The sequence below is a fragment of the Trachemys scripta genome, chromosome 11 (genome assembly GCF_013100865.1).
Source record: "Trachemys scripta elegans isolate TJP31775 chromosome 11, CAS_Tse_1.0, whole genome shotgun sequence".
Classification (NCBI taxonomy): domain Eukaryota; kingdom Metazoa; phylum Chordata; order Testudines; family Emydidae; genus Trachemys; species Trachemys scripta.
The window spans coordinates 11,231,033-11,339,442 of NC_048308.1; the positions used below are offsets into that span (position 1 = coordinate 11,231,033).

The 108,410-nt window shown below is 43.0% G+C and overlaps 2 protein-coding genes across 9 annotated transcripts in view; both read right to left on the bottom strand.

Moving 5' to 3' along the window:
* Window positions 1–9,512: 9,512 nt before the first annotated feature.
* HEG1 (heart development protein with EGF like domains 1) lies at window positions 9,513–92,225 on the bottom strand. 6 transcript variants are annotated; one of them, XM_034785104.1, is made up of 24 exons: window positions 91,680–92,225; window positions 61,926–62,270; window positions 59,978–60,304; window positions 57,836–58,168; window positions 56,782–57,123; window positions 54,618–54,959; window positions 53,373–53,714; window positions 52,461–52,802; window positions 50,010–50,351; window positions 47,413–47,754; window positions 45,419–45,763; window positions 44,523–44,855; window positions 41,703–43,121; window positions 37,641–37,757; window positions 36,854–36,973; window positions 33,662–33,756; window positions 30,775–30,833; window positions 29,810–29,970; window positions 26,813–26,947; window positions 16,048–16,090; window positions 15,886–15,923; window positions 14,559–14,646; window positions 11,854–12,028; window positions 9,513–10,236 (listed from the first exon to the last, which is right to left on the bottom strand). In XM_034785104.1, the coding sequence occupies exons 1-24, from the start codon at window positions 92,032–92,034 to the stop codon at window positions 10,087–10,089; spliced, it is 6,690 nt and encodes a 2,229-aa protein (XP_034640995.1). In that variant the 5' UTR covers window positions 92,035–92,225; the 3' UTR covers window positions 9,513–10,086. The 6 variants fall into 6 exon arrangements, with proteins under 6 accessions (XP_034640995.1, XP_034640998.1, XP_034640996.1 ...); XM_034785107.1 differs by lacking the exon at window positions 56,782–57,123; XM_034785105.1 differs by lacking the exon at window positions 54,618–54,959.
* A 14,308-nt stretch (window positions 92,226–106,533) lies between these two features.
* Window positions 106,534–108,410, bottom strand: part of SLC12A8 (solute carrier family 12 member 8) — an 88,288-nt gene continuing 86,411 nt past the window's right edge. For all 3 annotated transcript variants that reach the window (XM_034786255.1, XM_034786257.1, XM_034786256.1), the window contains one exon: window positions 106,534–107,907. In XM_034786255.1, coding sequence (XP_034642146.1) covers window positions 107,742–107,907 — 166 coding nt within the window. In that variant the 3' untranslated portion in view covers window positions 106,534–107,741. The remainder of the gene's footprint in view (window positions 107,908–108,410) is intronic.

The following is a 108,410-nucleotide window of genomic DNA, read 5'->3' on the forward strand; positions in this document are numbered from 1 at the left end:
AGCTAACATTCAGAGATATGAGAAGGGAAATCCAGAACAATGTAAAAGACAGAAAGCGGGTCTACTGACTGTACATGCATTTTAATAATAGAAACATAAACCAATGTCACATCTTTGCCTTTTGCAACAGACTTTGCTGAAGGTGAATTTTACTGATGCAATTCTGAAGACTGCTCCAGCAGTAGTAATGATTTGTGTATCGTGTTTGCTTTGTCTTAAGAAAAAGTCCTAGAGAATTTAACAGAGATTAAACCAATAGGGCTTTATAGAATTTCCTCTAAAAACCTAAACCATTTAAGAAGGGAGGATATCCTTCCTGTAAGTTAAGAAGGGAGGATATCCTTCCTGTAAGTTCTTCTTTAACCATTCTACATGATTGTATAGCAGGGATACAATTCACTATCAAATTCTGTAGGATTGTTCAAGAAAAGTTATCCTTTTCTGTTACGTTCCCTAGGACTTTTCCACAGCTCACTGTCGTAGTTTGCAGATCTGTGGGCCACTCCCTTCACTTATTACTTTGACAAAGCTCCCATTGATTTCAATTAGTTTTTTCCCAGAACAGGCACTCCGGGACCTCACCATTTAATTACTGCTTCAAGAGAACATAAGGCCAATACTTCTCAGGTCTCCCTCATCAATCCTTCAGGTTGAACCCAAATTACACGCATCACATATGAAATAATTATTGCCCTACACGGAGCAAAGTTTTTTACAACAAAAAAGCCAAATAATTAAACTGTCTGATCCATTTATTTCTTCTTTCTGGCTTATTGTTCAACTCTTTTTCTTGCATCATTATGTGTCTTTGTCCTGCATTGGAGCTTTTGTGGCTTCCGGACAATGAAAAAATAAATATGATTTATTTAGCTCTGTGAAACTTACAAGACACACACAGTATATTAGACGCACCCCATGTAAAGTGGCATGCTCTGTTCTTATTTCCAACAGGGCATCTGAGAGTAAATTGGCCAGTGGTTTCTCAGCTATGAGCACAGGAAACACCATCTTTAGCTCTAGAAGGCCTTCGTATAGGAGAAATGTTGCTCAATTATTAAAGGTTTCCCCACCTAAAACAATGTACGAAATTCACATTCATTCTCTCTTTAAGAAGGTGCTCCAGATCTTGAAAAATAACATATGTACAAGCTCACATGCTACAGGGTTTGCTACAATATTAAGTTCACGTTTTAAAATTAAACACAATATTCAAGGTGGCAAATAGTCATACAAATGGCCAGAGTTGAAGTAATGCATGCAGTGAAGCACAATTCATCCTGAACTTGGCGTGAATTGAGGCCTGAATCAAACACCCATGAAAATCAGCGGGAATGTTTTCCCATTGACTTTAATGGAAATTGGATTAGGTCCTGGGTCTTCTAAGAAGCACAAAAAATAGCACTGAAAGAAGAACATTTAAGTAAAATCTATCTGTTTCTTTTGATTTTAAGGAAGAAATCTGAAGATTAAAAATTGACTAGAGGGAATGAGGAATCCAGATGAATTGGGAAAAGAGACTGGAACTGACAAGCGCTGGGAAGGAATCCCTATGAAGTACTACAGCATTCTACAGTAATGGCCAAACCCACTACGTCTAATCACAGGACTCCTGCAGTGCTTGGGGAAAGTCCGGTGGAATACTGCAGGGGAAATATAGATTAGAAGGGAACAAGTTCCTACCTAGATGCAGCTGTACAGGATTTTTAAATGTATTTTGCTCCTGATACCTCAGGCAAATGCACCTGCAGTGCTGACCCTTGTTAGTGTTGGGGGGCTGGCGTGCCATGGCATTAGACAGGGAAGTCAGAGCTTTATAGGAAATGTGGCAACAGAACAAGGATGAATTGTCTCAGTGTTGCTTAATGTATTAGGGGGCATAGGGCAAATTGCATTGACGATTCTGCTCTTTGTTCTGGTTACGGCCCCATTTAAAGTTTTGAAGTTCTGTTGGCACATTGCCATATTCTACTGCAAACCAGCGGGGAACAGCAGATCACACCAACAAAGCAAAGAAGTCCCCCCCCTCAAATTTAGCAGTGGGTTTTGAATGCCCCCAATAGCCAGGCCAAATTTTGCAGTTCTAGTCGTCTTAAGTTGGCTGCCCCTCTGAGCCTGGCTATTGGGGGCATTCAGCCCATAAAAGCCCCTCAGGCACGGCAGTGTCAAAACAACTGATAAGTCACCATAAAAAAACCCCCGAGCACATAGACAGCTTTTCCTACCAAGTAACAAAGTTTCCTACCCCACCTACAAGGCTGCCTGTTAGCCTGGTTCTGCTATGATCTGCCAAGCAAGCTGACCTAGCTTTGATGCCTGCTCCTGGTCTCTTGCTCTGCATGCCAGCAGGGGCTAGGAGACCTGCAGATGCAACATGCTAAATGTATGGTGGATGCGTAAGTGGAGATGGGATACACCTCATCTTGCTGAACCCCTTGTCACTTATTAATCAGCAATACTGAAACACGCTGAACAGAGTTCTGTCCATCCCTCCTTGCTCAGGAGAATGACGGCCATGACACATGGGAGCAGTATTAAGAGTGGCCTAAATGTTCAGTTTCGGGTACCTAACAATAGGAAACATAACTATTGGAAAAACCAGGGTACTTTGATTTAGGTGTGTGTCTATGGATTTAGCTTAACATAAGGTGCCAAAGTTTGAAAATATTGCCCTAGGGGCAGAGAGAAAGAGGAGGAATGGTTTATCATCTGGAATGCTTCCAGACCTACAGATAGGAATAACAAACCATGTACCATTAGTGTATGGGGCTTAGCTACCAAGGTGATAGCTAGATAGAAATAGATGTGGTGGATAAAAATAGACAGACAGGATTAGTGTTTTGTTTTTAATTGACGCAAACAATGAAAAAAATCATATATCCACGTCACATGTAGTGATGATCAGGACTGACTCTAGCTGTTGCGTTTATAGCACTCAACACTAAGGTGCATTGCACCCAACTAGCATTCTCTGCATTAGCAGAGTTAGGATTGTGTTGGCATTTGGCAAAAATTGGAAAATTATATTCTCTGCATTCTGTGTTTGCAGGAGATCAGCAATCAGAAAGACTGGTTTCGAAGTGGACTGACTCACAGGATACATTTTTGGTAGCACTGGTATTCCGAAGAATTTCACACAAAAAGTGAAATTCACCCTTGTGCAGAGAGCCACAACCAGCCCTATGCGCTAAGGCTCACTTAAATCCTCTAAGTAGAGTTTAAGTCAGAATTGTATGAGGCATAGGTTGTGTGCTGAGTGTTTACACGGGGTAGATTTCATCCTTGCTGCAGATAATCACTACAAACTTTCCTAAATGTTGTTGCAATGTACGCTGCGAGAAAGAGCTATGTTTCAATTTGCAACCAAAATTTTATAGACAGAATGTGCAGGAGCTCTATGAGCCCAAGAGTTCATTTAGGTACCAGCCTAAAAGCATGTGGAGTCTTTAAAGGATAAACGCTAGTATAAAAAAATATTTTCTTATCTCTACCTGCTGCGCTATGTACAAAGGTTCAATAAAATAAAGATAAGAGATCTTTCTGGAAAAATCCTGCAGCCATTACTCATGGACTAGAATCAATGTTTCTCAACCTTTTTGATACCAGGAACCAGCTTGCTATAATGTATCAGAGAGATCTTGGGGACCAGTGCTGGTCCATGGACTGGTCATTGAGAAACACTCTTGAGGCCTCTCGCAGTCCTACATTTCTATGATTCGGGTAATCCCGCTGATTTTAATGGGACTGCACACGTGATTACAGGCTGCAGGTATGCACCCAAAGGAGCGCTTAGTAACAAACGAAGACATTAAAATGAACAGTTAACAATTAGACTGTTTAATGAGCCAAAGTTGGAGTGATCCTTTCAGTTCTAGGTACTGGTTCTGCAGCCCTTACTCACACAGGTAGTCCCACTAACTTCAATGGGATGGCTCATATAGAGCTCAACTCCTGTGAGCGACTGGGCCTCCTTAACTCTTAGTGAATCATTAGGAACTGAGCACTTTGCAGGATTAGACGCCTCAGAGCTACTTTGTGTGAGGGCTGCAGGATCAAGCCCCTCATTTGTATCATCAGATGGGCCTCTGATGGGATGTAGCACTAAGCCAGCAGCCCCCAGTGAGGGGGGCAAAAGCACCATTCACTGAATGGAAATACTGATTAAAGTGCCAAGGGTTTCCAACGGCTACTTTGAAAGTTTAGATCCTTTATCATAGAATCATAGACATGTAGGGCTGGAAGGGACCTTGAGAGGTCCTCTAGTCCATCCCCTCCAATGAGCAGAACCAACTAAACCTAGACCATTCCCGACAGGTGTTTGTCCATCCTGTTCTTAAACACCTCCAGTGGCAGGGATTCCACAGCCTCCCATGGTAATCTATTTCAGTGCTTAACTATCCATCCACTGTTACACTGATCAACACCCCCCACAATACACCTTTCAAAATCCACGGATCCTACACATGCCTATCACAACATGAGTTTGTACCTTATCCAGTGCACTAACTGCCCCAACAACAACTATGTGGGTGAAACCAGGCAATCCCTAAGCTCTCAAATGAACTCCACAGGAAAATGATAAAAGACAAAAACACCCTTTCACCTGTGGGTGAACACTTTTCACAAAGCGATGTGACCTTTCAGTCCTCATCCTCAAAGGAAACTGCACAACACTTTCAAAAGATGAGCCGGGGAGCTTAAATTCATTACTCCGCTAGACCCTAAAAAACATGGACTGAAGAGACACACTGGATTTATTGTTTATTACCATAATCTGTAACCCACTAACCCCTCTTTTTGTTAACAGGCCACTCTACATTGAATGGTTCCTTACAATACTGTATGTGCTAACTACTTATGCTAAGTAATCTGTTCCACTTGCATTTTGCTGTGATGCTGGGAGTACCTTTTCCCACACCCAAAGAATAACTCAGTGTGGTTCGAAAGCTTGTCTCTCTCACCAGCAGAAGTTGGTCCAACAAAAGAGATCACCTCACCCACCTTGTCTCTCTAATTCCTTGTAGTTAGACAGTTTTTCCTAACATGTAACCTAAATCTCCCTTGATGCAGATTAAGCCCATTACTTCTTGTCCTCCCTTCAGGGGACAAGGAGAACAATTGATCACTGTCTTCTTTATAACAGCCTTATCTGACTGCAGTTATCAGGCGCCTCCTCAGTCTTCTTTTCTCAACACTAAACATACTCAGTTTTTTAAGCTTTCCTTATAGGTCTGGTTTTCTAAACCTTTTATCATTTTTGTTGCTCTCCTTCAGACTCTCCTCCATTTGTCCACATGTTTCCTAAAGTGCGGCACCCAGAGCTGGACACAGTACTCCAGCTGAGGCCTCATCAGTGCACAGCAGAGTGGTTAATATATACCAGAATGTTATTTGTCTTTTTTACAACTGCATCACATTGTTGGCTCATGTTTAATTTGTGATCCACTATAACCATCAGCTCCTTTTCTGCAGTAATACTGTCTAGCCAGTTATGTTTATCTATTAAGCTGTTTTGTGTATTAGAACTAATCAGTAGAGTTTTCCTTTAAGTAGAGCTCCTTAGGAAGGGGTAGATTATGCAAGAATCACACTGCCTGCTTGTTCAGAGTTGAGCTATGTTAAATATTACCATATGTGGGCTTGAGCCTGAACAAGGCAGGTATGAAGTTCAGGGCAAGATCAAAAGCCATAAACAGGGTGGGAAGAACAGGGGAATGTTGGTGCACTATCACATTGTTACTGAGAATGTTGGTGCACTATCACATTGTTACTTCTGCCTATTGCCTGCAGCAGTAACATAAAAAGCGGAGTGTGCAGTTAAGTGTTGCATTTGCACACTATGGATCACACTTAAGCAAATGTCTCCTCAGATACATTCCTCTGTTGCACCTCTCTTATCTTGCAATCTCAAGAGGAAGGGACACGGCATGAACAGGGGGTCTGAAACCTACTACCATGAAGTGCAGAGAAGGAGAGGTTACTCACCTTGTGCAGCAACTGGAGTTCTTTGAGATGTATGTTCCTGTGGGTGCTCCACTTCCGTTGCACCTGCGCCTTTGATCAGCAGTTTTTGGTAGCAGCACCCGTTCGGCCCATGTACGCGCCCCACACATCCTTGTACCCCGCACCAAGCCTATATGGGGCCACTGGATGACCCGTCCTCAGTTCCTTCTCCACCGTAAGTCCCACAAAGGAGACTCCAAAGCAGAGGGGAAGGAGGGCGGGTAGTGGAGCACCCATAGGAACACACACGTCGAAGAACTACAGTTACTGCACAAGGTTCGTAATCTCTCCTTCTTCCTCAAGTAGTGTCCCTGTGGGTGCACCAGTTCAGAGCAGTACAGCCCTAAGAAGGTGAGAGGTTTGGACCAGGGTCCAATACAGAAGAGAGAACTGCATCGCCTACAGCTGCATCTGATCTTGCAGCAGACACCAAGGCACAGCGATTAGAAAAGATAAGTGGCTGAGGACCATGTTGCGCTCTACAGATGTCTCCAACTGACACATCCTTAAGCTAGGCAGTAGAAGAAGAAAATACTCTAGTGGAATGTACTATCACTCTTGAAGGGAGTTGAATCTGAGTTTCGTCATAACAGACTGTAATACATCAGAGATTCACTTTGATAACTTCTATTTTGAAATAACCGAACCCTTCTTTCTGTCTGCAATGAATACAAATTATCTAGGAGACCTTCTAAAAGGTTTGGTCCTATCTAAATAAAAAGCTAATGCATCTAGAGTATGTAACATGGCTTCTTAACTAGTCCCATGTGGTTTTGGAGGAAAACAAACAAACCAGGCAATGAATGGTTTGATTAAATAAGAAATTCTGAGGACACTTTAGGTAAAAATCTGGGATGGGCCCACAGAGATACTTGCTCTGTAATGAATACCATAAATGGGGGTCCACCATTAAAGTCCCCAATTCTCTGACCCTTTGGGCAGAAGTTAGAGCTACCAAGAAGACTGTCTTCATTGATCGATCTAACAAAGAACAAATACCTAGTGGTTCAAAGGGGTACTTCATAAGGCAATGCAGCTAGAAGTAGAGTCTCTGATTTGTGGGCAGAGATTCAACAAACCTCTTAGGAATCTTACCATGGCCGGATGAGCAAAGAGCAACAAACCCCTTATGGGTATGCAAAAGGCCGTTATTGCTGCTAAGCAGTAGTCTAATGGAGTTCATAGAAAGACCCAATGTTTTCACTTCCAACAGATAATCCAGCTGATGACTAGAATAGCCTCATGACAAGAGAAGCACTTTTTAAATCCCAGGAAGCCTAGCAATCCCAAGCAAATTACAACAAATTGACCCTATTGAAGGGGGGGGGGGGAACTCAACCCTAACTATATCTATGAACAAAAATATTTTAAAATAACATTTTAAACTTTTTTGTAGAAAGAAAGAAAGAAAGAAAGAAAGAAAGAAAGAAAGAAAGAAAGAAAGAAAGAAAGAAAGAAAGAAAGAAAGAAAGCTGTTCCAACAACTACAAACAGAACATATTAACCAACAAACTAAATTCCGAATACTAGTAGAGAACAGGCACAGTTGGAGACTCTGTCTCAGGCCGCAGGTGGTTGAGAAGGAACTGAGGGTGGTTCGTCCGCACAGCCTCATATAGTCTCGGTGTGGGGCAGAAGGGGTGTGGGGGACATATGCGGGCCAAGCAGATGCTGCTACCAAAAATCTCCAACCAAAGGCTCAGGCACATCTAAAGTGGAGCACCCACAGGGACACTACACTCAAAGAAGAACTACCGGTAATGCCTAGTACTGAATCTTACTTGTGCGTCTGTTCACACTTGAGATGGGGCACAACAACTTGCTGAGTGCTGGGCAAGACTCTTTAGGATCACAGGCTCTATGGCAAACAAACACTATTAAGTGTCTGTTAATTGAGGGTCTGTCTTCACTATAGAGTTAACTCATGTGACCTTCCCTGCAAAGTTACTGCTCTAGAGTTATCTTAGCCAGTGACAGCAGCCACTCTGGGACATAGCACTCAAGTTCCTGCGTCCACACTGATGCTGTACTCACTCAAATGTGGCGCTAAGAACTCTAAGGGCACGTTCCACTGTTAAGCGCTGCAGTAAGCGAAGCCACTCTATAAATTCTTTCCCATGTATTGTGGGAGAACTTGTAAGCCTTTTCTGAGCACACAAGGAGAATTGTGGGAAGGCATTGTAAGATTAGTGGCACTAGAGTGGAGCTAGCCTGCAGCCACACTGCAAAGAGATTATGTTAACAGCTGATTCGAGTTTAATTTATACCCCAACTCAGACCAGCTAACTTGAGTTAAGGATTTTTGTGTGTGGAAGGGAGTTGAGCTAGGGGCAACTTGAATTATAATTCGAGTTCACTTTGCAGTGTAGACAAACTAAGTGTTTTTGATTAACGTGATCTTCACCAAGCACCCAACCCTGCACAGAATGAAGTCAGAGAGCTTTGGATCAGACCCTTACTTAGGAATGTAATAAATTATCTATTTGGAGCTTCTTCCTCAGTGATCAACAGACATTTTTACAACAGCCAAATGTGATATCTTCAAAAATAATGTGTTCAGGGAAGCTACATAGACTCACCAAATAGGATTGGTGAAATAAGTTAAAGAGTTCTTCAAGAATGAAACAACTGTGAAGTTAGACCCTATTGAAAAATGCAGAAAGACCTTCACAACAAATATGTTATAGTTTTTCATGCAAATTTGTTGTTGATCGTTCAAATTTTCTAAAATCACAGACTACACAATAAGCTTGTAAAAAATGCTTTTTTGCAAAAAATGTTGAATTTTTGGGGGTCAAAATGTCACAAATTCCTGACCAGCTCCATTTGCAGTGACTAACTGTTAATTCAGTGCAAACTGCCAGCTAATAGGACTGACACAGGGAAGACAGCTGGAAGTCCTTAAGCCTTGTGCTTCTCCCACAGTCAAATGCATCTGGCCACAATAGGCCTGATTTTCTGATGTGCTGAGTAGCTCTGCAGTGCCCATTGAAATCATGGGAGCTGTGGCTGGCTGGATCCAATGCAAAGTCTAAAATTCATGGTACATCAGTCCAACCAGGGCTATAATACTTCTGTTCTTGCCCACTTTCTCCCTGAAGTTCATTATGGCTACACACATTTTCTGCAAAGCAATGCGATCTACCTCAACAATTTTATCTTGTAATTTATTGCTCCATTAACGAATACTTTATCTGATCTTGCTGCTTTTAAAAAGCATTTAAATTCCTGCTGGAGGTTGCTATGGTGACTTACCACAATATAAAACCACAAGTTTTGAACAACATTGCAGCTCAGTGGGCAATACACTGTCACATTCAGACATTTCCAAACACAAAGGAGATTTTCAAAGCAGTGCAAGGGATCAGTTATACCTTTTCCCATTAAAATTAAGGAGGCGTGGCTAAATCCCCCATATTCCTTTGAAAATGTCAACCTATGAATTCAGCCATCATTGCCAGATGCAGTGCTTAGTTAAGCACTGAGACACTTGACAGAATGACACATACCAATAAAGAAAACTAATATTTAGTGGGCAATCCAGCTCCCTTGTTGCATAGGAAGCAGATCACAACATGGAAAGGCAGAGAAGGGTCTGAAATGAACATACACTTCCTACCCAAAAAGAGCACACAGTGCATCTTTGCATAAAAGTTGGCCAAGAGGAAACACACAGCAGTCAGACCAATACCTGTAATTTTACAATATCTGTAAACAAAACACTCCCTAGTGGTATTCATTTTAGAGTGCAGGCAACAGTTAGTCTGTCCGTACTGATCTATTAACAAATTCATGTTATGTGACGTCAATGGCGAAGATAAAAGTGGAGTGCATAAGTTAACTTCCATAAACTTCCACCTGGGTCTTTTACAGATCTGCATATTGGCTCATTCTTCCCCTCCATCTTCGCTACTCAACAACTACAAATGGGTTTTCAAGGCAGCAGTGCTCTGTGTTCTTTTGAGTTCAAAGTCCTTCCTGTATGTTAAGATTAAGACTGGTATCAGCTGAACTGTCATGTGACAGCGTGTACCTGGTAAACAAGGACACGTATCTATGTTGATCTTCCACTCCCACACAATTATGTTAAAAATAGTCTCTTCTTCTGGTTTCATCACTAATAAAGGATAGGTTATATTGTCCAGGGTAGATGCATGAATGTCTGGATCCAGGTAAACCAGTGTAGGGAGGATAAAGTCCATTTCTTTCCAGTTCCGCGTTTCTTAGACCAGTCGGCTATAGTATAAAAAAGAAAAGAAAAGAAAAGATATGAAAAGGCTCTTATTCTGAGGCCTGAGTCCTACTTCAAATGTAGCCTTAACATTTTTTCTTTCTCCAGACTCACATGATGAAATAGAAACACACTTGAATTGGTTTGTTTTTATTGTTCTTGTCTGAGTTCCCTTTTATTTCAGGCATTTATTTAGCTGATGTAAATTAGCGTAGCTTCAGTGAAGTCAATGGAGCTATGTTATATAAGAACGGCCATACTGGGTGAGACTAAAGGTCCATCTAGCCCAGTATCCTGTCTTCCAACAGTGGCCAATGTCAGGTGCTTCAGAGGGAATGAAATGTTGATTTACACCAGTTGAGGATTGGGACCATAACTTTAAGCAATGATTTAATACAGTTATTTCAGTGGCTACAAGGAAATGTCGTGGTTTGAGATGAGCTCTCAGATCCATCCCACCTGCTATTACAGGATTGTTCCTAGCTATTTTCTAGGGCTTGTATTTTTTTGTTCAGTCTAATTTTAAATATCTCAAGCAACAGGGACATGCCTAGACTTCATCTCTGATTCCATGATGTGCACTCTCAGAGCAGTGGAATAGGAGGACTCTGCGAGGCTCATTAATATATTGTGAACATTTATTTTTACCACCACGTGTGTGCAAGTGCAACTGTTTGGCTAACTCTCAATCAACAAAGTGATACAGGCCCGAACAGCTGTTAGCCTTTGCACCTGGTAATTAAAAGGGGAGAGGATCTGGAAACTACCAGGGTTTAGCAAACACTTCCTCAATCACTGAACACAAAGGGAGGTGCTACGCACATGAAGAACGCTAATACATCAGCACAGTGTGCTGCAGGAATACCCTTCTTAGGGAGCCCAGAAAGATGTTAGCAGCTCCACTTTCAAAGAGAAGCTAATGCCACATGGAAGCCTCTGAAAAAATTCCATTTAGAGACAACTCTGCTGAGTAACCATAGTAAATTAGCAGAGACATCTGGATGCCAACAGGATCTTTGCTTCATAACGCCTAGACTGTGGAATCCTTACTCACAGTGAGTAGTGCCCTTGAGTAGCACTAAACCGCTGTTGGCTCTTGTTGGGATACTCGTCATTGCTGTACAATGATGGTTCTGTACCAACAATCTGCAAAAACTCACATTCCTGTTTATTGGTTATAATAAAGGTCTTCAGAAAAGTTTAGGAAACCCCTCAGTTTCCAAGGCTCTTTTGCTATCTGAGAGCAGGGACAAGGGTCAATTCCATTGCTATGGTATATCCCAATAAACGTGCTCTGGAAAAACTTAAATTTACCTTGCAAATAAAATGCAAATCAAAACAAAGTAATGCTCACGGTCCTCTTATATTGCTGGACAACATCATTGCAAAATATGGGCCTGGTCCTTCAGCATTTATTCACATGAGTAACTACATTGACTGCATTAGATTTACTCACACGAGTAATGGTTTGCAGGCTCAGAAACTGCGCCCGCAAGACTCTCAAACCTGAGGTATTTGCTTTTGTATTACATGCCATGTGTCCACATCTCACGTAGCAAAGGATACACTCTCTGGACCATCAGACAAAAGAGAAAGTACAGATGGAACCCAGGAATAGATACCGAATAATAGACATCCGTCATCTGCAGCAGGTTTTTAGTGCTTCCATTTTCTTGCATTTCTATGGTCTCTCTGCCCCACTCCTGTGCTCGAGGATTCTTGGGGTACTCGGCATATGGCGACATTTGGAAATCCCCACTCTTGAAGATGAGTTTACTAATGTCATTTTTGTTCTTCCTGTTAAAAAAAAAAAAAGGTTAAAAGGCAAAATTGACCTTGCTGTCTTGTTACGGTGACATGATTTAAGGAGATTTGCCCTGACTGCGGGCAGTAGTGTGAACCCGGACTGTAGGTGAAGAAAACTCCAGTTTTTGCCAATGCAGCTTATCCCTGGGGTAAGCTGCACTAGTGTAAAAACTGATCTTTTCTTGTTCATAGTCAGGGTTTGCACTGGTGCCTGCTTGGCTGGAATCTCCAGTGCAGACAAGCCTAAACCTTGCGACTAAGGTTGGAATGACTTAACAGTGAGGGTAATTAACCCCTGGAACAACTTACCTAGTGACGTGGTGGATTCTCCATCACTTCAAGTCTTTACATAAGGACTGCCTGTCTTTTTAAAAGAGAGGCGCTTTAGCTCAAACAGAAGTTATGGGCTTGATGCAGGAATCACTGGGTGAGAGTCTATAACCTGTTTTACACAGGAGGTCAGATTAGATCAGACATGGGCAAACTATGGCCCGTGGGCCACAGCCGGCCCATGGGACCGTCCTGCCTGGCCCGCCTAGTCCCTGGCCCCTCCCCTGCTATCTCCCCTCCCCTGCAGCCACGCCGCCACGCAGGCCGCACTCTGGCTTGCCGCTCCCGCCGGGCAGCATGAGGAGCGCAGCTGGCTCTGGCCGGGTGTCGCGGCTGCGAGCTCCTGCTGCAGGTAAGGGGGCGGGGAGCAGGGGGGTTGGGTAAGGGAGCGGGAGGTTCTGGGGGGGGCAGTCAGGTAGGAGGGGGCAGTTGGATGGGGCAGAGGTTCTGGGGGGGCAGTCTGGGTATGGGCAACAGGGAGGGTTGGGAGTGGGAGTCCTGGGGGGCCTGTCAGGGGGCCTGGATGTGGATAGGGGTTGGGAGGGCAGTCAGGGGACAGGGAGCAGGCGGGTTGGATGGGGGCGGGGGTCCTGGGAGGAGGTGGTCAGGGGACCAGGAGCAGGGGGGGTTGGATGGGTTGGGGATTCTGAGGGGGGCAGTCAGGGGATGGGAAGTGGGAGGGGGTGGATAGGGGGCAGGGGCCAGGCTGTTTGGGGAGGCACAGACTTCCCTACCCGGCCCTCCATACAGTTGCACAACCCCAATGTGGCCCTCGGGCCAAAAAGTTTGCCCCCCCGGATTAGATGATCATAATAGTTCTGTTTGGCCTTAAAATCAGTGAATGTATCTATTTTAGTTCATAGAAGAGTCATGGAAGTGTCAAAAGTCAGGGAAAGGTCAAGCTTCTCAAGTTTCTGTACATTTGAATAGACATATTTTGCATGTATATTGAAACTGCTTGGATCAATGCTCTAGGCAACTGTCTGAACACCCAGAATCTCAAACCCACCCGCCCCCCAAACAACCCTCCTATCTACTGTATCTTATGAGAATCTCCTTTGGAGGAGATTTAGATCCAAAACTGTGTCCCCAAAGAGGGTGATATCCCAATGATGCGCATATATGCTATTGAGTGGATAGTCTACTTAAGGAAGGGAGGTGATCTTGTACCTAGATATGAAGACTAGGAGTCAGGACTCCTTGGTTCTGTTCCTTGCTATACCACTGACTTGCTAGGCAACCCTGACACAGTCATGTTACCCATCTACAGAACTGGTATCATAATACTGGTCTACTTCACAAAAGTGTGGCACAGGTTAATTAATACTGTACTATATTAAATATACTGAGTGCAATTCTGATTAACTATGGGGAAATCCTGCCTCTCATTTGATGCTTAATTTGCAATGAAAGAGGTGCTGGGTGTCAAGCCTTTAGGTGCCAGGCTTCAAGCAATTTTTTTACTTTCATAACTGACATGGCAAGCCCAGAGATGCCAGGGCTATGAACTGCCAAGCCCAGAGGTGCTGGGGCTATGAACTGCCAAGCCCAGAGGTGGGGGGTTATGGACTGCCAAGCCTAGAGATGGCGGGGCACAAATTAAGTGTTGCTCCCAGTCCATAGGTACAGAAGGCCTCCTGGCCAGAGTAATTTTGTGGTACCAAAGAGAGGCAGCACTTGTAAGAACGTGTAGAGGCCTGCACTTCATGGGTGATATGGAATCTATCTCTGCAGAGCCTTCCTACATGGCCATGAACAGAGTGTCTGAGCAGCGGGGCTGGGCTGGGGCTTGCGGGGGGGAGGGGGACAAGAGCATTACCCACTACCCTATATCCTCTGGTCTTTCCTATTGCATAAATTGTTTCTTTCATCTCAGCTGGAGTTGCCTTTGCAAGGCAGCTCCTTTTCTGCTCCATGGCTCGGAGCAGGCAGGTTTCCTTTATCTCCCCATCCCAATGAACATGATTCCCAGCACTCAGTTGAGTTACTTGGGCTGGCTCCTGGGGAAAAAAAGATTTTCCCTGAAGTGTAAGTACAATATATCCCTTGGTATCTCCACTAACTCTATTGTTTACACTAGGTTTTGTTCTCTGCATGTTTGGTCTTTCAAGTCTAGATGTGAGGCACTAAGTCCTGTATAATCCATTAACATCACTAACACAGGATTTGGCATCTGGTTTATGATACCTACCGGCAGCAAGTGATGATCAGTGCTATCCCCAGGATAAGCAGAAGTCCCCCTCCTGCAGCTGCAATCACCACGGTGATTAGCTGATACGCTAAACACAAGAGACACAGGCGACCTCACTGACTTAGAAACGATAACAGGCTTATAAATATTTGAGTATACAGGTATATAGCTACATATCTATTCATCAGGCAAAAGGATTAGGAATTATCTCCTCTTGTTCAATAATTATTGAATAGGACATTAAATTATGTCAAGTAGATTTACCTGGAGTTGGGGAGTTTTGGAGGACCGGGTAGAAAAATGGGAACTGTGAGATATGCAAAAACAGGTCCCCTCTTTGGGACAGTTTGTACTTATGAACATACGAGAGGTGTGCAACGAAAAGTCTGCTAATTCACTTCAGATCATCTTTAAGCAGCAGTGATCAACTCATGACAGACTGTACTTTTTCACCTTCCTCTGCAGCATGGGGCACGGGTCCCCTGCAGGTTTAAACTAGTGTAAATGGTGAATTCTCTATAACTTGAAGTCTGTAAGCCATGATTTGATGACTTCAGTAACTCAGCCAGAGGTTATGGGTCTGTTACAGGAGTGGGTGGGTAAGGTTCTGTGGCCTGCAATGTGCAGAAGGTCAGACCAGATGATCACAATGGTCCCTTCTGACCTTAAAGTCTGTGAGTCTATACGTGTGCAGAGGAGGCCTCCAGGAAGTCATTTGTGTAATAATGTTGAGGAGAGCTGGTCGAAAAAATGGATGGAACACTCTTCCATCGGAAAATTCAGTTTGATCAAAATCGAAACTTTTTGCAGGAACAAGAAGACCTCAACAAAATGTCCTATGGTAAAATTTTGAAATGATTTGTTACGACTTTCTTGTTTGTTTCATTTTGTTTAGACATTTAGATTAGATTAGATTATTACCGTTTTGATATTATTAAATGAAACTATATGATGAATTTCTGTTCTGAGAAAAAATTTGAAATTTCAACTTTTTGGCCCAATTTGGGACTTTTTTCCACCCAAAATGTTGGAATTTTCTGACCAGCTTTAATGTTGAGCAAACGACCACAGCTGGTTCAGCAATAAAACTTACTGCTCCAACTTTCTAGCATTGGGTAAGAGCTCCATTTTATAAAAAAAGGATAAGAATTTCTCATTAGTGCTGACTGGTAATGGTGATCCAAGGAAAATTCTGCCCCGCTAATTAGAAGAACAAAGCACTCTGATTGCAGTTCAGGCTGAAAACATATCAGAAATAGAAGAGCCATTTGTGTCCTCATGACCCTAACAAAGAATAATGTGAAAGGACAAGACGTTCCATACTTACGGTTTCTACAGTTCAATCCCCCCAAGCCGAATGGGCACCTGTAACAGGAAAGAACTATGAGTTTTAAACATCTGAGCCCTAGTTGTGACAACATGTTACCATAGCAATTTTGGGAGTGGGTGCGGAAAAGGGGGTTAGGTTAAGAAACAGAGATTACTATACCTCACACAGGTCTCATTTTCAAGCCTATATCCATCTTCGCAAGCTAGAAAATTAAAGAGAAAGGTGATGAGCATCCCTCAGTGATGAACTGTAAGTAGGTGCGTATTTATTATTTGTATTGCTGTAGATAGACGCTCTAGGCATAGAATCATAGAAGTGTAGAACTGGAAGGAACCTCAATAGCTCATCCAAGCCAGCCCTTCCACTCAATGCAGGACCTGGGGCATGTCTACACTTAAAATGCTTCATTGGCACAGCTGTACCGAAGCAGCTGTAGCGCTTTAAGGAAAATACACCTCTACCCCAATGTAACACTGTCCTTGGAAGCCAAAAAATCTTACCGCGTTATAGGTGAAACCGCGTTATATCGAACTTGCTTTGATCTGTCAGAGCGCGTAGGCCCCGCCCCCCCGGAGCACTGCTTTACCGCATTATATCCGAATTTGGGTTATATCGGGTCACATTATATCGGGGGAGAGGTGTACTCTAAGTCTGTTGGCTTAGTCAATCCACCTCCCTGAGAAGCAGTAGCAATGTCGGTGGGAGAAAACTCTTCTGCCGACATAGCGCTGTCTACACGGGGGGCTAGGTTGGTATAACTATATCACTCAGGGCTGTGGATTTTTTCACACCCCCGAGCGACATAGTTATACCAATATAGGTTTGTGGTGGAGACCAAACCCAAGTAATAACTAGACCGTTCATGACCGGTGTTTGTCTAATCTGATCTTAAAATCCTCCAATAACAGAGATTCCACAACCTCTGTAGGCAATTTGTTCCAGTGCTTAACCACCCTGATAGGAAGTTTTTCCTAATGTCCAATCTAAACCTCCCTTGCTGCAATTTAAACCCATTGCTTCTTGTCCTATCCTCAGAGGTTAAGGAGAACCATTTTTCACCCTCCTCCTTGTAACAACCTTTTATGTACTTGAAAACCATTATCATATCCCCTCTCGGTCTTCTCTTCCCCAGATAAAATAAACCCAATTTTTAAAATCTTTCCTCATAGGTCATGTTTTCTAGACCTTTAATCATTTTTGTTGCTCTTCTCTGGACTTTCTCCAATTTGTCCACATCTTTCCTGAAATGTGGTGTGCAGGACTAGGCAACAAAATCCCAGATGAAATTCAATGTTGATAAATGCAAAGTAATGCACATTGGAAAACATAATCCCAACTAGACATATAAAATTATCTAAATTAGCTGTTATCACTCAGGAAAGAGATCTTGGAATCATTGTGGCTAGTTCTCCAGAAACATCCACTTCATGTGCAGCAGCAGTCAAAAGAATGTTGGGAATCATTAGGAAAGGGATAGATAAGAAGACAGAAAATGTCATATTGTCTCTATATCAATCCATGGCACACCCACAACTTGAATACTGTGTGCAGAGGTGGTCACCCCATCTCAAAAAAGATACATTGGAATTGGAAAGGGTACAGAAAAGGGCAACAAAAATGATTATGGGTATAGAATAGCTTCCATATGAGGAGAGATTAATAAAACTGGGACTTTTCAGCTTGGAAAAGAGAGGACTAAGGGTGGATATGATAGAGGTCTATAAAATCATGACTGGTGTGGAGAAAGTAAATAAGGAAGTGTTGTTTACTCCTCTTAACACAAGAACTAGGGGTCACCTAATGAAATTAATAGGCAGCAGGTTTAAAACAAACAAAAGGAAGTATTTCTTCACACAACGCACCGACAACCTCTGGAACTCTTTGCCTAAGGATGCTGTGAAGGCCAAGACTTTAATAGGGTTCAAAAAAGAACCAGATAATTCCTGGAAGATAGGTCCATTGATGGCTATTAGCCAAGATGGACAGGGATGGTGTCCCTAGCCTCTGTTTGCCGGAAGCTGGGAACGGGCAACAGGGGCTGGATCACTTGATGATTGCCTGTTCTGTTCATTCCCTCTGGGCACCTGGCATTGGCCACTGTTGGAAGACAGGATACTCGGCTAGATGGATCTTTGGTCTGATCCAGTATGGCCATTCTTATGTTCTTACATTCGGTTGACTCCCTGGACCCTCTCTGGGGGGCTGAGTCTACACTGCAAAGCAATAAGGCTCAGATCCTGGGTCCTGGCTTAACTTGAGCTTGGATCCTCCAGTCCTGCAAGGTCCTGGGACCCTGCTTCTGAGCCCTGCAATTGCAGTGTAGACGCAAGGGGGATTAGCTTGGAGCCCAGGATCAAGGATGGGCTTATGTTGCAGTGTAGATATACCCTTGAAATCTTCAGAGCTTGAAAAGAAAAGAGTGGCAGCATCTCAGCTCTTATTCAAACACACGCACACGAGCTGCAACCACAACAAAGCCTTAATGTCAAGCATTTGGACCTGTTAATACATAATCTGAGACAGTGTTGGAGGTAAAGGAATGCAGGAGCCACTGCTCTTAGTGTGAGGTGGGGAATGCAACATACAACAAAGAAGAGGTCAATATTCACTGCCATGTAGAGCAGAATAGAAGCACAAACTCTTATTAACAAGAAGCTGGGCATTATTTCTGGCATTCCTGGTCCTTTAAAGGCCTCCCATCAAGAGAGCCGAGTACAATGGGGTCCTGGTCCATGAATGAGGCTCATAGGTGCTACAAAAATAAATAATAATAGGACCTCATCTATCAGATCACACTGTGCAATTGCTATCAATTTTGGCCCATGCTTAACTTTATGCACAAGACTAGCCCCCCTGTCATAGGGTAGTGCCTGTCTGGAGCACCCTCTGGTGGCAGGCGGAGGCATGACAAACACACCTGCCTCCGTTTCCCTTCTTCAGACTCCCCAAGCAGTCTTTCTGAGTACGAATGGCCCTTGTGGGGTTCATTTATTTAAAAAGTCCCATGCATCTAAACCATAACGAAACAAGTCCCAACCAAGTCCCACAACCCGAGTCCAGAGAGAACATCCAATAGAGCCCCAGTGTTCTTTTGCCATGCCCCAGATCTCCAGTACAGCACCACCATTCCTCAACCTTCCTCAGCCCTCCTGTACGGCTCCAGCGTCCCTCATGACACCTCACTCCCAGCCTTCTGGCCCTCTGGCTTCAGCTCTCCAACTCTGAGAGCCAGCAGACATCTCCCTCTGGTGCCCTGAGCCTTCAGCCCTCTCCAGCCATGACTTTCTGGCTCAGGAAGGATGGTTGGCTAGCCCCTCCATTGGCTTCCTAGACCTCTGCTCTTTTCAGCCTGCTGGCACTGGCCTTGGCTCTTCCGCCGGCTTCCTGATAATTCCTCCTCCTTTCCACGGAAGGCCTGCAGACAGCTCTTTGTTGATTTCCCCAGAGACCTCCTCTTGTCTCTCCCTGATCCTTTAGCCCCCAGGTGCTGTCCTGCCCTCTTAACTGGCCAAAAGGGAGCATCTGTCCTGGTACAAGGGAGCTGAACTTAGTTCATTTATGGGGGTGAGCCACACTGTGAAACCCGCCAACTGCCTTCAATGGGACCACTCAAGTGCTTAAGTGCCTTGCTGGACTGGAGCCTCAGATAACAATTAGAGCTGGTTCCATTTTTTTATGGAACATGTTTCCATCGGAAAATGGAATTTCATCAGAATCAAAACTTTCTGTGGGAATATGTCCATTTCAATGACGTTTTGTTTTAAAAATATTGGAAACGAAGCATTTTGATTTTTCATTTTGAAATGACTGTTTTGAAATGTATAAACCTCTACCTCGATATAATGCAACCTGATATAACACGAATTTGGATATAACACAGTAAAGCAGCGCTCCGGGGGGCGGGGCTGCGCATTCCGGTGGATGAAAGCAAGTTCAATATAACGCGGTTTCACCTATAACGCGGTAACATTTTTTGGCTCCCGAGGACAGTGTTAAATTGAGGTAAAAGTGTATATATTTTTAGATGTTGGAATCGGAACAACGTTTTGATTTAATCAAAACAGAGCATTTCAAGTCATCCAAAACAGATTGTTTTTGAAAAAAATTATTTCTACTTTTTGTTTTTTTCTGTTTTCATTCCAATTCAGTAGCATGGAATTCTTTCTTCAGTTAGGAGGTCAAACTGCATGTCTCTCTCTCAGGCCAAAACTAGTGACGATGATTTGACAAGATGCACAGTTAGCCACCATCCTCTAGCCCGATTACTTTCCAGAGTCCAAATGCATCATTTTCTTATGTTCTTAAACTGCACCAGCCCACTGTGATGTGATCAACCTAACCACACAACCTTGGCCTCTTGTGCAGATGTTAAGCCTCTGGGCCAACACTTTGTAATTCGTACTTCCACCTTAAAGCAGAATATAAAGCATATGGGATTGTAATAAGACCCCAAAGCTATACTTCAAGAAGAGCCTACGTGTGATAAACACAGCTGACCAGTGAAGGTGTTAACCCACAGCAATACAACTGACAAGATCTTTGTCTCCTAGCTCTATGACTGTAGTGTGCAGTTTGCAACACATGAAATGCCTTTAAAGTTCTTGTACAACTGGATGAATATATATCTAGCCATAAAACTGTATCTCTGTGTTCAGGTATTTGGCAAGGAAAAGAAAAGAAATTGTGTGACAATAATCTGTACCCAATTAAGAAGTGTTGGCAACATCATCACAGTAGACGAGGAGAATTCTGTAGCAGGGGGACCTCATAACGCCAATAGTAATTGATAGACTCATCAATTTTAAGGCCAGAAGAGACCACTGTGATCATCTCCTGCATAGCATAGGCTATAGGATGTCCCTGAATTAATTTCTATTTCAAATCCAATAGCTGTGGTTTTACTAGAGCACATCTTTTCAGAAAAGCTCCAATCTTGATTTGAAAATTTCCGGTGATGGAAAATCCACTACCCCGACGGTTCAAAATTTTATTACTTATTAAAGGTAACTTTAGTCTAAATTTGTCTTGCTGCAACTTCCAGCCATTGGATCTTGTTATACTTTGTCCAGTAGAAGGAAGAACCTTCTATTGTAATATTTCTGTTCCCCATGTAGATACTTATGGACTATGTTCAAATAACCCCTTAACCTTCTCTTTGATAAGCTACATGGATTGAGCTCCTTGAGTCTACCACTGTAAGATAGGTTTTCCAATCCTTAATCATTCTCATGGTTCTTCTCAGAACACTCTCCAATGTTTCAACATCCTTCTTGAACTGTGGACACCAGAAATGGACACAGTATTCCAGAAGAATTGTACAACTGCCAAATGCAGAGGCAATATAACCTCCCTACTCGACAGTCCCGTTTATACATCCAAAGATCTCGTTAGCTTTCTTAGCCAATGTTGCATCGCAAGTTTATATTCAGCTCGTTATCCACCAGAATCCCCAAGTCTTTTTCAGAAGCACTGCTTCCCAGTCCCCCATCCTGTAAGTACAGCCTACACTCTTTGTTCCTAGATGTATGGCATTACATTTGGCTGTATTGCTTGCTCCCAGATTACTATGTGGTCCAAATCACTCTGTATGAGTGACCTGTCCATCCCCAATGTTGGGTCAGCTGCAAACTTTATCAGTGATTATTTTAAATTTTATTTCAGGTCATTGATAAAAATGATAAATAGCGGAGGGCCAAGAATTGATCCCCGAGGGAACCCACTAGAAACCCCCCAGTTCATTCCCCATTTGCAACATGTTACCTATCAATTAGCCAGTTTTTAATACATTTAATATGTGCCACTGGCGATTTTGTTTTGTTCTAGTTTCTTAATCAAAATGCTGTGTGGTACCAAGTCAAATGCCTTACAGAAGTCTAAGTATATAATATCAACTTCGTTACCTATATCAACCAAACTTGTTATCTCATTAAAAAAAAAACAACACGTTACTTTGATAGGATCTTTCTTCCCTCAACCCATGTTGACTGGCATTAATTATATTACCCTCCTTCAAGTCTTTATTAATTGAGTCCCATATCAGCCATTCTATTGTTTTGCTCAGGAATTATGTCAGGCTGACTGGCCTATAATTGCCCAGATCATCCTATTTACCCTGTTAAAATATTGGCACAACATTAGCTCTTTTCCAGTCATTTGGAACTGTTCCAGTGTTCTAAGACTTATTAAAAATCAACATTAATGGTCTAGTAAGCTCCTCAGTCAACTCTTTTAAAACTCTTGAGTGCAAGTTTTCTGGACATGCTGATTTAAAAAACTGTTTGATGTTAGTAGCTGCTATTTAACATCTTTCTTATTTATTGTTGGAATGAAAAGTATTTCATCATATGATATGAATACATTATCTGATTTTTCCAAGAATAGAAATATTTACTGAACACTTCTGCCTTTTCTGCTCAACAGTTCTACCATTTTCATCTAATAATGGGCCAATACCATTATTAGGACTTCTTCAGTTCCTGAAATACTTAAAAAACTCCTTACTATTGTACTTAACTCTTCTGGCCATAGATTTCTCCTTGTATCCTTTTCCTTCCCTAACCAAATATTTTCACTGCTATCAACTTTCCCTTTTTTCCATTTGTTATTTATATTATTTTTTATTGCTGCTTTCATTTCCCTTTTAAACCTGTCTGGCTTTTTTTTTTTAAACCAATTTTTTCAATATCTCACGATTGTAGGTTTTTTTGGATATTTAATTGCCAATCATCATTCATAATTAAGTCTGTCCATCATATTAATTGTATTAGATTTATTATGAACTTTCTCTTTTGATTTTTATAAAATCAAGAAAGTAGGGGTGACCAGATAGCAAGTGGAAAAAATCAGGATGGGTTTGGGGGGTAATAGGCGCCTATATAAGAAAAAGCCCCAAATATCAGGACTGTCCCTACAAGGAAGAGTCCACAAGTAGAAAGACAAGTGATAAGTGTCTCAGTCAACCAGAAACCAGGACAACAAGCAAGTAAATACAAAATTGTATACACCCGACCTGTACATAATAGTGAGGTGTCAGCAAAAGAGCAGAGATTGAGTGGTTTGTTCATGTTACAAGATCCACGAGAGGGACTTGGGGAAATCTTCCCCCAGCCTGAGTAACTAGATTGGGCATTACAGAACCCTGCGTTGGGAGCAATCCTATCTCCCAGGCTGCGCTCCACAAAGGTGACTGCAGCCTAACGATTAGTGTGTCTCCACAGCCCTAGCACTCTTCTGCTGCTTGGGGAGTGGGGAAGGACTGGCGGATTTTGTGGCCCAACCTGACCCCAATCCCTCACCCACAGGGATGCAGCTGCACAGCTGTGCAGTCAATGCACCCACCACTTACTGCAAACAAAATTTTCCAGTCTCACAGACAGGAAAGCTATCGCATGGAGGGCAGGGGCAGGTCCTGGATGCGCCATTTCTGTGCATCTGAGGGTTCTTTAAATGTAATGCAGAGCTGCAGAACTCTTTGCTCCTATTTCCCTTTCAGGACCCCACCCGCTCTCCCCCTCCTGTCATGCTGCTGGCTTCCCTCCCACACCTCTCTCCAGTTCCTTTGACTCTGCTTCAAAGAGAGCTCACCGTGCCACTCCCACTCTCCAAGCTTTAAACTATTATCGGCTAATCCGAAATCTAAACATCGGTGTAGTTTGGGGAAGGCAGGGGGAGGGTGCGTTGCCCCCGCAAGGCGCGGAATTGGACCCCAGGCACGTCCCCATTAGCCTGATTGGAGCTGCCTCCCAAATATAGAAGTCAAACTATGCCTATGAATCTAAACTGGGAGATGGAAGGGGGCGGGGTGAGGGACATTAAGGACTAGAGAGGCCTGCAGCCAGGCAGAACGTTCAACTCCAATCCTCTTTCGACTTTTCACTCAGGATTTCTTTTTGTCCAGCTTGACCTCCCTAACCCAGTGAATGCCTGAGGGGTCTCTTGGAACCTTTTGGATGGGAGGAAGTGATGAGAGCCTCTCTCTGCTCACACAAGGGCGCTTGGTTTTATTGAGAAAAATGCACCCCGCAGAAGCCGACACGGCGAGCCTATGGTGGACTTTTCTTCATCAACCCTGCAGGCTTGGGGCCATGTCCTGGAAAGGATGGGAACGGCAGCTATCTGGAGATGAATGGAACGCATGATGAATGGTATTTAGGCGGAGATTTTCAAGCTCCTTCCGGCTCCTTTGAGAACTCCTCCCTTAAACCTCATTGATATTAGATATTTGTGGAGCCAGAATTACCAGTGTGCTCCAAGGGGCAGATTTCCCACAAGTGGGCTTTAGCTTTTAGTCAGGAAAGAGACACACCTGGAAGTTTGCTGCTGACCATTCACCATGCCTTTTGTCCTCTCCAAATCACACCCAACTTCCTGTAAAGGATTCCGGGTAGCCTAGTACAATAGGCATTTCCCACAGGAAGAAACACTATACTTAGAATTACCACTTGCGAACATTTAACATGCTATGGGCTACATTTTCTGCACTCACAATCAGGGCCAGTTTTTCCAGACACCTCAGTCCCTTTTTAGGCACCTGTATACAGGGCAGTTTTTCAAAAGAGCTCAGCACGTTGGGTCTGGCAAGCTTTTGAAAAAAAATCTCGGTAAATGTCAAATTGGAAGCTGCTGGGTGCTGAGTCCTTTTGAAAATCTGGATCACACAACGGGGGCTATATGGGAGCACAGCTCTGTCAAATATCGGGCCCCAACTGCAAATGCTGAGCACTTGAAAAATCTAGCCATAAGCTCTTTTGAAGGTCTTGCCCCACTCCCACATATTGCAGGTCACTAAAGAACAAAGCTTCCCGCTCTGTCCCCAGCTCTTGACAATATGGAAGTAAAATTCCCCTCAGCACAAAGGTGTGTAAAAGACCATCTGCTGCAGAGTAATTTTCACCTATGCCATTTGCAAGCTCATGGAGGTGTCATCCTCTCTAAAATGTCCTAATTGTCCTGCTCGTTTTATCACAACAGAGGTGATGGGGTGTCTTTTATTGCTCTGCTGCAAGCCCCTTGACCAATAAAGTATCCTATTTATTTTATAGATGGAATGAGAACAGAATGATCCCATCCCATCTGAGATACTTACAAAGCCCCTATTACCATAGCATTTGAGCATCTCACAATCTTTATTCTTCTCACAGCATTCCCCCGGGGATGGATAAATACTATTACCCCCATTTTACAGGTGGGAAGCTTAGGCACAGAGAGACGAAGTGACTTGCCCAAGGTCATACAGGAAGTTTGTGCCAGAGCAAGAAACTAAAGCTGGATCTCCCAAGGCCCAGGCTAGCACCCTAACCACTGGACCATCCTTCTTCTCAGCCCCACCCCCTGCAAGTTACACTGCAGCAATCTCTTCAACATTTGACACGCACCTTCCTCCATTCTTAGAGGGAAAAAAAGGAACGCTACTTTCTCTGACTGGAGCCTATTGAAATAAAAACTAGATGTTATTTTATGTGGGTTTCACACATCCTGTCTCCTCCTCTTTCTTGCTGTTAGATGCCAGTGCTGCTGGTGATCCCATTACACGTATGAGGGCAAAGCAGGGAAACATTATCACATATTTTTTTAGCAAAGGCAGATTAGATGATTTTAAGCTAACTTCAAAGCTACTGCAAACCTGACTAGAATTGTTTAGTGCTATTTGACAAGGTTCTTTTATTGTGCTGTTGACAAGAACCTAGCCAACTAAGGATGGCAAGGTTAAGGACTAATTGGGGATAGTCAACATACCTTAACAAAAATACTGCCCTACACACATGCACTCCCCTCGTCTCCCCACACGTATACACTCACAAAGGATTCATTTGTTTTACAATAGCACGTACAGATCCCAACTGAGATTGGGGCCTCACTGTGCAAGGCGCTGTACATAAATATAGCAAGAGATACACCTTGTCCCAAAGAGCTCACAAATAAAGATTGGGTGGGGAAACAGAGGCACAATCAGATGAAGTGTCCTACCCAAGATCACACGGAATAGCTGAGCCAGGGTTGGAAGCCAGGACTCCTACGTCCCAATCCAATGCCCGTGTGGTCTCTTACAAATTGTGATATTGTCAAAACATGAATAATCACCAACTAGCTGCTTCATAAGACACAGAGGGGAAGAGGGTGTCATCTTTTGTAGATTGTGAGCTCTTTGGAGCAGGGACACTCTTCCCACACATTTATACAGTATCTAGCATGTTGCAATCACGGCCAGAAACAAAAATAACCATCAAAGTCATAAGTGTATTAATGATCAGAAAGCTGGACTTCTTACGACACACCACAGGAGTGACTAGTCTAAGCAGGCAATGGGCTCCATTGAACCTATATACATTTATTTTGATCACTACAGGAGCAAAATTGACCTTAATTTATTTAAAATGTAGTGAAATAGCTCTGTGTCTGCTAAGGCAGTAGTTAAGAGATACTGGCTCTTGTATTTAAATGTCTATTATGATCCTTTTTAAGATCAAATAAATTCACACTCCTTCTCAGCTACTTGGTCATTTCAAAATATTAAGGATACATAAATACAGCTTGTGAATTTAAAACAATTATCTTTACTTCCCCTGGAGTTCAGACAAAAGAGCAACACAAAAAAGTGTGCTATGTCATCTGTGCACTATGCCACTGAACTGTTGCCTCTGGCATTCCAACTCCTTGTCTCTTTTCACCGGATCTTTCTGACTTGCACAGCAGGCTCCCGAAAGTGATAATATTATGATTACTGTAGTGAAAGAGAATAGCTTCAATTTCTACTGTAAAGCACCAAATCCAAATGGAGGAAATCTAAACTGTTAATATTTATTCATAATACTGAGCTGCTTAGCATGCAAAGAAATACAAAGAACACATGTGTGAAAATCATTTCAACTGGAAACAAAATATTAAGCAAAAACCAAAGCAAACCTGGCTGTGAAAAGAACAATACCTCTGCAGGAATGATCTATCTTCTTGTATTTAAAGTATCCACTCTTGCACTGACAGACTGCAATGCCATCCTGGTCGGTGCATTCCGAAGTTTCTCTGTCGCATTCAGGGTCCTTCTGTTTACACAAACCGCCAACTACCATAAAGACATCACCAGTATCAGCACATGTCCTTGTAAATACACTGTTATGCACATTGATCATCAACAGATATTAGAGATGGAAAAGACCTACTGAGTCATCAGGTCTATCTCCTACCAACCAACACAGCATTGTTCCTTGCAATATATTCTTGAGTGCTTTGTCCAATCTAGTAATCCCTTGAAAGAATTCAGTAGTCTTACAGTTCTCTCCATTACAAAGTTGTACATGATATTCAGTCTAAATGTGTATGAAATCTTCAGTTAAAAAAAGAACTGTTTCCGGTCTAGATGATTTCTTTCAGAGTAAGGGACACAAATATTAAATCCCTGTTAGAGAGAAACAGAGTATCCTTCACTCTGTAAAGCTCTTCCAGTGTAAATGCCCTCACATCTTTGCCCTCTAGCAGACAGACAGACCTCTGACATGTAAAGATGTATTATATATTAAGGAGAACCACAGCAGCATACTCCATAAACACTGTTATAATTTCAGCCAAAATGGAGTTTCCCCACACTTCTGGTACAAACAAACCAAACTAGGAGAATAGAGAAAGAGAGGGGTATGGCCCACTGCTCTTAGCATAGAACCAGGAGCTAGAAACTCATGAATTCTAATCCTAGCTCTAATCTTGAGTCTATGGGTATGTCTACACTGCAATTAAAAACGCGTGGCTGTCCCGGGCCAGATGACTTGGGCTCCTCGGCTCAGGCTAAGGGGCTGGTTAGTTGCGGTGTAGACGTTGGGGCTCAGGCTGAAGCCTGGGCTCTAGGACCCTGCGAGATTGGAGGGTCCCAGAGCTTGGGCTGCAGAACCGAGCCCGAACAACTACACCACAGGTTTCAGAATTAAACAGCCCCTTAGCCCGAGCTTGGCGAGCCCGAGTCAGCTGGCACGGGTCAGCCATAGTTGTCTAACTGCAATGTAGACATACTCTATGTGGCCTTGGGCAAATTACTTAACCTTGCCTCGTTTCCATTCTCTTTAATACAGCAACACAGGAAAATGAGCAATTAATGTTTGTGAAGTACTTTGAAGACGAGAAGGGCTATATAAGTACAAGGTATTAGTGAGTGAATTCTGCAGTACAAGAATGCGCTCCCCAAGACCAGTTCTCTGCGCCTTTACAGATTCTGAACCAGGCTGTGCAACATATTTGATTGCAGAACAAGGAAACCCCAATAACCATCTGATCACTGTAATAGACCCAAATCCTCTCCACAGGATTAAGCAGCATGAAAATGGATCCCGTCATCTTAATGCTGAGTCACAGAAATGTAGTTGGCCAGAATAAAAGAATTAAAAGAAATGGAGTTACTTACTGCCTCTAAAGATTCATAACTGAACTACAGGCCTGATCCAGTGCCCTCTGCAGTCTGCAGAAAGGCTTCCATTAGCTTTGCTGGGCTTTGATTCAGGCCTGACTGAGGAGAGCTGGGTCAAGTTGGGTGAACTTGGATAACAATAAATCATTGCTACAACTTCTATGACATTATGTCTCCCAACTGGAGCTCACAACTCTTTACTGTCCCAGCTCTTCTCGATTCCCTTCGCTTCTGAATTTGTCAGCTTGATTTTTAATACTTCTGTAACAGAAGAATTTGTGCTGTCGACAATTCTGTTTATCTTTAATGGGAAGTTAGACACTAACCCTCCCAAAATGAAAGTGCGGAAGAGGCCACCCGCTGGACTTGGTCTCAGCTGGCTTATCAAATCTAATGCCACCACTTTCATTGGGCTGGCGGCAGGAATTAGCAGGTGAAGAGCTTTGGCATGTGTTATGCAGGAGGTCAGATTAGATAAGCAAAATAGCCCCTGAGAAAAGGAGTGAAAAACTCCCAACTTTCTCATTTTTATGTTTATTTAGCTTAAATGGCCAGACCAATTTTTCTTTAAATTGTTTTAAATGTTGTTTTTCTTTCAGAAAAATGGCTAAATGTTGCCAACTTTCATCCTCAAAGCAAAACATCTACAGCTATGTCACAAAGCTCTGGGTGTAGATTTTTTTAATGGCAACCTGTCTCTCAAATGTCCCTCGTTTCATGGGATAACACTCATTTTAGTCTGAAGGCTACCTGTGTTGCACACAAATTTGGGGTCCCCTCACTTGGACTGTAACATCAGGAATACAGTCTCATGAAACGGAGGCTACGGAAACCTATGTCCGTGGAAGGAAGGAATCCAACAGCATTTTAAAGTTTCCTGCACGAATCATGTTTTGGTTCTTAGTCACACACTGCATCCCATGTTTGGTCCTTGGCAGGTGGAGGGGTCTGTATAGAAATGTTACTTTGCCTCGAACCATTTTAATACCGTTCATTTTCACCAGTGGAATCTGGCACCAAGAAAAACCCAACCCCCAGCAGGTACAGATTAACTATAGCAGCCAAGAAACGCTATAATCAAATTGACTGGAAAGGCTTGTCTCACTATAAACCTCACTTGCTGTCACCCTCCCCTTTTTTAGCAGCACTAAGCCCTGCACTCAAATCATTTTGATAGGTTCAAACCATGTGGTTAGAATAAGTCTTGTATTTTTTTTTATCTGGATGGGATTCAATGCCGTACCCCAGAGATGAAAGGACCATTCACAATGACTGTAATTCTGTGCTGTGTAATGTCTTTCACCCATGTAATGTTTTCACAAAGAGACAGATTTCTCACACATGTGAGTAAGATAAAGCTTGAAATCTGCAGTCTCTTTTTACGCTGCAGAGGCTTTAAGATGACTTCCATTTAAATGAGATAAATATTCGAAAGGGACTTTTTAGAGGGCCACAGTCACTTTAAGAACAAACGAACAAATAAAAGGCTGATTGCTTTCCACTTTCATTATGATCAATCCGGATGTTATTTACCTCTGTGGAGCAGCGTAAGGTTGGAGATGAACTGGCAGGTTTCAGCAGGAGTTTTGCAAGCACTGATGTAGCTTTGTACACTTCTACAAATGTCAAGGAGCGTCACGTTAGATGTTAAAGAAAAGGTGGTTTGGACTGAAACTCGGACAGAACTGGACTCCCTGCCAAAAAAAAACTATGCATCACTGTTTTGCATTTTATTTCATTGTTAATATGTCCTCAGCAGATTGCTATTATTAATATCAGTAACACATAGCATGTATAAAACACTTGATGTATATTGAAAAGACTGTCAAACTTTAGCTAAGTCCCCATAACAACCCTCTCTTATATTACCCCCACTTTACAGACAGGGCAAACATATACATTTTTATTTTATATGGAGATATACCTATCTCATAGAACTGGAAGAGACCCCAAAAGGTCATCAAGTCCAGCCCCCTGCCTTCCCTAGCAGAACCAAGCACTGATTTTGCCCCAGATTCCTAAGTGGACCCCTTAAGGATTGAACTCACAACCCTGGGTTTAGTAGGCTAATGCTCAAACCACTAAGCTAGAGCCAATTCTGTCCACAGTGGGATACAAGTAATTCACAATGAAGCCAGTGAGAGGAGCTTCTCGTATTTTTCAGGGGCAAAGTTAGGCTTAGGGATATTAATGATCTGATTTTGAAAACAGGTGTCATTGACTTCACTGGAAACTGGGGTTGGTCAGCACTTCTGAAAATCAGGCCATAAGTGACTTGCCTAAGGCCACAAAGCAAGTCATGGGCAGAGTACTAAGATGTTCCTTGCTCCCAGTTCCAGAGTGAGTCCTCTTAGGCCACACTGTGTCTATCTTATTATCAACTGCAAAGTTTGTATCCAGAGCTGAACTTCCCCAGAGTTTTAGTCTGTTCAGATCAAGGAGGTTGGTCCTCCCCAACATATACATCCCTAACACATACATTGTATTCCATTCCTTACCTTGCAGCTTTAACCACTGAGTTGTAATAGCCAGGTAACGTTGAAAGAGACATGTTCAGCTGAAGGAAAGAATGAATATTCTATTACTGTTTGGGAATTAAACAGGGATCTCTGACCTTCGCAACAGCCTCCTATTTCAATGAGACAGAGGGGCCTTTATATTGTCAACAAGGGAAGGATGAAGTCGCCATTGTGCAGCTTTGGACATTAGCAAAGTCCTATGGTTTGTAAAAATGGACATCTGTCCTGGGCCTGCTGTGCAGTGAGCACAAAGGGTGAGGACCAGCCAGCAAACAGTGAGGAAAGAGGCCTGCATAAGGCAGTATTCAGAACGACACACTTGGATGCTGCACATCATCAAAGGCGCCTCCCCCCGAATCCCACACTCAAGGAAAGAGTCTCAGGCTCAGTCATTTATTTTGATTTCTCCTAAGTCTGTTTAGTCAATATCACGGAGGCTGTAAGCCCATCTTCCTGCTGCTTTAGCTATGTCACCAGACACGCCGCCTTGCTTGGTAAACAGGTCCAGTGAACTGCTGTGACCAACGTCTGCTAAAAAGCTGATCTAACGTGTGCGAAGGTAAGAATGAAGACATGGTAGGCAAGAGAACTATCCCTGGTATGAATGATACACGTGGCCACCTCTCCACTATGAGCAAGGCGTTTGATTCTCCTGTTTGTCTACACAAACTCGCACTCGCTTGTACTGAGCTACGCAAGTTTCAATAACCGTGTAGCCACGGTAGCTGCCGTGGAGGCACGGCTTAGTTGTGCCAAGTATAAACCTGCCTGAAACTGGTGGGTACGTACGTGGCACAGCTACGCCGTGCGGCCACTGCCAGCGCTACCACGGCTACCCTGCTATCGATACTCGTGCTAGCTCGCTGTGAGTAGTGGAGTACGTGTACGCCAGCAGGGGAATCCCAACCCTAGCTTGTAGAGTACTCCGAGCCACAGTTATCGTTTCCAAGCAACTTCAGCACCAGGTTGGTATTTATGAGACTTGTTGCTGAAACTGGGGGAATCCAGGATGATTGGTCCTGAGTTTGCCTCTGAACCTGCAATAAAGATCTTTATATCCCCTACACTGGAAACTGCAGTACAACAACAAACCACTAGGGGGAGGGTACTCAATACAAGCCTATAGGCAGCCCCAGCCTAGTCAGAATGAGCTTTGCCTTAGTCTAACTCACTCAGCCTCCTTGAAGCAGGGTCTCTCCATTGAGGTATTGATGGGATGGGGGATGAAATAAGATTCAAAAAATGTGCAGATCTTTTAATATAATTATCAGCCTAATCATCCATCCTTATTTCCTGCCTGGTCAAGCCATCTCTCCGCCAAGGGGGAAAAAAAGCAGCTAATGATTCAAGTTCCACATCTAAAGAAGCCCATCCACTGGCATGAAGGAAGAGCTGAGGTGATTCTTTCTTGTCCCATATCTCACTGGTGAAGCCTGGCTCTCCAGGGGGGTAATCAACAGTGGTTTCTGCCTTCCCAGAGATGGGCATCTTAGACTGGAATAGCATGAACACCAGCCAGTATTATTTGGCTATATGCAGTTTGTCTAATGTGTACTCTTCTGCAAACGCAGCATTCTTATGATTTATTTGTATTGTGGTAGCAACCAGGAGCTCCAGTTGTAGACTAGGACCCCACTGAGCTAGGTGCTGTACAAACAGAACAAAAAAAACCCCAAATAAATAAAAAAATTAAAAAACAAACAAAAAAAATTAATGGAGATATCCTATCTCCTAGAACTGGAAAGGACCTTGAATCCAGCCCCCTGCCTTCACTAGCAGGACCAAGTACTGATTTTGCCCCAGATCCCTAAGTGGCCCCCTCAAGGATTGAACTCACAATGCTGGGGTTAGCAGACCAATGCTCAAACCACTGAGCTATCCCTCCCCCCAAGACAAGTCTTGCCCCAAAGAGCCGATTCATTTTTTTCTTCCCACACAAACACAAAGTCTGTTACAAAGCACTGGAATAACAGACTCATAGAACTGGCAGGGACCTCGAGAGGTCTTCTAGTCCAGTCCCCTGACTCATGGCAGGACTAAGTGTTATTTAGGCCATCCCTGACAGGTGTTTGTCTAACCTGTTGTTAAAAATTTCCAGTGATGGAGATTCCACAACCTCCCCAGGCAATTTATTCCAGTGCTTAACCACCCTCACAGTTAGGAAGATTTACTTGAAGACTGTTATGCCCCCTCTCAGTCTTCTTTCCTCCAGACTAAACAAACCCTTTTTTTCAATCTTCCCTCATAGGTCATGTTTTCTAGACCTTTCATCATTTTTGTTGCTCTTCTCTGGACTTTCTCCAATTTGTCCAAAGCTTTCCTGAAACGTGGCATGCAGAACTGAACACAATAGTCCAGCTGAAGCCCAATCAGTGCAAAGTAGAGCAGAAGAATTACTTCTTGTGTCTTGCTTACAACATATTTTACAGTCTTTGAGGAAAAGCCCTTAGTGTCTGACATGGTCATGACATAGTAAATGAGAAATGCCTGAACCATAAAATTTAATTGGTACAAAGACAAACCCATGATTTAGAGTCTCTGTATCTTGTGCTTTGTTGCACAGATCATGACGATGCTGGATGAAATTTACACGTAGCAGCATTTGTTAATGTTTTAGAGCAGTGGTCTCCAAAGTGGGGTGCGCGCACCCAAGGGGGTGCGCAAGAGGATCCTTTGGGGTGCGCGGCTGGAAGAGTGCTGCCGGAGTAGCGCCACTTTTTTCCCCCCCTCCCTCGGCAGTTTGGCCGAGAGTCCGAGCGGTTTTTTTTTTTTTGCTTCGGCCGGGGGTGCATGCTCAAAAATTTTTTACTGATGGGGTGCGCAATCAAAAAAGTTTGGAAACCACTGTTCTAGAGAGGACACTTACCATTGTTATTATTTCATCTTCAATTCGAGGGAGTTCAGAATACTTCCCATGAGTAGTGTTCAGTTTCAGTGCAACTTGATCAACAAATGTTCTTACTAAAATTAAAAACAAAGCCTGTTAGCTACAATGCATGCAATGCATACAATGCAATACAAAGCTTTGATACCCCACGCTGCGATCTTATCATGTCCCATGAGCTAGACAGGGGTTAGCCTGGTTGAAAACTGCAAGGGCTATAGCAATGGAAAACCTATGAATGAGTTTACCACTAAAAAGCACAGATCCCACGGGATTCTTCACAAGAGATTGTGAGTCAGCCCCCATGTCCTAGCTAAATTCCAGCTCAGATAGTTATAGGTAATCTAACTGAATACTCCTGTAGCTTAAATTGAAGAGAGAGCTGTTCTTTTTCATTTCCTGTCCTAACCTGATGTGCAGTGGTACTACTTGCTGTTAATCAGTCTGCATTCCGCCAGAGAGGTAACTATGTTTTGCTGGGTGCAATAATTTTTGTACTATATACAATATAATCTCTCTGTCTCTATAGGGACATTTATATGGTTGTTCTGAAGGTCTTGATAGACCAAGATTATCTGCCTTTCCCCCCTCCACCAAGTCTCTTTTTATACTGTATATATTTTACTCATTCCATTTCTAATCTTCCGTTCTTTGCATCGCGTATCTTGATCTTGCTGGAGGTTTTTTTTTTTAATTTTTTCCAAATCCTTCCTATGTTGTGGTGCCCAAAATTGCATACAGCTGTTGAGGTGAAGTTGCTGTAGGCTCAGAAAGAGCAGCACACCACACAACCTGCCATGGCCCAAATATGGAGTGCAATGGGTGACAGAGACTCCAAAGGAGGGACACAAAAACACTGTTAATGCGGGAAACTTTAAATATTGTGGGATTCATTCCTCCAGTGTAAATAACTCTTTCTGTAACCCCAGTTACAAGAGTCTTTATTTCTGATTTGAATAACTTCAGTGTGGCCAACTCTCATGATTTTCTGGTATGTTTCGCCATATTTGGTGGTTTTCTTAAAGCCTCAGCTACTGGAGGCATGTGATTAGGTGAGAACCTCAACTTTTTTTTTTTTTTTTAGTAATTTTTTAGCCCTCGTCAGTGTAGAGAAAAGCTTGAAAATGTGACCAGGTGTAAAGTTGTGATGGGGTCCACAGGCCCCACACTGAAGCTTGCTGGGAGTGGAGCAATATTGAGCTAAGGGATGGGCCCTGCCTACATGCACAGCATGTTCCCACAGCAGATACACTGGTAGCTCAGGGAAGTGGGGAGGGAGCTGCAAGCTCCCCCAAGGAAGCAAGACTGAAGCTGAGAGCTGTGTCAGGAGTGGCCACAGCTTTGTGAAGGCTGCTCTAGAAGCAGGTATTTTGACCTCCCCCCGCCCCCCACTTTTGGGGAGCTGAAAGCCCTAAAAGAGATTTGCTTCAACAGGACACTAAGAGACTGAAGAGTGTCTCTTAAGCCAGCGACCATGTTCCAACTGGAATAGCTCCAGACTGGTAGGAAGTGACCCAGGGGAAAATATAATTTGGGGTAGCTCAATACTGGGCCAAATGCTTTGATAAACCCCTAGGGTACTGGGTCAAGACCCAGTGGAACGGGTGGGCCCAGATCCCCCTACCATGCCCACTCCCCCAGTCCTCTGTAGTGCTAGAACCTCTGAGAAAGCAATCTGAGTACACACAAGTGATTGAGGCTGCAGCCAGGGCCCCTCTGGGTTGACTAGGCTGGCAGAAACCATAATACCACGACCTGACCACTAGGACAACTGGTCATCGGACCATCCTGCTACAAACCTCAAGACTCAAAAACTAGAAGGCAAATAAAAATCATTCAAAATCTATTTGTTTTTTTTTAAATCTTATGATTTTTAAACTAATGTCTTGATTTTGGGGGCGCCTGACTCATGAGTTTTGAAGGCTTGGGGTTGGCAATATTTAATTTTCAACAATACGAGAGAAGAGATGTCAAATTTGTGTGGGATTTAAGTAACTTTGGGACTGAAATGCATGATGCCCTTTGAGATGAGGTACAGTTTAGAGTTAAAAGCACTCTTGCCTACCTAGATTTATATAAGCCTGGGGGCAGAAACTAATAACCCAAGTTGGAATTTGGTCAGAATAGCAGAATAGATTCTATCCCTAAATCTTCTATTAAATGTCATGAGATTGTCAGTGAAAATGGGAGATCACAGCTTCAGCTTTATATCTCATCCAAAAGACAAATACAGTTGCTGATAACATTAGAAAGCCTCCAATCCTTTCATGCCTTCAGGCTACACACAGAGGCCAGGTGCTCCTCTCACAGCAAGTTTTGTACCAGAGAAACCTCATTGACTTCTCTGGCTCCTGATTTACACTGTCATAATAAAAGGAGAATTAGATTCACGGTGTTTATATAATCTGCCCTTTTCTTAGTGTAAAATAAATCAAATCATTTGCTATCCTAGCAGTCCATCTTAAAAATGCCCTTCATTAATACCTCAGACATGATTCAATAGCACTTTTTCACATTTGTAATTCTTTCAGATCGTGGCTCACAGTAAAGTCTTGTAAAACAAAGTCACTTCTACAATGGGTCATGAGAAAAGCCTGAAATTCGGAGTCATCTTGCATATAGAGGTGATGGAACTTGGGTATTGAATAATTGTGCTATATGCTAAACGAAAGCTACAAAATAAGGCCTTGTTCCTACAAAGACTTACACAGTTGCTTAACTTTATGTACATGATTAGTCCAACTAAAGTCAAGTTACACAATGGCCCTACTAACATGTGCCTAAGTTTTTGTAGGAGTGGGATCTAAGTATTTTGTGGAAATCTTTTGGATTGTTAGAATTCATTAAAAAAATCTGGATTTTCTGTCCTTAAAATACAAATAAACCTGTAACCATTATTTGAAACATGCTGTTTCTATAGCTTTACAAAAGTGGAGGAAATCTTTAAATATTACTAAATCCCCAGGACATTTCACCACAAAATACAGTAGACTACATATCGGTATAGACAATAAAAGGCAATTATGCTAATGGAAACCAACCATCGGTAGCTGAATTTTAAAGGAAAGGATTTGTCTGATCCCTGGTTTTATTTCTGTCTTAGATTTTTATTTTTAACCGTGTATTTCTTTCTTTTCTTTCTTTTTTTTTTTTTTTGCAGTGCAATTCTCTTACCTAAATTGCATTTTCCTTTTTCTAGCCGGTATCCAAGAGGACATTTGCAGACATAGGAGCCCTGAGTATTATTACATGTGGCCAAATCTGGGCATGGATTAGAAAGACATTCATCCACATCTGAAACAAGGGAGAAAACAACAGCCAGTAGAATCACAGAATTACAAGGAATCCTTGGCAGTAGAACTAGAAGACCCTCTGTGTATTGCTGTATGACTCACTGCATCGTTACCACTTATTATTTATCCTGTTCTTGATTATCCTACTGGAGTTGAGTGAATAAATGCAAACAGCTTTCCCATTCTCGTTCAGTAGTTTTACTGACTTTGCTTCAGCCCCTGTGAATAATAATGCCTAGCTCTTATCAATCACTTTTTATCAGTAGATCTCAAAGTGAAGGTGAAGGAACTTGCCCAAGGTCACTCAACAGGCTAGTGGCAGAACCCGAAACAGAACCCAGGTCTTCTGAGTTCCACACTGGTACTCTAGCCACTAGGATCATGGCCTATTTCTACAAACTGCTATCATTCAGGCAATGCAGATTGATTTATTTGATGGTGCTTGAATTGGGGAGGGATAGTTCAGTGGTTTGAGCATTGGCCTGCTAAACCCAGGGTTGTGAACTCAATCCTTGAGGGAGCCACTTAGGGATCTAGGGCAAAAATCTGTCTGGGAACTGGTCCTGCTTTGAGCCAGAGGTTAGACTAGATGATCTCCTGAGGTCCCTTCCAACCCAGATATTCTATGATAAGACAGAGGGGCCATTGGCTGCAATACTGTCCTTTACCTTCACTGCAGTCTTCTCCTTGCCAGGCTGGTGAACACTTGCACTGATATTTGCCCATAACACCATTAATAACACATTTTCCATCATGCAGACAAGGGTTTGTGGTGCAGACATTGACTGTGAAATAAGACATTTGGGGGATTAATTCCTGGCTTGACTAGCATGACTGTAGTTTTGTCTATTTTCCGGTGCTTGGCATGCCGTTAGGGTTACCATATTTAAAAAATAAAATAAGAGGACACTCCACGGGGCCCTGGCCCCATCCCTTTCCCACCCCGGCTCCACCCCTTCCACGCCCAACTCCGCCCCTTTTCCAAAGTCCCCGCCCTAACTCCGCCCCCTCCCCTGAGCGCCCTGAATTCCCCCTCCTCCCTCCCAGCCATGCGAAATGGGCTGCCCGAGCGCTACCAGCTTCACGGAGCCTGGGAGGGGAAGCGCCCAGCCGGGGGCGCAGGGTCTGGAGGCTGCCCAGCAAACCGTGAAGCCGGTAGCGCTCGGGCTTCGGGCAGCCCCCATGTCTCCGGACCCTGCGCCCCCGGCCGGGCACTTCCCCTCCCAGGCTCCAACGGCTGCTGTGCTCCCTGAACTCCTGGGCTCTGTAAGCGCCGAGATGCCTGAGCGCTACCGGCTTCGGGCAGCCCCCATGCCGGAGCCCGGGAGGGGAAGTGCCAGGCCGGGGGTGCAGGGTCCAGAGGCATGGGGGCTGCCCGAAGCCAGTAGCGCTCGGGCAGCTCGGCTCTTACAGAGCCCAGGAGTCAGGGAGCACAGCAGCCCCCGGCGCCCGCTCTAAGGTAAGCCAGGGAGTATTTTTCTCGGACATGTTCGGCTTATTGGAAACTCCCCCCGGACGGGGGTTTGATTACCAAAAAGCTGGACATGTCCGGGAAAAACCGGACGTATGGTAACCCTACATGCCGTACAACTGAACATTCAAATCCTTATGGGAAAAAGCATTGGATTCTCACCCCTTTTAAAAAGAACACCCCCTTTTCTGCCATGTCTGGAAATGCTCTTCATGACGCATGTGTTATTCTCATTAGCAGGAATATAAATTATGCACATGTCCAAGTGCAGAACGTAGCCAGAGGGGTTGGCTTGTTTGTTGATTACATTGGATTACAAGACAAATTAGGTGGCACATGTCACTCAGATTTGTTTTGTGGTTATTACTGCGCAGTGTAATTCACAAAGGCTGGAAGGATGGTTTTATGGTTAAAATACAGAATTCAGGAACTCCCGTGTGCTGTTGCTGGCACTGCTGCAAACTTACTGTGTGGCCTCAGACAGGTCACGGAGGCCAAACATTTCAAAAATGGCCACTGATTTTCGGTATCCAGCCTGAGACAAACTGATTTTTCAGAGTTGCTGGGCGCTTACCCTGGTGACTTCACCTGACCAGAGTTATGGGTGTTCAGCACCTCTGAAAAGCAGGGCTAAGGGGTCTCAAATAGGGCACCCAAAAATTAAGTAGCCAAAAGGTACTTCTCTGTATTTCAGTTTTCCTGTTGTAATATGGGGAGGAAACTGATTACCAAAAACAGTGGGGGGGGGAGGGGAAGGAAGGGTGTGTGGAATTGCATGGACGCTTTTAAGTCTTTATACCTTATTTTTTTAAATATGAATTTGTCAACATTTTGAAACATGGTGGGGGGAAGAAATTGTGAAAACACGGAAATTCTCTCTCTTTTTTTTTTTTAATATCAAGATTTGGAATACTGTTAAAATCTTGAAATTCAAAAAATGTCAACCAGCTCTAACAGTGATGAGATACGCACGGGACTCCACCCCAAAACTCATATTCCTGTGTGTATTCTCACTGAAATCAATGGGATTGCTTGCATGAGGAAGGCAAGCAGAATTGGGCTATTAATTCCTTCACATTTCTAAAGCAGTTCGGAAGGCATTACAAAAATACAGAGCATTATTAAATCCACAGTACAAAGTGTTAAGTCCAGGTCACCAAAAGGATTTCCTCTTTACAGTAAACGTCAAAACCTGACTTTTAAAAAAATAATAAAGTAACAAAACACGAATCACTCAATAAAAAGAGGCTACATTAAATTAGATTCTCACGTAAAATGCATTAACCCATGTCACTATTCCCAATATACTTAAATACAATCTGCAATAAAAATATTCAGTCATAGAGTCCAGTCCTGTAAACACTTATTACTGGCTGTAATGCTTTCTATTTTATGTAGTCCTACTGATGTTAAAAGGATGACTGAAGTCAGTAAACACTACCCTGTGTAGCAAGTGTTTTCAGCTCCAGGGGCTTTAATTATGGATTATATTTCCATTCAGATAAAAACTGTACTGAATATATTTAATTGAGAAGATAAGGAGACTAGACTAACTGACGCCCTTGGGTTTTTGTTATATAAAGTCCTTCACGCACTCCTCCCAGTGTGCTGATGACCTAGCCACAGCTACCTTTCCTCAACCCCCTTAGTCCCTTAAGGATAAGTACATGAGTCACCATTCCAGTTCACTCCTAGAAAGAGTTTTCCCTTAGCCAAGTGTGAAGATGCCTGCTTCTGCCAAATTATGTATTCTTGTTTTATGAAGTGGAGTTTCTGCCAAAGTTTCTGCTTCTAATATCAATCTAGTTCCATGTTCTTAACACATAACTGGCTACGACAAAAGGCAAAACTGGAACTTGTGCTTAACGCTTTTCCCTACTTTTCTTCAAAATATAAAATGTAATAATGACTGTGGTAATAGATTCAGCAAGGATACAGAATGTGGCCTAGACTTTCGCTAACAAAAGAAGTGACAAATGCAAAATAATGCACATTGGAAAACATAACCCTAACTATACACACAAAACGATGGGGTCTAACGGAGCTGTTACCACTCAAGAAAGAGACGTGGAGTCACTGTGTGTAGTTCTCTGAAAATGTCTGTGCAGCAGCCAAAAAAGCTAACAGAAAGTTAGGAACCATTAGGAAAGGGATAGATAAGAAGACGGAAATGTCACTATATACATTCAGGGTACACCCACACCTCGAATACTGTGTGAAGTTCTGGTCGCCCCATCTCAAAAAAGATATATTAGAACTGGAAAAAGTACAGAGACGGGCAACAAAAATGATTAGGCGTATGGAACAGCTTCCGTCTGAGGAGAGATTACAAAGACTGGGAGTGTCCATCTTAGAAAAGAGACAACTGAGGTGGGGCTATAATAGAGGTTTATAAAATCATGAATGGTGTGGAGGAAGTGTTATTTATTCCTTCACATGACACAAGAACCAAGGCTCAGACGAAGAAATTAATAAGCAGCAAAGTTAAAACTAACGTAAGTCCTTGTTCACACAACACATAGTTAATTTGTGGAACTTGGTGCTAGGGGATGTTGTGAAGGCCAGAAGTATAACTGGGTTCAAAAAAGAACTCATGTAGGATAGGTCCATCAATGGCTATTAGCCAAGATGGTCAGGGACACAACCATGTGCTCAGGGTGTCTCTAAGCCTCAGACTGCCAGAAGCTGGTAGTGGATGACAGGGGATGGATCACTCAATAATTGCCCTGTTCTGTTCATTCCCTCTGAAGCATCTGGCACCAGCCACTGTCAGAAGACAGGATGCTGGGCTAGACAGATTATTGGTCTAACCCAGGACAGCCATTTTTTTGTTCTTATGACAGGCCCTTTTGAGGGAGATTATATATACAGAGAGAGAGAAAATGATCATAGGTTGTAATAACAGGACAAGCTCCAATGCAAATACTAATGCTGGCCAACTGTCTTTCCTCATTAACACGACATATATTTATATGTATCTATTTTTAATGAGAAATAAAGAAATTGTTAATTCTAAATGTACAAGGAGAGCTGGTCGACGGTTTTTGAATTTTAATTAACTTTTGGTAAAATTTCCACCAAAATTTTCTGCATTTTTCAACTGGGGAATGTATTAAACTCTCTCCTTTTGTTTCAAATGCTTAAAAATACCTAGAATTAAGACTAACTCATATCCTCAAAGGTTTTTATATAAGCTATGTCTGATGTTCTATTCTTTCTACATACCCAATGTTTCTGGGCAACCTTTTAGCTGTTTTACCTGTTGTATGAGAAGTAGTTACTAATGCCCTTGTGCGACTGAACAGAGCAACAGTAGTTGGTTTGGTAGCTGCTGCTGAAGTGGTGGAAAACCCTGCAGTGGTTTTGCTCGAGGAAGATGTTTTGGAAGGATGTGTAGCTGGGATATTTTCTTCGGTGATTTTAATGCTAGTTGCAGTGCTAGTTTCCATTGATTTTGTAGTTACTCCAGTTACGTAGGCCAGTGTCGTGGTAGCAGCAGTTTGAACTCTGCGAGTTTTCGTAGTAATAGAATGATCTGTAGTTGGCACAGAATGCTGTGGTCCAAAAGTCATGTCTGTTGACAGTGTAACTGTTTTCCCTGTTGTTAATTCCGCTGCAGGGAACACATCCCTTTGACTTGTCGTATTTGGCAAGATACTGGTCGATGCTTTTGCCATCTCAGTGTGTTGGGTATCCTTGCTCAGACTTGGAGCAGCTGTTGTCAGAAGCAAAGTTGTCTTTTCAAAATGGTCCCCACTGGAAGTGAAGGTTCCTCCTGCAGAGCTCGCTGTTACAAGTGCAGAAGCTGATGTGGATGAAGAGCGACTGCTGAGCTGTTCCATAGGTTCAGTCTGAAGAGGAAGTGGTCCTGTGGTTTTGAAACTAGTGCTCTCTTTCAACTGGTGTGGTCTGCTGTGATTGCTGTACTGTCTGGGTGTACTTCCAGAGAACACAGCAGTCGATGGCTCCATTGTGTCTGTCCCTCCTGATGTAACCATGGACCTGCTGGTTTGAAAACTGTCACCAGCGTGTGATGGTGAAGATGCTGAAGAAAATGAAGGTAATAAGGATGGTAATAAAGGAAATGATTCAACTGACGAGGAGGTGGATAAAGATGACGACAAAGATGGTGGTGGGAGTGACGATGATGGTATCACCGATGAAGAGGATGGTGGAGATGACTCTGATGATGCAAATGAATGAGGTGGCGATGGCGTTGATGAAAGCAAGTGATGTAATGATGACACCGAGGAAGAGGATGGAAATACTGATGAAGATAATGATGAGCTGCCAGTTGGCGACGATTCAGTGCCAGTGAAAAACAGAGTTGCATTTTGTACAATGACTGTAGAAGAGTAAGTTGGCATTTTGGAAGAATGTACAAGCAAAGGCTCTGTAGATGGAGCAATTAAATCCCCGTCAGTTGATGATACGTTACTTCCTCTGCTCTGAGCCATAAAAGATGAGGATTGTGCTAAATCTGAAGAGTTGGAAATTTCTGCATAAAAAGTGGAACTTTCTGATGATTCGGCAGAGGTGCTGTTATTTGATATAGACAGTAACGTCCTGTCTCCGCCTCTACTGAATGTGGTTTGAATGTACATGCTGTCAGTGCGAGAAACAGAGGTCCTTTTCTCAGTGTCGATGCTGCTAACTGGTTGATGGCTACTTGCAATGCCTGGAATAGAAGAAAAAAAAGTAACATGACAGTAATATATATCAAAATATTTTGGCATTTTACTGAAATTATATGTCTGATACATAAAATTTACTAGTCTGTGTATTGGTCCATCCAGTCCATCAGTTTGTAAGGATGTTATTTGCAAGTGAAAACTAGCTTGAGTGCAATGCTTTTGCAAATGTAACTATGTACTTATGACTATAATGGAATTTTTAACACCTTCTGAAATGTTAACCTCAAACTCTTGCAGCATTGAGTCCCACACAGGAACTGTATGTTCACCAATAAGTATTTTTATCTCTTTTCAATGTGTTGCCTTTTCACATATCAGAGGGGTAGCCATGTTAGTCTGAATCTGTAAAAAGCAACAGAGGGTCCTGTGGCACCTTTAAGACTAACAGAAGTATTGGGAGCATAAGCTTTCGTGGGTAAGAACCTAACTTCTTCAGATGCCATCTGAAGAAGTTAGGTTCTTACCCACGAAAGCTTATGCTCCCAATACTTCTGTTAGTCTTAAAGGTGCCACAGGACCCTCTGTTGCTTTTTGCCTTTTCACGTGATTGATTACTGTGTCCTCTTCTTGTACTTCGTGAAAGGGTAAATAGTAAAGTCCATTTGTCCTCTAGATCATTCAGAATGACCTTATCCTCTCACTCTCTTCCTCCATTCCAAATTAAGTAAAACCAGTCTTTTTTTAATCTGTTTTTGCACAGAAGAATTCTCATGCCTCCATCGGAAGAAATTACTTTCAAGGACATGTTCTATGTTAGTGTGTATAAAATAAAATAATGTCTTATAAAAATTCATTGATCAAAGACTTTATAATCAGGAACCCTTGAAAGTACAACACGTCTCTTTGAAAAGTTAGCCGTGGATGACACAGAATATTAACATTTATTTTACAGTTAATCGTTGGAAGAGTGTGTGTGTAGTGAATTTCAGTGAATTTGACAATGTCCTTAGAAATATAGGATGGGATTTTCAAAAGTCCTTCTGAATTGGCCTAATTCTGCTCCTACTGAAAGCTCCCATTGGCTTCATTGGGAACTGAGTTAGGCCAACAAGGAGCACTTTTGAAAATACCACCCATTAAAAAAAAGGTAGAATAGCATTAGTATTAGTATTGGCTAGTATTAGTAGAAATCTATCAGATTTCTACTAATACTAGCCAGTCAAGAAGCACAGTTTCAATGTTAATAATCCTAGTTGGCTTGATGTCTACCCCTTTGGAAAGATTCCCCAGAACGTATGAGCGTGGCTTTGATTTGGTTATTTTAAATAGCACATGGGTATATGGGACCACCATCTGTCTGCACACATGGAAAGTATTTAATGCACAGGTGAGATTTTGTATATAAAACTGGCATTCTCAAGGTAACATACACACAAACCACTTACTTGAAGGATCATTTTGGAAAGAAGAGTCAGTTGGTATCTTGGAAGAACGTATAAAGAAAGTCTCAGTTGAAGACCCAGTGAAATCCATATCATTTGCTGACATACTCGTCCCTCTAGTCTCTGCCATTGAAGGTGACAGAATTAATTCTGAGGAATTGGCAATTTCTGTATACGAAGTGGAGCTTTCTGTTGTATGGGTAGATGTGCTATTTGTCAGAGATTGTGACGTCCTTTCTCCACCTCCGGTTAACGTAGCTGAACTGTACATACTGTCAGTATAAGGACTTTTTTCGGTGTTTGAGCTGCTAAGAGACTGATGGTTACTTCCAACGGCTGTAATGGGATTAAAAGGTGGAAATTAAATTTTATATGCACAAATCAGAATGAAATTGTGAGTTCTATAATAATTTTACCCTGAAATACAGGGCCAAATAACTCCAGCAACTTAAATGGAGCTATGCATGGGATTAATTTGGTTTATAAACACTTTTTACAAATGAATCACCGAGTATTTAAAAAAAATATATAATTTCTATTGATGGAAACCTTTATAAGAGGGACTTTCTAAGGATGAAAGGTATTGACACAATGTGTGTCAGTGGAGTTGGAATGATGCATTAGAATTACTTGTATGAACTGGACTAGACAGGAAGTGAACAGTCTCCTACACTAAGAAGATGTGGTCCACTTTCCTACACCGTTGGTCACTGTTAAATACCAAATGCTGTGTAGGTGATCTCATTGAAGAGAATCATTACTGCTTACAAATATTGTGCCTGGCAACTACAGTGGCTTTGAATTTGTTAGCGATAACAATATGCATAACCCACATTGGGGAGGAGTGGGAGAGAATGTTTTTCTTATCAAAATGAGATTTTTGAGTTCAGACAACTCACAGGTTGTATCATTGGGTAAAGACAACGTTGAGCTCTTGGAAGAATCGGTAAGCAAAGGCTCGGTGGAAGGCTCCATGAAATCGGCATCACTTGATGAGATATTGAAACCTCCAGCCTGTGATACAGAAGATAAGAACTGGGTTGAATCTGAAGACTCAGCCGCGTCTATATTATGAGTGGAGATTTCTGTTGCCGCAGTCGATGTGCTGCTGTGAGTTTGAGATTGGGATGTCCTCTCCCCACCTCTGGCGAATGTTGTTGACACGTACGTACTATGAGTAGGAGAACTGGAAATCTCTTTTTCTCTATCTGAAATTGTAACCGATTGATGGCTACTTCCAACTCCTGAAAAGGAATTAAAATCTGAAAATTAAAGTTTTTATATGCACATCTTGAGCAGAACAACAATAGTTCTTTACACACACACATGGGCATCTGAAAACAAATCTGGAAATTATTCACTTTTTAGAATGTTATGATTATTTAAAAGATAATCATTCATTAAAACCTACTGCTTAGATTCCTCTAGCTGATCCAGAGGAGAAGGGTAGCAGAGAGTGTTGGAACCTGGCCCACAATGGCCAGCAGAAAATTCCGTTTGCACAGGGAGCTATTAGGTGATATAACTGGCTTCTACACCAACTGCCCATCACACCAGCCTGAAAGGTGGAATATTGGAGGCATGCTGGGACATATGAGGGAAAAGGACAGGGCATGCCTGCACTATACCAATTCTTTGTAGACTTGTGATCCCATAGGGATATAGCCAGCTGGTATAAGTTAGAGCAGCCCCTAAGTTCATCTAACTTATGCCTATGGGCCAGGGCCAGTGCAAATGCACAATGAGAATCAGGGAGGTGTAACTTGATCCCTGGTAGTTCTCTTCCTCTTGCACTAAGCAGACCTCAGCATAGGAATCTGAGCCTTTATATTCAGAAATCTTCAGACGTTTGGGCATCTCTTTGTAAAATGCAGGCTCCGAAAGCCATAAAAGGGGTTACTAAAACAGATTAAATTCAGTGAAGATAGGCATTGGAATTCAACACCTGTAGAAATAGAGGTACAGTCTACAGGTACAGTTTAAATCTAAGCAGATTTAATGCCTCTACAGTCCAGTTAGTTGGTAAAGAATCACTAAAGGTACGTCTACACTGCAATCAGACACCTGCACCTGACCCATACCAACTGACTCAGGCTCACAGGAGTTAGTGTAAGTGGCCGTTTAATTGCAGTGTAGATGTTTGGGCTCAGGACGCAGCAAAGATCTGGGACCCTCCCACCTTGCAGCGCCTGCGAGGTTGGGCTGCAGCCCAAGCCTGAATGTTTACACTGCAATTAAATAGCTCCTTAGCCCAAGCCCTGCAAGCCTGAGTCAGCCGGCACAGGCCAGCCGCAGGTTTTTAATGGCAGTGTAGTCATACCCTAACGGCCTGAATCTCCTCTCTTATTCTCACTAATATCTTACAATACATGTAATCCCATTCAGTATAATGGGATTACTTGCAGGATATGGCACTGCTGGACATGAGCAATTGTGCCAGAATCTGGCCGAGAAAAAACTGTACCATTGTAGAGGGAAAAAATGGATTGCTATTAAAATATTCAGAGCAGTGTTAGAAGAGAAGGTTGGTCCAGGGTTAGGGTGCTAGCTTGGGACTTGGGAGATATTTAGTTCCCTGATCTTCTGCAAACTTCCTGTCTGACCTTGGACAAGTCACTTGGTTTTTCTCTGCCTCAGTTCCCCATCAGTCAAACGGGGATAATAGCACTCACCTACCTCACCAGGGTGTTGGGAGGATAAATACATTACAGATTGTTAGGCGCTCAGACACGATAATATTAGAGGCCATATAAGAACCTTTCATAGGTATGCGTGAGTTAAAAAGCAACTGATTCTTTAATGAAAAGGGTTGACTTTGTTTTTGGGGGTGGAAGGTTCTTTCTTATAGTTTTTTTTAACTGTGCGATAACCAGCTGGGAATTGCAAAACTCACCAGCGAGATCATTTGATGAAGACGAAGGAGTTGGGTCCTTGGGAGAATGTGTAAGCAAAGGCTCCGTCGAAGGCTCAGTGAAGTCACTTGATGAGATATTACTTCCTCCACTCTCTACTACAGGAGATGAGGGCTGGGGTAAATCTGAAGACTGGGTATTTTCTAAGTTAGAAGTAGAGCTTTCTGTTGCATCAGGTGATGTGCCGCTGTTTGTTAGGGATCTGAACGTCTTCTCTCCACCTCTGGTGAATGTTGTTGAAATGTAACTACTGGTGGTTTGCAAATCAGAAGTCCTTTTCTCTGTAGCTGAGATGCTAATTGGTTGGGGGCTACTTTCCATGGCTAAAATATGATAAAGAAAAATTATAATTTCATATGAATAAATCCAAACACATGAATGAGTTTTCTTCGAACAAAACACAGATGAATACAGTGCATGTCTGAATATTAAAACAGGGTTAAGTTTCGGACTGGACAAAATGCTGCTTTGGAAAGACATGTACACTTCATATTCAGTAACACCTGAAATTATTACTTGCAAAAAAGAATACTAGAGCCATGAATAGTGCCACCAAAAAAATAACTGTGAGACTAACAAACTGCATGCTTAACTTCACCGTCCAGTTACACTGCTTCACATTGCATGCTACTGGCACTTACAAAAATTTTAAAACTATAGAAATAATGTTAGTACAAGGACTGGACATTCTTTTTCCTGATAACTATGTCCAATGGCAGCTATGATATCCAAAAGTGGAAATTACATTAACTCAGAATGGATTTGCGAATTCTATAATAATTTTGCTTGAAATACAGGACCAAATAAATCCAGTGTGTAACTCCATTAACTAAAATGGAGATACACATGGGATGAATTTGGTTTATAAAGAATAGACCAAGAAAAATAGTTGTGTATAGATCACTGTGTATTTAAAATAACAAAATCTTTTCTATTGATTGAAACTTTTATAAACAGAACTCTTGGAGGATGAAGGGTATAGACAAAATTAGTATAATTAGAGCTCGAATAATGTGTACAAATCATTATAATCAAAGTGTGACCCAAACTAGTCAGGTAGTGGGCAGTCTCCTACACCAAGAAGATGTGGTGCACTTTCCCATGTTGTTATCTTAATAACACTTAGAAACTGATAGATAGATAGATAGATAGATAGATAGATAGATAGATAGATAGATAGATAGATAGATAGATAGATAGATAGATAGATAGATGTAAAAACAAATCAGGAAATTGTTCATTCTTTAGAAAATGATAACTTAAAAGAAAACCATTGAGTGAAACTTGTGGCTTAGATTCCAGTGGCTGATGCAGAGGAGAAAAGTGGTAGAGAATGATGGAACTTGACCTAAATGGCCAGCAGAAAATTCCCTTGCTGAAGGGAAGGTCTCAGCTGGCTTCTGCACCAACTGCCTCTCACAAGCAACCTGGAAGGCGGAGTACTGGATGCATTCTGGGGCTAGCCAGGGGGCAAGGCATACCCTCACTACATCAATTCTCAGTAGAGTTACGATTCCATAAGGAGATAGCTAAATGGTGTACACTAGAGCAGCCCCCAAACTGCTCTAAGTTATGCTGATGGGCCTGGGCCAGTGCACTTGCACAGGAGAATGAGGGAGATGTAACTTTGCTCCATGGAAATTTCCCCTCCTCCTATGCTGAGCAGATCTTGGGACGGGAATTTTAGCCTTTATAATCAGGAATCTTTAGACATGTTAACATCTCTGTAAAAAGTGGGCTCAAAAAGCCATAAAGGGTGTAACTAAAGCAAAGTTGGAGCACTGAATTTGATTGAAATTCAACACCTACAGAAATATTTAAAAGTACAGTCCACAAGTGCAGTTTAAATGTAAACTATCAAGATTGCATGCCTTCTCCAATCCCGCTGGCTGGTCACAAGTCACTAAGGGCCCGAATCTTCCCCCTTACTCACACTGAGTAAAACTTTCCTCTGCAAGCAGTCCCATTCAGCGTAATGGGACTACTTGCAGGGCATGGACCTATGGATGTGAGCTATGGGGGCAAAATCTGGCAGAGAAAAAATGGTGTCATGGTAGAGAAAAAATGGCTTTTTTAAAAAGCGATTAAAATATTAAGATCCATGCTAGAAGGGAAGGCTGGTCCAGCTGGTAGAGTGCTAGCTTGGGACTTGGGAAGCCTGAGGTCAAGTCCCAGCTCACAGGGCTATTGTGATGAAAAATAAATTAAAGATTGTTAGGTGCTCACATACTAAGGTAATAGAGGCAATATAAGGACCTGTGCACCTCAGTTCCTCCTATCCTCTGCCTGTGGCACATAATAGTCTAGTATCCTGTAATACTGTGGTCTCATTTCTGTCATCAGGTTAAGTCGGCGGATGCTTGCTGCTGTTGGTGGCCTGTGAAATACAGGTCAGACTTAATGATACAGTGGTTCCTGTGGCCTTAAACTCTGACTCTATGGCCTTTCCTGGGTTTGAGTTACTAAAGAGCATCTGATTCCTTAAAAAATGGGTCAACTGAGTTTTCTGGGAGTGAAGGGCTCTTTTTATCATTTTTTTAGTACTGTACAATAACCAGTTGGGAATCACAAAACCCACCTGCAAGATCATTTGGGGAAGACGAATAACTTGGGATCTTGGAAGAATGTGTAAACAAAGACTCTGTGGAAAGCTCAGTGAAGTCACTTGATGAGATATTACTTCTTCCAGCCTGTCCTACAGGAGACGAGGGCTGGGGTAAATCTGAAGACTTGGTATTTTCTAAGTAAGAAGTGGAGCTGTCTGTCACATCAGGCAAGGTGCTGCTGTAGGTTAGAGACCTTGATGTCCTCTTTTCACCTCTGATGGATGTCATTGAAATATAGGTACTGGAAGTATGCAAATCAGAAGTCCTTGTTTCTGTAGCTGAGATGCTAATTGGTTGGTGGCTACTTCCAATAGCTAAAGTGGGATGAAAAGATGGAAATTAAATTTGATATGCCCAAATCTGATTGCATTTGTGAGTTCTATAATAATTTTGCCCTGAAATACAGGACCAGTTATGTCCCACATATCATTTCATCAATTTAAATGGAGCTAAACATGGGATAAATGTGGATTATAAAAACTAGATTAAGAAAAACAAGCTGTGTATAAATCACTGGGTATTTAAAAAACAATATATTTTCTATTGAGTCAAACCTTCATAAGAAGGATTCTCCAAGAATGAAAGGTACAGACTACAAAGAATTTCATTAGACTTGGAATGATGCATTAGAATTATTATAAATAAACCATGACCCACACTAGCCAGGTGGTAGTGATGGGATACTCTCCCATTAAGAAGATGTGATCCACTTTCCTACATTTTTAGTTTAACAACACTTATTGATACATATAAACACTGCATGGGAAAATAAATCCAGAAATTATCCAATCTTTAGAAAACGATAATTACTTAAAAGAAAATTACTGAGTGAAACCCGTGGCTTTTGTTCCAGTGGAAAAAGGTTGTAGAGATTAGAGCTCTGTGAAAAACAGACTTTTTAGCTCTCTGGCAATTAAAAAAAAACCCCATAAAAACCAAAACCAAAGTTTTGGGTTGACCAAACAAGAAAATGATTTGAAATTTTTGGCAAATTGAAAAGTTAAAAAAAAATATTAATTTCAGTTGAACAAAAGTGTTTTATTTTGATATCAAGTACTTTTAAAATATGTTTGCATTAAAAAAATAAAATTGAAGGAGATTTCTAAATGAAAAGTCATTTCAAACCAAAAAATGTAAACAATTCATTTAAAAAATATCAAAATGAAATGTTATGACTTTTTTGTAATTTTGCCCAGATCAGGCAGACAGAGCGTTGGAAGTTGACCCTACATGACCATAGGGGAGCTCTCAGCTGCCAGAGCTGGCTTCTATGTCAACTGCCCCTCCCACACAATCTGGAAGGTAGAGTTTTGGAGGCACACTAAGAATGGCAAGGGGGCAGGACAGGGCATTACATCATTACACCAATTCTAGATAGGCTTATGGTCCCACAGGGAGATAGCCAGCTGGTGTACATTAGAGCAACTCAAAGGTGCTCTAACTTATGCCAATAGGCCAGGCCCAGTACAAAGGCACCATGAAAATCAGGGAGGTATAACTTGCTCCCTAGCAATTGCCCGCCTCCAGTACCACACAGAACTCAGCACAGGAATCCGAGCCTTTATATTCAGGAATCTTAAGAAACGTTGGCGTCTGTACGTAAAAAATGGGCTTAAAGCCATCAAAGACGATACTAAAGCAAAGTTTGTAATGAAATGCAGTGAAGTTATTGAAGGTTTCAGTCAATGACTTTTGAACTGGAACTCAACAACTCTAGAAATATTTATAGGTACAGCCCACAAGTACAGTGTAAGTATAAATTAGCAAGATTGTATGCCTTGCTAATCCAGCTAGTGGGTAAAGAACCCCTAAGGGCCTGATTTCCCCTCTTACTCACACTGAGTAATACCCTCCTCTGCAAGTAGTCTCATTCAGCGTAAAGGGAGTACTTGCAAGGCATGGTACTGCTGGACATGAGCAATGGAGGTAGGATCTGGCAGAGAAAAAATAGTGAGATTGTAGAGAAATAAACAAATTGCTACTTTTTTTTAACGAAAGTGATTAAAATGATCAGAGCAGTATAGATGGGTAGTGTGGTCTGGAGATTACAGTGCTAGGTTGGGACTTGACAGACCTGGTTTCAGTTTCCTCCTCTACCACAGACTTCCAGTATGATCTATGGATAAGTCACTTAGCATCTCTGTGCCTCAGTTCCCCATCTGTACAATGGAGATAATAATCCCTACCTTGCAGGGGTGTTGTGAGGATATACACGTTAAAGATTGTTAGGCACTCAGATACTGTGGTAACGGGGGGAAATATAAGGACCATTGATAGGTATGAGTCTGAGTTAAAGAGCAACTGATTCTATTAAAAAAAAAAAAAGGTTGACTCATTTTGGCGGGGGGAGGGGAGGGGAGGTTCTGATTATTGTTTTACGTTTGTAAATGGTGCACTAACCAGTTGGGCATCACAAAACTCACCTGCAAGATCATTTGGGGAAGATGAATAACTTGGGATCTTGGAAGAATGCGTAAGCAAAGGCTCCGTGGAAGGCTCAGTGAAGTCACTAGATGAGATATTATTTCCTCCAGCCTGTGCTACAGCAGACGAGGACTGGGGTAAATCTGAAGAGTTGATATTTCCTAAGTTAGAAGTGGAGCTTTCTGCTGCATCGGGCAATGTGCTGCTGTTTGTTAGAGACGTTAAGCTCCTCTCTGAAGCTCCGGTGAATGTCACTGAAATATAGGTACTGGAAGTATGCACATCAGAAGTCCTTGTTTCTGTAGTGGAGATGTTAACCGGTTGGTGACTACTTCCAATAGCTAAAATGGGATTAAAAATGGAAATTACATTTGATATTCCCTTATCTGACTGGATTTTTGAGGTCTACAATGATTTTGCCCTGAAATACAGAACCAATTATGTCCCACATGTCATTCCATCAATTAAAAGGGAGCTAAATATGGGATGAATTTGGCGATAAAAACTAGATCAAGAACAACAAGCTGTGTATAAATCACAGGTATTTAAAAAAATATATTTTCTATTGATTGAATCTTTCATAAGAAGGACTCTCCAAGGGTGAAAGGTACGGACCAGAATGAATATCATTGGACTTGGAATGATGGATTGAAATGATTATAAATAAAGCATGGTACAAACTAGCCAGGTGGTAGGCACTCTCCCGTTAAGAAGATGTGTTCGACTTTCATACACTCAGATACTATGGTAACAGAGGGTCGTAAGTAATTTTGATTGGTATAATTCTGAGATAAAAAAACAACCAATTCCTTTAAAAAAGTGTTTGACTCAATATTTGGTGTATGGGAGGCTCTTTTTTTCATTTTTTTTTTGAATGGTGCACTAACCAACTGGGGAATCACAACACCCACCTGCAAGATCATTTGGGGAAGACGAATAACTTGTGATCTTGGAAGAATCCGTAAGCAAAGGCTCCGTGGAAGGCTCAGTGAAGTCACTAGATGAGATATTATTTCCTCCAGCCTGTGCTACAGCAGACGAGGGCTGGGGTAAATCTGAAGAGTTGATATTTCCTAAGTTAGAAGTGGAGCTTTCTGCTGCATCGGGCAATGTGCTGCTGTTTGTTAGAGACGTTAAGCTCCTCCCTGAAGCTCCGGTGAATGTCACTGAAATATAGGTACTGGAAGTATGCACATCAGAAGTCCTTGTTTCTGTAGTGGAGATGTTAACCGGTTGGTGACTACTTCCAATAGCTAAAATGGGATTAAAAATGGAAATTACATTTGACATTCCCATATCTGACTGGATTTTTGAGGTCTACAATGATTTTGCCCTGAAATACAGAACCAATTATGTCCCACATGTCATTCCATCAATTTAAAGGGAGCTAAATATGGGATGAATTTGGATTATATATATTAATATATGGAGATATACCTATCTCATAGAACTGGAAGGGACCCTGAAAGGTCATCAACTCCAGCCTCCTGCCTTCACTAGCAGGACCAAGTACTGATTTTTGCCCCTGATCCCTAGGTGGCCTCCTCAAAGACTGAGCTCACAACCCTGGGTTTAGCAGGCCAATGTCCAAACAACTGAGCTATCCCTCCCCCCTTATAAAATCTAGATCAAGAACAACAAGCTGTGTATAAATCACAGGTATTTAAAAAACAATATATTTTCTATTGATTGAAACTTTCATAAGAAGGACTCTCCAAGGGTGAAAGGTACGGACCAGAATTAATTTCATTGGACTTGGAATGATGGATTGAAATGATTATAAATAAGGCATGGCCCAAACTAGCCAGGTGATAGGCACTCTCCCATTAAAATGTGATCCACTTTCGTACACTGTTAGTTTAATAGCACTTATTTATTGATACATATAGACACTGCTTGGGAAAACATCGGGAAATTATTCAGTCCTTAGAAAATGAATATTACCAGTGGTATAAATTCCTTAGTTGTTCCAGAGGAGAAAGGTTGCACAGAGAGCTCTATGAAAAACAGACTTTTTAGGTCTCTGGCAATTCCAACCTCTCCCTCCCACCGCCCCGCCAAAAAAACCAACAACCCTCCCCCCAACACAAAAAAAACCACATTTGGCGTTGAAAAGACAATGGTGAACTAACCAACTGGGAAATCACAAAACTCACCTGCAAGATCATTTGGAGAAGACGAATAACTTGAGCTCTTGGAAGAATGTGTAAGCAAAGCCTCCGTTGAAGGGTCAGTGAAGTCAGTTGAGGAGATATTACTTCCTCCCCCCTGTGTTACAGAGGTTGAGGCCTGGGTTAAATCAGAAGCCTTTGTATTTTCTAAATTAGAAGTGGAGCTTTCTGCTGCATCAGGTGATACATTGCCGTTCGTTAGGGATCTTAATGTCCTCTCACCACCTTTGAGCAATGTTGTTGAAATATATGTAGTGGTGGTATGTAAATCAGAAGTTCTTTTTTCTGTAGCTGAGATGCTAACTGGTTGGTTGCTACTTACTATAGCTAAAATGGGATTAAAAGACAGAAATTAAATTCAATGTGGCCAAATGAAAATTGATTTGCAAGTTCTATAATCATTTTGCCTGAAATATAGAACCAAATAAATCCAAAGTTTAACTCTAACTTGAATTAAGCTATGCAATGAATATGGTTTATAAAGATTAGCACAAGAATAAAATCAGTGGGGTATTAATCAGGGTGTGTAAAAAAAAACCCAAATCTTTTCTACTGATTGCAATTTTTATAAGCAGGTCTCTCCAAATATGCTGACACACTAAGTACCTAACAGTAGGAATAATGCATTCGAATTATTATAAATTATGAACCAAGCTAGTTAAGTAGCTAGCACTTGTGTACACTAATAAAATGTGGTCCAGTTTCTTACACTGTTAGTTTAACAACACATTCATTGATATATAGAAATGGCATGTGAAAATAAATCTGGAAACTTTTCAGTCTTTAGAAAATGATAATTTCTTAAAAGAAAATTATTCGGTGAAATCTGTCACTTAGATTGATTCCTGTGGCTGATCTAAAGCAGAAAGGTAACAGAGAGTGATGGAACCTGCCCCTTAATGGCCAGCAGAAAATTCCCCAGGCATAGGGGAGTCCTCAAGTGGCATAGCTGGCTTCTACACCAACTGCCCCTCACACACATCCTGGAAGGTGGAGTAGTGGAGTCATGTTGGGAATGGCCAGGGGGTACGACTGGGCATAATTCTTGATAGGCTTATTGTCCAGTAAGGTGATAGTCAGGTAATGTAAGTTAGAGCAGTCCCTAAAATGCTCTAATTTATGCTTATGTGCCAGGGCCAACGCACCATGTTAGGACTATAACAGCGTTTAAAAGAGAACTGGATAAATTCATGGTAGTTAAGTCCATTAATGGCTATTAGCCAGGATGGGTAAGGAATGGTGTCCCTAGCCTCTGTTTGTCAGAGGGTGGAGATGGATGGCAGAAGAGAGAACACTTGATCATTGCCTGTTAGGTTCACTCCCTCTGGGGCACCTGGCAATGGCCACTGTCGGTAGACAGGATACTGGGCTAGATGGACCTTTGGTCTGACCCAGTACGGCCGTTCTTATGTTCTTATGAATCAGGGAGGTGTAAATTGCTTCATGCTAGTTCCCATTCTCCTGCACTGACCTCAGCACAGGAGAGAATCTGAGCCTTTATATCCAGGAATCTTTAGAAACTTTCGCTCTTTTGTAAAAAGTAGGCTCAAAAAGCCAAAAAATGAGTTAGTTATGAAATTCAGTGAAGTTGGGAATTGAAATTCAACACCTATAGAAATATTTAAAAGTACCACCCACAGGTACATTTCAAGGTAAGCAATCCAGAGTTGCATACCTTTGTCAATCCTGCTACTCGGTACAGAATCACTACGTGCTTGAATCTCCAGTTTTACACTGTCATATCTTACAATGCATGTAGTCCCCTACATCATAATGAGAGTACCTGCAGGATATGACACTGGTGGACATGGGCAATGGTGGCAAAATCTGGCAGAGAAAAAATGGTTGCATGGTGACGTTGGACCAGTCAATTTCTCTGTGCCTCAGCTCTCCATCCGCAAAATGGGGATAACAGCCTTTCCTTACCTCACAGGGGTGTTGTCAGGAGAAATACATTAAAGACTATGTGCTGCTCAGATACTATGGTGACAAGGGGGCATATAAGGATGCTAGATAGGTAAGAGTCTGAGTTAAAGAGCAACTGATTCTTTAAAAAAAGGGTTGACTCAGTTTTGGGGGGTGGGAGGTTCTTTTTATTGTTTTACGTTTGTAAATGGTGCATTCAACAGTTGGGAATCACTAAACCCACCTGCAAGATCATTTGGGGAAGACGAATAACTTGGGATCTTGGAAGAATGTGTAAACAAAGACTCTGTGGAAGGCTCAGTCAAGTCACTTGATGAGATATTACTTCCTCCAACCTGTGCTACAGGAGACGAGGGCTGGGGTAAATCTGAAGACTTGGTATTTTCTAAGTCAGAAGTGGAGCTGTCTGCTACATCAGGTAATGTGCTGTTGTTCATTAGAGACCTTAACGTCCTCTCTCCACCTCTCGTGAATGATGTTGAACTGTATGTACTGGTGGTATACAAATCAGAAGTCCTTTTTTCTGTAGCTGAGATGTTAATTGGCTGGTGGCTACTTCCAATGGCTAAAAGATGATAAAGATTATAATTCCATATGCATAAATCCAAACAGATACGTTTTCTTCTCATATCACCCAGATGCAAATAATGCATGTACGAATGTTAAATACGGGTACTTTTCATTCTGGAGAAATTGCTAGCTCAGAGAGATTTGAACCCTTTACAGTGAAGAACACCACATGGAATTAATACTTGCAAAAAATTAGCACAAACCATGAAAAGTGCAACTAAGAAAACTGTGGCAATAACAAGCAGCAAGCTTAACTTCATCATTCAGTGATATTACTTTGCATTCCATGCTGCTAGCACTTACAAAATTGTAAAACAATGAAATATTTGGAATTAAATTCAGCAGACTTAGAACACTGAATAACTAAGGGCTTGTCTACATGAGGTGTTACTGTGCAGCAAGACGAAGTGGGACACTACAGTGCACTAGCTTGCTGCACGCTAACATCCAGTGTGGACACTGCTATAGAAGTCCTGGAGCATTCTTTGATTTACTATACTTTACAAGCAGACATGGCCAAAGCTCCTGGAACTTTTAGGGTATGGCTATACTGCAATTAAACACCTGCGGCTGGCCCGTGTCAGCTGACTTGGGCTTGTGGGGCTCGAACTACCAGGCTGTTTAGGCTCAGTCTGGAACCTGGGCTCTGGGATCCCAGCCCTTGTGGACTAATAATTCTCACAAGCTAGTGGACTAATAATTCTCACCTTTGGAAACAGTTTCTGAAGCAGAATGAGACTGTGTAAGCAAAGGGTCGGTTGAAGGCTCTGTGAACTCTGTGGCAGCCAATGAGATATGAATTCCACTGGTCAGTGCTATAGAAGATATAGATGACGACTGGGTTAAATACGAAGAGCTGGACATTTCAGTACCAGAAGTAGAGTTTCCTGTTGCATTAGAAGATCTGCTGCTGTTTATGAGATCTTGTAACATCCCTGCTCCAGCTCTGGTGGATGTAGTTGAAATGTACGTACTGGCAATGTGAGAACTGGCAATATTTTTCTCTGAGCCGTTAGTTGGCTGATGGCTACTTTCAATGGCTGAAATAGGGTAAAGAAATATTAAAATTCTATTCTCATAAGTCAAAACACTTGGACAATTTTTCTTCCAATAATATTCAGATTCACAGTTTGTGTGTAGCGGGGAAAATGAAAATATTTCAGTTTGGAGAAAATAAATGATACCATGGAAAGAAATCATTGACTGAAACCTTTATATTGAGGAAACCCTGCAAGTATTGACAGATGTCTATTCATAGAGTCATAGAAATGTAGGGCTGGAATGGACCTCAAAAAGGTGATCTAGTACTTCCCCCTGTGCTGAGGTAGTATTAACTATACCTAGACCATCCCTGGTTGGTGTTTGTCTAACCTGTTCTTAAAAACATCCAATGATGGGGATTCTACAACCTCCTCAGGGAACCTGTTCCTGTGCTTAAGCAGCCTTATAGTTGGAAAGTTTTTCCTAATATCTAACTTAAATGTCCCTTGCTGCAAACTAAGCCAATTATTTCTTATCCTACCCTCAGTGAACATGAAGAACAATTCAACACCATCCTCTTTATAACAACTTTTTGCTATTTGAAGACTTATCAGATCCCCCCACCCCCCATTTTCTCTTTTCTAGGCTAAATATGCCCAATTCTTTCAACCTTTCCTCTGAGGTCATGTTTTCTACCCCTCTTACCATTTTTGTTACTCTCCACTGGATTCTCGCCAACTTGTTCACATCTTTCTTAAAGTGTGGTGCCCAAAACTGGACACAGTGCTCTCAGCTGAGGCCTCATCAGTGCTGAGTAGAATGGAACATTTACCTCCCATGTCTTACATACAACACTCCAGTTAATTCATCCCAGAATGACATTTGTCTTTTTTGCTGCAGCATCACACTGCTGACTCATATTCAATTTGTGATCCACTCTAACCCCCAGACCCTTTTCTGCAGTACTGCTGCCTAGCCGATTATTCCCCATTTTGTATTTGTGCATTTGAGTTTTCATTCCTCAGGGCAGTACTTCGCACTTGTCTTTATTGAAGTTCATCTTGTCAATTTCAGACCAATTCTCCAGTTTATCAAGATAATTCTGAATTCTAATCCTGTCCTCCAAAGTGCTAGCAACCCCTCCCCGCTTGGTGTCATCTGCAAATTTTATAAGCACACTCTCCACTCCATCATCTATGTCGTTAATGAAAATATTGACTTGTATTGGACCCAAGACAGACCCTTAGGGCAGTGGTTCCCAAACTTGTTCCGCCACTTGTTCAGGGAAAGCCCCTGGCGGGCTGGGCCGGTTTGTTTACCTGCCGTGTCTGCAGGTTCGGCCAATTGTGGCTCCCAGTGGCTGTGGTTCACTGCTCCAGGCCAATGGGAGCTGCTGGAAGCGGCGGCCAGTACATCCCTTGGCCCGCGCGGCTTCCAGCAGCTCCCATGGAGAATCCCTCATGTCCCTCAGAAAACTGTTCTAATGCTCAATTACCCTGACTGGTAAAAACTTGCAACTTATTTCCAGTTTGAATTTGTCTGGCTTCGATTTCCAGTGACTAGGTCTTGTTATGCCTTTGTCTGCTAAATAAAAGAGGAGTCTACTATTAGATACCTAATTATGCTCAAGTCACCTCTTAACCTTCTCTTTGCTAAGTAGACTGAGTTCTTTAAATCTCTTACTGCAAATCTCTTACTGCAAGGCATATTTTACAGCTATCAAATAATTCTTGAACCCTCTCTAACTTTTCAATAAAAATTGCTAAGTGCTTAGTACTATTATTCCTATATTTTCAAAAAATGACATTTGGTAATATTGTATAATATTTTTACTGTGAAATGAAAAGCCTATGGACTGTAAAACTCACCTGGGAGACCACTCTTTAAAGGGGAATATATAAGTAAAGGCCCTGTTGAAGACTCAGGGAGAGCAGCGATAGTTGATGATCTATTACTTCCTCCAGTCCACGATATAGAAGCTGAGGAGTGGGATAGATCTGAAGACATGGCAATTTCTGTATGAGAAGTGGTGCTTTTTAGTGAATCAGTCGAAGTGATGCTGTTTGTTAGCAACTGTATTGTCCTCTCCCCACCTCTGCGGAATGTAGGCGAAATGTACATACTATCAGTATGAGAACTAGGAGTCTTTTTTTCCGTATCCCAGATGCTAGCTGTCTCGTGGCTGCTTCCAATGGCTAAAATACAATAAAGAGAAATTAAAATATTTGTATTGTTGTTGCGCTAACAGCACTTACAGTGGCAGCTCTTAAAGACATGCCAATTTTGGCTTATACAAGCAGCTAAAGTTGCCACAGTATTTGCACTGTTACCTAAACTTCCCTATACTTCACACAGAGAATACTGCAAATACTGGTGTGACATTGTCTAATTATCCAATGGAATGAAGCATGTTTTTAAGTGCAAATGCTGTAATCAGACACATATAGCACATGTGAGAATTTTTCAATCAGTAGGAAAAAAAACAAACGTAGCCCTGCTGTTGGTCCCTACAGACTAGGGACCGAATGGCTAGGCAGCAGTTCTGCAGAAAAGGACCTAGGGGTCACAGTGGACGAGACGCTGGATATGAGTCAACAGTGTGCTCTTGTTGCCAAGAAGGCTAACGGCATTTTGGGCTGTATAAGTAGGGGCATTGCCAGCAGATCGAGGAACGTGATCGTTCCCCTTTATTCGACATTGGTGAGGCCTCATCTGGAGCACTGTGTCCAGTTTTGGGCCCCACACTACAAGAAGGATGTGGAAATATTGGAAAGATTCCAACAAAAATGATTAGGGGTCTGGAGCACATGACTTATGAGGAGAGGCTGGGGGAACTGGGATTGTTTAGTCTCCAGAAGAGAAGAATGAGGGGGGATTTGATAGCTGCTTTCAACTACCTGAAAGGGGGTTCCAAAGAGGATGGATCTAGACTGTTCTCAGTGGTGACAGATGACAGAACAAGGCGCAATGGTCTCAAGTTGCAGTGGGGGAGGTCTAGATTGGATATTAGGAAACACTATTTCACTAGGGGGGCGGTGAACCACTGGAATGCATTACCTAGGAGGTGGTGGAATCTCCTTCCTTGGAGGTTTTTAAGGCCCCGCTTGACAAAGCCCTGGCTGGGATGATTTAGTTGGGAATTGGTCCTGCTTTGAGCAGAGGGTTGGACTAGATGACCTCCTGAGGTCCCTTCCAACCCTGATATTCTATTCTATTCTATGCTTTTGCAAAAACTCAAGCATGTTCACAGCTGTACTCCTGGTCACAGTCAATGGGACACGTGCAAGAAGAAAGTTAAGTGTTTTCAGGATAAGGGTCTAAGAAAAAAATCACTGACTGAAAATGTTCTACACAGACACTCTTTGCCTATAAATAAGAAAATGCTTTCTATTTACCCTACGGCCCTGTTACATTGCCAGAGCTGGGTAAAGGGGCCTTAGTGCAAATGAGAATCAGCCCTGAAATGCCATCAAAGGTGTTAGTCGCCTGAATGTTTGTAATGAAATTCAGCAGGGTTGGACGGCTGAGCCCAATAACTTAGAGACATATGTATGGTTAATGTAAATTACCAATAATGGACTCCCTCTCCATGTCACTGGTTGGTCAACAATGACAAATGCAGTTTCTAAGAAGCTCACAGAAGAAAACTGACCACCTTTCTTTAAAAACAAAATCACCCCCTGAAATCAAGAATGTCCGGGAATACAGTTACCAACAACGGGGCATGATTCCTTTATAAATCATTACTTACATTTTGGTGCAGGGGTTTGGGTGGGGTTTATCAAGACTACTGCTCTTATGGAGGATAAAACTCACCAGGAGGATCACTTTGTGAAGATGAATAGGTGGGTATCTCAGAAGAATGTACAATCAAAGGCTCCGTTCCAGGCTTAGTGAAATACATGTCACTTGAGGAGCTATTTCTTCTGTTCTGCTCTACAGAAGAGGACTGTTGGGTTAAATCTGCAGAACTGATCATTTCTGTATAAGAGGTGGTGCTTTCTGTTGCAGTTGTAGACATGGCACTGTTTGTTACAGACAGCAACGTCCTCTCTCCACTTCTGGAGAATGTAGTCAGTGTCTCCATATTGTCCGTAGGAGACCTGGAAGTCCTCATTTCAATATCTGAACTTCTAAGTGTCTGATAGCTGCTTCCAATGACTGAAAGGGAGGATAAGGGAAGTGAAAAAATTAAAATTTTTATCTGCATGAACACCAAGTCTGCAGAGTCAGATTGTGATCTCTGTTACACAGGGGGAAATCTGGAGTAATTAAGCTGAAATTCATGGAGTTTCTTTGGGTTTACACCAGTGTAAATGAGAGCAGAATCTAGCCCATGATGTCAAATTCAGAAATCAATGAGTTTGCGCAATGTAAGCCACGCTGCGTTTAGTTCCTTCTCTTTGTCTGGGAAACAGTTTTAGAGAATTACTCTAAAATTAGTAAAAATTAATCCCTTAAAAAGAAATTATCGATGGAATACTTATAATCTGGAATCCCTAAAAGAACTGGTACCTCTAGGACAATTAGTCTTGGAAGCCAACTATTAGTAATGGAAGATCTATCATGAATTTCAGTGGTTTAAAAAACTGGAGTTTAGAAACTTCTATCTGCCTGGATCATAAGCTGAAACGTGTACTCTAAAGTCATAGGTTGGTATAATCTAGCCAACAAAAAAGGGAGACACCAAAATATTAGGGCTGCATTAGAAAATTTTGGCCACTGTCTTTTGTAGAATAAGAAACAAAACATTGGTCTCCCTACTCTATCCTCAATTCACTCCACCACAGCTGTGTGCTATTATTTTAATGTTGATGTTAAGAGAGGCGGTGGCTTCTCAGTACCTCTAAATGTCTGACTGCATGTCCCATATTGTGCACCCCAAAAACGAAGCACTCTGGGTTGGTGGGAACTCTTATATAGCAGGGCCTTAATCTCTACTTTCCACCTGTGAAACAATCTGGTAATCATAGGGCTGACCTATCTTTGTACATCCCTTTGAGGTCTGTAGATGAAAGTGAGCAATCAGGGGAAAGTGTAATTAGTTATTACCGTGAAGTGAATCCTAGCTATCACAATAGTGCATCTAATGTTCTCTGAGGATAAGTGGAATCATTTTATGAAGATTACTTCTGAAAGTGGCTTCAATAGTTACATCTACATAACGTGTAGTGATCAACTAGATATGGGCAGCAATTTCAATTACATTCTGTTCGAAGTCTGAAAAAGATAGTGATGGAGGGGAATGGAAATAAGTCAGTGAAAACTATTCAGTAAGGCTGATGGGAAACTGGGATGTAATTTTTCTTTAAATTTCCCACCAAATATGTCATCCTTCCCTGATCCTCATCAAAATTTGAAACTTCAATTAAAAATACCCTGTTTCCCCGAAAATAAGACATCCTCCGAAAATAAGGCCTACTTACAGTTTTGCCTCTCGTTGTAATATAAGGCATCCCCCCGATAATAAGACCTCCCCGATAATAAGGCATCCACCGATAATAAGGCATTTTTCATTTCTGAAAAATAAGACATCCCCTGAAAATAAGACCTAGCGCATCTTTGGGAGCAAAAATTAATATAAGACACTGTCTTATTTTCGGGGAAACAGGGTAGTCATATTTTCAAATGTCAAAAATTTCACCTGCTCTGTACGAGGTCAAAAAATGAGACAAGATTTTGTTGAAAATTTTAACCTGTTTTTCCAACACAGTGTCAATAAAAAAAAAGTGGTCATCTATTGGAAAATATCAAAAACATTCGTCCTGCCCTATTTTACTTTTTGACCAGACTTACTTTTGAAGTTTATAACGGAAAACATTTTCAACATAGTATAAGCATCATATTGCTGGTGTGTCACTTTGAACATGTACTGTTGTATTCAGAGAGAAGGTGGCATACAGAGCTAGATTAGATTTCTTCTGGCACTCAAGGCTATCATTCAGGCCCAGATTTCAGGGCCAGCACCAAAACCGAACAAGTTGTTCTGAAGAGACTTCATCCCTAAGTAGACGAAATCTCCCAAAACAGATTTCAGCCATTGTGGACAATGGAAATCTCAAGAGAACTGGCTTGTGATCTCATGAGAACTGCAGTGCTGGTGAGATTCTGACTGTGTCCAAACTGGAAAATAGGTCCAAACTGGAAAATAGGTCCTATCTGGTTTTGGATGCCATTCAGATTTGACTCAGATCACTCCTTGCTGGCCAGTTCTGACAGGCTGCAAAAGCTGTGGTCCCAAGCATCACCAGGTTGGGAGGGGACATCCATCGGGAAGGAAAAAGAGTTCTGAGCATCTTTGTTTTTCACTCCTCTCTGCGCCAGACTCTAGTGTGAGAAAGCTGAGACAGCTCTGCATCATGCCTCCTGCACCCAGAGACTCCACAGTCCCCAGGAAACCAATGGGAGTTAGGCACCGCGTGGGATTTTCAAAAGCACCTAGCTGCATCTTTAGGCCCCTAAATACCTTTACAAATCTACCCCTAAAAAGGACTGAAGTGGCTGTTCATTAGTCAGCTTCTTGGTTCGATTACAGCAGTGGTCCCCAAATATTTTTGTCCACACCCCCTTTACCTGGTCTGCACCCTCCCTCCCCTCCCCAGAAGCAGGGCCGTGGTCAAGGGTGGGGCTGGTGCTGCAGCTGGGGCCTCAGCCAGGAGCAGGCCCACAGTCAAGCCTGGAGCTGGGGGCTGCGGCCGGAAATTGGGGGCTGGAGCTGGGAGCGGGCCCACAGCTCGGCCAGGAGCCGTGGGCTGTGGCTGAGCCCACTGTTAAGGCTGGGAGCTGTGGTTGAGGCCGGGAGCAGAGGTGTGGCTGGGAGCGGGGCCGCAGTCAAGGCCAGAACTGCAGCTGGGGCAGTCATGGCTAGGGTTGCCAACTTTGGTTGGATGAATTCCTGGAGATATCATTACATGATAATCTTTAATTCCTGGAGACTTGGCAACTCTCGTCAGGGCCTCAACTGGGGCTGTGGCCAGGAGTGGAACCATGGCCAGGAGTGGGGCTGGGAGCCGGTGGCCGAGGCCCAGGCCAGACCTGGGGCTGGGGTCAGAATGGAGCTCAGGGCAGAGTGGGGCTGGGTGGCGCTCCCTCCCTGCTCCCTGTGGGGGCTGGCCCGGGCCACCCCTGGCTCCTGGCCCCGACCGTGGGCCCGCTCCCCCCCGAATGTTCCTCCACACCCCGTAGGGGACGTGCCCCACAGTTTGGGGACCACTGTATTACAATATTAGCGAATACTGCTGACCCCAGTAAGACTGTATACTATCGTTGTAGTTTTAGCCTAGTACTACTCCATAGCCCAATACCTTCTGACCAGAGTGCTTAACTATAACTGCAGTGAGCAGTCTGTGGAAGTGAGGTTTAGTTGTGGAAGTCAGGCTTACACACACACGCACGCACACACACACACACACACACACACACACACACACAATATATAGAGAGAGGGGAGGGGCTTGGAAGGATCAGATTTTTATCACTAAGTGTTCATTTCAATGCACGGACACAAATCGACGAAAAACATTTCCATCTGTAATAATCGAAATTTCAGAGAGGCCAAGAAAGAAAAACGCTGCTTGAGAACTTATTGGAGTTTATTTAAGGATATTTACTTTGTCTATTTTGACATCTGTTGTAGACAATTTGTGTTTTAACGGTTATAAAGCTTTAACTTATTTCTGAGTCTCAGAATCTCCTGTCATTAAATAATTGTTGTCTGACCTCCACATCATTTCCTGCAACTATGAAAATTTAAAACCAATAAACACTGGAAAAAATGCTTATCAATAAACAACAATATTATCCAATAGTAACTATCAAAATTAAAATCAAATTCTGCCAAGCACATATGTAAGGCTGTAGGAAACATGAGGATTTCAGTTCATGTTGATCTCATGAACCAAAACACGTGAGTTCAGTTCATCTACGTTTGCAGCCCTTCAGTGATGTTTTGGGTTCAAATAACCCCCCAAATCTATATAAATACCAAATTTGCCTGCTTCATTGTAAAGTAAAACAAAACAAAAAGCTCACTCAGTCTTTGCTGATTATCATAAGCAATTTTCTGGGAGAGCAGCCTGAAGGTCCCAAACCCTATTTGGCTCCTGTTTGGGGAGTGCGGCAAACTACCTAGCCTGTTTCACCATCTTCAGATGGGTAGGTAGCAGTGAGGGAGTAGGTCTGCAGCCTTCCATTAAATGAGGGAAAATCTAGGGGATGAAAATCTGCTTCTCCACCTCCACATCCAGCAGCACGGGGATTCACAAAGCTACAGCATATCCTGTGTCATCATCCCACTCCCAATTACTGATTACTGGGCACCTCAGAACAAGATAACTGACAATGATGGAGAAAGCAGTGGGATCATCCAGACTCCACCAACGATCATGCTGCTAAGAGGGAACCCTGCTCGCCGTTTCTGTATTCCCCTGCCGAGCATTTTTCACAAGAGCAGGGGTGTTTATTGCCAGGCCCTGGTTAAATTCCAGGGGGGCTATTCAACCGCATTTTCCCTATGTACATATTCTTAATCATTTTACCAGAAATGTCATGTAGGATTGCAGTGAGCAGGGCCGGCTCTAGGTTTTTTTGCCACCCCAAGCAAAAAAATTTTTGCCCCCCCCCCCCCACCCCAGCCCTGGGCTCTCACCTCCACCCCACCCACACCCCCTGCTGCCCCAGCCCTGGGCTCCCCCTCACGAGTGCTGACTCCGCCCGCTCCCCCCTCACCTCCAGCCAGTCCGGCGCTGGCAGGGTTGGGGTAAGCAGCAGTGCTCCCAGGTCGCGCCTCTGCCCAGGGTCCCTCCAGCCAGGGCTCCCGCCTCCAGGACCGGCCAGGACCTGGGAGGGCAGAGCCGGGGGACCGCCCCGGCCGGGGGCTGAGGAGCCGGGGCAGGGTAGCCCCAGAGGGAGCGGAGCCCCGGAGAGCGGGATGTGGGCCCCGCACGGCAGTGCCCCACCCTCTATGGCCCCGCTGCTACTGCTGCTTCTGGCCGCCCTGCCGCAGTCCCTGGGAGGCTCAGGACGCTTCGCCCAGCCCCAACTGCAGCGCTGGGGGGCCCCCAGCCCGAGTGTCCCCTGCTAGGAGCCTGCCCGGCCCAGCCACAAGGTGCAGGCGCTGCTCCCCCCGCAGCACGAACCGCAGCGGCCCCAGGGCGACGTGCTGCTGCTGCCAGGGCTAGCTCTAGGCTTTTGCCGCCCAAAGCAAAAAAAGAAGAAGAAGAAGAAGAAGAAGAAAAAAAAGACGGCCAGAATGCTGCCCTCGAAAATGTGCCGCCCCAAACACGTGCTTGGTTTGCTGGTGCCTAGAGCTGGCCCTGCCAGTGAGCCTGCCACACCAGAGGTGGCTGCATTTCCTGGCTAATATGATCTCTCTTAAATACAGCAGTTTCAATGTTAACTCGCCAAGAAAAGAGAGAGAGAGAGAGAGAGAGAGAGATGGAAAGTATCTGATTTAGATAGTAAGTACCTTGTAGAAGGCACTTTGTTTCTAATACAGATTGTAAATCACTTGGGGCAGGGACTGTCTTTTTGTCTTAGCCCAATCGGGGCCTGGTCTATGAATAGGGCTCCTAGATGCTACAGTAATATATATATGTTTGCATAATGCTGAGCACAAACAACAACAATAGTTTGGCAGAGTCGCTCATGTGCTTTGACATCAGCTGATGAAAGACTATGCATCCAGTTGTTACTCCCATGCAAATAAACACCAATTGTCCCAATTGCCTTGTTGCAGCCAATAGCCAGACAGCATTCTTGTATCCAGCACAGTCACAACAAGCCAAGCCTACTCCCATTTAACAAGCGGCTTGTCGCTGCAGCCCTTTTGGATACAGGGATTCTGAAGCAGAGGGGGTCGGGCTTGGCATTTTATTTGCAAGTCAATACCCAGACTGTCCTTGTATAGCGGGGCTGAGGCTCAAAAATGTGGGTGTGTTTGTGGAAGGGGCATCAAATTCTTCTCTGCATCCATCTGTTCCCAAAATCTTTCAGATGTGAAACAAACAGCAGATCACCTGTTGGTGAAACACTGAGATGAGCTCTCGCATCCGTTTTTGCTCTAGATAATAAATGTAAAGTAACAGACACTGCAAAAGCCCTTTGAGGCTAAATACTGATATTGCAAGATTTACCTTTCCAGATTATTGAGTAACTTGTCACTGAACCATCAGAAGGGCAAGCTACCGTAAATACTGTGATACATTCAGGCAGATTGCACAGAGCAATAGTATAATACCGGCCAAATTCAGGGACCTAGAGTGCAGCTCTGCTGTTAAAATTAATTCTGTAAAAAAGGATAGCCTGGGGTTCCATACTTATGGTCTCTCAGTGACTCCTGATCAAATGTCATCAGTTTAAAAGTAAAAAGACAGACGTGGTTTTTCTAGCTGCTTGCCCAGCAAACCCTGGGATCTGGGTTCTTTCCTGTTTGCAACATCACCAGTGATAAATGGCCCGCTACACCTGTGAAGCGCCACTGTCTTCAGATTATGCCCTCACTAACACCTGTGCAATGCCACCACCTTTAGGGAGGGCAGAATCCAGTACTATTTTTGGAACTTAACAGCTCTGTTGATGCTGTGCAAGTCAGAACAGAATCCAATTCATTCTCCCAGGGTATAATTCAGTTTGTTTTCCTTACACTAGTTTGGTTCTGCAGGGCAAACAGGAATAAAAAGGGAGTCAAAAACTTGTCTTAGTCACTCAAGTTAGTAAATCTAACTATGAATACAGCCAGGGAGCAGGTCCACTGAGTAAGAAGGTGCCATTTTCAGAGGAGAATCGCACTTTCAATAGCCCACAAAGTATGTACATGCTGCATGTGCAAAGGAGGAAGAAAGCATACCAATGTAGGCTCAGATACCTGGTTTTGAGGGCACAGTTTACTCAGTTACGTTTGAAAATCTGGCCCACATTGTGCAATAAGGATACTCAAGACAGAATGAAAAAAATCAAACATGACAAAAATCTCTAATGACCGCTCAGTCCCTAACAAGAAATGTATGATCTGGGCTCAAGACAATTACAATCAGACTGTTGTTGACTCCCTTGCAGAAACTGGTCTTCAAACATGACCCTCAGCTCCTGCAGAATGGCTCAGACCCAAACATCTTGCAAAATGAAATAAACACAGGACCATCTGGTCTCTTCAGATCCATTAAAGATTTAGACTATAAGCAGACCCATAGCTCAGGTACAGTTTTGTCACTAAAGATTTTGTCACATGCTAAGCTGTTGCCTTTGATCTAAAAAATAAACTCCTTCTACACTGCCACAGCTGTCAAGACAAAATTTTTAATTGTAACATGAAATTGTCGCACCACCTGCAGCATCAGCGTTTTTGTTTCCAGTTAGAACGATAGCACTAGCAATGATGCTTACCAGACATATTTAATCTTAAGTGCTACTTTTTCTTTGTAAGCACAAAAAGTATGCTACTTATTCACAGTGCAGTTATAACGTGTCCAGTATAAACAGATCACGTTCCAGCAGATTTCTCAGCCCCGGTGTCTGCTGTTTTCAGCCTGGCTCTGTAACCAGCTTGTGAATGTCTTCAAACATATGCAGACACGTTAAAAGTATTTCTATATAACATAGCTGGACTTTATTCCCTCTTCCACGCCAGCAAGGCCCTACTTTGTGTCAGCATCACAATCCCTGTCTCTCCCTGCTTACATACCCAAAGTTCTCTTCATCCTCGAGGCTCATATCACATGTAAGCTGTGCCACTGTGGAAGTGGTTGTTAATCTAAAAGAGATCACAATGTTTTCAACGGATATCAGTCGAGCTGACTGTCACAAAGCACATGGTTACTAATGGTTGGCAAGGTTGTGATCTAAAGGCCTTGACGGAGGAGTACTGCACTCTGTACAGGATGGCCCATGCTCCCTGTGGTGGGTTGGAGGTGGGCAGGGATGAAACTTTTGCCTGTGCATCACCCTTAACTTCAGCACAGTTTGACTTCCCCCCTTCTTTACTATTATTTACGCCCAGTATTGACAGAGGTGGACTAATCTCTTTTATTCAGACTCTCTCTATCATTGCAGGTAATTTGCTTGGCTTCGCCTTTGCCATGCCTCATTAGCTGGGGTGGGCAGAGCAGACCCATATAGCATGTGCAATTGGCATAACTTTTACAAGCCTGCTGGCCAGGCCTGAGAGAGACACAGGGAGGAACAAGTGACTTGCCTAAGGTCAGATCCGTGACAGAACCAAAACTAAAACGCAGATCTCCCAAGTCCCAGCCCTGCACCTGCTCCCCTGTGCCATGCTGCTGGTTGGCTCACCAGTGAAATGCAGTCTCCTCTGGTGTGGAACACTACAGAACAGTTTTAGGACAGGAAACGAAGGAGGCAATATCAATCTGAACTACAGGGGGAATTTAGGTAGGCCAAATGTAACTATCCACACTGGAATTTGGCCAGGATGTTGAGGGATCACACCTCTACTCTTGCATGAGATCTTCCATCAGCTCCTTGGTTTTATATCTGAACTGAAAGACGGCACCTCATCCCTTAGGACATTAGTACAATACTGATTCAGACAGACACTTAATCACCAACAGCAGTCCCTTGAGCACCCAAGGATTATTCCTTGAGGTCACCCAGCCAAGTACCACATAGGCCTATCCTGGTTTAGTTTACAGAGGCTGACAAGGGCACAGCCCAACCCTGCTCCCAGGGAAGTCAACAGCAAATCCCAAACTGATTTCAAAAGGAGCAGGTCCTAAAAAACAGGGGTCCCTTCACTGAAATGAAGGCAGCTTGGGGTGGAACGCAGCTGCTGTTAAACAGCTACATGACATACATTTTAGGGCAGGAAGTGAAGAAGAATATTGTATCCCTTTAAAATTGCAGGGGCTGGGGGGGTTAAAAGGCAAGCAGAATGGGATCACCTGAGCTGAAATTTGACCACAATGTCAGGGCTAACACCAGTACAAACCATGCAACATGAATTGATCTATCCATTTATGTCTTGTTCACTGAACTGAGAACTATTCTCCGCTCTTCTCTAGAAGGGATTTCCTAATTTAACCTCTAGAAGTGAAGAAATTATCCGCTCTAACCAGCGAGCAAAATTAAATCAGAGTTAATCATTAACCAGCAAAAATTAATAAAAGATAATATACTAGTCACCCAATTCTACAAAACAACCACCCTTAACTCAGTTTCCATCATGTACATCAGTCACTTCCCCCCACATGCCTGACTGTTAATCTTCCCTTCATAGCTCATTTCAGAAGAGAAGGTAACATTTAGCAGTAGAAGGACAGGCTTATTGTACGGTAAAGCTCTGTTAAGTTATTGTATGTGAAGAATAAGGTGATGTTTTGCGCCTTTCTGGGACGAAGCATACTAAAGTAGATCTCTCATGAGAAAGAGAAGCTGTAATTGTAAAGCTCCCATCTGTTCAACTACATAATCTCAGCATCAGACTGAGAGACAGAGAAAAAAAATCTAAACACAGAAAGCTCCTTGCCGGCTGCAGGAAAACTTTAGGACTCAGATTAAGCCATGAAGGATCAATAAAGACCAGAGCAAGCCATCTACTTGCTGAATCTGTCCAGCCTCACTAGGTGGCACATACTTCTGCTTGTGTCTTTCTCAGCCACCAGGAAAATGGCTCTGTGTCATGTTTTGAAACACTGCTGCGGATGTAATGATTATGGGTGGAGGCCATTTGGGAGCCAAGTGAATTTGTATGAACAAAAGCTACAGCCCTAAATCTGGACTGTCCAGGGCTCTGTGGGATTTTCAGTTTCCTTCCTTGTCCTTGCCCTGAAACAGCACTGAGAAAAAATCTGAAGCATAAAAAAACTTGTCATGCTTTAAACTGGTCGGTTCAGTATAAACATGTTGATATTATTCCTTCAAAAGGGGACTTTGTGTGCACTAGCCACCAGAAGAGTTTAAAAGGGTGGGGGGTTGCAACATACATTTCACCTCTTCATTATTTCTATCGATATTTATAAATGGGCAAGGGACTGAAGAACATAAACTCTACGAAATATCCCGCTAACACTAGCCAGAATCAATAGGCAAGTCCCCCAGTCTCTCACAACCATGAGTGGCAGTAACAACGCCACAATGGAGGGCAGCATCAAAAAACATCATCTCCAAATGCCCCCCTCATGAGAACATCCCTGGCATCCCATCCAATCTCAAGCAACTGCATGAGAAAACAGCTGGGGCTTACACTGGGTCCTGGAGGCCAGCAAATCCAGGTCCTAGCAGGCCACCCTTTTTCCATCCCTGCACAGCACCTTCAGGGAAACACATTAAACATCACTCAGTGTCCAATATCCCCAAAATGGTTTTGTTTCTGTTCAGCATTTGCACTGAGCCTCTCTATACAGTCTATCCCCAAGAGAGCTATTGTGTGTCTCCAGTGAGTTACGGGACAAGGAACAGATGCATTGACAACAGACAACGTTCTCCCATTGCACCCATTTCACCCACCCACCCACCCCTCTCTGCCTTCAGAAGCAGAAGAAACAACAAAACAGCAAATCCAGACTGTTGCCTAGCGCTGGCTCAGCATAAACACGGTGAGCCCCATGCATGTCCTCTTCATGGATGGCCCAGACCTCCAAAGAATCTTGGGGATGCATGGGGTTTGGAGGCTGAACCTTTCCCTGGCCTCGAGGGCAGTGAAACTTTTCCCACTTCTAAAAATACCAACCAGGTGGAAACTCAAGCAGTTCCCAGTCTCTTAAGTGGGAAATTTGGCCTGTATCTTGCATAGGCTCCTCCAAAGAAGATAATTATAACTGTCCAAGACTAATACTAGGACAACTAGCCCAGCAATGCCCACCCACAGCGCCTACCACAATGGACTCCCGGGCTATGACTTGAGCTCCTAGGTGCTATCACAATCCCAATAAATAAATAAGGAGAAGAAGAAGCAGCAGCACTTACATTTGTGTATTGTAGTGATAGGGTATTGAGAACACCTTCCATCTTTCCCTCCCACGGATATTAGGAAATTGAAAACACACTAGTCAGATAGGCAATGGAGCCACTTTGATGGTGGTACCCGTAATATGATGATGTCAGACACAAACACAGCATGAGGCATCAATGCCAGTCACTCAAGCACTGCTCTCATTGCCTCTGCTCGGAAAAACATAACACACCAAACAAGAACGGAAAGGGAATCTTTTCTCTGTGGCAATCGCCATCCAGCAATCAAGCTTTACATGAAAAAAAAAACAACAACAGCCTATAGGAGACTGTGATTGAATTACTGAAGCTCACAGCTTGTCCCTTTCAGTGATTCCTTAAAATGTAAGGGTAGGATATAAGATGGTAGGAGAGGTGAGGAGAAACTTGAAAAAGAGGGGGGAGAAAACAGTGGGAGGGAGTTTGTCCTTTATATTTGTCTGTGATAAATTGAAAAAAAGCCTAAAGGAGTTTTGTTTTCTGGTTTTTCACCTTAGAAATCTCAGGAATGCCAAGTCTGGCCTTCCCTACTGTTGTTGTTGGAGAACTTCTTGGAGGAATCAGAGATGTTTATTGGGGACTTTTCTCAGCCCTTCACTGAAGTCACGGGGTGCCAATTCCTTACTGAAAGGGAGCTTCTCTCTCAATGGTTTAGTTAAATAAGTGTTAATAAAAAGAAACAAAACAAACTTCCAAATACTATGAATAATAACAACAAAAATTCCTTTCCCTTCTCAGTTAATCAAGTTTCACTTTCTGCTATGTGATCCTAATAATTCCCCAGCCACCCACAGCATGCAAAAGACCTCAATTTCTAATGGTAAATACTAGCAAGATTTCAATTTATTTTCAAAATCTTTCAGGCCTTTCTTTTATAATGAAGCACAACAAAGAGGTCGACCACCCACTTTCCCCCCCCCCAACCCCCTTTTTTTAAAAGTTCCCTTGACATTTTCATTAGCTGGAAGGCAGCATCACTGCAGCTGAGGAAAGAGAAAAGCCCGTTAGAGGAGCTGAGGAAAGAGATCTGTTTTGTTGTCATTTTAATTTTTGCTCCCTTCTGAGGGCAGTGCTGCTGGAGTCTGTCAGACTGCTGGAAGAGGAAGTTAACTGGCAAGACTCCACCAAAGTGGAGCTGCTAGGTCATTGGAACAATAAAAAAGCAAGAAAAAACATCCTGGCTGCAAAAAAGAAAAAAAAAAAAAAAGAGCAAAGCCCATAGCAGTTCCCTGGGTGTGTACAGTACAGGTTGAATGGAGTGAACTAAGCCCTAAAACATCAGGACAATGTCACTGCTGACTTTTAGAAGCACACGAGTTAATTTATAGCACAGACTCTTCTGCAGTGCTAGTAAGTGTAAGGAAAGAGAAATAAAACCCAATGTGTCTGGAAAGTTTCTAATCATTAGAAAACTTACACAGGGCTTGACGGAACAATATTTCCGAGGAAGCCAGCCTGCTTGTATGTAAAGATTAATTACTCTTTGAATGTTAAACAGAGTAGCACGCAGCTCGTTGCTCCATTAGACAGTTCCCGGACACACTTATTTAAATGGGAAGGCATAGGAAAACTCTCCTTCAATAGGAACAGATTTCAGTAATAACACAGGGACTGATCCCAGGAAGCGTTGAGTGATCTGCAACTCACAGATTCAGGCTCTTAAAACTGGGAAAGGTGTGCGGAGCTCAAAAGTTTCAAACTGAAACTCTAGGATAGTGAACCCTAAGGCCAGAAGGGAGCATTAGACCATCACATCTGACCTCACATATACCACAGGTCACTAAACTTCACCCAGTGTCCCCTGCTTTGAGCCCAATAACTTGTGTTTGACTAAAGCATACCTTGAATGAGAACCCCAAAACTTTGCTGCTTGCAGCCTGGTCCACATACAGATTTTGTACCAGTATAACTATTTCAGTTAGGGGTGTGATTTTTTTACTACATGGGGGAATAAACTATACCTGGTTAAGCACTTTTTTACTGGGCTAACTGCATCTCCAGCTTTTACTACACCGGTAGAGTTAAAATGGCACAACTTTTTGTGTAGACAAGACTTTTGTTAAAAATATTCAGCCATATTTAGTCTGCAAAAACAACCCAAGCCCTTCAAATAATTAATACTTAACATTTCTAGAACACCTTCCATCCAAGGATCTCACAGTGCTTTACAAAATGAATGATTTAGCCACATACTTGCCACCTGCCCCCCCACCCAGTAGGAAAGCACTGTTTTCCCCATTTTTACAAAAAAAGAAGGCACAAAGAGGTGAAATGACTTGACCAAAGCCACAGGGGAAGTAAGTGCCAGAGCCAGGATTAGAACTCAGGAACATGGTCTGCACAAGGTCACTTAGGAAGTCACTGACAGAGCTAAGAGCACAACTTCAAGCCCCTGACTTCCAACCACAAAACCATCTTTTCTCTTCTTAACTCGTCGGAATTTTGTTTATGTTAGGAGTACAGGATCAGTACGTGCCTTTCATCCCATCACTCCTCCTCCCGCAAAAATGTTATTCCACTTCAAGACCTGCCCTCCAACAGTTCTTTGCCCCTTAAACCCATTCCGACTTAGCACCTTATTCTGGCCCACTCCCAAGCTGATTCGTCTTCAAAAGCTGAAAAAGGGCAGTACAGCACTTGCAAACACTCCCTTGGAGTGAATTTTTAAACACTTATTTACCGTTGTCTCATTGCTTTTTAATCCCATTGTGTAACAGGGATCACATTAACATGACGCACATCTGCAGTAAAAAGCTTCTTTAGTGATCAGACACTGCTGATTTGCGATGACTTTTAATCAGCCTCACAAAAGTGTTTATCACTTTGCATGCAGCAACACAGCAATCATTATCCCACTGATTGAGCTGTTTGCTGGGAGCTAATAATGCATCTTCAGCAAAGGACACCTCAACTGATTCTTCTATGCATCTCTCCACATTGCTTCCAGACAGTAGCTGAGTTCCCATTGCACATCTCAGTGCTCTTTGGGAAGCAGGACTGCAGCAATGCCACTAGCCTGAGTTCTTTCCAGTCACATCCTTCCAATACATGGTCTGGGAATGGTATACTGCTTTGGTTTGAACTGTACTTGATCTGAACACCCTATCATTTGCTTCCCCCTAATGAGCCATCCTGCCATCTGGTGCATGCAAAGTCTAGATGCTGGAATGGCTTTTCCATTGCTAATCAAAGCACAACAAAGCTTTGTTTCAATGGAATGCAAAGATCCAGGATAGGGGAGGTGGATTACAGCGTACTAAAGATCCTGTGGGTTCTAACATCTGCAGCATTCATCCCCACAAAAGCCACAAATCAGTTTGGCGGGAGGACTATTGGACTCAAGCAGATCGGTGCTCTGCCAGGGCTCCTTCTATATATGGAGATATACGTATCTCATAGAACTGGAAGGGACCTTGAAAGGTCATCAAGTCCAGTCCCCTACCTTCACTAGCAGGACCAATTTTTTTGCCCCAGATTCATAAATGGCCCCCTCAAGGATTGAACTCACAACCCTGGGTTTAGTAGGCCAATGCTCAAACCACTGAGCTATCCCTCCCCCCCTCTACAACAAAGCTGTTCAGTGACTTCTTCCATGCATCACCAATGTGCCTGGAATCTCCTTGCTGATCCCGTGTGCCATGGAATCTCACTCCCCTCCTTCAAATGCCTCCAACTGACAGACCATGGCCCCAGCAAAGCACGTGCTCAACTTTAAGCATGTGAATAACCCCAATGGAATTACTCATGTTCTTAAGTGTTTTGCCGGATCAAAGCCTCAGTCAGGATCTTCCAGTACCAACCTTTACCCAGGTCTTCATTATGAACCGTGTCTATAAACGCCCAAGCGATCTTTTTTAAATCCAAAGTCAAACAAATTTTTGTTTTACTTTGTTACATCTTTCAGTGTTGCAACCCTTGTTCTCCTAGTGTTTATCATCAGCCCCTTGTTGTGTAAAGTCTCATTTAGAATGTAAGTTCTGCAGAAGAGGAATTTCAGGTTCTAACACATAAATACAGCTTTGTCTTTTCTTAGAGTCACTACAAAGGGATATAGTCCCATGTCTAGAATCATATGGCTGTTCTCTGTTAGATCTGCAAAGTGATTCACACAGCAGCCAAGAAAAACAAATCTTACTACATATTATGACACAGACACATATACCACATACTCTTATGCATATTTATTAACTGTAAAGAAAATTAATAGTTATTAAGGCCAGAAGGGGCCATTATGACCATCTAATGTGACTTCCTGCGTAATACAGGCCAAAGAACCTCACCCAATAATTTCTGCATCAAGCCCATAACTTCTGTTTGAGCTATCAGAGATCTTTTAGAAAGACACCCAGCCTTGATTTAAATACTTCAAGTGACGGAGAATCCACCACCTCTCTGGGTAAGTTTTTCCAATGGTTAATACGCTCACAGTTAAAAATGTGCCCTTTATTTTTAGTCAATTTTTCTAGCTTCATCTTCTATCATTACATCTTATGCATTTTTCTGCCAGATTAAAGAGCGATATACCATCAGAAATCTATTCCCCAGGGTGGTTACTTGTAGACTGTGAGCAAATCATCTCTTTAATTTCTCTTAGATAAGCTACATTGATTGAACTTCTTACATCTCTGACTTTACATTCTTGTCTCTCTTTTCTGAACCCTTTCCAAATTTTCAACCTTTTAGAATGTTCAAAATCCCATCTTGGCGCCACAAAAAACTTATTCTGTCCTATGAGAACAGCCAGTATGATTCTGATTTTACATAGCATCCACATTGTTTGTAGGCTGTGTAATAGAAATTAAACTAGCACATTCAAAACTCTGCTTCCGCTTGAACTGGGCTCATCACTTCCTGTTCTATGCACAGAAGTGGGAATTCAGGTCAGAGTGAGAAAGTGTCTGTCAGATTGGAAGCCACAACAGTACAATTTTTGTCCATGACACAGACATGCCACTATTGGACAGGAACTGCTGGCTTGGCATGGGGGGAACTGGTTTAGAGTTGCAACGATGCTAAAATAGGGAGATGAATTGTGTAATAGATGCTTGCACAGTGCCTGTCCCACACTATACCCATCTCATTCTCTTATTTTCATGAATCTGCAGCCCTGTGCTGCCTTATGGACGAGAGGTAAAACTCAGGTCAATGGCCATTGTGGTCAAAGTTACTGTGACACTTTTCAAAAGAGGAAGGGTTTCAAAGCTAGGGTTCTGGTCAGATTCCAACCTGGATAACTACATTCTGCTTCTGAAAATCCACCCACTCTTTGAATTGGGCTTAGTATAGAGCTGAGCAAATGTTAAACTTTAAAAAGGAAAAACCCAGACATTTGGCAGGAATGATAACATAATATAAATAATAGAAAATGACAGCAAACACTTGCTTAGGAAAATAATGTACTGTAAATTCCCATCACAATAACTGATGTTTTTCAATGAGAGGTTGTGTCACCCTACGAGGGAATCAACGCCTCCTCTCCCTGGCTGCAAAGCACATTTTCACCCCAGCTGTCCCGCCTTCGTCTCTGTCTGGCTTGCGAAGCTCCTTTGCTTCAATGCTACAGTGACCGCACTCTTTCCAGCAGGTCCACCCATAAATGACAGCGCCTCACCTGGAGGGCCACACCAGTCCCACAGGTCCCTAAACTTATTCCCTTTGTCAGTGTCCCATTGGTCAGCCTCACGGGTCACATGGTCTATGTCCCTCATGGCGGGCTCCTTGCACACTGCCCTTCAAAGTCCACCCACCTCTCCCCAGCAAATCTCCTTTTTACCCCAGCGCTGCCTCTTTCACCTCCTTCTCCTCTAATCACCTTCTAACTGCCTCTGAGCCCCCTCCCAGCTTGAGCTGCCGTCTCTTAGCGGTATCTCTCCCCAGGACAGCATCCTGGGTGCTGCATCACAGCTGTCGGCCCTAACATTGCTCCTCTTGGTCAAAACTGCAGCAAGTGATAGTGCCAGAGCAACTACACCTGTTCAACCCGAAACGAAATGCTTTGTTTAGGCTGCATGCTGGGTTTTAACATTTTTTAAACAATAGAAAAATAAAATAAAATAAATAATGGTTTTGGCCGAGAAAAGTTTAGTCTGAAAATGTTTGCCTTGCTCTGATTTAGTATTCAGTCACTCACTGTCCTGTGCGCTGTTTAACAACTGCCAGTTTTCACCCCAGCGGTGGCTACATTTCAGTGGTGGGCCTCGATATTCAGCCCTGTAGGATTCTTGCTCACTGGCCAGCCATGGGGCTGGTGGAAACCAATCGCTCTCAGAATGAGACTGATAGCAACTAGCTACGCCTTACCCCACAAAACCCTGCCTATGACATGAACTACTCGTGAATGGTATGATAATAACACCAGTGATGCCTCACTGACCCTCCCACAGCTGAGCTATCCAACTTCCCAGCAACCGAAGATGGGATTTGGGAGGAGATCGGAGAAAAATGCAAATGAGTAGACAAGCCGCTTAAGGAGAAATTAATCCCTAGGACAGATAAGGCCCCCATCCCCCTGCTCCTGGAAAAGGATGATGATCTAAACTGCACTTCCTAGATGAAGCTATAACCATCTGCCGCAGGAAGTAGTGATGGCAGTGCTGAGGGGGACACTGGAGGGTGTATCCCTTCCAAAGGTTGAGTTAGATCCTCCCTCCTCCTACCATGCAGGGGAAGAAACACTGACTAATAATCGCTTGATGAAATGAGCAGCTTTCAGCGTGTGGCTAATGCTAGGCCATCTGTGTGATTACTGTGTACACAAATAATTACACACACCTCCTTTGTGAGCATTAGGGATGGGGACTGGGGATATGTATTTGTAGCTACAATTTTCACTGGCTTTTTTATATGCCTCAGGGAGGCTCAAAACTGCATGCCTTCTCCAGGCTCCCTGATCATTTCTCCCTAGGGACTAAGAGGATACCCAGAAGAGATTCTCCCTGATGAACTACGGTTCCCAGCACCTTAGAGTTCAGCTTCACATCTGCATCATGCCGCCAATGCAGACAAGCCTAGGGCAATGGAGAATGGCAGGACTGCGCTGTAAATCTCATTGCTGTCAGTCAGGGTGGACACAGAGAGAGGGTCAGATAAGAAGGATGGAGAGATCTTTGGCAGGGTTTACACCCACTTTGCATAGGTTTGAATGGCTGCATCAGGAACAGTGGGAGAATCAGGCCCAGTATCTGCTTGAAATCTGTTCAAGCCACAGCCCAGCACGTCCACCCACAGTGCACAGACAAGCACCAGCTCATAGCGATAGCTCTGGTATTCTCTCGGAATCAAGTGACAAACAAGGTCAGGCTTTAATCCAGCATGTGACCTGAACTCATCCATTGTGGTTTCTTGTAGAGATATGAACGCTGCCCGCGTTACTAATCCTCGGGGCTGAATTCCGAAGATCTTTTATATTAAAAAATAGGACATTCTGGCAGATTGTATTCTATGAAATGTATCTAAATACAAGTCAACAGGCGTGCAATTATAGTCATTCCAGTTCTTTCATTCCAGTACAGAATTTTCTTACTTCTTTATGTTGATCCTTTCATGTGTCCACATTTGCTTTTTCTGTGTCCCCACATATGACTGTCTTCATGATTATTCTGAGCTCTGATCATGTTACCGCTCTAAGAAACTGATTTTCAAAGAGCCTTTATTTCCTGGGTCGTCTGCCAGTCTTATACTACACCACCAGCCTGCATCTGATAAACGAGCTGATAATAGCCTAAAGAGAGTTGAAATTTAGTGCTTAGCCCTGTAACCGAATCCGAATCAAACAATGATGAATGTTCAGATGCCTAAAGCTACTCAGGGGCATTTTTATAACGTCTTTTAAAACTTGTGCCAAAGGTAAGAAGCCTTTTGAAGATGTCTTTGTGAATTACAGCTGCTGAAACCCTTCTCTTTGTCCTTCTAGACACTGATGCAATTATGCCCAGCTCCAAAAAAGAAGATAAGTGATAAATTACAAGAGCCGTATTATGTCTCACGATCAAGGTCACCCATTTTGAATTTATGAGCAAAGCAGGTAATGTGCAGTTTGATGGTCTGTTGATATACCTTTCATGCTAATACATTTACAACACAGCCGTTGGAAATGACTTTAATATGACAATGCTGTTTGCCTCATTTAAGCATAATTTCATGTGGTTTTGGCAGCCATATTACCTTGACCTGTGAGCTTATCAGATCTCACAATCTAAGCAGGGTCCGACCTGGTCAATGTTTTTGGAAATCTCCAAAAAATCATTCAGATACACCAGAAAGTCGTGTTAGTAGGTGCCCTTCTCTCCAAGGCAGTATTGATGCCCAATATGGGGCTAGAGGAGCATGGGGCTGTGCTACTACAGAAGGTCTCTTTTACATAGCACTGAGATCCTGGGGTCAGATCTGACCTTGTGTGAATTGTCATAGCTCAACTGAAGACAACGGAACTCTAACACCGTCCACCAGCAAGGATCCAGCCCTGAAGCTTTAAAAGATTTTCCACAACAGTAAGTGTGTGAACACTGGTATTCTTACAAACTGTGCTGTGGCGAACAGTATTCCGTAGAGCCGAATCCCTCTTCTGATTGCAGCTGGAGAAATTCCTTTAACTTTCTCCTCAAACAACTATGCTGGCATGTGGCAAATACAGAATAGCTGCCACTCTCCACCCCAGAAGTGGTTGCACGTCAGTGGCATGGTGAGCGAAGACTCAGGTTGTTTGGGATCCCTTATGTTGAAAGGCATCCCATAAATCTGAGCTGATATGATTTAGTCCATCTTGAATGAGACAGAATTGCTGATAGAGAGAGTCCCACATGCTCACCCGACACTGATGACTATAAGGAATGCAGGGTATCTATGTAACAAATGTTATGTTTTATGAAACGTTCATGGTTACAGACAACAGGAAAGATGGTACTTGGAACAATTCATACATTATATAATAAAGTGCTTGGATCACTAAGGATGTAACCAAGGTTATGGGAACAGTCATTAAAACTACTGAGAAAATTAAAACAAACCAAAATATGTAAAGAAAGAAACAAGACAGGGAACATCTTTGTTACCATCTATAAAAGGGAAACAGGCACTAATAAATCAGCTGATATAGAGGCCTAGGTGTATGACTCTTGACTGTAATGCCAAAGGCCCTGACTTCAAAGCCGTCATGGCAGAAGTGAAAATTACCTGTGCAAGAGGTCAAACAGATGATTGTTTTAATGGCCCCCTCTGCCTTTAAAATCTCTGAAGTCATAGTTCAGTGCAAACAGGAGAAACGTAAAACAACCTAATTGTCAATTATAATAGTGAGGGGGGAAACTGACCTTATATCATAGGAATCTGCATTAAAAACCAAACTATGCACCTGCCTTAAAAGAGTTTTTACTTTACTTAGGGATAGACCATTACACTGTTTTTCTCTTTGCTCCCCAATATTCTGTGATCTCCTTGGCACTTCAGTAGATTAGGTTTGACAGCAATGTTCCAGAAATGCAGGCAACAGCTATGTTAACAGCTTGGAGAAACTGAAGTTTGCAAAGCTTCCTTTCCTCGAGGGAGCTGCATTTTTCTAAGATTATATTATTACTTGGGCTGGCCACTCAGCAACTCAGCATCATTTCCCTTTTGGGTGGGAAAGTTCTCTCCTCATCCTGTGACTCTAATTATGATTTCAGCCTGCAAGGATAAATGTAAACTCTGCATAATCAAAGTACAATAAGAAAGCAGTGTCTCGTGTAGCAGCAGCAGGATATTATGGTACGTATGGCCTGTGACGCCTTAAAATATAAACATCTGTACACACCTCTATTACGTCTACACAAAGAGAGGGAAACCTGGCTGGCTATTATAGAACAATTTCCCACAAATATACACTTAAACAGTCAATACATTCACTTAGACTGGGTTTGTGCCCCTCTTACATCTGCTCCCCATGAATATTCTTGCCAAGTTTACTAACATTCATGGAAATAGCGCGTTTGAAGTGACAATTGCAAAATGTCCACGAAGAGAGAATTTTAAACATATAATAATAATAATACCTAGTTCCTATATAGCACTCTTCATCAGTAGATCTCAAAGCACCTAACCAAGGAGGTTAGTAACTGTGAGTATTCCCACAAGAAACTGTCAATCAGCCAATCAGGAAAGAGAAAACACACCATAGGACGTACAAGTCAAATCAAATGTAAACAACAGAGCCCCCATTTGGGATATCAAATGCTTACAACAACAAGCTGCTTGCACACAATCTGCGGGCTAAAAATTACTCTCATCTGGTGAGTAGTTCTGAATAAAGACATTGGGTTGGAGAATCCTCAGGTAGTTAGTTAAGTTGCCTTTAAGGCTACTTTGCTCCACCAGAGAGTAACAATGCAGCCTTAGCAGGTGGCAGGAACCAGTCCCGTGCCTTTTTACAGAAACTCAATGTGGGCTATGGAGTGAGTGGATTGATGAAGTTTGAATTAACAAGGTGCTACGGGTGTGTGTGTGTGTGTGTGCGTGTGTGTGCGTGCGTGTGCGTGCGCGGGGGGTGGGGGGGTACAAGTAGAAAGATACCTTACTTCGAATGGGAGCAGCGGAAAAGACCTTGTGAGCTTCCAAAATGCCACCTTAACACACACACACACCCTCCCAAGAAAACACGGGAATTATTTTGGGGAAGTTCTATGGCCTGCGTTATACAGGAGATCAGACTAGGAGGCCACAATGGGCCCTTCTGGCCTGGGAATCTATATAACATCATTACTCTCACTCTAAGAAAACAAAACAGAAATCCCTGAGTGTTTTAGAACTTTCTGCTGCCCACTCAGATTAAAATACAGCAAGCCTGGGCTTTTCAAAAGGACTTAGCACTGTGCGCTGGGAACAGAGTTAGGTCAGCGCTATGCCTTTTTGAAAATCCCAGAGTGAGTGCTCATTTGGCAAGTTCCACTTTTATGTCAAAGTTGTGAAAAGGAAAAGTGGAGAAAGCTGCAATGCTCTGGGGCAGAAAGGATGGAGGCTGTTTTGCCATCCGACACTCTGGCTTACACCCCCCCGCAAACTGTTTTATTTCTCCTCATTCTTGAAATCGATACACTTAACTTGGCGAGTATGTTTGCAATTCTGGCAGTCTGGCCTTTAAGCAGGGCTCTTGCTGGGATTTCAGAGAAGTTGGGGAACAGGAAAATTTGAAAGTTCTTAGAAGGAAAATCATAGAAAGCCTGGGAATAGCTTTTCCAGGGTACAGACAGATTATTGCTGCACAGGTGGGGGTTTTGTTTGTTTGTTTGCCTTTATAAGAAAGCAGTCTGGGATTCTTAAATTGTATTTTCATTGTATTTCACTCATGTTTTCACTACACTGTGAAAGTGTTCCCCCTCCCCACCCCCGACTGTGAGCATTTAATAATTAACATTATTATTTGTCAAGTGAAGTACTGTTAAAGCCTCAGTCCTTCAGCCTTTACATGCTCATATGATCAATGGTCCTGAACACAATTTTCAGGTCTCTCATGCCATTACGACTTCAAGTTTTATTCACAGACTTTAAGGCCAAAAGGGACCTTTACAATCTGACCTCCTGCATCACACAGGCTGAAGAGCCTACCACTTGCCAGTAAAATCTGCCAACTAACCTTAGCCTTCCAAGGAAACAGCTAATGCTCATACACAATGACTGGACATTTTGTTTATACTTTCAAATACATGGTGATTCACAATGGGTCAGAACTAGGGGCCACCAATAGAGCTGGGCAGGAAATGGTTTTTGAGATTTCATAAATTTTCCCATTCCGCTTTGGGACAACACCAAGACCTTTCAAAGTTCTTTTGAAAAAACTAAAGAGAGGGAGACCCACCCCAGAATAGCCAATAGCGTGGTGGTTAGTGCACTAATCTGGGATGTGGGTCTCCAGAGACTTAAATCTGGGGCTATTCTAGGCAGAGTCTCTCTCTTGTTTTAAGCAGAAATCTATCCAGGCCTTGAGAAACCCTTTCCCGATGAATGTTTCATTGAAACCTGTATAGTCTCAACGGGGAAAAAAAACCAACCACCAGTTTAGAAGATTCGGCATTTTCTGATGAAAAAACGGTTCGCCAAAAAATTCTTGACCTGCTCTATCTACCATTGTTTTCCAGTGGTGTAAAGAAATCTCTTTCCAAGAATGACTTGAAATATCACAGTTCTGAAGAAGCAGTCTGGAAATGGAAGACTTCTGCCCAACAGCAGCAAGCCAGAACCACAACCTCTGAACAAGTCCTTTTAAGTTGTATGCTGAAACCACAGTCAAACAAAAGTCATTGCACACAGAGCGATTTTCTGCTGCACCTCAGGAAAAACAAGTCAGTTTCAAGATCAAACTTGCACTTACTTCATTTATGGCAGGCGCAAAAGCTCTGTAGCAAAGACTCCTATGATCATACACCCAAAGGGAACCTTATTGAATATTAGGCTTTAATACAGATGGTACAGACTGTGCCATCCCACACAAAGTGAACTCCCATCTTCTCACAGTACAATTTAATTTTACAAGATACTCAAGTAACTGTCCCACAATACACATCAGGGACAACCGTGGAAGTGTAACAGCAAGAAAATGTGAGGACAAGAAAGTTAAGGCCCTGACTCTGTTTAAGGCTAGGATTCGTGAAACTTGAGTTTTAGGCCCAGTTTGGCCACAGAATTCCACAAATCACGTAATCACTCTGTGCCTCACTTCCTCGCTGGTGTTAAACTGGGATCCATTAATGTTTGTGAGGTGTCCAGTTGTTAGAACAAGGAGTGCAAGAGACAAGGAAGGAAGAAGGTGGTACCAGCAAGTGCCAGGGTGCAAACCGCCTGAGATCTTAAGCAGCATTGGAGAGCGGGGGGTTGAGTTCCAGATTTAAATGATGGATCCAGGAGGCTGGGGGAAAGAAACAAACTGTTCTAGACACTATGTTGGGCAAAAATGCCATCGTCATCCTTATCTGATCAGTACTGTTAACTCTTTTGATACTTACGCAAATCACATTCACAGAGGAACTCATCCAGGGCACGTTACAATGGCGGGAGTACATTACATAGGCATTTCTTCTAACCAAGCATCAATTAATGCGCTGCGAGAATAAACCTTTCGCACTGTTTTTCCAGCCACAAGAAAAATTGCAGCTCATTACATTACCTGTTTTAAACTTAAGCAGTGGTTACTGAGTGGCTGGGATGATCGTAGGAAGCGTGCTGGACTCTAGGCGTGTGTGAGGCCTGTGATGGGTCTAATAGTTTGCAATGCAAGGCTGAAACCATCAGAAATAGCTTCTGTAATAGCACTTATAATAAAGTATCTCATCTCACATTCATGCAATGCTTATTGCAATAACCCAGCATATGACAGATTCATTCCATGTTAATGTAGGTGTCATAGTCACTGTAAGTCTGGATTACAAACATTTGCATTTCATCATTCATTAATCTGCCATTAAAATAAATGGTTACTGATTCAAAACCCACTTAAATCAATGGAAAGACGCCCATTAACTTCAGTGGACTTTCCATCAGACCCTTAATGCTTGTAAGGATCTGGGAACTGAGTAGCTCTCTCTCCCCTTCTCTTTTGTTCCCCTGAAGGAGCAAAGCTAACTCCATATAACTTCAGGGACTACAAATCTGCAGCACAAAAAATCATTTAATTTACATTTTGCATAAGGATGAGTGGGGAAGGGAGCGAGACCGCAAAGCGTGTTAGTGCATAGGTCTTCCAGGTACAGTACAGAGACACGGTGCTTGATGCATCATTGCTCTGCACCTTGAACAGTCATTTACACCAGTGCAAAGTGGGTGTAATCAGAACGGCAGTGTTTTATGTCCACTTCACACTGATGTAAAAGATTAGATAAGGTGCAGGCAACAGAGAATCAGGCTCATGGACTGGAGGGAATCATGTGATCAATACTAACTATTGAGTGGGAGGGAGATTTGAAACCAGCTTGAGGACACAAGCCCCCTCCCAAACCATCTCCCTGCTCCCCAACGCTCCTTCTACCAGAATGCTTCAGAGATGGGAGAGGAAGGGAGTCAATATTACACCGTTACTTCTAATGCTCATAATGTGCAGCACTAAAGAAATGCAAGGCAGCAACTGGCATGGAAAAGATGACGGAGGAAGGAAGGAAGGAAAGACAACACAGACATGGAAAGGAGGAATCTACTTATTTAGGCATTTGCACGGCTCCCATCATCACTAGGCTATCCGAGTGCCTCACATACCATGGCCACATAAGAGGGACAGAGAAGACAAGGGGAAAAGACATAAGGGGAAAGATTTGCTTGACTGGGGACCCTTGTCTAGACAGGAAACTTGTAGAGGCCCAGTGCTAGCCTTTACCATCATCATTTGTATTATGGTAGCACCTAGAGGCCACAGCCCAGATCAAAGACCTATTGTACAAATACAAAGAGCAAGCGGCAGCCCCTGCCCTAAAGATTTTACAAATCGAAGTAGACAAGACAGACACACATGAAAAGGGAAGTAGTATTATCCCCCTTTTACAGATGGGAAAGTGGAACAGAGAAATAAAATGACTTGCCAGTGGACATAAAGCAGTCTGTGGCAGTCAGGAATTGAACCCCATCTCCCAATTCAATGTCCTACCCACAGACTAGCCACTTCCTCTCAGGTACGCCTCCTCATGGTATGATATTAAGATAAAACAACTGCCAATAGAAAATGCATAGCAGAGAGTTTAGGTGGTCTCACAATTCCAGCTATTGCTCGAACCATCTGTCCTGTTTCTCAGCATGACTACTTTTTCTGAATACATCTGTGCCCGTCCGGATTCAGTTTCTATGTTACACAACAAGCAAAAAGGATTTGTCCTAGTCCTAATTTATTCACATCACAAAATGATTGCATGGTTTTGGCACAAACAGCCTACTGAAGGGAATGGAGGTGAAGCTGAAAGTCAAGACTGAGGTGCCCTGGCGGAGGTGCGGAGAGCAGCTTAGATAAGGCCTGCCTCTGTTATGCATAGTTTGAACTATCTCCGCCAGCTGCTCACTTTCACAGGCATTAATTTTTAAGATTAAGTTTCACTGCAGAGCTCCTCTCTGCTGATACCATCTACTTACCTAACTCTGCTGAGAAAGAACCTTTGCATTCTGACTTCAAAGAGAGTCAGACCACAAGCTGCCAAGATGCAATCTTTGTTTCCATGTAGCGACAGAGTGATGAGTTTACAAGAAATGCTTGTGGAAGGGTAGGCAAGATAGACAAAAGCTAACTTTTCAAGTGTCTGTAGCTCAAACCCCAAATGATTCAGTAGACCACATCAGACTACAGCTATAATACAGAATCATTATCTTGACTGACAGGCACAGAACCTTACCTAACATCTAGTGGATTGCAGTTGTCAGGACATAATCTAATTTATTAGGTAGTTTACCATGGTTTCCAGCAGCCATCATGCTCTCAGCCTTCCTAATTCCTCCTAGGTTAAGATCGACATAATTCATGGCCTACTAGAGCATGATAAAGTCTATGGAGAATGGCTCTCAGTGAAAGGCCTGAGCAGTCACTCACAATAAGCCAAATTTATTTTAGAGCTCTTGCGCAGATAGTTTTAGTTTTTCAAACCTTAATGATTGAAATGCATTCCTCTCTCACCTCAGGAGTCGTCAGAGCCATGAAAAGATGCTGCACTGCTATCTGAGCTTAAATTATATATATATATATATTTTCTACCCATCTAGGAATTTACATGACCCTCATCATTTAAATCTGAGCACATGATGATCATTAATGGATTTTCTCTCTGTCAGGTAGGGAAGTATTGTCCCTGTTTTACAGATAGGGAATTGATGCACAGAATAGGTTAAATGACTATCCCAAGGAACATAGAGACCTCTGTGGCTGAAAATGCAGTAGAACTGAGAGGCCTCTTAAATCGAAGTCAGTGCCCTATCTGTTAGGCTATTCTTCCTCCCTTGTTATGCAGGCATCATTGTAAATATTCTTTATAGGGCTTTATTTGATCCACCCAGGTATAAACTTTCTTTTATACGTGTACATTTGATAAAAGGCACCTTCTGGATATGTTAAGAAAATCAAAATATTTTTTCAAAGTAGTTTTAACCATATGTTCTGAAATTGTAGCTCTATAAATAAAGTACATCTCTAAATAGCACAATGTGACATTGGGGAGTTCTCTCCACAGCAGAAATTACTGGGTGAAATTCTATGGCCTGTGTGACCGCGAGGTCAGTAATCATAGTGGTGGTCCCTTCTGGCTTTAAAACCACTGAAGCTATATTTATCACATGCTAGAGTTCTTTACACTGTACACAGAAATCCAATGCCAACTTTTCAAACATATTAATCATCCTTAGAGTTATGTGTTCAAGTTGGAAAACAGGGAAGTCATGCTGTTTAAAATTATATCCACTTTCCCTATAAAAAACGTGGCCTGTGTGCCAGCCTGTGTAATCACCAATCTAGGCACTGACCATGGTCAGCGGATACCGCTGTATAGTGTATACCTGACAGATGACTAATAAGAAGAGGATTTTACAATCTATTGTGACTAGCTTCCCATTCTTCATAGCAGAAGCGCAAGAAAGAAAGAAATTTAAAATGATTACAATTCTGAAAAATCCCTACATCTGGATCTGAAAGGCCAGTAATCAATATGAAGCAGGATATGGCGAAATCTGAATGAAGAAAACATCTGGGTGGTATACAGAAGAATTCTCACTGCACCTGCTGATTTCCTGCCCTGGAAGTATTGCGTAACACCTGGTAAAATATACACCTTTGGAATGCAGCAGCAACTAACTGCCATGGCTACTAAACTAAGGACCATCCTGGAGCGTATCCACTTCCTACTGAGGTTCTGCTCGCCTTGTCATTTTCATTTCCACATTACAAAGTAAGAGGCAGAATCTTTTAAAGTTGATTCAGTCAGTATAGTGGATATTTACAATCTGAAATATGTAAATGAAGAAATCTGAATGAATTTTATTGTATTCTTTGCACAAGCCTTCATCTGCTCAAACCCTCCTTTATTACACTAGGATACAACTGTGCAATGTTCAAGTGATTTCAAGGGACCCAATAATTTATAATTACCAAAGCAAACAAATCTGTGCTTATAATATTTCTTTAGAATTCAGTTTGATATTTTGTTACAGGCTTCTGTAGACTGTATTTAAAAGTATAAAGGCATCATACTCTGTTTAATTTAATCATCTCTTAAACCCAGAGGTATTTCTTTTCATATTCTATTCTCTCCCAACAAGGTAGCATTTAAACTTTTGAAACTCTAAACTACATCTGAGAATGTGAATTTTAATTCCATATGTATTAACTAACAGGATCACATTTATTTTCTTTTTCACATCAGCATTTGTTTTGTATTTTCATAAAATGTAAACGTTGCCACAAAAAACAGGCTGATGAGGATTGCAAATTAAAAGTAAAACCTAAAGAGGAGAAATAGTCCAAACTTTTCTCTCTCTCCTTTTGTATCACAGGTAATCGGCTACTAAGGTCACCAGAATGACATAAATGCTTACGCTGATCAGGGCCTTAACCTTTCCAGTGGTACAATTCCAGTATGTTGTAAGGGATTCATCCAACATTACCTTCATCATGTATGTTATCTCACAGACTTTGCAAATAGAGGCTAAACTCCTTAGCTTTCCAAGGGCAGGATTCAAAGCTCTTTGAAGCCAATAAGAGTCTTTCCATCAACTTCAAGGGGCTTTGGGTCAGACTAAACCCAGCTGAAGGGTGCCGGCTGTTCTGCAGCGCTGCCCACACACCCCTTGCTGGACTGCCTACATTAACTTTCCTTTCCTTTGCAGCCCTTTGTGTTGGAGGAGCGCCTGATTTCCCCATTACTCAGAAACAGCTGCCCGATGCCTGTGCACCCAAATCCGCTAGGAAGTAGACTCGGGACAAGCCCCCAGCCTGCTCGCGGTGCTCCCATCGTAACAGGGAGCCCCCAGGCGGCTCCCCCCAGCTAGTTACAATTACATAATTCCAGGGATCTACCCCAGCAGCTGCTTCGCCACTTCTTAGCACAATTCCTCTGCTGCTGTGTCTCTCTCTCCGCCCTCTGGGATAACACAAACCAGAGCCCATTCCCCCTGGATACGCTTCCACGCCGCACCCCAGCGAGCATTGCAAAGTGGCCGAGGAGGTGCATTGGCCCCACACCCACATGCAACCTCCTTGCCAACATTTGAAAGCTGCAAATAGGGATTTTCGGAGTGGGATAAAATAGGGACATGCTTATTTAAAAAACCAAAACCAACTCCTCCTCCTCCTCCCTGGAAATGTATTAGCCTGCAGGGGATTTTTGCAGAGGGTGGGGAGTTGCAATGATTTTGCTCCAAAAATAGCCACACAATTGGCCCGGGTCTCTACAGCTGGCTTCGGTGCTGCCCAGCCCTGCCTGCCCTTGCCGGGACGCGGGATGATCTGATCACCCCCCAACCGACCCTCCCTATGGCAGCGAGCAAGGGCTGGGAAAAGGGGGAGCCCTCTCCAGGCAGGGCAGCGCCCTTGCTGAAGCCAGAAGGGTGCCAGGGCTCAGGGGCACCCCGGGGCGAGCTGGGTGGGTGCCTGAGCGGGAGAGCACCCCCACACCCTCCCCAGAGCAGCAGCTCCCGTGCCTCACTCACCCGGGCTGCTGGTGTGTCCTCCCGCCGCCGGCTCCGAGGTGCTGCCGGACACTGGCGGCGCCCAGGGCACGGAGCTCTCCCTCTCCCAGGGAGGCAGCCGGGAAGCAGCCGCCGCCGCCGCAGCAGCGGCTGCAGAGACGCCCCGGCTGGAAGAACCCTGCGGCCCCGCGGCCGGCGTGGTGGCTCCGCTGAGCTGGGTCCGAGCACGGGGGTCGCTGGAGGAGGCGAAGGGGCCCGATCCCGCAGAGGGCTCCAGCAGCAGCAGCAGGAGGAGGAGGCTAAGTTGGCGCAGCAGCAAAGTGCAGGTTGCTCGCATGATGCAGCTGGGGGGCTTCACATGCCCGGCTAGTAACATTAATAATGATTATTAAGGAACCCGGGATAGATGATGGGGCGGGGGGAAGCGAAGGGAGCAGGCAGATCAAGGGGAAGCAGCGGCAGCCCCTGCCTTAAAAGTTCCCCGGGTCCATGGGGAGGCTGAATGGGGGGATTTCATGGTCGAGCCCCCGAGGGTAACACTAGTAAGTGACTAACAGCCTCATGCTAATTACACGGAGCCTGAAAGTAAAAGGACAGGCACAGGCTCCTCCTAGAGGTTGACATCACCAGCCAAAGCCGCTTCCCCGGCTCCGCTGGTGCCCTGGCCAGCCCTCCTCCGCAGCCCCATCCCGGGGAGAAGGGGCCGGGGGCTTTGCAGACCGGGGAGGGCGGGGACACCTCAGCTTTGCCCTACGTCCTGAGAACTGAAAAGTGCTACAGCGTGGGACTTCTCCTCCCGCGGTCAAACCAGGCTCTGGACTGCACAGGAGAGGGGCATCGGGGGGGTTTTGTGAAAGCATCTGACAGCACACGGTTTCTCGTCCATGGTTATTTACCTATCATGAGAATTGCAAGATGCCTGATAACCATATGTTCTGTATGGACATCTTTACATCCTTCCCCCGCCCCCAGTTGTTCCTGCCCCTGGGCTCCCCGCTTCTCCAGCTCGGTCTGAGATTGCAAACTGTTGCCAGAGGAGGTTCTCTTGAGCACATTGGCAACACTTCAACAACAATAAGGTCCTGGTGTCTGCAGGGGCGATGTTATCCCTACACCCTGCTTGCACATACATATAAATGCATATAGAACTAAAACGTTTGTGGGTGAGTTACCATGGAGTAAAGGGTGTGGAACACGGTGTCAAACCAGTGGTCCAGCAAGTCTGGTATCTTGTCTCTTGTCCCCTGGCAATGACCAATACTGCTTCAGCAGCAGATGAATATCTGCCCAGTTGTACATCTGTCCAGTGGCACAATGGTAAACAAGAAGGAACAATTTTCCTCCTGACCCTTAGGGTGTTCCTCTGAGTCCATGAAGCATCAGATTGGGTTGCCGTCTTAGGACCCAACATTTAATTCCCTGCTCAGGAAGTGCCTTTTGCAAGATCAGGCCCTTAGCGTACATAACTGCACATTCTTTTATTGGCTGTAAAGTTATCCAGCCCTGTTTCAAATTCCAGGAGAGCATTTGACTCTGCAGCCGCCTGCAGTAGTGAATTCCACAGGCTGGCTGCATGCTGTGTGAAGGATTTCCTTTTATTTTTTTTAAATTACCTCCCATTAACTTCATTGAGTGACCCCTTGTTCTTGTAATGTGAGAGCCAATATAAAGGATCAGCAGATTCGTTTTTACTATACTATTTGTAACCCTAAATATCTCACTTACATCCCCTCTAAGTTTTCTTTTTCCAAGTCCAAATAAATATGGGCTGGGTAGTTTCTCCTCATATGTAAATCCTGACAGACTTCTAACCTTCTTCTCTGCCTTTCTCTGGAGCCTTCCAATCTCAGATTTAACTTTCTCAAAGTGCAGCAACCAAAACTGAACACAAGGCTCCAAAGCAGGGTGCTCCATTGTTCAGTATATTGTCACTGGAGAAACACAACAAATCCACAACTATCTCGACATCCACAGCTGCCACTATGCCACACACTCTGGCCACTGCGTCTTTCCTGCTCCTGAAGCACAGTCAAGCTAAAGTAGAATCAGGTTAGCTGGTAGCAGTATAGGGCCTACGAGTCTGACACACACAGTTGAACAGTTCTGGTTCCATCCAGTAGAGGGCAGTGGTACACATGGACACTAGCCAGTTCATTACAGTATGGTCAATATTGTTTTCTGCCCTTTTTAAAAATGTACTCTGGCGTTACATTTGTTTTTAACTACTACTGCATGCTGGACAAACATCTCTTCATTGAATCCAATCACTCCCAAATCATTGGGCACAAAGAATCATGCATGATCAGTGCCCATTGGTGCATGATCTTAAACATTTTCCGCCCTGCAGTTATGCATTACCTTACCTCCGTCATTGTGCTCCCTAATCGCCCCATGTGGACGATCTCATATGCCTCTGTGCTTTTGACAGACTTACCAAAGCAACTTCGCAATTCACCATTATCAGAAATAACTTCACTGAACTTCTCTGATAAATATATTGAAATTAAACCAGTGCAAAATGCAGAACCCTAGGGCATCCAACTATTAACCTTTTCTCCACTCTGCTCACAACAACTTTTGGTTTCCTCTTGTTAAAACCCAGGAACCCATTCAATGTAGACAGTTTTTAAAGTATTAAGAAACCGAAGCAAACAAATCACAACTACAAATCTCACATTGTACATAAAAGACCCTAATTCATGACAAATTTGACATGAGTGAACTAGTCACCAGGCAACTAAATGAAATGATTACGAAGCAGGAGGGTAATTACTAATGCACGAGTTGAAGTGGGACATCAATTTATTTCTCAGCTATTTCTTAACAGTTTTCCCATTCATTCTTTATTGGATAACTTGTTTAAACAATCAAAGTGAGGTAAAAGGAGGCTATTCATACTTAGCTAAGGTACCTCACAGGGCTATACTAAGGTTTAGTTAAAATTTGTAAAATACTTTAAGATTTTTTTGGATGGACTATGAAAGTATTAATATTAGCCTTTCAAGTACCCATCCTATTTATACACACTGAATTTTCTGGTTTTGCACGAAATGCTTAACTGCCACTTTGTTTCCTGCCCCTAATAATTATGATTCTTTGTAAACTGCTTGTAGTTGCTGGAATGAAAGTCTCGATAAAGAACAAACATTAGGTCTCACTACATCCTGTGAGGTAGCCAACTCCTATTTTAGAGATGGGGAAAGCGAGGCACAGAGATGAAGTTTGATATGCCCATAGTCAGATAGCTGGGGTAGAATATAGCCCAGACATAAAGTCACCATGAAACTTACTCTAGAGCTGAACTTGGCCCTAGTGTCATTACACTACGGCTCTACCACACCAGAGAACACTCCCCCCATTTCTAATCCATTTCATTGTTCCCTGCCATAATTGCACTCTCTGAAATTATAAATCCAACGGGCAGGAGGCACAATATCAAACACTTGCCTAAAAATCTCAATACATTATTCTGACTGTTTTGCTCAACAGGCACGTTGAGAACAAGATCAGAAACACATGAACCCAAAATACTCATTCCGGGAGAAGAGCTGAATTATACTGTGTCAGTACGAAGTATCTCAGTTTTCCACGATACATATTGCTTAGCTGGACCACCATTATTAGACATTGAAATAACTTTAAAATCAGACAAATGAGAGCTAAAAAGAAATATTAATTAAAACCAGAGATGAGCTCAAACTTCAAATGAGGATCTTAACCTTTCCAGAATTCTGGAGTCAGGGGGGTTGGATAAATCCCTACTCAAAAGTTTCCAGGAGCGTAGGTATACAAGAGAAGTGATCAAAGCCAGAGAGAGAGAGAGAGAGAGAGAGAAATATATATATAATTTACACACACTCAAAGTTAAGTGTGCAGCAAAACACCAGGAAATGTTCAATTAAGGGTACCACATTGTCCTTGAACTAGTGGCATCCTGGTTAAACTTAAAATAAATGGAGAAAAACAATAATAGGAGGTGTAGGTCCCATGCCACTTCATAGGATGTAACCATAGCGCCTCAAGTCCCATGCTGTTGCCTGGGGAGTAATGCTTGGATTTGCCTTTTACAGCCCACAATGTAATAATTAGCAGCCGGTGTGCAGAGCTGAGCTGTGGCTAACTGGAACATAAAAGCACATTAACAAGAACAAATACATAAAAACGTGGGGAAAACGTGCCCTCTCTCTGCCATATTTACAGTCACCACTGGTACTCTATTAGCAGGCTCTTGAAATGAAAATACCCATATTCACACTTCCTCAATTTAAAGCTTTTCCACTACAACTGCCCAACTTGTTGGGGGTTTGGGGTTTTGTGTGTGTGTAAGTTTAAAACTACTGTTTCTTTTCTTCATGTTATTTTTTCCTCTCTCCACTTCACTGTCTTACACGTGTGTAATATTCACCCTTCAAAGAGATTCCCAACAAAAATGGCAGTGCTGCCAACTCTTGCAATTTTATTGTTAGCCTTGCAATATTTTCCATTTTTCTTTAAGCTTCAACTCCTGGAGTCATGTGAATACATGAGAATGTCAGCTTTCATTTTTTAAAAAGTAAGTTTCTAGCCCTAATGGCTGCAGAAGGCAAATAAAAATACCCCACACACACATTTTTTTTTTAAATCTCATTATTTTTAAGCCGCACTCATCATTTTTGGGGCATGACTTGTGATTTTTGAATGCTTGAGGTTGCCAATAGTTAAATCACAATAATCCTCCATTCCTCTCTGGCACGACATAACTAAGGATTTCAAAACACTTTACAAACATGAACATTGGTCAAGGTAGGAAATGACCACTCAGATCAAGATGAAGTGTTGCATGCTGGGACCTGTAGTCTCACTATTGAGAGAAAAAAGCATGGCTGCTATCAGATCAGTTTAACGAAAGCTAAGGGGGGGCCATCAGCATCCTGCACCTTGGCTCTGTGGATCTGAACGGGGTGAAGGTTGAGCACCCCTGCATTAGTACTACAGTACTGCGTCCTTCACTAATACATATAAATAATGTGCTCTGTAATGCAAAAGTGATATAAAGGCCAGCAGGCTGTTTCCCTCTCTTTTTAGGACCACAGCCTCAATAAAGAATTTAAGTGCAAGAAATAGTGCCACGTGTCAGATTTGCCCGTGTTTATGCTGACACAAAATATTACCCAATTACCTTCCTGAAACAGGGTGTAATCTACAGGGCCGGCTCCAGGCACCAGCTTAACAAGCAGATGCTTGGGGCGGCCAAGGGAGAGGGGCGGCATGTGCGGCAATTCGGGGGCGGCAGATCCCTCACGCCCTCTAGGAGCGAAGGACCTGCTGCCGCCGATCGCGGCTTCCCTCCCTCCGCCCCCCCCAATTGCTGCCGCCGGTCGCGACTGCAATCGCGGCTTTTTTTTTTTTTTTTTTTGCTTGGGGCGGCAGAAATGCTGGCGCCGGCCCTGGTGATCTAAAAAGTCCATCTCTCTCTCTCTGTCTAATATAGTTGTATGAAACATGGTTCTGGTCTGCTGGTTAATTGAATCCCACTCCTCACCCTGTTTGCAGAGAGGAAGAGCTTAGTTTGTTTTGCACATTGTATTCACTTTGAATTTTCTGGTCCTAACCTGAAAACTCCCAGTTGAAACTACCACGTTTTGCATAGTTTCGAGATAAAACCATTAAAAACTCAGAGAGTTCCTCTGATGTAGAACTCCTACAGGATTTAGTAAGAATGAAACCTATAGGTTATTTTCTATTGTATTAGCTAGGACTTCTCCCTAGGGGTTCATGTGATTTCTATCCAGTATCACAAAACTCCTGCAGTTCACTTGAAATCCAGCCCAGATTTGTCCAAACCTCAGATAATACTTACAAATCTCAGACAAGTTTTGTGTTGATAATAATTTTTAAAACTAGGTGAATTTCACCTAGTTAGAGGTTTGTTATAAAAGGTATTAAGATTACAAGTAGGTGAATAATTCATAATTGAGCATTTTTTTTAGTTTGGGAAGTGTCCACAAACGGATCACAGTTGACTCAAATATATTTGGTATTGGAACATTTTGGCTGAATGATTGTTTGCACATAATGCCTAGTCTGTAGCATGCTTAGAAGCAACTCATTGCAAATATTCAATATTTAAAAATAGGGCTATCAAACCATTAAAAAACATAATTGCAATTAATCACGAGATTAAAAATAGTCGTGATTAATCACAGTTTTAATCACAATGTTAAACAATAATAGAATACCAATTTAAATTTATTATAAATATTTTTGGATGTTTTTCTACATTTTCAAATAGATTGGTTTCAATTACAACACAGAATACAAAGTGTACAGTGCTCACTTCGTATTTTTATTTTTGATTACAAATATTTGCACTGTAATAAAGATTATTAAAAAAGTGCAATCTACAAGTCGAAGCACAAAGGGGCATATAGATGTTTAGCATATCTGGCACATAAATACCTTGTAACACTAGCTACAACAGTGCCATGAGAACGCCTGTTCCAGTGGTGCAAGTGGAATCCATTTCTTACTGGTACTGGAGGTGGGGCAGCAGCTAAGGGGGGGAGGGACACGTGACCTTCTCCCATGACCCTCCACGTGACCCCACCCCCACCCCGGTCCTCTGGTGGGGCTGCTGCTGTACTGACAGAGCCAGAGGAGATGCAGCTCTGTGGAAGGGCAGGGGGCGGGACTGGAGGTTCTGCTCCTTTCCCTGCTGCGGTTCCCGGAGAGCCCTGAACCACAGGCCTCTCCTGGGAACTGCAGCAGGGAAAGGAGCAGAACATGGAGCCACTGGTCGGCCCCACACCAACAGCTCCTCCAGCACGGCTGTACCGCCTCCAGTCCCATCTTCCGTCAGGGCTGCTGTACAGATGGAGGAGACCCTGCATGGAAGGGCTGGGGAAGGTACAGCTGCACCAGAGGAGGAGGTGGGCAGCCCCATGTTCTGCTCCTCCTAGGTCTTTCTGGTTCATTGTACCAGCTATAAATATCTTGCTGGTACAGCAGATCAGACCGCTCTACTTGCCCTGTTGGCCTGTTCTCACTTTCAGGTGACATTGTAAATAAGAAACGGGCAGCATTATCTCCCATAAATGTAAGCAAACTTGTCTGTCTTAGGGATTGGCTGAACAAGAAATAGGACTGAGTGGACTTTGTTTTGTTTTTGAGTGCAGTTATGTTGGGGGGGGGGAATAATTTACATTTGTAAGTTGCACTTTCACGATAAAGAGATTGGACTACAATACTTGTATGGGGTTAATTGAAAAATACTATTTCTTTTGTTTATCTTTTTCACAGTGCAAATATTTGTAATTAAAAAGCATTAACTGAGGACCTCCAAACTATGGAACCATACTCGGAAATGGAAGCTCAACCAAACCCTGGAAAAACAATAGTAAGCGTATTTCATCTTGATAATAGGAGTGCCAAAAACACACTGAAAGTAGCTTTCTGTGGTAAAAATGTGTGACACAATTACACTCCAACATATATTGGAGTGAAACTTGACTACACCCTCATCTTCCATGATCATCTTGAGAAGGAAGCTGCAAAGATAAAAACAAGAGCCAACATCATCGAGAAACTAGCAGGTACAACCTGGAGTGCATTGGCATCAGTTTTGCGAACATCTGCAATAACACTTGGACTAGATGACCTCCTGAGGTCTCTTCCAACCCTAATCTTCTATGATTCTGTGATTCCGTAACTGAATATTGTGCACCGGTATGGAGCAGATGCACAATATTCAGTTACTTGTGGATACCCAGCTGAATACAGTGATGCGGTGCATCATAAGAACCTTTAAGTCGACTCCAACACCATGGCTATCTATTCTAACATCGCTCCCCTGCCAATAAGCCGAACTGCTGCGACATTCCATGAAGCTCAGTGAATTCAGGAAAACCAATGTCTTCCTATCTACCAAGACCTTAATAACACCCCCTGCAACCTCTTAAGTCCCGCAAGTCTTTCTGGGAACATTCATTTAGTCTCATGCAATCAGGCTACCATCAGAAAGAGACTTGGAAAGCAGATTGGGCTAAACAAGACTTAAAAAATAAACACCTTGTGCTGGATCCCACGCAAAAGGTTCCTGTGTTTGACCTTCCACCATCATCTTGGTCAACTCTGAACCAAATTCGAACCAACCATGGTAGATGCAGACATCTAATGCACAAATGGAAAATTAAGGACTCCCCTGTGTGCGCGTGTGGTTTCCCACGACAGGCCGTCGAACACATCACCATCCACTGCCCAATTTATAAATACGAAGGAGGCATCACTGTAATAAATTCTGCTACTCCTGGTCTAGCCATTTGACTCGATCAACTTCAGGTGAAATTGTAGTTGCTGCTCTACACCAGACATACGAAAGAAGAAGATGACAGCGCCTTGGAATAATAGTGGCCTGCTCCATGACTGGGCTTCCTAGGTACTACAGGTAATAAATCAATAAAGGGTCATGAACATAGTCAAATCCAATGAGTCCACGAAGCACCATTAGAAGTTTTGAACATTTTTTAGAACAGTATACACCCAGCTTTAGTTTGGATAGTGCTAGTGACTTCTAGCCCCCTCAGAGCTCACCGGAAAGCCTGCACAGCAAAAAATATAAAAAGAAACTCTTGCCAAGGCTTATGAGAAACATTTGGATCCAATAAAGTTACAGGTGCATTTCTTTGCCTTTTCATTTTTCAAAGTTCTCTCTCTAGCTGTATATACAATACAGAGTCACTTCCATTTGCAGTGGAAACCATCCGCTTTCACACAACCAATGCAAATTCCAAATATTAAAAGTCATATCCCAACGTTTCTGGAAGAAATCTCCCTCCCTCCAACCAACTCTCTGTTTTCATGACAGTGATCTGGCCTCCCACCCAGAAGCAGCTGTGTGCTCCAGCAATAACAGGAACCCAGCTCCTTGCAGAGAGCCTGCATAGCACTGCAGATAGGCGCTTGTGTGGCAGCAAACACAAGGTTGGAAATGGTCAACAATAAAACTATAAATAATGTGGCAATGTAGGGAGGCTCCCTTATCCTGAAGCGATAGTGGATTCAACAGATAATGCCACAGTCACTCCAGAAATGCAGCTGCTGTTCTGACCAAAAGAAGTCACGAAAAGTTTTGCTTTGCAGGGTTCCGTGCTTAATGCCTCTCTGGGAGCCTGATCCAAAGTCCATGGAAAGGCTCCCTTTGGATCGGGCACAGGGACTCCAGATTAACCTGGCTTAGTTTGCAAGTGTTTTTTTTTTTCCTCCTCCTAACTTAGCCAGCCCCACAAAATCCTCTTGGGATGCAAGAGTCAAGCTGCATCCTTTCCGGTTCCTGGAGCAAAATTCTGCAGCTGAAAATTAGTTCCAAATTCTGCTTTCATGCACATCTGTATCGATCCAGAGTAGCCATTTAAATCAGCCCTTAACTAACCCCGGTGATGCACAAGCCAGAGCAGACTCCAGCTCACTCTCTGACTTAGCTATGCTGGTTCGGCAGTGCCAATAGACATGACAAGTAGTAAAAACTCATTATTTTTAATAAAGTCATCAGCTAGGAATAGCTTGGAATACAGGCCAGGCACCAAGGGCTGCATGCACAAGCGTCAGGTTAAAAGTATTGAGCAGGGTATAAAAGCCAGGGGAAACAGAGCCTGCGGCTGCACCGCCACTAGTGTACTCCTGCCTAGCATCTGGAGAGAGGTCAAGGATGGGGGAGAAGGTGGTGCCTGGTTAGTGTGATGAGGATCACATTTAAGCCCATGACTCATTCGATACCCCCATTCTCTGCCCACGCTCATCCCTTTTCACCCTGCACACATGAGAGAATAGGCACACAAGGTGTTCGCTACAATAGGCTTACCCTTACGTGCACCTCCGAAGACCTTCCACTTGTGACTGAATTGAATGGTGACTGCCTTGCACTCTGAGGGGAGCGGCTCTGTAGCTGCCATATTGCTGTAGTTGTTTCCTAAGCATAAGTGCATGTGCACTTTAAAAACTGCGCAGGAGTTGAAGTGAAAGTGACTGGTTTTGCAATACTAGACGGTCCTTTTCAGGGCAGGTGCTCCACTGCTCAAATGAGGTAAGTGTCTACTCAGGGCTTTGTTGTAGCCTCAGCAACTCCTGGCCTGATTACTTTTGCTCACCCTTCATCCCCTCAGCATCAGGACCAGAGATGGAGGGAATTCCCAGCCCAGCCATATAACTTGGCCAGCATCAGCACAGCAGAAGGCATGCAAGTGCCAACTCAACGCGCTCACAGCAGAACTGAAGGGATAGTCCCAGTGCTTTCAGGTCCAATGCATTCAATGAAGCAATGCACTTCATTGCTTGGGGGTGGGAGGAGGGGCAAGATTTTTTGCCTGGAGGCCCAAAAAATCCCAATGTTATCCATGCAAGTAGCCCCAATTTTGAGCCGTGCAGCTCCTAGGCCAGCAATTAGCAACCACATCCTTATCTCCACTAGAACATTTGGTCATGGAGACTCTTTACTAGCCCTGGATCACACTGTGATTCAGATCTAAAACATTAGGTCCCAAATCTAGACCTCCAAATCTAGGTCCCAATAACATGCCACTGCTATTTTGGGAATAGAAGTGAAACGATTAGGTAGCTATTTTTAAAGGTTCTACCAAATCCGGAGTCACCAGTAACACTTTTCTTTTCTCTGTGTCTCCGACCCAGGTAACCCCCTTTTCTAAGTGAGATCAACGTACTAGTTGTCTCTGTACAGCTATAGGCATATCTTGACTGAATACAGAGAGGCCCAGAGATTGAAGGAATCTCAGACTCTCACTAACTTTAATTATAATTCTGGGGCCATTACTTGCAATTCAGCTAACCTGATCTTCTTTCCTTGGAGATTTAAATATAATGCTGCGCCTTTAAGTTCAGGAAACAAAGCCAATTTCCCAGTCTGAAATTCCAGTGGGTCAGTAAAACACACTGTCTCACTGGTAACAGATTGGCCCAGTTCCCAATAGCTTATATAATATCATGAGCAGCATAATCTGTAGAATCTACAGGATCAACGTGTCTTCAATATAATGTATTGTGGTTGGTTGTTCTCTATCTAGTTTCCCATATCACTCCTATTACTATCACCTAAGCTGCAGAACTGAAAATGGCAGCTGTCTCTCTCCTTAGCCTGGTCATGCAACTAAAACATACACCAAAAGTCAGGATGGACCGCGAGATACCCATGAGGTGAGATATAGTTATGACACTGGACTGGGAGCTATAGACCTTGGTTCTGTTCCTGGCCTAGCCACGAGACTCCCTGTGTGACCTGGCACAAATTACACAGGGCCAAGCCCACTGACTTCAATGGAGCTATGACGATTTATACCAACTAAGTATCTCATAGACTTTAAGGCCAGAAGGGACCATACATGATCATCTAGTTTGGCCTCCTGCACATTGCAGGCCACAGATCCCTAGCCCCTTATTCTCATAGTATCTCAGTTCCCCGGCTATTATACTGCTCCTGCCTGCTATTGCTCTTGACTACTTATATTGCAAGTATTTCAGATCAGGGATTGTCTCTTGCTACATGGTTGTGTAGCACCCTGCTGGGTCCGAGTCTCAGTGGGGGCCTTTAAATCCTACTGTAACGCAAATAAATAGTAAAACATTTAAATGGCTGCTTCACAACACTTTGGGCTTGTTTTGCTAGCAGGATAATCGCATTGGAAAGAGCAGTGTAGAAAACGTACCCAACCACAATCCACCAAATGTACATTACAGTATTAACAATAAACCAGAATTCTTCTTGAGATCTGTACATTTATTTAAATAATTCTTTCCTAGGTTGAATGACCTTTTACAAATCATGTTTATTTCACAGTTTTCTTCTTTAAAAAAAACTTATCAATCAATCTGTGGAGTCAAAGCAAAATAGTTATGGTGATAGCTGAAGTATATGAGGGTCCAAGCATATGAAGTATTTGAAGCAGAAATAGCAGGACATTTTCTTAGTGATAGTAACCAAAGGGTACTTGTCTGGGAGTAGCTAGCACAGGTACCTCTCAGAGCTATTCTCTGAACTGATCTTAAGGTAAATTAGATCTTCATGCAATCCACAGAGTCTAGAGTTACTCTGCTCAAGGAAAGTTACTAACCTGGTGATAGGTTGCTGTAGGGTGGGGAATAGTAACAAATTCCCACCCACACTCTTCCTTCCCGAAAAAGGCAAGAAAAAATATTTCACGCCCATGAAGGTTTCTCTAACGTCAGAGGAATCAAGATGTTTTTGGAAGAGAAGCACAAGTCACATTTGTTTTGTTAACTTGTAGCATTGCTCAATTCACATCAAGAGTTTTTGCTTCTTCCTTCTGCTCATTTGGTGCTCATGAAAGAGAGAGACTGAGAACTTTACCTAGAATTGGCCCTGGTGCAGCTCTGCCAGTGCACCTCAATCTTGTCCCGAAACACAGCTGGCTCTTTGAGCATGTTGTCACTTTAGAACGTATTTAATTATTCAATGGGCCTCGTTCTGCTCTGACTGGTTTTCAGTGGGGTAACTGGAACTGAGGTGCTTAAGTCTGGGGTTTAGGTACCTAAGTCCCGTTGTGGATCTGGACCAAGGAGACAATGCCACGGAGAGCTGCCATCTTCCATCCCCCTATCTACTTACTCAGGTAACTCTCTCTGCACCATCAGAGCTATTTTCTATTCAGCAATGATAAAAAGCTCTTCTTCCGTCATGGAGGCAATTATTAAAGTTTAATATTTAACCCTTCCAAGAGCGGGAGCAGCCTATCCCTTTAGCCAGACGATACATGGTTAAAATAGACTTTCGCTGTAATGTGATCTCCCGTGTTCAGTGCACACTCAGGGTGTGCGTGTGATGTCTTACACTCATGTTGCTGTGACAGGATAGCATTGTGCCCATTTGTAAGAGAGATGGATTATTTCACTGGCACACAAGTACAAGAAACCATGTATTTCAGTTCATACTCCATCTAACGCAACAAGTGCCATCCGTCCTGAGGGAAGTTACGCTGCAACAGCAACGCCATATTATTGCCAGAGCAAAACTATGGACATGCTAATCCTGATGCATTTGTCTCATCATAGTAGGGTGAAATTCACTGTTGTGCAGAAGGCCAACAAAACCCTGTGCAGTGCTGAAGTCCGCTTTCAGAGCCCCCCAAATATTCTTTAAGTGGTGTTTATGGCCTTGTGCTAGGCCTCTGCACAGGACTGAATTTCCCACATTAAAGCCCAGTATAACTGACAGTATTGTTACAGGGCAAGCAGCACAAAGTCGTGTCAGAGAACATTAAGGGCTGGTCCACACTTAGTCCGGACTTCGGACTAAGGTACACAAATTCAGCTACGTTAATAACGTAGCTGAATTCGAAGTACCTTACTCCGGACTTACCGCGGTCCAGACGCGGCCGGAAGTCTCCCCCCGTCGACGCCGCGTACTCCTCTCGGCGAGCTGGAGTACCGGCGCCGACTGTGAGCACTTCCGGGATCGATCCCAGAACATCGATGGCGTGCCTCCAGACCAGCCGGTAAGTGAAGACTAGGCCTAAGATGGAATGAGAGTTTTTGAGAGAGGTAAAATGTGTTTTGATGTTTGTTCTGCTTTTTCTGACACATGGACATTGATAAAACAACATGAATGGTGCACAATCCAAACCTCATTGCACAAAGCTAGAAACTATTGTTTGTATTTCACATTGTTACGTCTGACGGATAACGGAACGAATTGCGGTGTCTGATATTTAAACATTCCACACCAAAACCAGTCATCTGGTTTTAATTAACACATTTCCCAAACAAGATATGGGTAGTAAAGGGACATTTTTTTCCCCTTAGATATTTTGCTTCTGTTTGCTGTCTCTGATATCAAAGAGGGCATTAAACTGTTTAGGACCTAAGAAAGAAAATGTAAAACAAAGACTTTCTAACCATCTCTCATACCATGCTGTGCTGTGTGCTTTTCTCTTATTTAAACGCCTTATTTCAGAAAAATGGGGGGCTGAATGAGCATCTTGAGATGGAATGAGCAGCAGCATATGTAGATGCTGCTAAGTTTTAAGTGCATGAAATTTTGCAATATATGGCCCTTATTATAGAACTATGGCTACGTATCATACGGTAAAAGGAACAAATACAGCATGTGCCAGGTGGTTTGAGAACCCAAATCAGCATGAAGAAAAGGTTGACGATTGCAGAACTACATTAAACACAGTTTACAAGGTCATACTATGGTTAATTTGACCTTAACATTTAATCAAAATTGCCCCTTATTGAAGATTTCTGCTAATAGGTCTCTGCTTTGAACTGATCTTTTCACAGGCAAGATATCAGGAAAAAAGCACCTGAAGTGTCTTCACAAATAAATCTATACAGGTTCACTATCTCTGAGCATCCTGTATCACCACAAGTCCATTTACAGGTCCAATCTTGCACCATTTAAGTCAATGGCAAGACTCACATGGAGATCCGTGGGTTTAAGATTAAGTCCTACATTAGGAAAAACATTAGGCTTTAGTTTAAGAGGTGGATGTACACTGGCTCAGAATCCCACTGAAGTTAAGGGAAGTATGGATCAACATCCAAACTTTTTTATCTAGAGTACAGAGCAAAACCAGAATATCAGATCCAACTCTTCTTGATATTTGGGGAAGATCAAATCTAGATCAGAACAGAGCTCAGGACCATCTCTATGTATTTCTATCAGTAGTAGTAGTTGTTGTTGTTGTTTTAAAGAAACGTAACTAAGGAATCCTGAAATGAATGTTTCTAACATAAAACAGCTTGGGGTGGGTCAACCTTCAGGTTGAGTTAATTTGACAGCATCCCTTTAACTTTCACAAGAGCGATCATTTAACGAATACTGAATTGTGACCAAAGCAGAAAATTAAAATGCGGAGCAAACTTTCAGTAGCATCCCAGAATTACTTTATTCATGATTTCATTGGTAAAGCTGGTTTCCTTCCACCTGCAGGAAAATATCACATGGTAGAAACAGCGCTCAAAGTGGCTGACCCTGTGAGGTGCTGGTGAATACCTTCAGCTCCCACCAAGTACAGAGGGAGTCAAGGGCCTTCAGCCCCTTCTAGTAGCATTGGTCCCAAAGCTAGCAGGAATTCCGAGCTTTTTCTGTAGCAGATGCAGAGATCTGGTTATTATCGCACTGAACACTAAAAAATTGAAAGACTCAAAGATTAAAGGAAATTAATTATCACTCCCTTTTTTAATACATTTTAAATGCCCAGACTTATTTTGCAGTGCTCACTACTATTTTACTACATACTCCTGAGGCCTGCTCCTTCATTTCAGACCTCCCCAGGAGCTTTGCCTGCATTGTTTCCTATCTGAAGGACTAAATACAAGTGATACATTTCTTCTTCTGATTGAAGTAAGGGTGTGGCCACATATATCCTAATAGGTACTTTTTATTCATTTATATAAATTATTATTTTAACTGGGACATGTTGTATTTGGAAACACTGTAGACCTTCAGAAAGAGGGTCCCCAGATTATTGCCTATGTTTCAAGATTCAGCCTCTCCCAATCCACATTTCTGAAGTGATGTTGAAAATAGCTATTTAGTGCTGATAAAGCATAATTTCACAGTATGACGATACAGAAGAGTTTATCGTGATACAGAAGAGTTCATAAATTTAAATGAACGGATTTGATTCCAATTTTGAACACACTTCATAATCCTCTCGCCTTCACCATTTCGGCCTTTCATCTAAATGCCTTAAAGCACTTTATGAGCACCAATTAATTAAAACTCACATCACCCCTGTGAGGTAGAAAATTATTATTTTACAGGCAGGAAAACTGGGGCATAAAGAGGAAAAGTGACTAGACTAAGTTTGCACCAAATCAGTGGCAGGGCTGAGAACAGAACCCAAGAGTCCTAGTTCTCGGCTTGCTGCTCTAACCAAAAGATCACATGGAATCCTAGTTAAAATTGCAAACTTTGTCCTTTGTAAAAAAATAAAATAAAAAGACACAACCCCAAACAGTGGAAGCATTAAAAAAATATAGTCACATTATTCAAGTATTTTTACCAGGTGCCACAACAGCGATTAGTGTTAAGCGACTGCTGGAGTGCACAGCCGGATCCGTTTTTGTTTTTTACTGAAACTGATTGACAAATTCTTCTCTTCTGATAATAGAGGAATGGTGGTAGCGGTCTCGAGAGGCAAAATCTGCATTCTCTTCAGTGAGCTGAGTGGTCTCCATGCCAACTGTTGCAAAGGATGGTGTAACAACAATCTGCTCCTCTGGGGATGGCCTTCTCCTGAAAACAGACAAACACACAACCTTCAGATGTCCCATTGTTTCCCAATCTATCAGCAGCTGTGCTTTGAACTATGTAAACAAAACAAATCGAACCTCTGATGCACAAAGACTTAGAAAAAAGACACTAAAAACTTTTCTTGGTGGCTATGTGAGTTGCAGAACTCAGAGAACATTTTCCTCTACTAGAAAAAAATAGTAACCTTGCTTACAAAAATATCCCTCCTCTCCCTGGTTGCTGTCCAGTTCAGGGCCGGCTCTAGGCACCAGGCACCCAAGCACATGCTTGGGGCGGCACCTGGTAAGGGGCGGCGGGGGGAGCATGGCGCGGCATTCCGCGGGGGGAGGCGCTCTGGCGGCGCGGCGCTGGGGGGGGTGGGCTCCGGTTGTGCGGGGCTCGGCGAGGGGGCGGCGTGGGCGCGGCGCTGGAAGGGGGTTCCGGCGGCACTTAGCGGGGGAGAGGAGGGATATTTTTGGAAGCAAGGTTACTATTTTTTTCTAGTA

Coding starts and splice junctions, on each gene's coding strand:
- HEG1 (XM_034785104.1), bottom strand. CDS start 92,034: ATGTTACTAGCCGGGCATGTGAAGCCCCCCAGCTGCATCATGCGAGCA. Junction 58,169..59,977: donor TTTAAAGAGTGGTCTCCCAG/GTGAGTTTTACA, acceptor ACCCTATTTCAG/CCATTGAAAGTAGCCATCAG. Junction 14,647..15,885: donor GGGATTGAACTGTAGAAACC/GTAAGTATGGAA, acceptor TCTTGTGTTTAG/CGTATCAGCTAATCACCGTG.